Genomic DNA, 141,025 nt, shown 5'->3' with positions numbered 1-141,025 from the left:
CTATTGTAATAATCTTTGTACAAACTATACCTTGTGAGATATCATTTGAAAATTAATAGCTTGCTGGTCAATATTATCATGGTGACATATGTGCAGCTACATTATATGAACATAAACTGAAATTATGACTGATGTGTTTCCCAGACAAGTCAAAGACAAAGGACAAGCTAAGGCCTCTAGCCAGGTATCATCAAAGTTGATTGACAATCACCTGTCAAGTGGCCATTCTTTGGCAAGGAAGGAGGGCAGGAATAGATGGATCTGCATTTTAGCAAGCAACAGCATGGAACCTCTTTCACCATGAGACTGTGGGATGGAACTTTATCTTGGGGAAACCCTCAGGAAAACAGGGCTTTGAAGCTGTGCTCCGGCTCTGCTCCAGCTCCAGGCAAAAATCTGCAGCTTCACTGCTCTGCACTCCAGCTCCGGGCTCTGCTCCAAAGCCTTGCAGGAAAATGCTTTTCAAAGGGTGACTCGACTACAAAACGGAGGGGCAAAAACACCCCAGCATCTCTTTCTCTTGTGCCCTTTCACCTAAGAAGACAAAGGAACCAGCCTAGACGTTTGACTTTGGGGGAGTTCCTGATCTGAGAATTTGGTTAGCAATGTTGCTGGGAACCTGTAATAAGGATTTTACCTTGAACCAAGTCTAATTTGGTAAGTTTTAGCTAATATAAAGTGTTTTAACTTTATTTCTCTTGTAACCATTTATGATTTTAATACTTTATTCTTGTACTCACTGAAAAATCTTTTTGTAGTTAAACAAACTTGTTTTATTTTTTAATCAAAACGAATCCAGTGTTGTGTTTTATATTGACCCCTTATGGGAGCAACAGACTTCTAATATCTGAACAGTCTAGGAGAGGGCTGGACAGTGCAGAGCACATGCTTTTGGGGAAAATTCAGTGCTGGGTATGTGTGGAGGTCATCCTACAGGTAGTAACCCAGGCTGCTGGAAGCCAGAATGTGGTTGGTATGTTGCTGACACTGGAGTCCGCATTGCTGGACCAGGGCTGTAGCTATACCCCGATACTCAGGGTGTGACCTGCATGCTGTTTATGAGTAACCCACTTTGGGTGCCACAACAGCAAAGCACTATGAGGCACCCAACATTGCAGGGAAGCACTGATGCAACCCCTCACTGGTCTAGATTGCACCCCAGCATGTTACAGGCCAACTCCTATTTAGACACCTAAATAACTGCTGAAAAATTGGCACCTATCTGGGAACTGTACTCTTCGATACACGCCTCTATTTTCAGACAGCAGGGAGGGACTGTGGTGCCTTAGGTACAAAAACAAGTGTGTGTAATCTGAGACAATATCTGCTTGTGTAGCTTCCAGATTGCTTGTCTATCTTCTTTCTCTTTTTGCCCTTAGAACTTGTGGTATTTAAACTGCATTCACCACTGTGATGTTTGACCACCTTATTTTAAAAGATTTTTTCAGGGCTTTGGAGCAACATTTCTTGGGTGGTGACTCTACGCTCCACTCTACGCTCCAGCTCTGGGCTCCACTCCAAAGCCCTGGATTTTTTCTTCCTTTTTTCTCTCTATCCACTGATTGTGGGGAATTTTTTTTTAAGCAGTGGAAAAGTTAGCTCAGAGAAAAATAGGTTTTCCATTTTGTTCTGAAATGTATTTTCTAGTTCTCACTCCAGTTCCTATTTTAATCTTCCAATGTCAACCTCTCTTTGGCCTTATTTGCATGTAAAGAGCTTGTCTACATGCAGAGTTGCACAAGTTTAAAAGCCGAGCTACATACAGCCTTGCCGTGGAATAACAAAATATGTGAATTAAAAATGTTTTAGTTATTTTGGTGCAAGTTAGTTTGTGTGATACTTTTATTGGGCGGGGGCTGCTAAAGGGGATTTTGCCAAAGTTAGCTTTAGTTAGTTGAAGGGATAGGTTAAAAACCCCTGTAGTATGGGCACAACTATATCAGTATAAAAGTGCATTATACTACTATAATTATTCCTGTACAGGAAATGGGAATAACTATACGAGTAAAAATCTATGTCTACACTAGAAAGGGTTTGCCAGTGTAGCTATACCGGCAAACCCTCCTGGTTTAGGCTTAGTTTGCCAGCAAAAATTGCTTTTGCTAGTATAGCTAGTTCTGTTTTGGCAAGCAAAATAAACTGTATTGTCCAAACCACTTTTATGCTGATATAATTGCATCTACACTAGTGTTTTTGCTGGTATAGAAATATTGGATGAAGGGAAAGGAAATAATCACACCAATGCCAGATCTGCATTACAGAGCCTTAGCCAGTATAGCTATGCTGACAAAGCTGGTTAGTGTTGATTCAGCATAAACTGGCAGAAGATGATCTGCTGGCATAGCTACACCGCCTTCCCAAATGACATTCTGTTGGCATACCTGTGTCTGTAGCATGGCTGGGGGTTCCTAGCATAGCCATGTTGGCTGGAGGTTTATAAAAAAACAAACAAACAAAAAACACATTCCTGGATGAGATAGCAATGCTAGCAAAACTGCAGCGTAGACCAAGCCTTACCTCAGAAGAGCAGCCCCCTACTGTGGACGCTTGTATCCTGATAAAAAGGTGATCAGCAACTATTTCTAAACTAATATAGTTAAATTGATACAAAAACTGTGTAGACCAGCCCTTGATTATCAGACTCTCTCCTCATAAAAGTTTCTGTTTTTTCTCTCTTTACCAGCAGCCCCTTTCTTCTCTCTTCCTGCTCAAGCCCAGGGCCAGCCCACAACATCTTGGCACCTGAGGCGGGGAGCTCAAATGACGCCCCCAAAACTTGGGCCAAAACTTTGAAAGGTCTCAATTCTGCCTTCTTCCTGTTCTACTGCTCTCATGGTACTGCTCTGCTACCTACCCCAATAAAGGAGAACTAACAACTTAAAATGCCTTGTTCAAAAATTTTAAGTAACACTTAACTTTCAGATTCCTGAACAGCAAATGTAACTTTTCTTGTCTGAATAGCAAACACTGGCATTTTTATCTGTTTGAATAATCAAAGTGGTGCTTTCCGTGCCTTCTCGGTTGCAATGATTTGAACTGCATCCTGAAGGTCCACAGTCTGGGCCAGCTCATCCTCTATTGAGATGGTTGCAAAGCCGACCAGCCTCGCCTGTGTCATTGTGGAGTGTAGATGTGTTTTTATTAACTTCAGCTTGGAGAAGCTGCGTTCTCCACTGGCAACTGTTACAGGAAGTATTAGAAGTATGCGCACAGCAACAAAAGCATTTGGAAAGAGGGTAATCATCTTATTTGTGCACATATATTCCAGAACAGCCTTTGGAGTTCATCCTGCTGAAATGTATCTTGAAAGGGCTTTCAGTTCATCACCTAAATCACTTGACCAATATCGCGCATGTCATCATGTGTCAACACTGTCTCTAGTGCCCTGCATTGCTGGTCTAGGTCTTCTTCAGGTACAGTGAGGAGTTTTGGAATATCGTACAACATCTCAAATATACTGCTGTGTTCCTTGAGCTGCATGACACTTTCTTCAACTGACTGTATTGCACAATCTAGCACCTGGTTAAAGAATTCAACTTTGAATTGTTGTTTGGGGTCTCTTATGGGATTATCCCGTGCCTCGTAATCAAAATGTCGTCTTCTTTGGTGACTCTTGTATTCTTGAATGGGTGGGAAAATAGCTTCAGTGTGAAGATCCTCTACCAGCTTCTGTGCACTCTTCAGAACATTTTGAAATCCCTCATCTGACAGGTAAGACTGTAGGTAGGACTTTGCTTTGTCCAGTTGTTCCATTGCTCCAGATATATCAAGGTTAACAGCTTGGAGTCTCCTGCTTACAACATTTATTTCAAACAGTATGTCATGCCATAACACTAAGCCACACAGAAATTTGAAGTTATGTATGTTTCTTGTGATTCCATTTCCCTCTGCCACTGTTCTCCCACGAACAGTTCCTGTCATAGCATTATCCTCCATAATGACAACTATGGCATCTTCTATCTTCCCAATTTGGTGTTTGATAGGCTTTATCGCCTCCACTCGACTTTCCCATTGTGTGGCACTCAGTGGTTTCAGTGTCAGAGAGGATGTTCCCAGATGTTGCTTCAAAATTTGCCATCAATGAGTTGATGCAGAGAAAAATACATAGATGCTTTGAATTACATTAAAAAATTCAGCAGCCTCACTAGAAGCTGATGCTGCATCACTGACCACCAAGTTCAATGAATGAGAACTGCATGGGACAAAAAAAGCTCAAGGGTTTAACTCTCGGATCCGTGTCTGCACTCCTCTGTTCTTTCCTCTCATGTTAGCACCATTATCGTAGCCCTGACCTCTCATGTCAGCTATCGCAATTCCTGTATCTTCCAGCTTTTTACGAAGCACATTTGTCATACCAGTTCCTGTAGTATCATCAATGTCAATAAATTCTAGAAAATGCTCTGTGACAGTCACCATTGCAGGGACATTTTCACTAGGTTCTGTTGTTGTTACAAAACGCACCATTAAAGTAATTTGTTCCGTATGGCTGATGTCAGGTGTGCAGTCCAGAATAAGACTTCAGATCTGCCACAATCTTACTTTTGTTGCCAGTAACAGTATGATCTCATTTTGAATTGTTTTTCCAAGGTAGTGGTGTGTGTACATTTCTTGGGTGGTGACTCTTCTTAGATGCTCCTGGAGTACGGCATCTAACTCAGCCAGCAGCTCTACAATTTTAAGAAAGTTTCCATTGTTTGGCACATACAGCTGATCTGAAGTGCCATGCAGTGCTAGGTTTTGGGTAGCAAGCATTCTCACAATGGCAATGAGCCTTTTCAGAAAATTTTGCCAGTAAAGAGACTCTGATGCAATCTTCTCTGGATGCTGATCATCTATGGTGGCCTTTAACCTCAGTCTCATCTCAAGCTCTTTCCACCTATGGAATGCTCTCTGGTGACTTGCTGCTTTCTCCTGGCATGCCAGATTTTTCTAGTCCTTTGTTCCTGTAGAACTCAATGTGGCTGGAACGTTAGACTGGAAGAGTTTGCAACAAAAATAGTATGCAGCATTCTGGGTTTTTGAGTACATAAGCCATGGCCTCTCCACTTTGTCACCATTGGGGATTTCACACCAGTAATGTGTTGGATAGAAACTTCTATTTTCCTTGTCTTTGGGGAACATGAAGTTTTTCACTTGCTGTGGCCCATGCAGTACAAGGAAGTCCCTCAGGCTACTGCTCAAGTGGGTCCACAATCCTGGATCATCTAGACTTAAGGAACTAAACTCATCAGCAGCTGTTTCTTGCGCCTCCACCACGCTTTTCTCTGATCTACACTTTTCTTCATGAATGTGCATGGTTACATCCATTTGAGATGGAGATATGGATGCTGCAGTAGCTGCCAGGTCACCTGCACTCTGACTAACTGGAAGATCAGGCACTTCCTCACCACACACATCCTCACTGGGGCCAGAAGGCTCACCGTGAACATTTGTGTCTATGTATCTCAGGAGAGCTCCTTCCTGCTTAAACAGAAAAGCTTCCTTTGCTTGCTTTCTTTTTTCTGAATACTGTCCCAGACAGGTGTTTTCTTCTTTCACTCATGACTGCTGTTCTGTGCCAGCTATAGTGGCTCTCAAAACTCAATTGAAGGGGACAAATAAACAGGTTGGTAGCAGGGCCTGAGTGAGGGAAGATAGCGTCTTAAGGGCCTAACTGTCTCCTACTACTTCAGTTGACTGCCTGTTCTCCTCAAGTGGGTTCAGGGAAGCAGCAGGAAACAAGAAGCTGGTGTTAATCAGTCCAGGCTCCTGGGGGTGCTAGAGACGTACATAAGAGGCTTCTCCTCCTCTCTCTCTCTCTGCAGCTCCTGCTGCTTTCTGTTATTCCCTCTCATCTTTTCTCCTGGCTGCCTGTTATGTCTCTCGTGCCCTCCTTCCTCCAGCACAGCACTCCACCATCTCTGTGATCTAGAGCAGAGAGAATACATATGTACCAGCAGCAGACACAATTTTCTACACTCTGGGTCCTAGTGGCACCGCCCCACAGTCTGACACCAGAGGCAGCTGCCTCAGTTCGCCTCATGGTAAGGCCAGCCCTGCTCAAGCCCTTGGCCCAGGGGAGGGCAAACTACAGCCTGCAGGCCGGATCCGGCCCACCAGCCATTTTAATCCAGCCCTGAGCTCCTGCTGAGGAACGGGGTCTGGGACTTGCCCCACTCTGGCGCTCCAGCTGGGGAGCAGGGTCGGGATGCCATTCTGCGTGACTCCCAGAAGCAGCAGCATGTCCATCCTCTGGCACCTACGTGTAGGGGCAGCTGGGGGCTCTGCTCCGCACGCCGCCCCCGCCCCAAGCACCTCTCCTGCAGCTTCCATTGGCCGGGAACTGCAGCCAATGGGAGCTGCAGGGGCAGCACCTGCGGATAGGGCAGCGTGAAGCAGAGCCGCCTGGCCGCACCTCTGAGTAGGACCGGAGGGGGGATATGCCACTGCTTCTGGGAGCCACTTGAGACAAACACTGCCCAGAGCCTTCACCCCTGAGCCACCCTCCCATGCCCCAACCCCCTGCCCCAGCCCTGATCCCCCTCCTGCCCTCCAAACCCCTCAGTTCCAGCCCAGAGCACCCTCCTACACCCCAAATTCCTTATCCCCAGCCCCATGACAGAGCCTGCAAACTCAGCTGGAGCCCTCACCCCCCCCCCCACCGCACTCCTCCTGTCCCAGCCCAGAGCCCCCTCCCTCACTCTGAACTCCTCATTTCTGGCCCCATCCCAGAGCCCACACCCCCAGCCAGAGCCTTCACCCGCTCCCGCACTCCAACCCCAATTTCTTGAGCATTTATGGCCCGCCATACAATTTCTATACCCAGATGTGGCCCTCGGGCCAAAAAGTTTGCCCACCCTTGCCTTAACCTCTGGCTAGTCCCCACTCTATGTTCATATTCACTATTTTGCCTTCAGGGTGGTGTTTTGCATACCTGATGTCAGTTTTCTCCTGTTCCTGCCTCTTGGCTGGCCTCCTACATCTGACTGGCTGTGTCCGCGAAGGTAGAGAGTGCCAGATTGTCATTCCTATTCCCTATAACCACTCTTAACTGACATACAAACAACAAAAAGGTTCCTCTTTAAGGACATTTCAAACCCATAGTGGCTAGGAGTTTTCTAAACTTCCAGTAAATTAGCTGAACTTTTTTCTAGTCTGATTCCTTTCTCAGTAATTACAATAGTAACTGGTCATACGGGTAACCCTGCTTCCTTGAAATCCTCAGCCCAGAACCCATCCTGAATAGCTGGGCTGAGCACTCTGTTCCACCTGTTTAACAGGAAAACCTCTGTCCATCTTGTCTCTCTCACCCCCCAACCCTGAGTTCTGGACATGTTATCGTTTTCATCCGCCACCGGCACAGTATAGGCATTTTTGGAGTGAGGCGCAAGAGAAAGTAGTAGGAAGAGGTATAGGCAATCACATAGCTCCATGGTGGCCCCAAATTTTATTCAGTTGGCCCTGCCTCCTGCACTTTTTGCTTCTTCAGTGTGTCTGCATATGCCTTTTTCTGCATTGTCAGGCACTGCACATATTTTGGTACATTTGTGATGATCTAGTCCCTGGAATCTCATGTCCTTGTATAAAGTAGAGTCAGCATACAGAAAGACAGAGCATGCATCTTCTGGAGTCAGGATTACTGAATCTACTTTTTTCTATTTCTATATCTACTATATATTTTGGACAAGTTGATAATTTCTCTGTGCTTCAGTTTCCCCATATGTTAAGTGAAACCTCACAACAATGTTTTGAGGAGTAATGCATTAATATTTTAAGGGCATGAGACAAGTCCAACAGCAACCATTTGACATGTTGAAACCAATGATAATGCATGCCCCTATCCTGAAGTACTGCCAGCCAGGAGAGCCACTGACACTCCAGCATGACACATTAGAGAATGGATTGGGTGTAGCTCCTTTGCAGGAGCAAAGAATCCCTTAGACCAGCAGAGACTGAACAGGGGTATACATAAATAGAAAAAGATCTTCTGGCGGTGATATCTGGAGTGGAATGATTCCAGCAGTATACCTGTGGCTACCCACGAATAGTGCAATCAGACTACAGATCCCTAGGCCTAGAGATCATGGCAAAGCTCCTTCCTGGTCTACACTATGATTTTAGGTCAAATTTAGCAGCGTTACCTCGATTTAACCCTGCACCCGTCCACACAATGAAGCCCTTTTTTTCGACTTAAAGGGCTCTTTAAATCAATTTTTTTACTCCACCTCTGACGAGGGGATTAGTGCTGAAATTGGCCTTGCCGGGTCGAATTTGGGGTAGTGTGGATGCAATTTGATGATATTGGCCTCCGGGAGCTATCCCAGAGTGCTCCATTGTGAACACTCTGGACAGCACTCTCCACTCAGATGCACTGGCCAGGTAGACAGAAAAAGTCCCGTGAACTTTTGAATTTCATTTCCTGTTTGGCCAGCGTTGTAAGCTGATCAGCACAGGTGACCATGCAGAGCTCATCAGCAGAGGTGACCATGGAGTCCCTGAATCGCAAAAGAACTCCAGCATAGACCGAACGGGAGGTATGGGATCTGATCGCTGTATGGGGAGACAAATCCGTGCTAGCTGAACTCCGTTCCAGTAAATGAAATGCCAAAACATTTGAAAAAATCTCCAAGGCATGAAGGACAGAGGCTATAACAGGGACTCACGGCAGTGCCGCGTGAAAATTAAGGAGCTCAGGCAAGCCTACCAAAAAAACAGAGAGCCAAACGGCCGCTCCAGGTCACAGCCCCAAACATGCCGCTTCTATGATGAGCTGCATGCCATTCTAGGGGGTGCAGCAACCAGTACCCCAACGCTGTTCTTTGATTCTGTTAATGGAGTACGACACAACATGGAAGTGGGTTTGGGGGACGAGGAAGATGAGGAGGAGGAGGTTGAAGATAGCTCACAGCAAGGAAGCAGAGAAACTGTTTTCCCCAACAACCAGGATCTGTTTCTCACCCTGGACCTGGAGCCAGTAACCCCCGAACCCACCCAAGGCGGGCTCCCGGACTCTGAAAGCAGAGGAGGGACCTCTGGTGAGTGTACCTTTGTAAATATTAGTCATGGTTTAAAAGCAAGCGTGTTTAATGATTAATTTGCCCTGGCATTCGCAGCCAGTACAGCTACTGGAAAAGTCTGTTAACGTGTTTGGGGATGGAGCAGAAATCCTCCAGGGACATCTCAATGAAGCTCTCCTGGATGTACTCCCAAAGCCTTTGCAAAGGTTTCTGGGGAGGGCAGCCTTATTCCATCCTCCATGGTAGGACACTTTACCACGCCAGGTCAGTAGCACGTAGTCGGGAATCATTGCAGAACAAAGCATTGCAGCGTATGGTCCCGGTGTTTGCTGGCATTCAAACAACTTCCATTCTTTATCTCTCTGTGTTATCCTCAGGAGAGTGATATCATTCATGGTCACCTGGTTGAAACAGGGTGGTTTTATTAAGCGGACATTCGGAGGTGCCCGTTCTTGCTGGGCTGTTTGCCTGTGGCTGAACAGAAATGTTCCCTGCTGTTAGCCATGTGGTGCGGGGAGGGCGAAGCCATCAAAATGCGACCTTGTAATGAAAGTACATGTGCTATGTAATGTTAAAAGCAAGGTTTACCGTGAAAGAGCGTACACATTGTTCTATAAAATGTGTCTTTTTAACTACCACTCTCCCTTTTTTTTCCTCCACCAGCTGCAAATGTTTCAACGGTCACATTATCATCTCCTTCCCAGAGGCTAGCGAAGATTAGAAGGTGAAAAAAATGCACTCGGGATGAAATGTTCTCTGAGCTCATGCTGTCCTCCCACACTGACAAAGAACAGCAGAATGCATGGAGGCAGACAATGTCAGAGTGCAGGAAAGCACAATCTGAACATGAGGAGAGGTGGCGGGATGAAGAGAGTAAGTGGCGGGATGAAGATGATAGGTGGTGTCAGCTTGCTGACAGAAGGCAGGAGTCAATGCTAAGGCTGCTGGGGCATCAAACTCATATGCTCCAGCGTATGGTTGAGCTGCAGGAAAGGCAGCAGGAGCACAGACCACTGCTGCAGCCCTTCTGTAACCAACCGCCCTCTTCCCCAAGTTCCATAGCCTCCTCACCCAGATGCCAAACAACGCGGTGGGGGGCCTCTGGCCACCCAGCCACTCCACCCCAGAGGACTGCCCAAGCAACAGAAGGCTGGCCTTCAATAAGTTTTAAAGTTTTTACGTTTTAAAGTGCAGCCTTGTCCTTCCCTCCTCCCCCACCCCTCCCAGGCTACCTTGGCAGTTATCCCCCTATTTGTGTGGTGAATTAATAAAGAATGCATGAATGTGAAGCAACAATGACTTTACTGCCTCTGCAAGTGGTGATCAAAGGGGGGAGGGAGGCTGGTTAGCTTACAGGGAAGTAGAGTGAACCAAGGGGGTAGGGGTTTCATCAAGGAGAAACAAACAGAACTTTCACACCGTAGCCTGGCCAGTCATGAAACTGGTTTTCAAAACTTCTTTGATGCGCACCGCGCCCTCCTGTATTCTGCTAACTGCCTTGGTGTCTGGCTGCGCATAATCAGCGGCCAGGCGATTTGCCTCAACCTCCCACCCCACCATAAACGTTTCCCCCTTACTCTCACAGATATTGTGGAGCGCACAGCAAGCATTAATAACAATGGGAATATTGGTTTCGCTGAGATCTATCCGAGTCAGTAAACTGCACCAACGTGCTTTTAAACGTCCAAATGCACATTCTACCACCATTCTGCACTTGCTCAGCCTATAGCTGAACAGCTCCTGACTACTGTCCAGGCTGCCTTTGTATGGCTTCATGAGCCATGGCATTAAGGGGTAGGCTGGGTCCCCAAGGATAACTATAGGCATTTCAACATCCCCAATGGTTATTTTCTGGTCTGGGAAGAAAGTCCCTTCCTGCAGCTTTTGAAACAGACCAGAGTTCCTGAAGATGCGAGCGTCATGTACCTTTTCCGGCCATCCCATGTTGATGTTGGTACAACGTCTCTTGTGATCCACCAGTGCTTGCAGCACCACTGAAAAGTACCCCTTTCGGTTTATGTACTCGCTGGCTTGGTGCTGTAGTGCCAAGATAGGGATATGGGTTCCTTCTATTGCCCCACCACAGTTAGGGAATCCCATTGCAGCAAAGCCATCCACTATGGCCTGCACATTTCCCAGAGTCACTACCCTTGATATCAGCAGCTCTTTGTTTGCGTTGGCTACTTGAATCACAGCAGCCCCCACAGTAGATTTGCCCACTCCAAATTGATGCCCGAATGACCGGTAGCTGTCTGGCGTTGCAAGCTTCCACAGGGCTATCAACTGTGAGGGCTGCTCTCATCTTGGTATTCTGGCGCTTCAGGGCAGGGGAAAGCAAGTCACAAAGTTCCATGAAAGTGCTCTTACACATGTGAAAGTTTCGCAGCCACTGCGAATCGTCCCAGACCTGCAACACTATGTGGTCCCACCAGTCTGTGCTTGTTTCCTGGGCCCAGAATCGACGTTCCACGGCATGAACCTGCCCAATTAACACCATTATGTGCACATTGCCGGGGCCCGTACTTTGTGATAAGTCTATGTCCATGTCCTCATCACTCTCGTCACTGTGCTGCCATCACCTCCTCTCCTGGTTTTGCTTTTACAGGTTCTGGTTCTGCATAGACTGCAGGATAATGTGCGTGGTGTTTTCAGTGCTCATAATTGCCACGGTGATCTGAGCGGGCTCTGTGTTCCCAGTGCTATGGCGTCTGCGCTGAAAAAAGATGTGAAACAATTGTCTGCCATTGCTCTGACGGAGGGAGGAGTGACTGACGACATGGCTTACAGGGAATTCAAATCAACAAAGGAGGTGGCTTTGCATCAAGAAGAAACACAAACAACTGTCACACAGAATGGCCCCCTCAAGGATTGAACTCAAAACCCTGGGTTTAGCAGGCCATTGATTTCACAGAGGGAGGGACGAAGGGAGCGGGGAGCAAATGAATACAAAACAAATCTGGTCTATTTCTTGTTTTGATCCACTCCATCTATCTTATACATCTTAGGCTGCCAGCAGACGGTGCAGTATGACTGCTAGCCATTGTCGTCATCTGGCTGCTCAGCAGAAGATGGTGCAGTACGATTGCCATCAGGACTGAGTCTCCAGGAGACTAAAGTTAAAAAGGGAATGACCTGGCTGAGTCACTCCCACTTCTGCCCAGGCGCCCGTGACCGACCTCACCGAGGTTGGCTAAAAGAGCACCCAGGAGTATGACAATGATGGCTACCAGTCATAATGCACCGTCTGCTGCCAAAAGGCAATGAGCTGCTGCTGTGTAGCAATGCAGTCCCACGTCTGCCAGCACCCAGGAGACGGACGGTGAGCTGAGCGGGCTCCATGCTTGCCATGGTATGGTGTCTACACAGGTAACCCAGGAAAAAAGGCGCAAAATGATTATCTGCCGTTGCGTTCACAGAGGGAGGGAGGGAGGGAGAGAGAGGGGGGCCTGATGACATGCACCCAGAACCACCTGTGACACTGTTTTTGCTCCATCAGGCATTGGGATCTCAACCCAGAATTCCAATGGGCAGCGGAGACTGCAGGAACTGTGGGATAGCTACCCACAGTGCAACGCTCCAGAAGTCGAAGCTAGCCTTGGTACTGTGGATGCAGTCCGCCGACTTAATGCACTTAGAGCATTTTGTGTGGGGGGACTTACAATCGACTGTATAAAAACAATTTCTAAAAACCTGACTTCTATAAATTTGACCTAATTTCATAGTGTAGATGTACCCTTTTTTAGTGTTCCAAAGAGACTACAGCATATGCTGATGCGTCTCTGGTCCTACCATAGAGATATTGTCCAGGACAATTACTTATGTTAGTTGATAACCAGAGCAGAGCATATGTACCCACCACAGCAAGTCTGTGGAAGAGAATCAGGACATTGAATCCATTAACATGCTTTATTATCTCCCAGCTTCAGTAGCAAAGCTTATGGAAATCAAAAAGGCTATGGAAAAGGACATCAACTATAGGCAGTCATGAAAGCAATAGCAGCAGGGCAGCCAGAAGAGAAAAGCCAAGTACCAATAGGAGAAAAACCACATTTTCAAATTTAAAATGAGCTGTATGTGCATGATGGAATCATTTTGGGGACTGAGAGCTGATGTCCCCACCTTATTATGTAAGGTTGTCATGCAAAAGCAAATAAATTAAAAAAAAAAAAAAAGCATGCCTGACACCTGTGTATTGACAGCTGTATTATTCAGGCTCTAGGGTATGTCAACTTGCCAGGAATGAGCACACAACTACATGCCTTGATAAAAAGCTCTGACCCCTGTTGGTCATGTGATAACCGCAGCAGAAAGACTGTTAACACATGAGCTATTGACCCAACCATAATGAAGGGTCAGTGTGAACTTATTTACTTTCAAGGAAAAGCAATACTTGATTATAGTGGATTACCATTAAAATTTCTGGCAGGTCAGTGCCCTGCCTGATACAAGCAGCAAGTCAGTGATTGGCAAACTGAATGCCTACTTTGCGAAATATGGCATTTCAGACTCTGTATTCACTGAAAAAGGACAAATTAAAGCAATTTCCACACCTCATCCCCAGTTTACACACACAATATGGTAGAATCAGCTGTGAAAACAACTAAGAGACTTACACATGGTTGTTTTTTCAGATGCATTTTTGACACATAGGAATACCCTTCACAAGGGTGCCAAAACAGTCCAGTGTAGGAACTGATGGGATGAAGGACCAAACCCCTTCTATCAACAAAGGGAGACCTATTGCAACCAGAAGGATGGGGACAACATCAAGAGGAGGCAGCCAACAACCAAAGAAAGCAAGCACCAGAGTATGACTGGACTCCGGCCCTAAAAACAGGCATTCCTATGAGTATCCAGCCATTAGAGAGAGACCAGAGGAGTGGACTAAAGGAGTCAGGAGGGGTGCTGTGCTACTAGGTCATATGCAGTGACTACACAAGAGGGACAAGTGATCCAAGGAGAAGGAAGCCCTTATGAACCAACAGACACAACACTCAGAAAGAGCCTACAGAGATCATCACAAAACAGAAAGATAACCTACAGGGAAGGAGGAGACTCCATGGAGAGGTGGTTTGCTAGACTCGGAGACAGGGAGACAGAGATCGGCAACCACAGCAGGAGTGACCTGTTTGAAAGGCCAAATTGTCTCGAAGACTACATAACAAGCTGACTTTGTGGTAAAGACAAGACTCCAGCTTGGCTATGTGTTAGCAGCTTCTGGCTGAAAGGGGAAGGGTCTGGGAACCAATTATTTGTTTATCATGTTTATATTCAAATGTTTGTAAAATAGGGAAGAGGTAACATAAGTGGAACTGGAGTTAGAGGACCCGTGGTCCCTGGAAGGACTATTATTTAGGGGATGCTAGCGGACAGGGAACAAGAGGTTTTAGGCTGGGAACAATTCAGCCACATGGACAGAGCCATCCACAAGGTTTAACAAAGTTCTGCTTGTTAAGCTTAACCTGCATTCAGTTTCACCCTTTGCTAATGAAACACTAGTGAGTGCCCCTTCCTGGCCACCCACTACTATTGTGAAGAGAATCCAAGTCTCTGTGCTCTGGATTCCTTGGGGCATAGGCACTGACTCCGTGGGTGCTCCAGGGCTCGCATATAGTGCGGTAACCCCGGGACTCTGGCAGCGGGGCTCGGGCAGTGCTTTAAAGGGCCCAGGGCTCCAGCTGCTGTGGGGAGCCCCGGGCCCTTTAAATCACTGCTGGAGCCTTGCTGCTGCTACCCCCAGGGCTGCGGCAGTAGGGCTCAGGTGGCGATTTAAAGGGCCCAGGGCTCTGGATCTGCGGGGAGCCCCGGGCCCTATAAATCACCACTGGAGCCCTGCTGCCGCTACCCCGGAGCTGTGGCAGTGGGGCTTGGCTGGCAATTTAAAGGGCCCAGGCTCCCTGCAGCGGCTGGAACCTGGAGCTCTTTAAATCACTGTTGGAGCCCTGCCGCCGCTACCCTGGGGCTCCAGCGGTGATTTAAAGGGCCCAGGGCACCCCATAGCAGCCGGAGCCCCGAGCCCTTTAAAGCACTGCCCGAGCCTTGCTGCCAGAGTCCCAGGGTTACTACGCTATATGCGAACCCGTGTTATATCGGGTCACGTTATATCGGGGTACAGGTGTATGTCTCCTTTCTAAGGTAAACAATCCCAGTTTTTTCAGTCTCTCTTCATATAGGAGTTATTCCATGCCCGCAATAGTGATTTCTTTTCTCTAACCCTTTAAATTCTGCAATATCCTTTTTGAGATGGGGCAATAAGTACTGTACCCAGTATTCCAGATAAGGACTATCCATTGATTTATATACAAATATTGTAATACTTTCTCTTATTATGCTCAATCCCATTCCTTATGGAATTTAACATCTTATTCGCTTTTTTGATGGCAGCTGCACATTGAGCAGAGGTCTTCATTGAACTGTCCACAGTGATGCCCAGGTCCCTTTCCTGAGTTAATACAGTTAATTTAGAATCTTATGTGGTATGTAAGGGTATGTCTACACTACCAGAGTAGTTCGATTCTACTTAAATTGAATTTGTGGAACCGATATTACAAAGTCGAACGTGTGTATCCACACTAAGGACAGTAATTTGACTTTGTGAGTCCACACTAACGGGGCAAACGTTGACATTGGAAGCGGTGCACTGTGGGCAGCTATCCCACAGTTCCCGCAGTCCCCGCTGCCCATTGGAATTCTGGGTCGAGCGCCCAATGCCTGCTGGGGGAAAAAATGTGTCGAGGGTGGTTTTGGGTAACTGTCGTCATTCAACCGTCACTCCCGCCTGCCCTCCCTCCCTGAAAGTGCCGGCGGGCAATCAGTTCGCGCACTTTTCTGGTGAGTGACAGCGCGGACGCCACAGCACTGCGAGCATGGAGCCCGCTGCGATCATCGCTGCAGTTATGGCCGTTGTCAACTCCTCGCACCTTATCGTCCACCTTTTTCACAGTCAGATGCTGAGAAATCGAGCGAGGAGGCTGCAGCAGCGCGGTGAGGACATGAAGTCTGAGAGTGGCACAGACCTCTCACAAAGCACGGGACCCCGCGCCGTGGACATCATGGTGGCAATGGGTCATGTTCATGCTGTGGAACGGCGATTCTGGGCCCGGGAAACAAGCACGGACTGGTGGGACTGCATAGTGCTGCAGGTCTGGGATGAATCACAGTGGCTGCGAAACTTTAGGATGCGTAAGGGAACTTTCCTTGAACTGTGTGAGTTGCTGTCCCCTGCCCTGAAGCGCAAGGACACCCGGATGCGAGCAGCCCTGACTGTGCAGAAGTGAGTGGCCATAGCCCTCTGGAAACTTGCAACGCCAGACAGCTACCGGTCAGTAGCGAACCACTTTGGCGTGGGCAAATCTACCGTGGGGGTTGCTGTGATGCAAGTAGCCAACGCAATCGTTGAGCTACTGCTCTCAAAGGTAGTGACCCTGGGAAACGTTCAGGTCATCATAGATGGCTTTGCCGCGATGGGATTCCCAAACTGCGGTGGGGCTATAGATGGAACTCACATCCCTATCCTGGGACCGGACCACCAGGCCAGCCAGTATATTAACCGAAAGGGCTACTTTTCAATGGTGCTGCAAGCACTGGTGGACCATAGGGGACGTTTTACCAACATCAATGTCCGGTGGCCGGGCAAGGTTCATGACGCACGTGTTTTCAGGAACTCTGGTCTGTTTAGATGCCTGCAGGAAGGTATTTTCTTCCCGGACCACAAAATAACTGTGATCCTCGGGGACCCAGCCTACCCGCTAATGCCCTGGCTCATGAAGCCCTATACAGGCGCCATGGACAGTGACAAAGAACTCTTCAACTACCGGCTGAGCAAGTGCAGAATGGTGGTGGAGTGTGCTTTTGGACGTCTCAAGGGGAGATGGAGAAGCTTACTGACTCGCTCAGATCTCAGCGAAACCAATATCCCCATTGTTATTGCAGCTTGCTGTGTGCTCCACAATCTCTGTGAGAGCAAGGGGGAGACCTTTATGGCGGGATGGGAGGTTGAGGCAAATAGCCTGGCTGCTGATTACGCCCAGCCAGACAGCCGTGCGATTAGAAGAGCCCAGCGGGAAGCGCTGTGCATCCGGGAGGCTTTGAAAGCTAGGTTCCTCAGTGAGCAGGGTAACCTGTGACTATTAAGTTTGTTCCCCCGCTTCCAACACACGTTTAAAAATAAAATACATGGAACTTTGTTAATTAACACCGTTTTCTTTATTACTGATTTCGCGGTAAAGGGTTGAAACTGGGACGCAGACTGTGGTGGGTAGGGTGTGTAGTGATGTAAAGACCGCTTCTAAACTCGAGGAATGACAGGCTCCTGCTCCTAGAGCGGTCTGCAGTGGCGGACTGGTTGTTTCAACGGAGCCTGCCACCCCTCCTTTTCGGGACTCTGTGTGTGGTGGCTATGTGACTTTGTGGCGGGGGAGGACGGTTACAGATCCCCTGCTGCATGGCTCTGTGATCCAGGATAAGGACCACTGCATAAGATCTCTAACCGCCCTCCCCCGCCACAAAGTCACATAGCCTCCCCCACACAGAACATGAAAACCACCTCCCAGACTATAAGGTGCCACAGGATTCTTTGCTGCTTTTACAGAACCAGACTAACACGGCTACCTCTCTGATACCTCCCAGACTGACCAGGGTGCCTAGTGACTGCACTGTGTGTGTGACCTGCTGCTGATCCTGCCCCCGTGTCTGTACCCTGGTAAAGGTGACTGTCTTGTCCAATTACCAACCCCCTTCCCCCCCTTCAAACACAGTCTCCTCTAAAAGAACATGACGGAAACAGTAATTAACAGAAAAGTATTTTTTATTATCAACTAGACAGTTAGGGGATGAAACTGGGACGGGGGCTTGGGTGAGGCGAGAAGGAAAGGACTTATCAAAATTTTGGGAATGAGAGCCTTCTTGTACTTGAGCACTCTGCAGGGGTGGAGTGACAGTTTTCACGGCCCCTGCCGCCCCTCCTTCTTGGTGCTTTGGGTGAGGGGGGTATGGGACTTTGTGGCAGGGGAGGGCGGTTAGAGATAGACTGCAGTGGGGCTCTGTCCTCCTGCCTCCGGTCCTGCAGAACATCCACAAGGCGCCGGAGCGTGTCCGTTTGCTCCCTCATTAGTCCAAGCAGCGTTTGAGTCGCCTGCTGGTCTTCCTGCCGCCACCTGTCCTCCCGTTCGCTGTGTGAGCGCTGGTACTGCGACATGTTCTCCCTCCACTGGGTCTGCTGGGCTGCCTCAGCTCGGGAGCAGCCCATAAATTCTGAGAACATCTCATCCCGTGTCCTTTTCTTTCGCTGCCTAATCTGCGCCAGCCTCTGTGAGGGGGATGCCGGGGTAGGTCGGGAGACAGTCGCAGCTGTGTGATGGGAAAAAGGGAGTGAATTCCTTACAAAGATACATTTTTGCGAACAATGAACATAGTCTAGTCTGTCTCTGTGAACAAGACCATGCACAGCACCTATCTCATGCGCACTCAGGACAAGGTCGACTTTTCGGCCTTCGCATTCAGTGCCTGGGGTCTTGCAGTGGAGATCAGACAAGCAGGGCAGGACAGCAGAATTCGTGTAGCAGGCAGACATGGTAAGCCGTAGACTTTTGGCTGCTTAAAACTTAATTTATAGCAGTGCTCTCCTTTCACAGTCAAAGCAATGTTCCTAGCGTTGGCCGGTTCCTGCTGCCGGCAATCCGGAAAGCATGAACTCTGCCCCTGTCCCACCCCCTCGCGGCTGTCCCCAGGAAAGATCCCTGTATGCTGCCCCTGTCCCGCCTCCACCGCGTGTTTGTAAACTGCCGGTTACAGTTATGTAAAGGAACAGGCAAGCAGTCCCAATACTAACATTCCCCTAATTCAAAGCAGGTCACCATGAGCGAGATCACCCTGATGAGGATCAGTGACACAGATAAAGACCGCATGCTGCGTGAAAGCCAGCAAAAACCAGGGCCCTATGCCGCCATGCTCGTCGAGGCAATGATACCCGAGTACCTGATGATAGCCTGGCGTGGAAAAGTGTGCTACCACGGAGGACACAATAAGGCCGCTCTCCCCAGGAACCTCATGCAGAGGCTTTTCAATTACCTCCAGGAGAGCTTCGTGGAGATCTCCCATGAGGATTTCTGTTCTGTCCCCGTACATATTGACCTTCTTTTCACATAGTTAATATTCCTGTTCTGTTAAAAATAAATGTTTACATGTTTAAAGCACTTACCGACTGATCCTTCCCCTGATTCAGGGTCCGGGTTAACGGCTGGGGAGGGTTGGTAGGGGATCTCCGTGAGGGTGATGAAGAGATCCTGGCTGTCGGGGAAATCAGCGTTGTAAGCGCTGTCGACTGCCTCGTCCTCCTCATCTCCTTCCTCATCTTCCCCGTCCGCGAACATCTCCGAGGAACCGGCCGTCGACACTATCCCATCCTCAGAGTCCACGGTCAGTGGTAGGGTAGTGGTGGCGGCCGCACCTAGAATGGCATGCAGTGCCTTGTAGAAACGGCATGTCTGGGGCTGGGATCCGGAGCGTCCGTTTGCCGCTTTGGTCTTCTGGTAGCCTTGTCTCAGCTCCTTGATTTTCACGCGGCACTGCGTTGCATCCCGGCTGTATCCTTTCTCTGTCATGGCTTTGGAGATCTTCTCGTAGATCTTCGCATTCTGTTTTTTGGAGCGCAGCTCCGAAAGCACAGACTCATCGCCCCACACAGCGATCAGATCCAAGACTTCCCGATCAGTCCATGCTGGGGCCCTCTTTCTATTCTGAGATTGCATGGACACCTCTGCTGGAGAGCTCTGCATCGCTGCCAGTGCTGCTGAGCTCGCCACGATGTCCAAACAGGAAATGAGATTCAAACTGGCCAGACAGGAAAAGGAATTCAGATTTTCCCGGGGCTTTTCCTGTGTGGCTGGTCAGAGCATCCGAGCTCGGACTGTTGTCCAGAGCGTCAACAGAGTGGTGCACTGTGGGATAGTTCCCGGAGCTATTAGCGTCGAATTCCATCCACACCTACCCTAATTCGACATGGCCATGTCGAATTTAGCGCTACTCCCCTCGTCGGGGAGGAGTACAGAATCGAACTAAAGAGACCTGTATGTCGAACTAAATAGCTTCGTTGTGTGGACGGGTGCAGGGTTAATTCGATTTAACGCTACTAAATCCGACATAACCTCCTAGTGTAGACCAGGCCTAAGAGAACTTTACATTTTCCCCCTTCAAAATGCATTACTTTGTATTTATCAACATTTAACTTCATTTGCCATTGTGTTACCCAGTCATCTAGCTTGGTTAGATCTCTGAACTGCCTCACAGCCCTCTCTGGTCTTGACTAAACTAAATAATTCACTACCTCACTATCACCTCCATTTCCAGATCATTACATATATTTTCATTAAATATATAAATAGGGCTTCTGTTTTTCAGGGTTTATTAATTTCGTTTTTCCGGGTTTATTTTCTGCAGTTTTTGAGTTCTACGTAGATGCCAAAAATCAGGGGACTTGGGGTTTCTCTTTGTATGTATACATAGTACTTTTTCAAACAGGGCTACGTTAAAAAACACTAGGGGTTCTTTAGTGCTCAGCAGCAGGGTCTACGCCAGAGGTGGGCAAACTACGGCCCAAGAGCCACATCTGGCCTGTGGGACCCTCCTGCCCAGCCCCTGAGCTCCTGCCCTGGGAGGCTCGTCTCTGGCCCCTCCCCTGCTGTTCCCCTTCCTCTGCAGCCTCAGCTCGCTCCACTGCCAGCACAGTGCTCTGGGCAGCGGGGGCTGCAAGCTCCTGGTGCAGCACAGCTGCAGAGCTGGGGCCTGACAGTGCTCTGTGCTGCACGGTGGCATGGATGGCTCCAGCCAGGTGGTGTGGCTGCCTGTCCTGGTGCTCTGGGCGGTGCGGCTGTAGTGCCACCAGCCACCGATGCTCCAGGCAGCATGGTAAGAGGGTAGGGAGCGGAGGAGTTGGATAGAGGGCAGGTGAGTTCAGGGTGGTGGTCAGGGGATGGGGGTGTGGATAGGGGTCAGGGCAGTCAGAGGGCAGGGAACAGGGGGGTTGAATGGGGGCAGGGGCCCCCAAAAACAGTCAGGAAGGATGTGGGGGTTGGATGGGGTGGCAGGGGGCAGTCAGGGGCAGGAGTTCCTGGGGCAGTCAGAGGACAGGGAGAAGGGGTGGTTGGATGGGGCAGGGGTCCCGGGGGGCTGTCAGGAATGAGAGGAGGAGTTGGATGGGGTGGCGGGGGGCAGTCAGGGGTGGGGGTGATACCAGACACCTCTGTGTTCTTGGGGAACCAGGGTGCAGTATCCCGCCTGACTTATGAAAGACACCCCGCCTCCCAGCCTCTCCTTAAACCAAAACCCATCAGAGGAAAAAAACTTGCAGAGAGCAGTGAAGGGTGTTGGGTGACACACCTAGACCCCTCCTGACCAGGGTGACAAGATTAAGACATCTCCATTACCATACAGAATGGAGAGCAGAAAGGACTCTCCTAGCCTCATCTGCATGAAAGATGAGACAGAAAGACATCTCAATTTACATACAGAATGGAGAACAGAGAACCACACTGAATTCTGGGACCAGAAAAAGCAGGGAAGCACTGCATCATGGGAATCTCTGCTCCAGATGCTAATGAACCTATGTCTGCACACACCCAGCTCAGCAATTATCAGACCAATTCTAGTAATGAATCCTTAATTGATTGCCTAGTTACATTGTGAGCTCCCTGGAAGAAAACACCACCCATAGCCAAGAGTGATCAGCTCCTTTTGTCTAGTCTAAAGAAAACCCTTGAGTTATCAGCCTTACCTATAAACAAATCTATTGTTCTCCCTTGAACAATTGTATTTTCTCTACAAAAATCCCTACTCACCCTCCAGTCAGTGTTCTGATGCTTAGATCCAAACTAGGCATCAGTTCCACTGGAACTCCATCTTCTCCTGGCTGATCGTGCTGGGGACTCTGCCTGTCTCCAGCCCTCAGGACCCTGAGCTACCAGCATCACCTGGGAACCCCAACCAGTTCAAGTTTCATGGAGTGGGTGAGATCCCCCTCTTTTTCTCTCTCTCTCTCTGTTTTCCTTTCTACCTTAGGTATTAACCTTTAATAATGTATGTTATGTCGGTTTAGCCCTCCTTGTGTAGTTATCGCTGTTATTCAATAGATAACTTTTATGGTTAAGCTGGTTGCTTCTCTCTCTCTCTTGCTGAACCATACTCTTTTGTGTTTTTAGCTTCCCCCATTTACTCTGCAGCAACGCTTCTTTTACCTAAGCTAAAGAACTCTGCAGCGCCCAGAATACTGTGGGGTTTGCTCATCAAGTAGGTTAATGCCAGTACAATTGTGTTGTGAAGGTGGGGACAGGGACGTGCTGAATCTGGGACACATAAGGGTAACAGCTTGAAAGTACCGCTTGACCCAGTCCATGGAGCCCAGGGGCATATAAGGACAGTCAGCTTGAAAGTGCTGCTTCATCCAGCCCAGTGAGTCCAGGGACATATAAGGGGTCAGCTTGACAGTGCTGATTGACCCGGTCCGCTCAGACTTGCTCTGTTAATGTATGTGTGGGTAGGTGTGCTCATCCAGTTTTGGAGCTGGAGAAACCCAGCCCTAGGGAACCTAGGTCCTGCAAGATAGCTCCATTGGGAGGGGACTTGCAGAAGGGAGAAGTAGAGCTCCATATGAAAACACAAGTGACACAAGCAGTACATTGATAGAATTACAGAATCCCCTTCCCCAGAAAAGTAACCCGAATAAATGAGCATTCCCTAAAGTAATGGGCAAATCTGGTAACAGGGGTTCCAGGGGCTGTCAGGGGACAGGGAACAGGGTGTGTGTGGATGGGGCAGGAGTCCCAGGGGGGCCATCAGGGGGCGAGAAACAGGAGGGGTCGGTTAGGGGGCAGGGTCAAGCCACACGTGGCTGTTTGGGGAGGCACAGCCTCCGCTAACTGGCCCTCCATACAATTTTGGAAACCTGATGTGGCCCTCAGGCCAAAAAGTCTTCCCGCCCCTGGTCTACGTAGACTAATTAATGCACAACACATTAGTATGCTTTAGAAATCACACCCCCATGGTCCACATTATTGCTCTATGTCAGGGGTGGGCAAACTTTTTAGCCCGAGGTCACATCTGAGTATAGAAATTGTATGGTGGGCTATGAATGCTCACAAAATTTGGGGTTGGGGTGCAGGAGGGGGTGAGGGCTCTGGCAAGAGGTGTGGGCTCTGGGGTGGGACCAGAAATGCGGAGTTCAGGGTGTGGGAAGGGGCCCCGGGCTGAGGGGGTGTGTGTGTGCAGGCTCAGGGCAGGGCTTATCTCAAGTGGCTCCTGGAAACAGCAGCATGCCCCCCTCCAGTGGCACAGCCAGTCAGCTCTGCTGCACGCTGCCCCATCTGCAGGTGCCACCCTGAAGCTCCCATTGGCCACAGTTCCCGGCCAATGGGAGGTGTGAGGGCAGCGTGCAAAGCGGAGTCCCCTGGCTGCCCCCACACGTAGGAGCTGGAAGGGGCCAATGCTGCTGCTTCTGGGAGCCATGCAGAGTGGCCCTGATCCTGCTCCCCAGCTGGAGCGCCGGAGTAGGGCAAGCCCCAGACCTCGCTCCCCAGCAGGAGTTCAAGGGCTGGATTAAAATGGCTGGTGGGCCCCTGCTCTATGTAAACAAGCCTTCAGATAAAAGTCAGGGAGCAGAGATACTGACTACATAAATAAATAGCTCTAGAAGAGGGGAACACTGATTTTAAATTTTTTTCATGTATTCATTTATTTATTTTGTATTGGGGTGTTTTATGGGTGTTTATCCATTGAGACGCCCTATATATAAAACGTTAGACTCTGTATGAACCTCTGAGGTAGCCCACTGTTATTTTTAGGTAATAAAGGTAATAATTGGAGATATACCAATCTCCAAGAACTGGAAGGGACCTTAAAAGGTCATCAAGTCCAGGCCCCTGCCTTCACTAGCAGGACCAATTTTTGCCCCAGATCCCTAAGTGGCCCCCTCAAGGATTGAACTCAAAACCCTGGGTTTAGCAGGCTAATGCTCAAACCACTGAGCTATCCCTCCCTACAAAGAAAAATGTTGTTTAGTTAGAGAACTCAGAAAAAGGGGTGGGGGAATTTTAAGGGGTGTTTAAATGTTACTATCACTGAAGTAAGATATTTTACTGAAAAAAATAATAGAAATTCACTTGTCCTTTGAAGAGTTAATGTTCCATATTTAGAGACTAGATTTAATAATTAAAATATAAAACAGAAATTGAAATTAAATTTACAAGAGAACCTTAACTACAGTGAACCCAAACGGGAAGATTAGGACTGGCTGGACAAAGTCGATATATCGCGTCTAGATGAGACGCGATATATCGATCCCTGAAAAATCGATCGCTACCCGCCGATACGGTGGGTAGTGTAGACGTAGCCAAAGGCAGTGGGACTGGAAAGAGAAGCCTAAGGAGTTGAGATTGGGTAGGAAAGGAGAATGTGAAACGAACAAGGAGCCAGAGATAGGAAAAAAAGGACTGGGACAGGTTGGAGGAGATGGGACAGAAGGAGTCATGTTTGGGGGCAATAAACAGAAGAGTCTGTGCCCACTAGAATACACTTTCCTTCAGAGCTTGGAATGGAACCCAACATTTCTGAGTCTCACCATTCGTCTGCTGTAAGCAAATATCTGTGAAACCTACAGCAAAGTGTATGTCTTATCTCCCTCTACTGGTCCACATACAGGTTGACAATCTATAACTGCTGTCAGTTACTCCATTAACTCAAGTGGCAGAAGTCTGTGTGATGGATCTAAATGTTCCAATCCTAATGATGAACTATGTGACTGTCAATATGATACCACATGATGGAATTTCTATTTTTAAATTTGTTTTTTTTTTAAATGTAGGAAATTACCAAAAAAAAAGTTAAAAGACTATTAAGGCTGAAAAATAAAACACTCAAAAGTTAGGAAATGCCAGAATAAAGGTTTGCTGTGCAACCTTAATTTGGTCCCTTTATGTATATGCATTATGATAATGATTAATTATACAATCACGTACTAATTTTTCCACAAGAGTCCTGCCTCATTTAGTGCTCTGCGAACAAATCAGGGTTGTGTAGTGAATGAGGCTGGTGCTTGTAGGACTCCTGCAGACAGGGGTGGCTCTAGGCATTTTGCCGCCCCAAGCACGGCAGGCAGGCTACCTTCGGCGGCTTGCCTGCGGAGAGTCCGCTGGTCCCGCGGCTTCGGCGGTCCTCCTGCAGGCATGCCTGCGGAGGGTCCGCTGGTCCCGCGGCTTTGGCGGACTTCCCACAGGCACGCCTGAAGGAGGTCCGCTGAAGCTGCGGGACCAGCGGACTCTCCGCAGGCAAGCTGCCGAAGGTAGCCTGCCTGCTGCCCTCGCGGGGACCGGCAGAGTGCCCCCAGTGGCTTGCCGCCCCAAGCACGCGCTTGGCGTGCTGGTGCCTGGAGCCGCCCCTGCCTGCAGAGGTGCCATTTCAGATTTTACTGGGAGGGGGAACAACTTTAACAGTTATTGCAAGGGCTACTTAGGCACCTGAAAACTCCAGGTTTTGTTTTTTTTTCCAGATAATAATTTTGATTAGATTACAGGAGCACTGGAAAGAATTTTGGATTCAGGGCCTAAGGTCCCATCTCAGACAAGCCCGAGCAAAGACTGTGGAGGTTACAGAGTGGAAGCACTTGGTGCACAGAGATTTCTTACGCTGATGTCCGAAGTAAGATCTGAACAGCTGGTCCTGAGGGCGAGCTTTGTCTATCTAGGCAAGCGTGTAATGAACAGCTGGTTTGTATGTGAACCTCTCGTGGTTCCCATAGCTGTCATGGGCCCTACATTGCTAACAGATAGCTGAGATTCTCCATTAGCTCAGGCATCAGGGCCCTGGTGCTTTGGTGCAAGTGACAGGAGTTCTGCCCCAGCTGCAGGTGTGAAGCTCTCCAAGGCTGTTGTGTGCAGCACAGTGGCATGTGGCAGTTCCAAATGGCTATGGAACTGTCACAACAGAGCAGTACCTCCCTGAGTTACTCCCTCACCATCCTAGTGCCCGGTGAGCTGCTCAGTGCCTTGAAAAGTTGTTACAAACAGAACAAAGCGTCAAATAAAAGCTGGCCACTGTCATTTGAAATCCACGTGTGAGTGACATGGGTCATCATTTCATCAGCAGCTGTGAAAAACTGGAGTCTCCAGACCCCCTCAGCTGGAATTCCAGCCTGGGGCTCCCCAGTTCCATGGAGCTGAATGCCAGGGGGCACTTGCTGCCATGTGGGGCTCTAGGAGGCCTTTCCTCCTTGCCACCACCAGGGAGTTGTGTCAGGATCAAAGGTTTGTCAGCAGCCGAGGGACAGAGGTCAGTCCCGTGTGCAGCAAAGGCCCCAGGACGACACTGACTCTGTGAGTGGCCTGAGCAGTTCCCCGTGGGTGTGTGTCAGTGAGATGTTTAGCCAGGCCTCCCAGGCCACAGCTGCATAGCTCAGCACCCTGGTTTTGTCAACAGAGAAACCCTGGCCAGGGATGAGTCTGTTTAAACACCTGCTAGTCAGGTACAACTGGTGATTAGCAACTTTAATGAGAGCCTTCACCTCACGTGCCCTCTCTCCCCCAGCGCTGGGAAGGGCCAGGCCCCAGGCTGGCAACATGGCTCTGCCAGGGCTCAGCCTTGCACGCAGGTTAGGGAGCATGAGCAGAGCCAGTGGAGCATGGGCAGACAGCGGGTCTGGAGAAGGCAATAGCTCCATCCTCAGCTAATTGACCACACAGTCCCTTATGACAGATCCATACAGCACCTAGCACATTTCATGTATGCTCCATCACATAACCCCACTTGCAAACCCCTTACCCTCCTAGCACCTATGCTGATGCTCATGTATCCCCTTCTCCCCAGCCCCTCCTGCACCCCTTCTCCCCAACCTCCTCCTACGCCCCTTCTCCGCTAACCTCTCCTGCACCCCTTCTCCCCTAACCCCTGCACTCCCCTCCTGCGCCCCTTCTCCCCAACCCCCTCCTACGCCCCTTCTCCTCTAACCTCTCCTGCACCCCTTCTCCCCTAACCCCTGCACTCCCCTCCTGTGCCCCTTCTACGCTAACCCCCTCCTACGCCCCTTCTCCTCTAACCTCTCCTGCACCCCTTCTCCCCTAACCCCTGCACTCCCCTCCTGCGCCCCTTTTCCCCTAGCCCCTGACCTCCTCTCCTGCACCCCTTCTCCTCTAACCTCTCCTGCACCCCTTCTCCGCTAACCCCAGCACTCCCCTCTTGTGCCCCTTCTCCCCTAGCCCCTGCACTCCCCTCCTGCGCCCCTTCACACCTAATCATGTAGCTTGCCAGGTATCAGCCGTGCAGCCCATTCTCCTTCTGGCCAACCCACCAGACACTGTCTGACATCTACAGCATTGTGATCAGCTCCCGCACCATAAAACGCAGCCCTTGCTGGTGCCACTCCCCAGAGAAGGGGTACAGGGTCTGGCAGCGTGAGCCCGACATGTTGTGCCACAGAGCTGGCCCTCAGGGGAGCCATTTAGGGAGGGTGGGGGGTTACCCCTACCAAAATCTGAAATGGCTCCCCTGTTCCGCTGTGGTACAAAACCTGAGGGGTGGGGGAGCAGGTGCTTCCCCCCATCTCCCTAAATAGCATCCCTGCCACTTTCATAGAAGCTGAAAGGTGTGTGATGAATGAGGCAGGGAACTGCAGGGAGAGAAAGGAAGGTCTCATGTTTAAGGAAGCTGAATGCCATCCTGGAGATTTGGATTCTATCCCTGCCTCTGCCACATAGGATGCTGCCACTTAAGGTGAGTCAATTAAACTAAAATATTCACAGTTGTCTCATAATTGCATATTCCTCATTTTCTGGATGCCCAACACGAGATGCATATGGCCCGATTTACAGAAGTGTTTAGAGCTCTTCCAACTTCAACTGAAGTTGACTGAAGCTTTGTTTTGAACATATGAAGTGCTATAAAAATGCTAAGAACTTTAAAAAAATCAGGCTGTAGGAGTCTCAATTTGGACACCCAAAATCTGTGGACACTTTAGACAATTTTGGCCTTAATCTCTCTGTCTCAGTTCCCCAGCTGTAAAACAAAGACAATAATACCATTGAATCTGAAAGGGGTAGTGTGAAGATAAATTCTTTAATATGAATGCTTCATAAACATTATTATGTGTGCACCACAGAAATACCCAGAAGAAAAATTAATAAGTTTTTATTCTGTACAGAGTTTTAAGGCCTGAAGCCACACACTGAATGTGGAGGATAAAAATAAATATTAATGTCTACCCATTCACGGAATGAGGCAGGAGTCCTTTGGTTAAAAAAAGGTATGTGATCATGTCATCATAATGCATACACATAAGAAAACCAAATTAAGATTCCACAGGCAATGTCATAGAAAGAGGAAAACAGCAAGATTTGGTGACGTGACACTGGAAGGGCACACCTAGATTTATGTAACAGGGATAGAGACTTCAGTATCATGCACATGGATGGAAGAGATCCCCAGGAATATAACATAGAACAAGAAAAGAAGGGGACAAAGGAATCAATCCTGAGGGATACTGCTAGAGAGCAGTAATTGCGAGGGAGATGCTGAAGGAGTGGTCAGAGAAACATGAAAGAACAAGACCACAGAAGCCAAAAGAGAAGGGTATGATTAACAATACGAAAGGCAGCCAAACAATTAAGGCAGTTGAGGTGAGTAGCTGGCCAGGAAGAGGTTGTTGGAGATAGTGGAAAGAGATTTCAGTATGTGAAAGAGTGAACAGAACATAAGCAAAACTGAAGGTGATCCAGGAAAAAGGCAAAGCAAAAGAGGTCAAAGTTACGGAAATAGGCTACCAGAGTTTTGAATGGGCCCCTATTTTATATGTTCTTAGTTTTTTTTAATTTATAACAAATAATATTTGTTAGAAATTCAAAGGGAAATGAAAAGAGAAGCAGTCATATTTCAAGAAATAGAATTCTACAGTTCCTCTGAGCTATACTGTTAAGAGCCCAAATATACAGGGAAGTGGTAGTTCTCCCTTGTAAAGAGTTTATTACTAGTTGCTATAAATAACAACCCTATTTAGTGATCCTGATTTTATTCTAGATAGGCCAGGAAAAAAGCAAAAGAGTTTCCATGCTCAGGATGTCAAAGCAGACAGATTTACTTCTCAGTGTCAAACAACTTTTCCTTTCCTTCTTGGCAGGGTCTCTCTCTCTCTCTCTCTCTCACTCACTCATTCACACACACAGCCCTCTTGTCTCTCTCATACAGGAAAAAATAAATACATCAATCTTTCTTTCACTAGAGGAAAATAACTGCTCAGCATACTCCTTTCTAGCAGGAAAAAATACTAGATTTCAGCTTCATAGCATATGGTGATGTGTCTTCTGTAATCTGTGTGGAAAGACATTCAGTTCCTTCCCACAAACACCCTCAAAGCCCCACCCTTCTTACTGCTATCCCTTGAAGGCTCATTTCTTCATGCCCAACAGCTAAATCACAATTTATAGCATAGGGAAGAATTTCCTCCTTCACCCAGTGAGTTTAACCCAGGGATGGGCAGATCCGGCCTGCAAGACGTTTTAATTGGCCCTCAAGCTACTGCTGGGGAGCAGAGTCTGGGGCTTGTCCCACTCCGGTGCTCCAGCCGGGGAGCAGGGTCGGGGGCTGCTCCACCCAGCTCCCGGAAGCAGTGGCATGTGCCCTTTCCGGCTCCTACGTGTAGGGGCAGCCAGGGGGCTCCACACACCACCCCAAGTGCTGTCCCCGCAGCTCCCATTGGCTGGAAACCATGGCCAATGGGAGCTGCAGTGGCGGCGCCTGCGGATGGAGCAGCACGCAGCAGAGCCTCCAGGGGGGAGACATGCTGCTGCTTCCGGGAGCCGCTTGAGGTAAGTGCCACCCAGAACCTGCACCCTGAGCCCACCCCCCTCACGCCCCAATCCCCTGCCCCAGCTCTGATCCCCATCTGAACCCCTCGGTCCTAGCCCAGAGTACCCTCCTGCACTCCAAACCCCTCAACCCCAGCCCCACTCCAGAGCCCGCACCCCCAGATGGAGCCCTCACCCCCCCACACACCTCACCCCAGCCTGGAGCCCTCTCCCGCACCCTGAACTCCTCATTTCTGGACCCACCTCAGAGCCTGTACCCCCAGCCAGAGTCCTCACCCCAATCCCAATTTCATGAGCATTCATAGACCGCCATACAATTTCTATACCCAGATGTGGCCTTTGGGCCAAAAAGTTTGCCCACTCCTGGTTTAACCTCTTCACTGTTCAGCTGAGTGCAGAGCACATAAAATAAATAATATAATAAGCAGGTAGTATTCCTACCCTGTTCCTACTACAATAATCACACAATTGCTATAGGTCAAGCCTTCCTGGAGTTTGCCTTTGTCGTTAAACAAGAAACATAAAACTCATCCTAAAATTTTTCCTGAGCTTGGTTATATTTCTCTCTGCAAGAACTCTGTGGTCCCAACCCTAGTTCATAGAAATTATGAATCCTTTTATAATCCTGGGTTGGAAATAAGAGGACTTTTCTGGTGTGGCTTCCAGGGTGAGTTAGCAGAAAGACTCTAAATGTATCCCATTACAAGTACCTTTCAACCTAAAGGGTCCTACAGTGCCTTGCAGTCTGCACAGCAATTACTTCACCCACCACTGAAATCACATGACCTCTAGGATGGAAGCTCAGCAGAGGCACCTGTCCTGCTGTTCCATCCTAGCAGCTTGATGCAGCTGTTCTGATTACTGAGGAGTCTTCTCTCCCCCAGTTACAATCTTTCCGGCTTTCTTCAATTCTCCATTTTCTGACTTCACAGAGGAAGCAGCAAAGGTGGAGAGAAACCTGAGCCACAGCTGGCCAAGGAGAGGATGATTGTCAGACAGTCTAGCAGTAGAAACCGAAACAATGACCCCAGCTCCCCAATTGTTGGGGAGCCAAAACCTGGGAGGGGAGAAGGATTCCAGACCTTTGGGTGAAGTGGGATCTGCCAGTGGAGAAGTGAGCAAGGAAAAGAAAGAAGTAATTAAGATCTCAGAGGGAGAGAATTAAAAAAAAAATAGGAAGAGGGAATGCTGGAGAGAGAAAGAAAAGGTGCCACGAAGACAGTGAAGCAGAGAGGTGAGCGTTCTGCTCTTGCTGAAGCTACCAAAGTTGGGTAGCAGCCCAATGCTCAGCCTTGCAATGCCTAAGTCCTCTTTATGAATTTAGCTAATTAACTCTGTTCGACAGATGGGGAAACTGAGACTCAAATAATTACAGTATTATAATCAGCTGAGGCTGTGAAAGACACCAAGTAAGTATGCATAACATATCTGCTGCAACATCGTACAATATGTGCATCTCATATGAAAAGATTCTATAGCAAAGCACTGTCATATTGTAAATTATTGTACTATTAACATGGAAAGTGGCAGGTATATCACTTTACAATCAAGTTGAATATGTTTAAGACGGGGCTCTATAAATGTTAAAGTAACTGCATAAATTACTTTAGGAAAAACACTTAAATTAAATTTTGTAACCTCCTACTATCATATTATGTTATTTCCATAATATGAAAATAAATATAATTTTGAAAAGAAACCTAGGGTTGATATGTAAAGTAGAGAAAATAACAATTTGATCCTGCAGCCAAAGAAGTCAATTTGTTAGTCTTTAAGGTGCCACAAGTACTCCTGTTCTTTTCGAGAATTTCAGTTGATTACTATGGTTGTATGATCAGGACCTAACAAGTCACCTCATATCATAAGCCTTTAAGACAAATATCTGATTTTATCAACCACATTAGAACCTGTCTAGACAAAAAAATAAGCAATTTTTTTTACACCTGGAAAACCATAATCATGGGTTCTTTTGTTTTTGAGAAGATCCCCAGGTCAAGTTTAACACTAACGGGGGAAGAAGGTTACAGGCTACCACTTATGGCACTAGAACAAGCTTCCTCCCAGGCAGCAGCCAGTAAATGAGCTTCCTCTTCTGATGAGTAGTTGGTGTGACCTGTGGCCACAAGGAAGGGCAGCGAGGCTGAATGCAAGACACTAATCCCATGGCTAAGGATTCTAGACATTCATTGGGGAAAGGCCACAGTCAGTTACAGCAGCTGAAGGATTGTTTCCAAAATTAATGTAATTCCTGAGTGTGCCACAGGATGGTGCCAGCAATTAAGTTTTGTAAACTCCTTTCAGAGGGAATCTGAGAATAGTTATTTGAAAAAGCTAATGGTAAAGGAAGTGATCAATACCAGTATTAAACCCATTAGTTGAGGGCATGCTCTTATAGGCTTCCCAGTTGCTGAGCTCCTGACATTGTGAAGATCTGTCACTACCATGCACCTTTTAATTTGCTTTCCTGACTTTAAAAAATATTAATTTTATTTTCCAAAACATACATAAAAATATAACATTATTAACAAAAACATAAAACATGTTAATTGCATAAACTAAGACTTTTTCTAAAAGATTTGTCTACTCTGTTTATAGTTGCAGGAAGTGAAAAGAAAACAGTATATTCAAACTTATAAACAATGACAAGTACATTAATCATTTATGCAGCCCTCAGAAATTGGACCACATCTACTTAAAGATGTCAGATAGTTTAGATAGAAAATTTAGATATTGTGGGTTTTTTTTTTAAAAGCTTTACAAACCCTATGGTACTGTTACTAAGTAAAACAAATGGAACTGGTATTTTGTTTGATTTTTAAACTCTTTTGAAGCTGACTAGAACTAAAAAGAAATGTACTAATCTATTTTCACTACAAGAGGTCCAAAATGTAAGCCCAGCAATAACCAGTAACAAGTAAACCCAGCCCCAACCCACAAACCCAGCCTCAAGCATGTAATCCTTATGAATTACATGCTTGAGTTAAGATTTGTGTCCAAATCTTACATTTCTAAAGTTCTTCTCGTTATAATAAAGTATTATAATACAGGTAAAGAATAAAAAAAATCTATATTAATTTTACCCTTTCAATGTCTCTTTAAACTTCTGCATACTATACACAAATACTTTTCATTTTTGTAACAGAGCAATTAGCTAGCTTTAAAATGTATTAAAAACTGATTTCTTTAAAACCATGTTGAATGTATTTGTATGCAGAAAAAGCAAAGCTAATAATAACTTTTCTTTCAAATTAAACTCCTCCATGCAGTGGAAACTTGGCGAACAAAATGGGTACCAGCCAAAACATGATTCTTTTTTTACTTTAATCTGGTACAGTGCTGCTCTTCAGCAATGTCATGCTGAGAGAGAGAGATGAGGGGTGCATATAGTATATAAAATAATTGACCAAAACTGCAACCATTCTTGAGGTGTGCACTGCTTCCTTTCCAAAATGTCAGAATGCATACAAAAAATTAGCCATTGGGTGAAAAGTAGCTGGCTCAAGCAAAACCCAGGCAAGACCAAAATGAAGCAGGGTGGAAGGGAAAATGCTTCCAAGAAATGCCCAAGATGATGTCTCCACATTCTACTGAAACATAAAGTTCTAATTTGTCAAAGTGGTGCCAAGCCTTGGGATCTTGTTTGATTCCTCAGTAAGCTTGGATGATCAGGTACCATCATTTTCCAAAAATGTTTTTTTTCACTCCAGCTTGCCAAGAAACTTCATACTTTCCTTATAGAAGAGGACCTAGTCACAGCAATCCATGCATTTGTTACCTCCTTGCTAGATTACTGTAACTAATATTGAAAACTGAATGTGAAGATGATGCACAGATTCCAGCTAATATAAAATGCAGCCGCGCACCTTTTCCATGGTGCAGGCCACCTTAAGTACATCAGGTGTGAGTTCAAGTCCCCCCACTGGCACCCAGTCAGCTTCCAATGGCAGTTTTAGGCTTTAGTGCAAATTTTCAAAGCAAAAAAATGGATCAAGTGCCAGCTACAGTGAAGACCAAATTTTGATCTGTGAACTGCTGTGACAATTGCACTCCTCTGAGACAATGCAGAGATCACTAAACTCAGGATGAAGCTGGTGAGAGCTAAGGACAGAGAATTCTCAATCAAGGGCATCCAGCTATGGAACAGTCTTTAAAAAATTAGGTGATCCACAGTTTGACCAATTTTAGGAAATGTTGCTTTTTCACCATGAGTGATGTTCACTATTTGACTACTCCTTTTATTCCTAAACCCCTCAACTGCCACCTCCTAAAAAAACAAACAAAACAAAGAAACCTATCCCAAGCAGTGTTTTGACTCTGAAAAGGGAAAAGTGCAAAAGATTCCATGAAATTCACTAGGGATTTCACTAGTACAATGGATTTTACATGGATGGAGCTCAGATGCTATGGTGAGAGGCAGCAATACAAAAATTAAAAATAAATAGATACTGAACAGTACATCTTTTTAAAATTCAAGTAATTATTCAATCTTATCTAATCCACATTATCTATTTGAAAAAAATTATCACCAAGTCAGATCATATTTACCTATTATAAATCAAAGTTAGAAAATTTATTCAGTTCATACTGCTCCAAATCTTATCTGATTTTATCCTTTACTAATGCTCCTAGAATCTTATGTCCCACCAAGGCCAGTTTTACTAGTCTTTAATTTCCTGGTTCTCCCTACTGTAATTCCTTTCTGAGTGAATAGTACATGTACTTTGTCTTGCTCAGAGTTCCTCCCTTCTTTCCAAGGAGCCATCAGAAGTATTCATTATGCATCAGTAATCTTCTTAGCCATCTCTTTCAGGATTATAGGGTGTAACCCATTACATTCACAGTTTGATCTGTCTTTGGAAAGACTATCAAGATTTGCTCAGGTGGAATTGCTAATGTCCTTAATTTCTCACTGTCATTCCCCCCCACCCATCAAATTTAATTCCATTAAATTCCATCTTGTTTCTTATGAGCATTAGCAAAATAAACTTGTTTTTGCTGCTCCTTAGTTGTCAGCAGCTTCCCTGGTCATTCAGTTCCATTTTATGCATTTAAAGTGTTACTGTTTTAATTCCCCCCTTCTGCCACTCACTAAGTTAAAGATGACCAGGGCCAGCTCCAGGCACCAGCACAGCAAGCAGGTGCTTGGGGCAGCCAACGGAAAGGGGCAACACATCTTCAGCAGCAATTTGGCGACGAGTGCCTCAGTCCCTCTCGATCACAGCTTTTTTTTTTTTTCCGCCGCTTGGGGCGGCAAAAACGCTGGAGCTAACCCTGAAGATGACAATCAGTTTTGACTCTCTTTCATCTTCAAAATGGTGAGTGGTGAGGTTCAGAACTAGCCTGAGACCCAAAGGCTACATTTCCCAAGAGAGCAGGAGTATTTTGAGTCAATGTTTTAATTTTCTCGACTGTTCTGAGTGCATCGTTTTGCTGCTTTTAAAAGAACCTGCATTGTTTTGCTGGTGTCATAATCCCATGGTGTTTTCAGTCATCTGTGATCTCCCAGGAAACTCAGGGTGAATAACACCTGAGTTTCTAGTGTAAAAAACAAATAGAAAAAACACCTCTAATATCCATCATAAAGAAGAAAAAACTGGCTCAAGGCCATGCCTTCCATTAACTCTAATAGGCATTGAATCAAGTCCTATCAACTGGTAGAAACAAACTTTGACCCATAGATTGCTTAGGGAAAGGACACAGTACACTAGGTGACCCTAATACAGAACATTCACTGGAAACCAGGAGGCATTGCATTGTGGAATAGAGTTAGTGCAATCAATTGAGCAGGGCTAGCTGCATTGCTGTCAGCTATCTGCACTTTGGAGAAATCACTGCAGACTGTAAAAACAAGGAGGAGTCCTTGTGGCACCTTACTAACAAATGTATTTGGGCATCAGCTTTTGTGGGCTAAAACCCACTTCATCAGATGCATGGAATGGAAAATACAGTAGGCAGATATAAATACATGGCACATGAAAAGATGGGAGTTGCCTTACCAACTGGGGGGTCAGTGCTAACTGTAGAGTGTACTGTTTCAGTCAAACTCAAGATAAAGAACTCATTCCAGATGTCCTAACCAGGCAGGGAACTTGAGGATGAATGTTGATGCTGATGTTATATTTGTGTTCATATTGCTGCTGCTTTTACTGTTAGTATCCATCCTTGCTCAAAGTAATACCAGTATGTGTATACTGTAAATAAAAATAGACTAGGAAAGAATATCTTTCCCAACAAGTAAATAACTTTTTCCTGTATTCCAAGTTCTTCTTGACTGCTGAAAACCATAAAAATGTATAATCAAGAATACCAGTGATCCCTTACTGCACTGCTTAATTTGTTGCTCTCAACTACTGTTATTGGTGCTGGATTGCAGGAAATATTTCCCACCCTTCTCTGCTCCTGTTCAAGTGACAAAGTGCAGGCAGGCAGCATACCTTTTGCTTCTCTTCATGGCACTTGCAGCAGTGGTGAACTCTGGTGTGCTAGGGGTTTTCAGTTGGTAATATGCAGTAGTGCTTTTTGCTTCCTCAATTTGATTTCACAAAATTTGTGCAAAACATAACATTTTGAAATAATATCAGGGATGTAACTAGTGGACTTATTATTGTGCTATAGAAGACATCTTCTCTTTGCTTTTAACCTTTCCAAGGCTTATTTAAGCAGCATACAAGTCTTGCTGCAGCAGTAGTTGAACTAATACAGATCTCTCTGTTGTTATAATCTAGGTTCAGTTTCACTAGCAAAGGACAGGCAGAATTGCTGAAAAACACCTGTCACGGAGTCCCCAGGCGATGCTCTGAACTGCTCCCCACAAAGCCAGTCAGGACTTTGGGGAGCCGCCTTCTCTCCCTTGGAGCAGACTTTTTCAGGGCAGGAAGCTCACACGTCTTCACCTCCTGGGTCTCTCCTTGGAGCATTCAGCATCCTCTGCCTCTCCGTGCGCTTCCCACAGCGAGTCCGCCCCAGCGGGGTCCTGGGGAAGCCACAGGGTCCTGCACCCCCACTTTGCAGTCAGACGTGACTCTCAGCCAGCCAGTAAAACAGAGGTTTATTCGATGACAGGAACATGGTCTAAATCAGAGCTTGTAGATACCGCGAACCGGACCCCTCGGCCGGGTCCATTCTGGAGGGCAGTGAACCAGACCCCCACGTCTGCACTTCACTCCTCGCCCCCAGCCAGCTCCAGCCTGAAAACCCCCTCCAGCCCCTCCCTTCTCTGCTCAGTTCCTTTCCTGGGCCAGGAGGTCACCTGATCTCTTTGTCTCCAACACCTTCAGTTGGCACCTTTGCACGGGAGGGGCCCAGGCCATCAGTTGCTAGGAGACAGAATGCCAGGCATTTAGGTGCACTGGCCCCTTGCTCTGCAGCAATCACACAGCCTTATTCCACCACCTAGATACTTAAGAACTGCATAGGGGACACTGACCCCCCCACCCCCAGCCCCACAGTATTCAGAGAAAACATTAAGAACATTCCCAGTTCGTCACACCACGTAGGAGCAAATTCTATTCAATTTCTGTGGGGTGCAGTGGGAAGAGTTACTGGGAACACAGAGTTACTGGGAAGAGTTTCACATAGAAGGAAGAGTTACTGGGAACACATACTTAACCAAGTTAGATCATGTAAATAATCAGAGAATGATTTTTAAGATCTACCTCTATGTGTAGAAGAGTTTCTGACTAGTATATTCTGATATTTTCTATGCTGGGCAGAGAATGGGAAGAGATTTCCATCACTGGCTCCACCACTGTTATGGAAGCCCTAATCATACTCAAACCCTTCTATTAGCCATGTTTATTTTCATTGCAGTCACATGACTCTGCAAGACTTTATTTATTGCAAAACACACTTCTAGCTTACTGGACATGATCATCAGTTTGCCCACACCAAACATACACCACTGAGAAGTACTTGGCACTTGTAGCCAACCTCCACAATATATAGGAGGAATTCCCATATGAATTTAAAGCTCTTATTTGGGTAAGCACTCACTCAAATGTAGGCTGTATAGAGTTAGTGAAAAGATGCCAGTGGCGCTGGAAGGGGGGTGGCATGGCCTTCCCACTTTTCCTGGGGCAGACCATGCCCTCTTCCTCTTCTCTTCCCCCTCGAAGCCTAACCCCCTGGCCGGACCAGCATGGAGACTGCCCAGGGAGTCGCGCAGACCTTCCACCTGCCCACGATCACTAGGGTTGCCAACCCTCCAGGATTGGCTTGGACAAAGTTTCCAGGAATTAAAGACTAATCTTTAATTAAAGATTATGTCATATAATGAAATCTCTAGGAATACATCCAACCAAAATTGGCAACCCTGCATGGGGGGCTGCTCTCAGCCCCTGGCCTGTGTCCCCGCTCCCCCGGCTCCCTGCCAGGCCCGGTGGAGGGTCCGCAACTCCGCACCAGCTCCCCATGTGATTCTCCCCTAACTGGCTCTGGCTGGGAGGGAGGGGGCCTCAAAGCTACAGCCCAGCCATGGTAAGAGCTGTGTGGGCAGGGGACCTCTGGACCCTCCACCTGCCCTGGGCAGGGGGGTCCAGGGGATGGGAACATGTGCCAGGGGCTGCTTGAGCCCCCTGCACTGTGGGCAGGAGGAGGGTCTGCATCGATTTCCCCATAGCTACCCACACGGCTCTTATCATGGTCGGGTTGCAGCCCGGCCAGAGCCATGTGGGCAGCTGTGGGGAGCCTGGGTTCCTCCACCTACCCTGGGCGGTGGGTCCAGGGGGCGGGTACAGAGGCAGGGGGCTGCTTTTGGCCCACCCCCACCCAGGTGGGGTGGCCCCCTCACTCCAGCTTGTGGCTTGGGCAAGGATGGGGCCCCTTGAACTCCCCCCCACTTTTGGGACGGCTCCGGCGCCCTTGAAAGATGCCTTTCCTCATTCAGAAGTATTTTATCCACTTATTATCACATAATGCTCCTAGCAGTACAATTTCCCCCCAGTTTGTTGATTGAGGCTCTGAACCAAAATCAGACTTCCAGTCAGCAAGAGTCAGCAAGAAAAAGTGGATACATTAATATTATCAGTTCCCTCCATCCACTGCTAATCCGCATGGTTGCAGTCTTGCAAACTCTAATACATCAGTCCACAGTAATACACAAAACATTCATAAAATTAATATATATGGTCCCCAAAGATATTGCAGTTGCAATATCTGTCACAAGCTTTGTCAACATCTACTCTTTTATGCAAATAGATGTCTGAATAAAGAGCTGACACTGTTATTCATTAGTATGGTCTATGCTGAAGCTTATGCTGGCAACAGGTGTGATACTGATTTGTCCTGGAGAACTTCTAAGTACCTACACAAAACTGCCAGAAAGCTTTTCTAGGTGGAGGCAGTTGTTTTCAAAGCTATTCCAAAGACTTTATTCCTCATAACAATGTTTCCTAAATCTGATCTGTGCAGAGTTAGATTATATAATACTTAAAACACTAATGGTGGAGCTGCACTGGTATAGTAATGCTAGGGGTTTTTTTCTGAAAATTTCCCATCTGTACTTCCTGCAATTGTGCACTAGGACCTTAATCCTACCTGTTTATGTGGTTAATTCTACCATAAATCATGACCACTGGATGATCCCCTTCCATTGCTTACAATTTGTCTCCCCATTCTGATCATCCAAGAAGTAAAATGGAGAGTAACATACCATTCCAGAGTGTGGAATGCAACGGCCACCTTCTTATTTTTAATCCTATTTCCTGTTGATTGTCCTGCATGGGGTAGCGCTCCAAGCTCAGTCACAGAGTTCCAACTTCTGCATCTTTCATAACATGCCTGTCCTAGAAAAGGTCAGATAGTGCTGCAGACCTGCGGGCACCTGTATGCCATTCTGCCAGAGTACCCATGCCATGCCCTTGCAAAATTCTACTTGCATGGGGTGAATAACTTTGGATGGTTCATCATCACTGTAAGAGCGAGTAGATTTTGTGCCTGGACTGGTTCATTCTCATGACAGTTTTACAAGACTGTCTGTGCATCTGTCTTGGGCTCTGCTCATCTTCACATGACTGCCAGTGCATCTGTCTTGGGCTCTGCTCATCTATCTGTGGCATGTTCTTATTGCTGATCTCAATGAACCTCTCATTTTCCCTCAGGTAACGGACAGTTATGTTAGTGTGCAAAAGAGATTTTTTTTTACCCTATTGTCTAGCTGTGCATTTAACTGGCATTTCAGGCACACATCTGGTCTCTGAAAGTTGTGCTCCATGAAGCAATATATTAAGACCATGCTATATGCTCAATACAACTCCTCATTCAAATAATTAATGCCACTTTGATGCCATCACAAACAGTTATATAACTAAATCTGGAAAGGAGAAACAGACAAGAGCATCTAAAAATGCACTAGTCCCAAATTTAGAGAATCTCAAATAAAAATAGTGAGCCTACTTCTGATGTGACTTACAATGGTGTAAATCAGGAGTAACATCATATATGGTGTAAAACCAGCATGAGATCAGATCATCCCCAGAGGTTTCTTCCTTGTCCTTGGCAGGCTTTGAGTTCTTGGAGCCAGGATGTTTCAAGTCTCATCATGGACTACTACCTGATTTAGAATTGTAAGAGCAGGAATATTACAAGTGCTGCTACTTTGATTAGGTTTGTATACTGTTGTCTGCTAGTTATCCCCTTTTTCTAGTTTTGTTTTAAAATAAGTATAAACTTTCTTGTACATTATTGATTCCAGAGTTATTTACAGTCCACTGTGATTTAGGTCTCATGACTCCCCCGAATTATTCTGTGTGATTTTTTTGTCATTAAGACAACTCACACCTTTAGAGAACTGAATTTGGTCTTTTATTGATCCATCCTGTGAGAAGGATTAACTGGTGTCTGGATTGTGGAGATGGCTTTGAGATATTTGGGTTACCCTCTGCAATAATAGTGTGCACCAAATAGTGCATTGTCACGCTTTACTGTTCTTCTGCAAAACCACAAGCAAAAATAGCCTTTAGTTTGTTTTGCCCTCAGACAACTCTGTATGGAATAATTATGATTAATTATAAAATCAACAACTAATTAACCTCACCCATCACCTCGCTCCATTATGGTACAAAATTCCCTTATTTTTCTTTATCTTTTATCAGTTCTAAATCTATGATGATAAACTGCACTCAAAATATTTTACCACACCTATAAACATGTACTTCTAGAGAGCCATTTGCACCTACATAGCTCACACATATTTACATAAGTGAAACTATGGAATTATATATGACTGTGGGACAGGGTGTATAATCTGATTCAGGGCTTGGCTTTGAGGGGTTGGGGGAAGAGAAGAATTTTCCGTTCCATAAGGTTGCAGTAGTGGACAGGAATTCAGGCAAGGGCCGCCAGGTGAAGACAATTAAGGTTTCCTAGCAGATCTGGAATGTGCTGGGAGCAATCAAATTACTGCTTATAAAGGAAGGAAGGAATGTGTCCTGATTTTCCTTGTTGGGACTTGCTATCAGAGTGAGGACAAGGGAAATATTTATTTTCCACCCTGGGAGAAAAGGTGTGGTTTTATGTTCCACCTTGGAGAAGGATAATCTGAACAATTTAACCCTTTTCTAGGGTATCTGACAATAGACCATAAAATTCCCTTTAAACCTTAAACTGACTGATGTTGTATTGTTTTGTGTGGCTGTGAAGCAGGACAATTATTTGATGCAGCACAACCACCTGCCCCCAAACTCTTTAAATGCTTTACTTTGCTAACCTGTCAGAGGTCCTTAGAAATAATTTTTTTCCACCCAGTGGCAAATAGGTGAAGTCTTACCTCCCAGCCACTGCAAGTTTTAAACTCTATTAAGGGAATTATATTTTAGATTATTTGATTTTACTATAACTTTTAAATTCCAAATGAAATTAAACCAAAACATTTGTTAAGATTGTAAATGAAGCCATGTCTACCTTGCACAAAGCTACGTTAATTTTGAACACGCTATAGTGTGCCACATGGAAGTTTTTAAAACTGTTCTGGAAAGCACTTTACTACTCCATAAACAAGGTCATAACACTGTTACTCAGCCTCCCTGATTGATTGTTGCATCCAATTGTTGCACCTTCTCATTAACTAAAGCCTGAACCCTGACACCTGCTCAGAAAAGTACAGGGATCTATCCAAGGACCATCTTGCAGGACAGGGACCTAACATTGTAAGCTGGGGCAAGGACATGTCTAACTAAATGTTTATATGGCATTTAGCACAATCGGGTCCCCATGGCTCTCAGTTCCCTCATTCTGAAGCATGTCACTAATTTCAGTCCCTTCTACATAAAGTGTGTCCTCACTTTAATTTTTTGAACTTACATAAAAAATAAAGAATGATAAAGGTTGAGGTTAGAAAATAGTTCATTATACTACAGGAATTAATTCACAGGATTTTAAGTTTCCTGCATAAATATACTTTTGTGCCCCTCACTTTGGGTCTTCATCACATTGCATCCCACATTAGGGCTCTGGTGAGTTGAGAGGCATGTAGGGCTCTGACCCTTTACTGTGGCCTCTAACTACTATTATATTACTACTACTGTGTTTAAACAACACCACCACCCTAACATGAGTTTGAAAGATGGGAGGTGTAGGCACAAACTATTCTTTTCACTTTTAAACTGCACTGTTTACAGTGATGCTAGTGCACAAGTAACGTTAACACTATTTAGCAGTCAGGTTTTTGTTTGTGTGTTGTTTTTTTATTGAATACAACTATTATTTTGCTATTTTAAGAATGCTGTAGAACTGATATCTCATTCCTATCAATTTATACCAATCAAGAACTGAGGGGAGTTAATTTTCAACAAATATTAACACTTTACTAGTAAGTGAGAGCCATACAAATTTAATTTTTGTCCATTTAAGCATAAAATCCATTCAAAAATCCATTTTAATTACTTCACTATTAAAAAAGAGTAGATTCATACTCAGTATATTATTATGCCATGTACATTTCTTGAAACTATATCAAGAGTTTTCTTATTCACTTCAGTTGACTTTGGATCAGGCCCATTGGAATCAAATTGGATTTATTAACTAAAGCAAACTAACCAAAAATGGATTAGTTCCACTATCTTGTTATCCTCTCTTATTCTCCTGACTCCTTCTTACACTCCCAGTCATGTTCTCAAGTATGAATTTTATTTACTCACTCCTGCTCTATTAAATAAAGTAATCTTTGATTCCTTACATTAGTTAATAATAATGGTCCAGATCTTGTACTTGATCAGGCAGAAATCCATCTAAAATCTATGACAATTTTACTTAAATAAGATATGAAGGAGCTGGCTCAAGTTGTATAACAAAATATTAAATAATAGTATTAAGCAACAAAGATCTCATTTAAAACGGAGACCACCAGATTCTATTCCCAAATTATTCTAATCTGACATCAGCATTGCCTCTACTGTCCTCAAACTAGTCAAATTCATCATCACTATTCAAACTAGCAGAAACAAAACAAGAGAGAGCCAAGCCAGCATTGCTTTTGGAGTAGCAACTTTGTGATTTTTTCCGAGGTGCTGTTTTTATCATTTAAAATTATTCTAAGGAGCAATCCCACAATGAACACTCTCTAAAAATAGTAATACCCACTATCTGTTTATCTGACTCAACAGTAGCCACAAGATGACATGAATGATGCTGTTACAATCGTGACCAAACAGCTGAAAATACAATTCTACTTCCTTGGTGAAACACCAGCTCTGTCTTCTATAGAGCTACCAATAAAATATTTTCTTGGTAGGGATTTCAGCATCCCACTCTTACATATAATAACATTTGATTATATCCTTCTCCCCATCTTGCTTGTCTTTATCATGCAAAGATTTACACCCATGCTTAACTTTCTGCACAGTGAATAATCCAACTGAGGTCTGGAACTACTTTCAGCATGCAGTTAGGCCTCTATGTCTTTGCAGGATCAAGGCCTTAACCTGCAAGCTTTTTGTGTATGTTGTCACTACTGAGTTATCCCAGATGATTGGCACCTGAGTCTGAGCATAAAAGTTAATTTAGCCTGTTGTGAGCTATCGCCCTACACAGTCATACCTGAGTTACTGCATCCTCACCGGTGTGCTATCTTGTGTGTATACCTAGGACTTCTTGGGGCACGTCCCATGGTTTCCTGTATGCTTTTTTCCCAGTGAATTGTGGAAGAACTTATGTATTTATTATTTGGTGTATGCAATATGGTCAAGCCAAGCCATAGCATTCGTATGAATTATGTTCAAGGCATGACGATCTCCAGGAAGTTGAGTTATTTTGCAGTCCTCAACAGTGTGTCTCATGGCTTGTGGCTGTCCCACATTGGCATAGAGAGGATGTCTCTAAGACTTATCTGTCCTTCTGGATGCACAGACAGAATTGTGGGAAGGCACTGGAGGTCCATCAGCACTCAAGTGATTTAGCCTGCATCCTCACTGCAAAGTAGATGGGTTACCAGCCTGATTGAAAATGAATCACTGTTCTAATTCATACCCCAAGCTAGTCCAGGTTGAAAGCCAGTGCCAGGTTTACAATGGCACCATGGAGCCGGGCCCATGCTCAGAAGGGGTCTCAGCTTGCTCTGCACCCTGAGATAGGGTGAAAAAACAGGGCAGAGGGTGGGGGGTAATAGGCACCTATATAAGAAAAAGTCCCCAAAAACGGGACTGTCCCTTTAAAAATTGGACCTCTGGTCACCCTAGTCCTGAGACCCCACCAGCCCACTGGCTCGCCCCACCCTGCCCACCACTTGCTCCTCTTGGCCTGCCAGCCGAGGGCTCCTCTTCACCCCCCTGGCCCCACCCACCGGCTTCTCTCTGGCCCCTGGCCAGACCCCAGTGCATCTCCAGCTCCAGGCAGTCTCTGCTTTCATCACCTGTGGGGCCCCACCTGTCTCTCTGGAACTGAGTCGCTTGGGAGTGGTGCAGAAGCCTGGCCAGTCTCAGCCAGTTGGGGGGAGACGACAGTGTGGGGGGCTTGGCTGGGCCCCTCTAGGCAAGTGGGTCCTGAGGGAGGCTAGCTGGGGCAGGTCCTGGCCTGGCTGATCGTACCACTCCTGGGGCCAGAGCGATTCCCTGTCCCGGGAACTGCACTGGCAGTTCAGCCCGGCAGACAGTCGCCTTCCACCAGGGTTGGTGAATGCGGCCGGGAGGCAGGGCATAGGGGAGAGGGTGTCTGGAGGGTGGGTGGGGATGCTGTGCTGTGAGGGGGTGGGGAAAATCTGTTTGCCGGGGCACTAGGGAGTGGCGGTTCTGTGTGGGGTGCTGGGCAGTCGTGGTGGGGTTGTGGGCAGGGTGTGCTGGGCAGGGATGGTGTTGTGCAGGGCACTATGCATTTGTGGCAGGGTCTGGGGGGGGCACTGGGCATAGTGGGTCCAGGAGGCTCTGGCCATAGGGAATCGGAAGGCTGTTCCAGTGTTGGATGTGGGGGGCTCTGTGGCGTGGCGTGGGCCCACCCCCGAGGGGAAGGGGCATGCTGGCAGCACAGGACTGGGCAGGCTACTGTGCGTCTGGCACCTGCTGGTTTATAAATAGTGCCCTTGCACTGGGCTGGGCAGAGCAGGGCTGCCCATGCCAGGCCCCTGGCCGGCCCCTCACTCTGGGGACCGACACCCCCCGCGCCATGCTCCACTGTCCCCATGGGGTCCCACAAATATGGTTGGTGACGGGTCCACAAAAGATTAATCCGGCCCCGTTGAAAGCACTCCTGAGTAAGAGCCCGAGTTAACTTTTCATTGAAGACAAACCCTTTATGGGAGAATGCATACCTTCCTATGTTTTGTATAGGACCTTCTACAATAAGATCTAGATCCTTACTGGGGTCCCTAGCTGCTATTGCATTAGAAATAATGGACATTATAATCCTGATTCTGCAGCTGCTAAAATATGAAACACTTGGCTTGGGATAGAACACACATCTTTCCTGCATGCTAATATGCTGATGTATTTCTCTGCAATTCAGAAGAACTGCTCTTCCTAAAATCCTAGTCAAACCTCATTAAACAGCCACCAACAAAAAAGGATGATTAGCTGTTAGAAGTAAGAACTAGTACAGGGGTTAAGGGAGGATTTGCCTTTTCCCACAACATACATCCTTGCACAACTGCTGAGGTGAGCTACCTGTTCACTCCCCCACCCCCAACTTTCTCTGGAGTGTCACATGTTGGCCACTACCTCTTGAATAACGAAGGACATCACAGATACCTGGTTTGAGCTGGTATTGAAAGTCTTATGAGTCTGATCTTGCATCCTGACAATGCAATTACTTCTGTGAGATAAAGTCATTGGGCAACCCCAACTGGAGCACCTTCTATCAGCAGGCCACAGTACGACAGGCACATCTAGCACAGGGTCCCTCCTCCAAAGTCCCAAAAAACAGTCCACAGTGTCTAAGGGTAGTCCTTGTGGGATTCATTTATTAAGAGTTCCATGCATGTATAAATCATAACAGAAGTTCTACTACCATAGTGTAAACACTACATGCAACATTTATCTCTGGCATCTCTCACCATATCCTGATTTTGCACTACAGCTCCCAAATCTCTCATCATGTCCTAGCTCTCCAATGCAATCCCCTCCAGTCCTCGTACTAGGACAGCACCCACACACCCTCCAACTGGATTGAAATCTTACTCTTCCCAGCAGGAAGCCCCACAGTCTGTCTGCTGAGAGATCATCTTTACCAGGGCAATATCCTTCACTCCACTTGGAGTCACAGTTCCTTTAGGCTCAGCTCTCCAGCCCAGGAGATGTTAGCACGTAAGCTCCGCCACAGCTCTCTTGCATTCAGCCCTCATCCCCAACTCTCCTGCTTAGAGCCAAGAACTCCATCTGCTGGTCACTGGCTTTCAGTCCTCCAACACTGCTTGTCTGGCTTGGAGACATCAGCCAGCAAGCCCATCTTACTATTTTCTTCCTGCCTTCTCCTAGGAACTGCATAATTTCCAGGCACTAGCCACTCTAATCCTCCCCTGACTAACTCAATCTTCTCTAACCCTGTGCATCACTTCCTGAACTTTTATAGCCTCCGGGTCCTGCCCCACCTTCCCAATTGACCAAACTGGGAGCATCTGTTCTGGCACAGGGGTGCTGGACTACTTCATTTACAGAGGTCAGCTACCCTCTGACAAACGCTATTTGAGTGAGTAAGGGATGGTAGGATTGATCTGTATGTGAGTGGGATTACATAATGCTATCTGTAGTATGGCTCTATTACAGTGGTAGCCCTGAGTGTACGCAGAGGTCTTCCAAAGGGTATGTCAACTTAAATCAGGGGCCAAATTTAAATTACAGTTTTTCAGTGGCAACAGAGTCGAAATTAAGGCCTTATCTAAACACAGAAATTGTACTGCTTTAACTATACTGGTACAGTTAAAACACTACAAACCTCCTAGTAAGGATGCAGTTATATCAACAGTTTATTCCCACATTAGTGGGAAATAATAAAGAACCTTTACAGGGAAGTAATTGCATTCAGGTGTTGTACTAGTATACTGTAATTATTTTGGTAAAAATATCATACTCCTAACCAAAATAGTTACACTGCTCAAAATCTGTGTATACACTAGGCCTTTCCTGGCATCCAAAAGCAGTTGTTACTGATATAGTAGTGCAGTCCCCAGCATAATTGGGAGCTCTGGCAATAAAACTGCTTTTGGATGCCAAACATTTTTGAGATTGGCACAAAAACTAAGCGTCCTTCTTCACCACCTGATCTCCCTAAAAGTACCATATTTTCTTTCTTCAATTTATTAATTTTTGTAACCTTTTCCACAAGCCATCTCTCTCTAGAGACCCCTTTTCAATGATTGTAAAAAGATATAATGGATCCTTTTTCACACTTAAAAAGGCATATTTTGTAGCTGTGACCAAATCCATGTTCATCATTGTTGTGAAATATCAGTTTCTTTGCTAACCTAGAGTGGAATTTTTGCTTCATAACTGTTTTATCTGACATCAGGGTAACAAAAGCTGATCAGCACAGTGTCCAAATGGCACTTTGTTTTAATGTTGAGGGCAATAACTAAAGCAGGGAATAGTACTTCTAGAAGGATTCTGAAGGGCTCTGGAATTGAGTGAGATATACTAGTCAGTAGAGCATCTGGCAACTGAAGGAGGTTCTGGGATTTGCTACTTTACACAATCTTTCCTCCTATTCCTGACTATTCACTGGCTTTGCAGTTGATCACCAACTGAAGGGTAATATTTTTGAGAAATGACTTGTTAAAATTTTGGAAATACAGCACTGGCCACGTACACTGCAATCCTTTTATCTGAGGTTGATTGAAGACTGGGTCATTCTACGTCCAGTTGCATTTCTCACAAAATACCTCTAGCCTTGCATCATCTTCGAGAGACAGTTTATGATTTTCAGGACCACTAAGTCTATGCAGCCTATCATGGCTAAATATGATAATAAGTATATATATTTGCCCTTCACTGTGGCATTTCCCCCACAACCATCCAAAGACATAGCCTTAAAGAGTAACAGTCTCAACTTTTTTGGGTCCTATCTGTTGGTGAATAAAGGTGGAATTTCTTGTTTGCCTTTTTTACTACTGCTGTGCACTAAGCTGATGATTTAAGGCTATGGCTACACTTGCGCTTCAAAGCGCTGCCGCGGCAGCGCTTTGAAGCGTAAAGTGTAGTCAAAGCGCCAGCGCTGGGAGAGAGCTCTCCCAGCGCTGTCCGTACTCCACCTCCCTGTGGGGAATAACGTACAGCGCTGGGAGCCGCGCTCCCAGCGCTGGGACTTTGACCACACTGGCGCTTTGCAGCGCCGCAATTTGCAGCGCTGGAGAGGGTGTGTTTTCACACCCTGCTGCAGCGCTGCAAATTTGCAAGTGTAGCCATGGCCTCAGTGACTTACTCATAATTCCTCAAGTCCTTTTCCTTATTTTATGATGGATCATTGTAGCATTTAGAACATATTCTCTAACTTGGTTTCTTGCTCTTCCACTAAATTACTTTACGGTTATTTACCCTTCTGTGATTTTGGCATCTGCTGGATCAACCCCGATTTATCCAAATCCTTTTGAACCTCATTGCATTGTTCTTCTTTGCTTTTTCTCCAAATTTAGTATCAGCAGAGTGATTGCATTGCTTGTAACCATTTAATAGATTTATAAATTTATCTTAACATTTATTTAGGCGAATAGTTATAGGAAAGGAAAGAAACAAAATGTTGATTAAAAGTGCCGAAATTTAATCCAGTAAAACTATTGTTACCAAGGAATTTCAAAGACTTTGTTATTTGTCGTATGCTGATGGACTGCTAATTAGAGAGATAAGTAATGTCATAATTTGGTTTGTTGCTCCAGGAGTGGATCACAGTCCACAGAGTTCAACAGTGTGCTCTGCAGCCACAGGATCATCATATCTGGAGTGGGTTTTTTTCTAACCAAAACAATTTGATACTGCACAAATCCATGAATGTCACTCTTCTAATTTTTCTAAGTGCCATTATTATGGCAGGAGCTGGTAATGCCTCCTATAGTTAAGTTTGCCTGACACTTCCCATTACAAGACCCATTTTTTCCCTCCAGTTGCTTATAACTTTGCCAAACTTCTGTGGTTTGGGCTGCAATTTTCCATGCTGGGTGTCTGCATCAGGCTGTTTTTTTTTTGTTTGTTTGTTTAATTTCAGTTAAAATAGTTCAACCATTTCTGAGAATAAGATTAGGGTAAAATATATTGTATTGCCCAAGTTAAACAAAATTCTTACAACAATTTTGTTGAGCTCTAGCACCCCCATGCTTTGGAACAGGGACTTGAAATTTGGCAGGGGTGCAGGGCTGGCTTTGTTATCATCTCCATGACAATTTGCCTAAATTTGGTTTAGTTATAAGGTTCTGAAAAAAAAATCATTTTGCACATGCTCAGTAGAGACTTGTTAAAGTCTGGCAGCTTAATATCTCTGAAGATTCCACCTATATTGAACATGCTCCAGCCTACGACTGCAGTGGTGAAGCAGGACTTTCCCTTCAATTGCTCCTCTCAGCAGCCAGGGGCCACTGTGGTACTGGGCACAGGAACTGAGAGGAGGAAGACTATCTCTCCTGTGCTCCCAGTGCTCCCCCTACTGGTGCCCTGGCAGCATGGAAGAATCGGAAGCAAGCTGACTGAAATACAGAAGGATGAGGTGCTGGGACTTGAGGGAGGATGTGGGTAGGATGCATGGAGTAGATTGGGTCCAGTAGCCTGGGGCAAGACTGGTTCTTGGAACTGGGAAGAGATATTGGGACTGCTGGACAAGGAGACTTGGATCAGGAGCCAGGGGAGGAAACTGAGACCAGGGTTCAGGTGAGGTGAGAGACTGGGAGCTTGTCTGTGGGAATGGAAGTAAAGACAGATTGGATGAAGAGCTGGCGAGGGAAAGATTGAGACTGGCTGGGCAAGGAGACTTTCCCAAGGGGGAAAGACAGGAATGAGGAGCACAGGGAGGGAGACTGGGACCGGGCACCAGGGTGTGGGGCAGGAGTAATCCATAGGCAGACCGCAGGCCAAATCCAAAGTGCCAGTGCTTTTGGAAGGACCCCAAAATCTTTTTATTTACTTATTATTATCATTATTGTGGGAGGTTTTTTTTTAAAATACATATATATATATATATATATATATATATATATATATATTCCCTCTGGAGTCTGGACCTTGACTATACCTTAACCAAGAAATTTGGACCTTGGCAAAATAATTGACCACCCCTGGTGGGCGGAATGTTGGCCCTTGGACTCAGAGCCTGGAAAGAGAGACTGGAACTGGGATGGGGACCTTTGGTAGGTGGCGACTTGGGGTACATCTACACTACCCACCAATCCCCGATCGCTCTGCTGTCGACTCCGGAATTCCACTGCAGCGAGAGGCAGAAGCGGAGTCGACGGGGAGCAGCAGCAGTCGACTTGCCGGCGTCCTCATGGCCAGGTAAATCGACTTAAGATATGCCGACTTCAACTACGCTATTCATGTAGCTGAAGTTGCGTATCTTAGGTCGACACCCCCACCCCCAGTGTAGACCTAGCCTTGGACTAGGTAGTCCAGGAGATTAGGACTGGAAGAAAAAGCTTGTGTGGGAGTAAAATGGGGAGTGATCCTCTCCAGACCCTGGAATTTAACCCAAAATTCCTAAATCCAAACATTCCTCTGTTGTCAGCAAATAGCTGTCACTACCAGCAAAATGTGTGTCTTTCCCCTCTAATCACAGGACCAGATAGAGGATGACAATTTATATCTGCTATCAATTATTCCTTTAGCTCCAGTGATAGAGATCTGTGCAGTTTATCTAAAGGTTACAACCTTGCTGATGAACCATATGGGTTTCAATATTATGCCACATGAGGAAACATTAAAAGAAAATTAAGATTACAAAATCAAGTACTCAGAAATTAGGGAATGCTGGAGTTAAAGCTGTCCCTGCAATATTAATTTGCTCTCTTTTGCATATGCATTATGATAGTCTTTAACTCCACAATCATAATATTTTTCCAAAATGCCCCTGCCTCATTCAGAGCACAGGAAGGACTATACTCTGGGGATGAATCAGGGTTATGTAGTCAAGGAAGTTGTTGTTTTTAGGACCCTTAAATAATATACTGCAGATGTTGAAAGGTGTGTAATGAATGAGACAGGGAATTACAAGAACAAAAGGGATGTTCTTGTGGTTTAGGAAGTTGAATATTGCCCTGGAAGTAGGGTGACCAGATGTCCCAATTTTATAGGGACAGTCCCGGTTTTGGGGTCTTTTTCTTATACAGGCTCCTATTACCCGTCACCCCCTGTCCCAATTTTTCACACTTACTGTCTGGTCACCCTACCTAGAAGATTGGATTTTATCCTTGCCTCTGCCACAGAATTCCCTGGTGATGCTGGGCAAATCACTTAAACTCTTCACAGGTAAACCTGGCACAGACAGCTTTAATTCTCACATTTCCTAACTTCTGAGTGCTTGACTTTGCAACATAAATGTTTATTTAACTTATTTTTGTATTCAATAGTATGCTACATTAAAATAAGTCCTTATCTTAGGCCTTGTATACACTAGAGAAATTTGGTATGTTAACCACTACTGGGGCTTCCTAAGATGAGTATAATATACCATGTATTCATGATTCCAACAATGTCTAGGCACTCACACCAACATTTTGAGTAGACTTGCTTCAAGTAAGGCTAACCACCTTGTAGTCCTCCTCCATCCCAATATACACTAATGCAGAACCAGCATAAACAACAAACGCTTAGTGCCCTGCATAGTACTAATACTCCTCCCATTGTTATCCAACAGTGCACCAATTAATGCTTAGGAGGTCTATCTGGCCTAGTTTCTGAATTGTATAGGCCTAGGGTAAAGGTTTTTGGAAGCCCCTTTTCCAAACAAATAGTGTTATACACACCATAGCATTGACTTCTCCATGGATGTAGCAAGATAATTTTTTATCAGTGTCTCAGAAGACATCTCCTTACAATCACGTGGTGCAGCTTTTTTTTTCCCCTCCTGGTAAGTTGTTTGCCAATTATGCTTGGTGGTATAAAGCAGACATTTTGGCAGTGATGACCAACAGGGGCAACAAGAAGATCCAGTTGCAGCTGAAGTGCTTGTGGGCCTATGACCAAACATCCAAGTGGATGCTGAATACAGCATAATCTGGTCCATTAATCGGTACCAGGGGCAAAAATTAAAAGGGCTGGAAGCCGGAGCAAAGCCCAAGGCAGTGAGGAAAATTTGATTATTTTATGAAGAACTAAAGCATACTCTTGGGATTTACCCATCAATCCCACCTGAAATACTGAGGACAGCACCAAGGCATCATGTACAGTGATGGTGAGGGGGGTCAGAGCGAGAGAAGGAAGAAGAAAACAATGTCTCCATTGCCCCAGTAGAGATCAGGAATGAGTAGGACTGGGAGATCGCTGAAACAACGCCAGCATCCTCTCTTTGGAGAATCAGGATTAAGAGGTGACAGCAGAGATGACGGTGATGCTGCCTTGGGAATGGAGAAGCCTGATGAGGGGCTTGCTGTACAACGCGGCTTTTCCAGGAAGTATTATATTATTATTGGGGCTGGGTTTGCAAAGTTGTGGCTGGAAAGAGGCCACCAGATTCTTTCCACCGTCTAGTATTGCTGCGAGGTGGGTGGGGGCAACCTCACCTGGGGATGAACGCGCCCCCTCCGTTCTGACACTACAGCGCAAGTAGCAGCGGCCCTATTCCCACACCCGAGCTTTTCGCCGCCGCATTCCAGAGTTTGCCGCCACGTTGGGCCGCATGGGCCAGTCTTTGCAACACGAGCGGGAACCCCAGCACGCCCGCCGCTGTCTGGCCCATTGCAGGGTGCTACGGGCTAAACGCTGCGTAGCGGCGCCGCCTGAGGCACACGCCGTGCTGCCCGCTGCGTGCTCCCCTCTCAGCGGTGCTCTCGGCGGGCGGGCGGGCTAGGCGCGTCCAGCACCGGCTGCGCACGGTCCAGCACTGCCGCCACCTCAGCGCCGAGCCCTCACTGCCGCTCCCGTTCCCAAACTGTTGCGCTATTAGCATAGCCCCGCCTCTGGTGCGGAGCTGCCCAATGGGAGGGGGCGGGCGGGCGCGAGGGGGCGGGTCTGGGAGCGGTCGCGGGCCGGGCGGCTGCGGCGCTGGCCGCAGGGTGTGAGTTCAATGGGCAGCGCGGAGGGATGCGCAGGGGCCCGTCGCGGCCCGGCTGCTGCCTGCGCTCGGGGACTCGCTTCTGCTGCCATCTCACGGCGTCCCCCGCCGCCGCCCTCAGCCCGGTAAGGACCCCGCCCGGGGCGCGTCCTGTCCCCGGTGTCCGGCCCGGGCAGCTGCTGTCGGCCGGAGCGTTGGGCGCCCACTTGGGGTTGCAGGGGCCGTGCCAGGCGCCGCGAGGGGCGGGTGCGGGGGAGCCGAGGGCGCGGCCTGAGGGGGAGCAGGGTCCGGCCGGGGGCTCTGAGGGGCTTCGGGACTCGCTGTCGCCGCGGGAGTGGGGGCTCCCCGCGATCCGCTCCCCTCCGTCCTCTCCAGGCAAAGTGCGCCCTCGGCGGGGCCGGTCCGTCTGCCCCCTGCGTCCCCATCCGCTCCGGGCTCCATGCCCGGGGGCCCCTCTGTTCGGGGCATCCTCCCTGCCTGCGGCCAGCGAAGGGGACCGAGGGGCGGCTAGGAGCGTCCCCTAAATCTCCTGCCCCATGAAGTGCCCCGGCCCCCTCGGCTCGGCCCTCGGGGACCCTCCTCCCCGGCCGGGCTGCTACCTGCGCCCATTGCGCTCAGCCTCCCCCTTCCCCTGCGGTGTGTTTGCGAGCGGCTCCTCTCCATTGTATGTAAATCCTGGGCAGGAGGGCGAGGACGTGCGAGTTGGCAGCTGGCTGCAGCGGCTGGGCGAGGGGCCCCTGCCTGCCGTCCAGAGTCCTGCTAGGAATGCGAGACATTCCGTGTGCGAGGCGTGGGAGGCAGAGCCTCGCTGTACCCGGGCCCAGTTGGAGCTACACGGCAGCACTGCTGTGTGCTCTGGCTGCATTTTATAAACAACCCGGGTTGAGAGCTTTTTACTGTTCCTTTAAAAAACAGATTTGTAGATTTTTCGCTCTAAAGGAACTCTTCAAAATGTGGCCCTGGAATGTTATCGTCTGCGAGAGAAAATTGTGCTGAGAGTGCAGATTTCTGAAATAGTTGGTCTGGGGTGTGTGTGTTGGTTTATTGGGGGGGGGGGGAGTGGGGAGAGGATGGTTTGTGATGGGAACTACTTGTTCTTAACCGAAGTCTGGAGATATTTATAAGAGTTGTTTTGGACTTTCTTCAAGAGACTCTAGCCTAAAAACAAGTGTATAAGAATGAACATGAAACTTTTTTTTCTAGTAATTAAATGTGTGTTCTGGAGGGAAAACATTTTTTTCCTCCTACCTCTGTCTTGTGACAAGTACAAGTGAGGAAAAAATAGAAGAGCGTATCTACAGCAAAAATTTGACTAAAGGAGATAAATATTATGTAATTCCTAATATTACAACTGAAAGAGTATAGGAAAAAATCTTGAAATTTTTGTGTTAAGTGTTTATACATGTCTTACTGTGTCTCCTGAATAGTCATTGCTGTCTTCCCCTTTTGTGTGAGTTAGTCACACAGTAGTAGATGAGAGAAAAACATTTTCAGAAGAGGGAAATCTAAAAGCATAGTCATATCAAGGGGGACTGGTCAAGTATCCAAAACTATGTTAAATTCATTATTGAAACTGACTGTCTTTAAACTTTGACCCTGTGTCCTTTTTAAATACTGTGGAAAATTCTGCTTATCTCTCAGTAGTAGAAGATGTTACATTTGTTGAAGGAAGGAAGAGGTTATGTGAAAGACAAGATTGCAAAGTAACTTTCTGGCTTGGAGACTGACACATGGGAACTGAGGAAGGTTGCACAAATGTTTTGCTCAACAGTGTGTTTAATGTAAACTTCACCTGTAATCACCTCCTCCACACGCTTTAGCAGGTTTCTATTAATGTAGTTGTTATGTTGGAATTACTAATTTCATTTTCAACATTGTTTATATATTTTCTTATAGTGTTATATATTGTTTTGAAGTAGTATGTATATTGCAAGGCAGTTAAACTGGGTTAGCTAAACTCTAAATTTTATTTCTTTTTAAGCATCTGACAAACCAGTAATGCTGTAGTATAATTTTTTTTGACCTAATTTTTATTATTCCTGGTAGTTTTAAAACAAAAGGAGAAAAGTAATGGAAATGCATGAGAATACTACCTGTCAGAACATATAGTGGGAATATTCAAAACAGAGGAGTTACTGGCTTCTTTAAATTGTCTAAACAGATTTTTAAAAATGTATACAAAACCCCTTTCAACCTGCAGTGAATACCTACAATTGTATTATAATAAATTCTTGCTTTCTCGTGTTTATAATAAAAATAGTTAAACTAGCAACTTCACTGAGGTGCAAACAAATGTATTGTAATCTCTGCAATTCAGAATCTTAAACATTTGGCCTTTATAATGTTTGCAGTTGTTTTTCCTCTATGAGCTAGACATACAATGTAAACATAAATTCTCTCCTCTTAGTGTTTAGAGGATAAATGTAGTCATTTATCAAAATGGAACCATACCTGACTTTGCTTCCTGGAGCTTTATGCTTTGAAGTGAATTACTTCACTTGGCACAATGAAGTAGGAATGACTCTGGTTTTCTTAAATTAAATGAATACAGATGGCTGCTTAGTTATATCAATTTATTCATTCCAAAGTACAAACTTTCTTTGGGAGTGAACTTCCTAAAAGTGCTGTACTAAAATAAAATAGAACCCCCTGAAATTAACTCCTGTAGGTTTTACAGATTGAATCTCAATATCTGACATACTAAAGAAGTTACATTTTTGGAATCTCAGTAGCTTCTTTGCCTTCCTTTATGTTTTTAGTGTGAGTTACTGTTATTAAAAACAAAAAAATGGCAGTTGGCTTCAAATCCCATGTTGCAATTAAACTTTAGCCTTTTTCAGACTGTTTTCCTTTTTCTATCCAACTGTGGTAGGCCAGTAAGATCCCTATGAAATTTTACCATGTTTAAACATGGTAACCAACAATCTTATTAACTGAAATGGTGTTGAACATGGCGGGGCTGTCCAGAGGATTCAGGGGGCCTGGGGCAAAGCAGTTTCGGGGGCCCCTTCCATAAAAAAAAGTTGCAATACTATAGAATACTGTATTGTGGGGGCCCCTGTGGGACCCGGGGCCTGGGGAAAATTGCTTCCCCCCCTCCCCCCCCCCCCGGGCAGCCTTGGAACATGGCCTAGTTGTCCATGTGTTTTTTGTTCAGCATTATGTCAATTTTTCATGGTTGTTGGCAACTGTTCAGCCATGGTAAAATTTTATAGTGTAGACCCGGCCTCAGTGTATGCATTATAGAGTTTATTACAATTAGGGATTCATGAACACATGTTCAGGAAAGAGAACAGTTCTTTGGAGTAAATTTAGAGATTAGTTTGTGTAGCTCCAGGACAAGGCTTATAGACTACCTTCATGCACCACCTCCACCTGGTCTTCAGGTAATGCTAGCATTAATTAATTATTTGCTTTATAATTTCAGATAATCAAAGGATTTTAAAACAATTTGATTAAATGTTTCAATATCCAAGAATTTAACATTGAAAATATTTCCAGGCATTGTCAGTATGAAAATTTTACCTTTCAAATGTTGTTCTCTTCCATTAAATATCACCCTCTTTTCTCCCCCCCCCTTATTAATTTTAAGGGCTTCATCTTTGGCCTTTCAAATGGACATTAAGTGACACTGAATGTTAGCTGCAAGAATTTTATAAGTACTGCATCAGCTGGGATGTTGCGACAGAACGGTGGAAGTAACAAGCGTGGTTTGGGATTAGCCCGACTGTCTACATCCAATTTCTTCACCATCTCCAATTCAGGAAACTGGGGAATGGGGCGCAGCGGCAAGAGCAACTCTCTGAGCAGTATTAGCTCCAACTCTGATTGCTATGACAGTCCTGTTGTGGATCCAGAATACATCATGCAGTTGGTGAATGATGTCAGAAAATTTGCAGATGTGCTACTCTATTTGAAAGAAGCCATTCTTTCAGAAGGTATGTCAGCTACTTTATCCTAATTCTTAGCTGGTTTGAAATTCACACCCCCACAGCTGTACCCAATAGGAACAGTAACAAACATTACTGTGGTTTTTACTTGTTTTTTCTTTCTGCCAAATACTTGCATGATTACAGGAAGTGGTGAATGTTACTTTGGGTGCTACGTTTCCTCATCAGACACAGTGCATTCTGTTTCCTAATGAGACATAACATATAAAGCTGATAGAGTTGGTAAGACTTGAGTAAAAAGAAGGAGGGGAAAGTCTGGTTCCGATCAGACTGGCTGAACTGACACTGGAAAATAGTGAAACTTTAAATCAGTCCTTTAAACAACTGACTGTTTTTGTAATTACAAAGTATACTGTTGATATTTTGGCTAAGATCCAGTTTTCCATGCTATTACAACTGTTACCAGTCTAATTTTAATGGAATTTAACTTTTCCATAACGCTCGCTATTTCCAGGCCAAGGTATTTGTTTACCATCTTCTGCTAGCACGTGGAAACTACAAATTTGTTTTCTTAGCCTATCCTCCTGGAACACGTCACTTTTTTTTTTCCTCTTCCTAGGGTGACCAGATATCCCAATTTTGTAGGGACAGTCCTGATATTTAGGGCTTTGTCTAATACAGGTGCCTATTACCCCCCACCACCTGTCCCGATTTTTCACGCTTGCTGTCTGGTCACCCTATCTTTTCCTGAAAGGGAAATGCTATCAGTTTTTCTTGGTCAACAGCCAGAAAGCTTTTCTGAAGAGGTGTTCTCTTGTTAAAACTCTGAGCTATGTCCAAACTAGTCTGGTATGGGATCCATTGACTGCTATTAGCAGTTTCTCCCACCCGTTTTTACCTGTAGATAGTTGCAACTCCTTTTCCTCCTTCCACCACTACCATCTAATTGTCCCTTTTCTCTTAGTTGCAATTCTAGAGTTGTAATGAGCAAGTTGACTTAATTATCTACTTTTAGGAAAGGAAAAATCCATTGAAGTTCTAATTTTCATGAAGTGTGTGGCACATTAAACGTTTTTAGTAGACGCAGTAGTCTGTATAATAGCTAGAGCTAGTTTGTGGATATGGTCTAATACTTGCAGCTTCAAGTGGTTTCTCACTGAGAAAAACATTATTATTGCTGTTACTAATGTGGCTTCAGATTTCTTAAATCTGATCTTTGGTTATGTTTGTATCTGTGGTGTGGGGTGTCCTCTACCTTTCTGTTTAGATTTTGGGTCAGTGTAACAATTCTCACACAAATATTCTGAGGATTTCTGACTTAGCATCACCCCAATAACTGCCTTTGGTTACAAACAAGGATAATAAACGTTAGCTGGAATGGAAAATGCTACTTTCCTGTCATTTGAGGTATTCCCACTTATGTCGAGGTGGCCTCGAGAATCTAAGTTTTACTTAGACATGGAAAAAAGAGAGATTCAGGGTGTGAATGTAGCTACCATGTTGTAAACAATATACTGTTTTGAGTCTGCAGTTACAGTGAAAGAGTTGCACCAGAAAACTGGTGAATAAGTCTTAAATGTACAGGTAACTTTAAAGCCTAATATTGACTTAAGTGTCACTATTGTTCGCCACAGCTTGACACATGGGTAGATGTGGTCATTTGATGTGGTCAAACATCTGTCTGGCACCTCTTAACATCTGAACAGACAGTCCACAAGAAACAACTGCCAGAATACAAGTGTATTCTAGCAGCCATAGAGGCAGCTTTAATAAATAAACTCAAAGGCCCCAAAATATAGTGTGGAAGGTAAGTTATGCAATCTCCTTTTAGTCTAGATCACACAATAACTTTAATAAACTGTTTTCACTTTTGTCAGCTTATGAAATTAATCTTTAAAAAGGATGGATCTTTAAAATTTTTCTGCATCTATGGGGGGAGGGATAGCTCAGTGGTTTGAGCATTGGCCTGCTAAACCCACGGTTGTGAGTTCAGTCCTTGAGGGGGCCACTTAGGGATATGGGGCAAAAATTGGTCCTGCTAGTGAAGGCAGGGGACTGGACTCGATGACCTTTCAAGGTTCCTTCCAGTTCTAGGAGATTGGTATATCTCCAATGATTACCTTTTATTACCTTTATTGGGTGCTGTTACTTGACACTTTGTCCAAAATACATCTACACAGACTAAGAATGTGTGTAACAGTAACTATAAAAAATCTCACATATTGAATAATACAAAGGTAAACTTTCTTTCAAACTTGAGGTGCTCTTCTTTGTACTGCTGACCAATAAATTGGCCCAGCATTTAGGCTGAAGTTAGCAGCTGGCAAATTTCAGAGTAAACAGGGAAAAGCCACTTCATGCAACGTGTAACTTATGTGTAGAAATCTCTGACACAGGCGGTCACTGAGACAACACACTGTTTACATATAAAAGGATGGATAACTTTGGTCACTAATAGTATTTATGATTTACCACCTTCTGAAAGTATCCAACTAATTTCAAGTTTCAGAGTGTAAAATAATCAACTGTAGGGACCAGGAAGGAATTTCTCCTGACTTCTTTGGATATCGTTACTTCAGGACTTGGTGCATTTTTTATATATATATAAATTTGAAACTTTCCTTTGCATTATCTGGTATTAGTACTGCCAGAGTCAGGATACTGGACTTCATGATTAGTATGTCAAATCATATCTTTCTAACTAGCAGTGAAGCTGTAATTAATTTATAATTTTCCAATTGTGTGCATCTTCAAACAGCTGTAAAGCAACCTGTTGGAGGTGTTGGTGTAACTTTCTTCAAAATTATGCTGTCTTCAGAGATTAATTAAGATCACTGGACCAGACTGTTGAAAGGTATATAGGTGCCTGGTGGGATTTTCAAAAGCACCTAAGGTCCCTAAACACCTTTTAAAAATGTGGCCTATTGTGCCTAGAGTCACTAAAGCATTGTTCCCTTGGGGACAGGCAGTTGCATTTATAGCACATAACACAGTTGGAGATGCAGCTCTCAACTGCTGCTTTTTCTATTCCTTCAGGTGACCTCATGATGTAACTTTAAAGCAGGCAACCAAAGTCCATGTCTCTCCTCCTGCTTGGGTTAAGTTCCAGCAGACAGTTGCAAACCTTGGTCACTGTGTACCATCCTAAATGCTCTTCTTTGCTGTGTCTAGGCTCTCTGAAGCCATCTATCTAGATTTATCTACTGCATTCAACCATTATATAGTTCCTAAGGCGCTTCCTCCAGTTCTCCACCAGTCTTCCTGGAGAGGATAAGAAGAGCTGCTTTATTTTAGCAGACTTTTATCCTTGGAAAACTTCAGTCTTTCAGAGAACCCAAAGTCTACTTGCTGAAGTTTTCTGTGCTACCGTCAACTATTTCTCTGTCATATAGTGTGCTGTAGCAATGCATCATCGATCAATAGAACAACCTCATGTTGTCCATGCAAAGGCTGATCTCATACTGGAAGTTAAAAGACACTGGATGTAGGTACTTTATGCTGTTTCACCTGTTGCTGCCAATGGATCTCTCAGTTTTGAATTGAAAAGGTAAAATAAGTTCTAGGTTAAATAGTACCAGAATTCTCTTGGAAGGGCAGGCCTGGGCAAAGTGTTTATTTTGCCAAACAAAAATTTGTGTTCAGTAGCATACGTAGGTATGTTAACTTCATAACAGGCAACCATTTATTGGCCTCTGCGACTTCAACATTGCTGTGTTTTACCTACTAGTCTTCCATTTATCTGACAAACGTTACCCGATTCTATTAAGTGTGATGTCTTGACTCCATAAATATTTTTCCTTTTCAGTGCAGATTGCAACTTCTTTTGCAACTATTATTGTTAGTGCTAATATTGCGGGCTTTGACCTGAGGAGGAAGGTTATATAATGCAGAGGCTCACTTACCCAGTACCCTGACCTGGCACAGATTGCTTCAGCTAATTTTCAGGGGCTGACTCTTCTTGCATTGGAGTCAATATCAGAAGTCCCATTGATTTCAATAGGCTTAGGTGCTAAATTTCCAACTGGATTAGCATTTATTTTCCCTGTTGGAAGGGTTTGGCAATTTTTCCCATAATTCAGTTTTATCATTTTTCTGGTTCTTCTGAGGTAGTGGTGTACTCCTGGGTAAACTATTCAGGTAAGTTCCCTTGTATTGATTAATGTATTTGTGTCTGAACTAGATCATAAACTCCTTTTGAATGTGGACTTTATCTAATGCTTTGTAAAGCAGCAAACATTACATTACATGAATACTGAACAGCAGAGATTTCCAGAGAGGAGAATGCTACATGTTTGTCTTCTCACTTTTTATGTCAACTGCAGTAGCATTTCCATTTGCACTATTTAAATGAACCTTGATACAGACTTTAAAAAAAATATATATATATTTTTTTGCTGCTTGGACTTCAGGGAGAGTGCTGCTTTTAACCTAAGGTAAAGTAATTGGCAAATCACTGCAGTACTGTTCTTCATGGTTTCTAATAAGCTTTAATCAGAACTTTGTCCTATCTAGCAATTGTTGTTGTTGTTAGATAAAGTGAGACTTAAACAGAGTTTGCGAAATCCACTCCGCTGGTAGGAGTGGGAAGTTTTATCTCTTGCAAAATTGTTTCTAGTGCTTATGGATAGTGCTTGGTAGGTTCTCTCATGAACAGTGTGTAAACTATCCAGTGCCATTTTCCTGAGCATGCAGACAGCTTTTGTACTTTTGCTCTGGTTCATAGCTGTATCAGGTGTGATACACCAAGGCAATATTAATCAGACTTTGATCAGTGCATGGCTGTTCAGAATCATTTGGGAGGCTTCAAAACTTTTGAATAGTCAGTTGCATGTTGCTTTGTGAGCAGCAGCGCTGTTAGCCTCTGAAGTTATTCACAGAATAAGAAGAATGGTAGTTGGGGGAAAGAGTAGAGTAACTTTGGTCTTCTTTTCTACCCTTCACAGCAGCCTGGTAGCTGTAGAGTAGGGGATATCTGTCAAGGAAAATTACAACAGCCAGGAGGCTCCAGGTTGGGGAAGTAAGCCAAAGCCTTTTTCCTTTTCAAAAGCTTTGGTTATAGGGGGCTGAGATGCTCACCAGCATGGTGCCCAGGGACCTCACTGGTGGGACCACTCCCACTCTTGTTTCTGTGTCTGCCTCTATTTAGTAGGTTTAGTCTTCCAGTTAGCAGATACCTGATCCATTTTTAAGCCCCAGGCTTAAGGCACCAAGCTATTGAAATAGTTTACTTATATGGAGAAACTGAAATGGCAGCTTGTTTGAGTAGATCAAAAATGGAGCCTTCGCTCTAAATTCATCAGAAGAGGCTTTTGAATAGCTCTTATGGCGCATAATTGTCAAACTTTATAAGGCAGTGTACAGACTAACCTGGATTCTATCCCTCTCTCTGAATACCCCTTCCTTTTGAGTCCAGGCATTAAGTTCAAAATGAGTGTGCTTGTGAGATGTGAGGATCAGCTGAAGCAGGTCCTCCCTGAGAGGGACTTTACCCAACTCCCAGATCTATCATTGTCCATATGTTGTTAAAAGATCAATCTTCTCTGTTTCTCTAGCCAGATAATAAATCAGTGTGGCTAAAGGGGAAAGTCTTGGTCTAAGATCTGCACTTGAGTAAGAATTTCAAGACTGGATCTATTTTGGCTAAATTACATAAATCAAAATTAGTAGATCGCTTGATGAAAACAGCTATTTCCCACCTATCTCAAAATTAGGGTTAGGCATCCTTATTCTTGTTTGGTAGTGTCAGAAACAGCTGACTCTCCAGATTTGACCTACATTTCCCTGGTGTCTTGAAGTAATAGATTCCGTTGTCCCTCCGGGTCACTGTCAGTTGCGTTAGGGTCTTGTGAGATTAAAGGTACTTCTCCTGCATTGAGGGAATCAAAATAATGGGCCAACCCAGTATAAAGACATCAACACTCTTCTAACACAATGGAATGAAAATGGACACACAAGCTATTTGCCTGAAACTAAATTTTGAATTCCTGGGACGCTCTCTACAGTCTGTTAATGACCTAGAGGAATCCCTTTCCCCTAGTGATTAAAAAAATATAAGTAACCCTTTTCTTCGCATCTTTTGTGGGACCTGATCTGGTCACTTAGAGTTGCATCAGGCAGTGGAGATGCTATATTCTTAGTTGAGTGGTGCCTCGGATTTCAGGTTTCTTTATGTACATTTAAAACATACCAAAACAGGTGCCAATCCTAAACTCCAGACAGCTTTAATAAGAGTTTAAAAACACAGCAAAACACTTCTTTAAAAATCCCCAAAATAACTCAGTAGGCCATTTAGCAAATAGAAAAATGACCCACATTTAAGTCGCATCCTTCTCTCAAAAGCACCTGTATGGTGGTCAGCCCTGAAGTGTGTCCTAAAGCTGCCTCCTCGGACTGTAACTTGCAGCAGTAATGCCGGGAGAGGGTGGCAATCTCTTCAGTAGGAGGCTTCCAGGACACCTAAAGGGAGACTTTCAAAGGCATAGGGCAGTCAGGTACCTGTTAAAAATCAATGAGAATTGGATGCCTGATTGTCCTTTGACTTTGAAAATCTCCCCATTGTGCTTTCTATATAGTGTGGGGATGAAGGTACCCCAGGGCATTGAACTACACCTAGTAACTTGCAGATGACCAGTTCACATAGCACAAGTGTTGTAGGTGCACAAGTGAGAGAGGCCTTTTAACAATTATGCTGCTGCGCTCTGTACCAGATTCAGTATGTGTTTAATATATATGTAGCCACAAGCAGAGCACATTGCTGTAATCTGATCTTGGCTTGACAATGTTATGAGTAGGCTTGGCAGGATTTGATTAAAGTTGAAGTTCAGTGTCTTTCAACTGAGACACTGAAATTGATGAAAAAATCCATGGATAGCAGTCCTGCACAAGTGCAGCCTTCCCCCTGCAACTTGTGCCTGCAGGGATCAGGTGTCCTCAGCACTGCAGCAGCACAGGGAGCCCTCTGCAGCCCTGTGTGTTCTCTTTCACCCTCTCACCATCTGGGAGTCCAGGCGCTGTCCCTGGGCAGGAGTCATTCAGCAGCAGGTGGCCTCCCTTGTATCTGGGGAGCTCATCCTCCCTGGACTCCTGATTGAGGGTCTCTGCTCCACCAGGCCAGGACCGCAGTCTCCCCTGCTCCTTGTGGCTGGGTGTTTTGGGCCCTTCAACCATAAAGGGAGCCCCCTGTAGCCCTTGTTGTCAGCGCTGTCCAAACCCCTCTTTAATTTCATGCAACTGTAAAAGTTAGTGGTTAAAAATAGAATAAATTTCTTAAAAATAAAAGTTAATTGTCAATTCTGTCTAGTTATGAGTCATCTGGGAGAGAAGGCTGCAACCTCCTAATCAATGAGTTTAAATCAGCAAAGACTATTCTGGCTACTCGTAAAAGCAGGTGTCAGGGGATCTAACCAAACACCTAAATTGCAGACACACCCCTTTGGTCCAGAGGAACAAGTATAAGCTTTACCATACGATCCAGTTGCTTTTCTCAGCCCACCAACATCACCTCTTATCTGGACTGAGTTTCAGCCAGTTTGCTCTCATCCATGCCTCAGTCTCAAATAGACTCTGAGAAAGGTGATGAGCTGTACTGTTGGGAACCAAATTTGGTGGTGTCTTCATATGGAAGGTGTCTCATGTAACCCATGCAACTAGCCCATTTGCTTCTCACATGTTGAACAAGAGGGAGGACAGGATAGGATTCTTCAGAGGCACAGGATTGCTCTTGAAAAAGAAGTGATTGCCCTACATTATCCAATTTCTCCAAGAGATAAGAAAAAAGCCACTTTGTTCATTTTTTACCTTTGAGAGTGTGTGGCACAATCTGTCAGCATAGTCTGTGTTACAATCTACATATCACACAGACTGTTCATTTTGTAAAGGAAAAATGTATAGCCACTGAGTGGACATTCTCACCCATTCGAACCAAAAGCATGGGACAGAGCTTGCAAAGTTTAATATTGACCCAAAAAAAAATCCAAAATATTCAACTTTGCAAATTCGTGCAGTATGCCAGTTTTTGAAATAAAAAAAAACTTATGTAGATTGGTGCCACTACCATTTTGTTTTGTTGTGATGTCGCCAACATAGTGCATGGTGGAGCATCATTCTGAATGATCTCATTGATATTGATCCCCATCAGTTTGACTTAAGGGGACCAGGTGGGAGTGCTGATAGAAGCATAGTTTCTATTCCTAGTGCGAGTCCAGTTCTATTAACTCAGCTGATATAGGATGTTCAGGAAACTCTACTAAAACCATATTTCACTTTGTTACAATAGTGATCCTTAATTGTATCAAATTAGAGAAGGAAGAAGGACTTTTTTTGCTCTTTGTCTTTGATGTAGTAAATGACAGGGATTTATATTTCTGCCGTTTCCGCTGCTTAGAAATGTGTAGTGTACACATGACTATACCTGCTGAAATTTACTGTTTTGCATCTTTAGTCAGTATCATGATGGTACATTGAGTAATTAGAAGCGTAAAATTCACATCTGGATATTAAAATGCTAAATTAGCTATACTATGTGCTTAGATTTTAATTCTAGTATATCTGAATGTACTTTTGAGTGTAGAATAACCACTTGTTACTCTTTGAGGTAAGAGTTACCTTGAAAGTATAGTTTTATATGCTCTATGCATGGTTCTGAGTTCTTTTAATGAACAATGGCTTCTTTCTTTCTGGATTCATCCTAGCTTCTTCCTGTCTCCAATCACTGTAAGTAATATTTGTAGTTCTGCTCTAAAATGGTAATGTAGTATCTTGGAATTCTGCTTTCTTGTATAACTACAAAATAGAATTATCACCCTTAAATATCAAATGTCTCTAAAGATCAAATTCTGCAATATGGCTTCTAGGAGTCTGATAACGCCCTGGTCTCAGATACTAGCTACCACTGAAGTAGATACTAGAATACTTGAGTCCATGGGGCTGGGAAGAAGTGTGTTACATTTAGTATCAGAACGAGTAGCAGGCTTTCCTCTTTTATATGTAACAAAATAAATACTTTCTATTTGTTAGCCTCTATGCAGTACCATACTTTTTCTATTTTCCTCTCAGTACAGGGGAGCTATAGGTGGGCACCTCTACTGCTCATGTATTTTATGTCCTGGGGAAAAGTGAGGGTGTTAAAAGTGCGGAGTTGCCTTGGTCAAGGCTGGCATGTTTTATGATTTATGTAAAACCAGGTGTCTTACACATGTGCAGATCACAACTCTTGTGCACTCTATAAGACGTCTTTGCCTTGCTGTCATACAGCCAGCCAAGGGCAGAGCAGAGAAAGCAGCCTTGCCAGAGAGATTAAAGCACCAATTATGGCTCTTTCCCGTTCAGTAAGGCAGAGCAGAATAGATGCCACGTTATGGGAATTGCTGGATCAGCCATGAGGGAACGATGCCTGTGGATGGGTCCTCTGCCCCCAAAGAAGTGGAAGACAAAGAGGGTTTTGCAGGACAGGAAGGGAAATAGTATAGGAAGGAGAGCACCTACTCTCCTGTTTGTGTTTGGGAGCTGGGAGGATGACTTCCATGAAGGAGATCTGCATTAGGACTTTCCATTGATCCAGCGTTTGTGCAGCTGGATTACACTAGTTAGAAATGCCTGCACCCTATTTACACTGGGACCAGGATTTTTAAAATTACTAGTGATTGAGTGCCTCGTTTTTTGAGAGCTGCCTAATTTCAGACATCTGAGTCCTGATTTTCAGAGTGAGGATGTTCAGCTCTTTTGAAAAATTGGGCCCCTTTAAGGTCTTGTCTGAAAATCTTGTATTAGTGCTACCAGCTCTTAATCTAGTGTAGATGAAGCCTCAGAGTCAAAGATGAAAGATCCCCTGCTTCCTGCATCCCTTTTAGTTCTTGGTCTTGATGATCCTGTCGTGGTCAATGTCTTACTAAAATATTTTTAATTTGATTATCATTGTTGCGTTCAACTTTGTTTCTTTACGGACCTTTTTTCTTAGTCCAAAACATAAACTTCCACATTTGCTTCCTAGAGCCTGGCTGACTGGAAAGCCTGCCTATCTTGAATCAATGCAGAAATCTGACAGCAACCATTGGCTGTAGCATGCATGGGTTAATTAAGGAGAAAATACAATGATCACTTGTTATAATACCAAGAATAGTTTGTATTCCTTTAGTAAACATCTTCAAATCTGTTATTCTCATCAGTGCCTTTCTAGTTGAATAGTTCTGGCATGTCAATGAAAGCTACTGCTTTCCCAATAGGAGGATTGGGCTGATGACATCTGAGAGTCCCTTGAATTGCAACTGAGGATCTGAATGCATGAGAATGGCAGGTAACTTAGCTGCTCTGAGCCAAGCTCTTGGTTGTTGTTTTGTTTTTTTCTTTTCCAAGTGTTGAGTGGGCCCAGCACCAATTATGGAGGCAGCATATGAATTTGCGAGAGGCAAGATAAGCTGTTTCTTGCCTCTCAGACTGTTTTCAGACTGCCATTGTTGACTTCCTCTTTGATCATGTCTTAGTTTCTTTATTAATTTAATTTTATGGAAGTACAGAAAGCAAATCATTACTTTATTACAGAGCATCTATCTTTAACAATGGCCACAGGAGCATAAAATAATGATGTCATATACCTAAACAGTTAATTTGCTCACTAAGTAACCTTCATGTATCTTGGGGAAAGGTCAAAACAATTCAGGTAAAGAATGGCAAATTGATTCTGCCGTGACAGATAGCACTGAACAAAGGGGAAAAATAAACAAACATCTACCATTAAATGGTTGAATCCTCTTACAACAACTGCAGAATTTCAGGATGTTGGCAACTTGGGGTATGTCTACTTTGCAACAAAAACCCCACAGCACTGAGTCTCAGAGCCCAAGTCAGCTGGCTCGTGCTTATGGCGCTTGGGTTGTGGGACTAAAAATAGCAGTGTAGGCAGTCGGGCTCAGCTGGAGCCTGGCTCTGAGGCCCTACCTCCTCGCTGGGACTCAGAACCCAGTCTCCAGCCCAAGCCTAAATTTCTACACTGCAATTCTATAGCCCCACAGCCCAAGCCCCAAGATAGCTGACTTGGGCCAGCCACAGCCATGTCATGTGTCTTTGACTACAGTGTAGACAAACTGAACTACAGCAGTATTTAGTAGTGTTATCACTTCTAGGATAATTAGTTTGTCTCATTTCTCTGATAGTTTTATAGCTATACCAAAAACTAATTTGAGGTTGAAACATGGTGCTTCAGATGCCTTTTATATTCCATAGCTGCTAGAACATAAGAACATAAGAAAGGCCGTACCGGGTCAGACCAAAGGTCCATCTAGCCCAGTATCTGTCTACCGACAGTGGCCAATGCCAGGTGCCCCTGAGGGAGTGAACCTAACAGGCAATGATCAAGTGATCTCTCTCCTGCCATCCATCTCCATCCTCTGACGAACAGAGGCTAGGGACACCATTCTTACCCATCCTGGCTAATAGCCATTTATGGACTTAGCCACCATGAATTTATCCAGTCCCCTTTTAAACATTGTTATAGTCCTAGCCTTCAGAACCTCCTCAGGTAAGGAGTTCCACAAGTTGACTGTGCGCTGCGTGAAGAAGAACTTCCTTTTATTTGTTTTAAACCTGCTGCCTATTAATTTCATTTGGTGACCCCTAGTTCTTGTATTATGGGAATAAGTAAATAACTTTTCCTTATCACTTTCTCAACATCACTCATGATTTTATATACCTCTATCATGTCCCCCCTTAGTCTTCTCTTTTCCAAACTGAAGAGTCCTAGCCTCTTTAATCTTTCCTCATATGGGACCCTCTCTAAACCCCTAATCATTTTAGTTGCTCTTTTCTGAACCTTTTCTAGTGCTAGAATATCTTTTTTGAGATGAGGAGACCACATCTGTACACAGTATTCGAGATGTGGGCGTACCATGGATTTATATAAGGACAATAATATATTCTCAGTCTTATTCTCTATCCCCTTTTTAATGATTCCTAACATCCTGTTTGCTTTTTTGACTGCCTCTGCACACTGCGTGGACATCTTTAGAGAACTATCCACGATAACTCCAAGATCTTTTTCCTGACTCGTAGCTAAATTAGCCCCCATCATGTTGTATGTATAGTTGGGGTTATTTTTTCCAATGTGCATTACTTTACATTTATCCACATTAAATTTCATTTGCCATTTTGTTGCCCAATCACTTAGTTTTGTGAGATCTTTTGGAAGTTCTTCACAATCTGCTTTGGTCTTAACTATCTTGAGTAGTTTAGTATCATCTGCAAACTTTGCCACCTCACTGTTTACCCCTTTCTCCAGATCATTTATGAATAAATTGAATAGGATTGGTCCTAGGACTGACCCTTGGGGAACACGACTAGTTACCCCTCTCCATTCTGAGAATTTACCATTAATTCCTACCCTTTGTTCCCTGTCCTTTAACCAGTTCTCAATCCATGAAAGGACCTTTCCTTTTATCCCATGACAGCTTAATTTACGTAAGAGCCTTTGGTGAGGGACCTTGTCAAAGGCTTTCTGGAAATCTAAGTACACTATGTCCACCGGATCCCCCTTGTCCACATGTTTGTTTGACCCCTTCAAAGAACTCTAATAGATTAGTAAGACACGATTTCCCTTTACAGAAACCATGTTGACTATTGCTCAAGAGTTTGTTTTTCTATGTGTCTGACAATTTTATTCTTTACTATTGTTTCAACTAATTTGCCCGGTACCGACGTTAGACTTACCGGTCTGTAATTGCCGGGATCACCCCTAGAGCCCTTTTTAAATATTGGCGTTACATTAGCTAACTTCCAGTCATTGGGTACCGAAGCCGATTTAAAGGACAGGTTACAAACCTTAGTTAATAGTTCCGCAACTTCACATTTGAGTTCTTTCAGAACTCTTGGGTGAATGCCATCTGGTCCCGGTGACTTGTTAATGTTGAGTTTATCAATTAATTCCAAAACCTCCTCTAGTGACACTTCAATCTGTGACAGTTCCTCAGATTTGTCACCTACAAAAGCCAGCTCAGGTTTGGGAATCTCCCTAACATCCTCAGCCGTGAAGACTGAAGCAAAGAATCCATTTAGTTTCTCCGCAATGACTTTATCATCTTTAAGCGCTCCTTTTGAATTTTGATCATCAAGGGGCCCCACTGGTTGTTTAGCAGGCTTCCTGCTTCTGATGTACTTAAAAAACATTTTGTTATTACCTTTGGAGTTTTTGGCTAGCCGTTCTTCAAACTCCTCTTTGGCTTTTCTTATTACACTCTTGCACTTAAGTTGGCAGTGTTTGTGCTCCTTTCTATTTGCCTCACTAGGATTTGACTTCCACTTTTTAAAGGAAGTCTTTTTATCTCTCACTGCTTCTGTTACATGTTGTTAAGCCACGGTGGCTCTTTTTTAGTTCTTTTACTGTTTTTCTTAATTTAGGGTATACATTGAAGCTGCTGCCCAAACCTAATCCACAATGGACTAACTGTAGATTTAAATGCATCTGACTGCATTTGTGTACGAGTAAAGCTCCATGTTTGTCACAGAAGTCACAGATTCCGTGATGTCTGCAGCAGCCCCATGCAGCTGGCCCAGGAGCCACCTGAGCAGCTCGGACAATCCCAAGGTCAGTCACACTGGCTGCTGCTGGGGCAGTCTCATGCCTTCCTCACCCCCCCCCCCCACTTCCCTGCAGCAGGAGTTTGGGTACGGGAAGGCTGGGGGTTGGGGTCGCTGCTTAACTTGGGGGGGGGAGGGGCTCCTCTCCCTCAGGTCCCCTAGCTCCACATGCTGTGTCCACCTGCAGCCAAGCACTGCCCTTGCAGCTCCCATTGGCCATGGTTTCCAGCCAACATGAACTGCAGAACCAGGGCCAGGGCGGAGCAGAGGCAGCATGTGGAGCTCTAGGGAGCTGGGGCTGCTGCTTCCCAGGAGCTGGGTAAGGAGCCTGACCCAGTCCCACCAATCCCTTTCCCCAGCACCCGCGCTGCTTCACTGGGCTGCTCCTCCCCTCCCAGCACCTGTGGCACCCACCCCACCCCAGTTTTAGTCAGGAGTATTTTTAGTAAAAGTCATGGACAGGTCATGGGCTGTGAATTTTTGTTTACTGTCCATGACCTGTCCATGACTTTTACTAAAAATACCCATGACTAAAACAGCCTTATGTATGAGTGACCATCTGGCCTGCAGTGATTCTGGGGTCTGCAGTACCAATACTGTACCTAATAGTTGAGCTCATGTTAGCTTAAACCTGGGGTGGTGAATGTGAGGTAAGACTTTAATATCCCTCTTGGTGCTCTGCCACCCCTTCCCTGCAAAGTACCCGTAGTTCTGACTCCCAAGCATCCTGCTTGCCATTTCTTGCAGACTCTTGGGTAATCAGACATTAGAACCTTATAGAGATTCATGAGAGTAAGGCTCTTTCTGCAGATTTCGGATCTGCACCATCAGAACTCTCCTTTACAAGGTGGTTAATAGGAGTCTTTGTAGCCATCAGACCAAATAGATACCCTGCGCTCACCAGGCTCCTAAGATCTGCTGGAGAGAAGCAGAGTTCCTTGTTCTTCTGTTGGGTAGCAGACCTTAAGACCACTTAAACATACACAGGCATAGAACTTGTTAACTTTACATTTTCTGGATTTTTAACTTTTGGATTTTTATTAACAATAAAGTTCTTGAAAGGTAATATACCGTCAAACCACTGATGTGCCTGCAATTTTAACTTCACCTTATGGTATGTTGTGTTCCATATGTATAGATTTCTAAATGGCTGCCCAAGAGAGAATGGTATGGGACTGTCAAAAATAGGTGAAGATGGGGATGGGTTTCAAGAATAAGTGTATTTAAAAAAATAATAATCTTGCAACCAAGATTTTAACTAGGCAGGAAATAATTGCCATATTAATGTTGCTAGCTCATTGCAGAACTCTTTATCTTAACTATAAAATATCACATGCATGGAAAAATTATACTGCTGTATCTTACTCAGTAAACAAAAGAAATTGTGAAGTTCACTTCTAGCAAAGTTGTTTTCTGGGTCTTTACAGTTGGCTGCAGAGTATCTAATGCATATTGTTAATGATGGATATTAAATACTACTCTTTCAATTAGTTTGTTGTTAGTTTTAAGGTTAAATAACAACCAAATGGACCCTTTGGTTAGCAAACTGGGTTGTGGTTGATAATACTTCCCCTCCCCCAGCCACATAGTCTGCATTCCTTCAGAACAAATGTTCACTTGTTGCTATAGTCTAAGATCAGCAGTCAGTAGGGGTGTGTATTTTGAGCACATGTGGATGTTCAAAGTGTAAAATAAACATTTATAGGAAACTTCAGTTTTGTTGACTTAAAATAATTTACATATCCACCTTTAAGAACAACTTAAAACTAGGGCTGTCAAGCGAGTAAAAAAAATTAATCGTGCAATTAATCACACTGTTAAACAATAATAGAACACCATTTATTTAAATATTTTTGGATGTTTTCGACATTTTCAAATATATTTATTTCAGTTAGAACACAAAATACAAAGTGTACAGTGCTCATTTTATATTTTTGATTACAAGTATTTGCACTGTAAAAAAAAAAAACAACCCAGTATTTTTCAATTCACCAAATACAAGTACTGTAATGCAATCTCTTTATCATGAAAGTTGAACTTACAAATGTAAAATTATGTACAGAAAATAAATACATTCAAAAACAAAACAATGTAAAACTTTAGAGTCTGCAAGTTCACTCAGTCTTACTTCTTGTTCAGCCAATCACTCAGGCAAACAAGTTTGTTTATGTTTGCAGGAGATAATGCTGCCCACTTCTTGTTTACAGTGTCACCTGAAAATGAGAACAGGCCTTCTCATGTAGCTAGTGTCACAAGATATTTACGTGCCAGATACGCTAAAGATTCATATGTCCCTTCATACTTCAAACACCATTCCAGCAGACATACGTCCATGCTGATGACGGGTTCTGATCAATAACAATTCAAAGCAATGTGGACCGATGCATGTTCATTTTCGATATCTGAGTCAGATGCCACCAGCAGAAGGTTGATTTTCTTTTTTGGTGGTTCAGGTTTGGTAGTTCCCCATTGGAGTGTTGCTCTTTTAAGACTTTTGAAAGCATGCTCTGCACTTCGTCCCTTTCAGATGTTGGAAGACACTTCAGATTCTTAAACCTTGCGTTGAGTGCTTAAGCTATCTTTCGAATTCTCACATTGCTACCATCTTTGCGTTTTGTCAAATCTGCAGTGAATGTGTTCTTAAAATGAACATGTGCTGGGTCATCATCCGAGACTGCTATAACATTAAATATATGGCAGAATGTGGGTAAAACAGAGCAGGGGACATAAAATTCTCCCCCAAGAGTTCAGTCACAAATTTAATTAACACATTATTATTTTAATGAGCGTCATAAGCATGTCATCTGGAATGGTGGCCAAAGCATGAAAGGGCATACTTTGAATGTTTAGCATATCTGGCATGTAAATACCTTGCAATGCCAGCTAAAAAAGTGCCATGCAAATGCCTGTTCTCACTTTCTGTTGATGTAAATAAGAAGAGGGCAGCATTATCTCTTGTAAATGTAAACAAACTTATTTGTCTTAGCGATTGGCTGAACAAGAAGTAGGACTGAGAGGATCTGTAGGCTCTGAGGTTTTACATTATTTTGTGTTTGAGTGCAGTTATGTAACCAAAAAAAATCTAAATTTGTAAGTTGCACTTTCGCGACACAGAGATTGCACTACAGTACTTGTATGAGGTGAATTGAAAAATAGTATTTCTTTTGTTTATCTTTCACGGTGCAAATATTTGTAATCAAGAATAATATACACTTTGGTTTCAATTATAACACAGAATACATTGTATATAAAAATGTAGGAAAACATCCAAAATATTTAATAAATTTCAGCTGGTAGTCTATTGTTTAACAGTGCGATTAATCACAATTAATTTTTTGTTAATTGTGTGAGTTAACGGCGATTAATCGACAGCCCTACTTAAAATATTTTAATTAAGAAAATACCAGTATGCACTTTTAGAAAAGTTATATTACACTTGCTGCACTTAAAGATGATCTGCAAAAAGGGGGAAATTGATGGCTAGATAATTTTATTTATATATACTTCATGATGTACAGAGAAGACTTTAAATATTACTTATTAAAATTCCTCTCTATTCTGTTAAAAATAGTAGTTCTTTACTTTCCTGTAGTTGCTAGAGGAATGAACAGCTAGTGGGACCAACATCAAAAGAGGTTAAACAGTTGAAACCTGATCAGCTGAGTGGGCAAGGATTTTTAGTCAAATTGTTTTTTGCATTGTTTTTTTTTAACTGAAAAACGCTGACAAACAGTTGGGGGAAGCAATTTGTTAAATATTCAAGCATCCCCACCTCATGAGTTGAGGCTTGAGAACTCCCTTTCCAGCTCTTGGATCCTTCTAAGAATCCTCCAGTAAAAGTTAAGAATGCTAGATTTGATAATTATGATATTTATAAAATAAAAAGGAGCAGAAGGAAATTTGTGGACGGAAGCAAATTGTTCAGGCCTTGTCAGATCAGTGGTCCCCCAACCTTTTTTGTCTGGTGGGCGCCAGATGACGAGCCACGGAGGACCATGGCGGCGGACAAGCATCCGCCGAAATTCTGCCGACATGTGGCAACGTCAATAGGTGTCGCCGCCGAAATGCCACCAACAAGTAGCGTCATCCAGAGGTGTCACCACCGAAATACCGCCAAAAATCGGCAGCATTTTGGTGGCGATGCCTCTGGATGACGCAGCTTCTCGGCATCATTTCCGCGGATGCTCGTCCGCCAACCAGTATGCAGGTGCACTTAGATGCCCTGGCGGACGCATGGCACCCACAGGCACCGCGTTGGGGACCCCTGTCATAGATCATTCAGAAGTGCAGAAGAATGCAATCCTTTGTCTTTGCATATCACCTAAATTCCAATAGCCTTATCTTAAGAAAATTATTTAAAAATCTTAAATGACACACTTCAACATATTAAATTTTATAGCGAAAACAAGGGTCAAATTTTCAAGTACACACACTTCTGTGTGATCCTAGCTTTGGATATATATGCATATACCTGTGCAAATTTCACAAGCATGATATTGAAGCATTCATTACGTGCCCAAGATGACCATGGTTTTGAAAACTTGTCCATGAATTATTTTAGTGTTGTTTTGATCTCAGCACAAAACACTGTAATGAGTCCTCTGGAATCTTTTTATACATAGTTTTTATTACATTTTGATAGCTTGTTCTTAAAAGCACTTAAATTAGCAGGAGTCAGGTTGATGCACAACTAGTCTGATGTAAGCTGCCTTGCATCAACCTAACCATGTAGTGTAGACTAAGACCTACAGTTAATCCAGTCCTGGATGTTGATGTGTGTAATACAGTGTGTTTTAGTGAAAGCCTTAAGACTGGGGGTTCAAAAACACTCACCATTGCTCAACTCTCTACCCAGTGAAGTCAATGATAAAACTCCCACTAACTTCAGTGGGAGCAGTTAGGCCAACGCGAAGTACTTTTGAAGTTCCCACCTTTGTTGTCAGAATTTGTTTGTGTTCAGAAGTGGAAAAGGTCTCCATGTTTCCTAGTTTTAGAAATGTGGCTCTTCTGCCTTTATATTAACAATAGTTCATCTATAGCAAATGAATGCTGTTAATCTCTCTATATAATAATTTAATTAGAATGAATGTATTCTTGCATTTTATAGCATCATTTCTAAAAGTGATGTCAGAAACTGAAATAAATATCAGTGTTGTGCATGTGATCCTGGAAACAATAAAAAGCTTGATTGTCTTCCTGCCAAGCCCCTCTTCCCCACAATAAAGTAACTTGATCATGACTCAGTTGACTCTTAGGACCAGATACATTGAGTGAGAAGGTTCCTTGTTCACATAAGCATTTTGATTATAAGCATACTTTAAAATGACACAACTTCTATGGCATCAAATGAACAGATAAAATGCACACTCAAACTTCATTGTCTAACTGTTCCTCTTGTATCACTTAGCATTAATGTTCTAAATGGGAATTGGGGTTTGGGCAATGTACAAGGAGCAAAGGAATTGCTTCAGATTTTCAACTACTTCTGCACCTCTTCTAAAGAATGGACGCATTAATTTACTATATATTTTGCTGATTCAGGAACTTCAAATCAAAGAGTAAAGAGAAGTTCTGCTTCCCACATTTGAAGAAATATGAGCACATGATTTCTTTTGCAATTAGTTTGCTTCCCATAAATGCTTATTATGCATGCCTCTTATCTCTTAGAAATGAAGTTGAAAAGGATTCTTAACTTGATATTTAGTAATTCTGATCAAACTAGACAAATAAAGGAACCGAACACTGTTCCAGCTATTAAAGCAGACACTGGACTCAGACATAGTAGGACTACTTTAGATAAGTTGTGTGTAGTCATTGTTCAAAATCTGAATCTAAGGTGTTGAAGTTGCTATCATATTTAAGGCAATGCAGAGATTGTGCTAAGCTCTTTTTGCCTCAGTGCACATGGCAATTAATCATTTTAATTCTGCCTTATTTGTATCTGAAAGGTATGAATTTAGGACAGACATTTGAATTCAGTATTTTGTTTACTAAAGTAACTGATAATGCCTTTAGAAGGTTTTTTCCTTCATCTGTTTTGTTAAAACTATGCAAGGGTTACATGGATGCAGTTCTCTAAACTGAGATTACTTTTGCATTAAAAATAAAACGCATGAAAAAATGGGGAAGTATCACATGACTACTTTCAGAAGGTGGCTGACTGAAAAATACTGAAACCTGTGTTTGTGAAGTTCAGTGCTGTGGGATTCCCTTGGAGACTTCTCTTCACTCGGCTTCTCAAGAACTTTCAACTCCAGCCTTTGTCACTCAGGTATCTATCTGGCATACAGCAGTGCTAGGCTGAGTTGATTAGCATACATCTCAGCTGTTTAGGATCTGCAGAACATTGGAGAGAACCTGAAGGAATGTCCCTCTACCTCACAGGCAGCTGTTTTCCCTTTTGTCCTCCTTTGTCCTTCCATGGAGTTGCCAGATGGCCAGGCAAAGGTTCTGAGGCCATTTACACAGTGCTTCCTATCTAGCAATTGTTGGATCTAAGGCTCCAATTTGGAGGAGCCATTGGTGGTTACCACAGATAGGACAAGTCAACGTTATGACCAGAGTCTGAAGGCAGACTCCTAGGAAAGGGAAACTTGGTTTCAGCTACTAAAAAGACTCTGGGCAAGTAACAGTGTTATTATGTAGCTCAAGTTGCAAATAGATTATTTTAAGTTCAATATATATTATTTTAGTCATCTTGTTTGCATGCCCTGGCTTTTAAATAGTATTCTACCAGACTGAATTGGGAGTCGTACACAGTTAAGTCAAATTGAGCTCACTATATAGTAAGAGTTACATGCAGTTAGTTTAAAGAATATATAGCCAGATAACTTGCATTCCAGGATAGTTTGGTATTAATCTCTCCCAACCTCTATTTTATCTGTATTTCTAGGGAGATACAGTATTCTTGTTTTTTTTGTTTTTGTTTTTTACAGCCAAGTAGTAGTATCTGTAGGCTCAAAAGCCATGCTTAAACTGATTCCTCCCCAGTGACTAAAATCAGTAAACCAAATAATCTAAGTAATAAATTGCTGCAAAAAGCCTGGAAAATGTATTCTTATTTTAAGGATTCTAGTCTATTTTTAAGAGCCTGGAGACAATTTTTAACTATGCAGATAACTATGCACAGTGTGTAAACATTGAGAAACAGTTTTAAAGTAGTTTAAGTAGGCTTCAGTGCGTTACGGTTGTAGTTACAGTTCTGATGGAAGTGTTGAGGTACTCCTACTCTATGAAATTGTTCTTTTGATAATGAATCCTTCCAGCTATGTTTGTGTTTGCCACCACCTCTCCTGGATGTGACAAAGGTTTGACTTCTAGTGCACAGAGGGATGAATTATTTGTAACACCTGTTACACACACACACTCTGTTCTAGGCACCTTGTTCCACTTGTTTGGGATTACTGTAATGTGTGAAAATGGTTTGCCTGTTTTTTCTTCCACTAGTGAGGGCCGGTAGGGGGGATCCTCTACTTCCATTGCTGATGCCAATTAACAATAGAGGGTCCATTTCTTAGTGCGGAGTAGGCATTGATGTTTCTTGAATCAGTCAGTTAGTAGCTTTGGAAGGATTGACTGAAATGAAGTTGCCAACAGAGATCAGAATAGAGAGTGATGCTAAATTATTCTGATTGGCTTTCTCTGCCAGTTAGAAAATGAATTTCTGCATTGCCGATGGCCACCTAACAGGAATTATGCTTTCTGGGAGGTAAGGGTCTAAATACAGGTGTCAGTTATTCATCTCTTTTTTTTGTTTTAAGTCCTGCATTCTGTAATACTCTCTCTTAGCCATGATTCTTGAGTGTTAAAGTATGTGATCTCCAAAAGGTGTACCTTAAAAGGCAGTTATAGCAAGGGTTCTCAACTTGGATGCTTGATTGGTCTGGGGTTTCTCTATCGTGGTGGTGGTGTTAGTTGGTATACAGTCCAAATTTTCCTTTTCTTTATATTTCAATCTCCCTGTGTTCTCAGCTGAATTCATAAGCCTATGGTTTTATGAAAAGCTATTTCTAATTTTGTTTGCTGAAGTAGCTACAGATAAAGGGCACTTTTGAAGGGGTAGTTTACAGGGAGTGCTAAACGTTCACACAAATCCTTTCTTTACATTGGAGATAGTGATATGAACCGAGCATTGTAGTGAAGCAATTTCTTACATTCCTGGACAGTTGTTTAATAATGTCAAATCATTATTAGTAATAGCAATTTGTTACTGTAGTGCTTAGGATCTCTAGTCATGGACCAGGACTCCATTGTACTAGGTACTGCACAAACACCATGCAAAAAGACATTCCTTGCTCCAAAGAGCTTACAATCTATTATAACTGGTAAAATTATGCAAAATTCACAGAGCAGTCATGGTAAAAACGTACAGAATCAGAGTATGGTCACAGGGGCTGAAGACACAGCCCGAGCCCCACCACGGGGGGCTGAAGCCGAAGAAGTCTCAGAGATCTGATAGTCAGGAAATCCGTGCCCAAATCTTATAATTAATTATAAGACAGGGAGACAACAGATGGCTACAGACAAAGATGCGGGTGAGTACAAGGAAGCAATGAGACAATATTGGTTACATGATAGGCAGAGGTCTCAGCACATCTGTGGTCTGACTGTTGTCAGTGTTTTGTCAGCATCATGCAAAAGAGAGTTTTAAGGTTGAGTCTGAAGGGGGATAGTTACAGGGAACTTCTCTCAAGTGTGAGAATCAGAATTAAAATGAGGGTAATATAATTAATGCTAATCAACATGGGTAAATGGTAAATAGATCTTGTCAAACTATCATGATATATATATTTTTATGAGATTACAAGTTTGGTTGATAAAGGTAATAGTGTTGCTGTAATATATTTAAACTTCTGTAAGAAATGTTATGTATTGCGTGACACTTTGATTAAAAAAACTAGAACAATATAAAATTAACATGGCAGACCGTAAATGGATTAAAAGTTGCTTACCTGATAAATCTCAAAATGTAATTATAAATGGGGAATGATTATGGAGCAGTTGTGTTTATAGTGGGGTCCTGCAGGGTTCTTGGCCCTACACTATTTAACATTTTTATTGATGACCCGGAAGAAAACAAAATCATCACTAATCAAGTTTGCAGATGACATAAAAATTGGAGGAGTGATAAATAATGAAGAGGACAGCTCAGTGATATAGTGTGATCAAGATCGCTTGGTAAGCTGGGCACAAGCATACAATATGATGTGAATGTATGTATCTAGGAACAAAAGAATGTAGGCCATACTTGCAGGATGGTGGACTCTAGCCTGAGAAGTAAGGACTCTACAAAAGATTTGGGGGTTCATGGTGGATAATCAGCTGAACATGAGCTTCCAGTGTGACACTGTGGCCAGGGCTACCACAGTCTTTGGATGGATAAACAGGAATCTCGACTAGGGGAGTAGAGAGGTTATTTACCTCTGTATTTGGTATTGGTCAGATCACTGCTGGAGTCATGTGTCCAGTTGTGTCCAGTTCAAGGAGATGGCTGATGAATTGGAGAGGGTTCCGAGAAGAACCGCAAGAATGATTAAAGGATTAGAAAACTGCCTTATAGTGATAGATTCAAGGTACTCAGTCTATTTAGCTTAACAAAGAGAAGGTTAAGGAATGACTTGATTACAGTCTAAATACCTACACAGGGAACAAATATTTGATAATGGGCTTTTCAAATTAGCAGACAAAGGCACAACAAGATCCAACAGCTGAAAGTTGAAGCTAAACAAATTCAGGCTGGAAGTAAGGCATACATTTTTAACAGTGAGGATTATTACAGTTTACTAAGGGTCATGGTGGATTCTCTGTCCCTGGCAATTTTTAAATCAAGATTGTAAATTTTCCTGAAAGATATGCTCTAAGAATCATTTTGGGGCAGTTGTCTGGCCTGTGTTAGACAGGAAGTCAGACTAGATCAGGGGTCCCCAACACGGTGCCCACGGGCGTCATGGCATCTGAGTACTGGCCAGTGGACAAGCATCCGCCGAAATGCTGCCGACAAGCTGCGTCATCCAGAGACATCGCCACCGAAATGCCGCTGATTTTTGGTGGTATTTCAGCGGCGACACCTCTGAATGATGCTACTTGTCGGCAGAATTTCGGTGGATGCTAGTCCGCTGCCACGGTTCTCCGTGGCTCGTCGTCTGGTGCCCGCCAGACAAAAAAGGTTGGGGACCACTGGACTAGATGATCACAGTAGTTCCTTCTGGCCTTTGAAGCTATGGGAAAAAGTAGAAAGGTGCATGCCCAGAAATTAACAAGTAGGCTGTGGAGGCTGACATCGACATGGTCGATGGGAGGCATGAATCGACATGTCAGTAGTGAATGCAAGATGAAGGGCCTTGGAAGTGGGCCTTGGAAGTGGAGACAAGTAGCTTAAGTTTGAATCTCTCCACTGGCTCCCACTTCTCTGTTGTATCAAAGAAAGGGGTGACATGGTCAAACCAATAGGCTAGGACAGGGTTCTCAAACTTCATTGCACCGTGATCCCTTTCTGACAACGAAAATTACTACACGACCCCAGGAGGAGGGAACCAAAGTCTGAGCTCTGCTGCTCTGGGGAGAGGGTACAAAGCTGACCTCCTAGGTGGGAGGCCTGTAACCTGAGCCTCGCCACCAGGGCTGAAGCCCTTGGGCTTCGGCTTCAGCCCTGGGAAAGGGGCTTGGGCTTTGGCCCTGGGGCCCAACAAGTCTAACGCCAGCCCTGGCGACCCCATTAAAATAGGACTGCGACCCACTTTGGGGTCCTGGCCTTCAGTTTGAGAACCGCTGGACTAGGAGAATTATGGTTGCAGCAGCATTCTGAATGGATGTGAGAGGGCAAGACTGCATGTATCAAGGCCAGAGTATTGTAGTGATACTCTAGTAATCGAGATGCAAGACTAGAGCCTGGATGAATTTTTGCTGTGTGGATGGATAGAAAATGACGTATCTTAGATGTTGTACAGAAAGAATCTGCAATGTTTAGATAGATCTCTCTCATTTCTAGACTATAAGTTGAAGATGACTCTCAGGTTGTGGGCCTGAATGACAGACAGGATGGTGCTGTTGTCCAAAATAACTGAAAAGGAGATGGGTTGGAGGAAAGATTAAGAGCTCTGTTTTAGTCATGTTGAGATTGATTTGCTGATTAGATTTCCATAGGGAGATGTAATAGAGGCCAACATTTTAATTTGAATTTAAAGACCGGCCTGGAATAAAGTGGTAGATTTTAATAATAAAAAAAAATTGTCGTCAGATGTGGCTAAAGTGCTTAATGACATCAGCCCTGACTGATGATGGAAATGTAACCTCAATTTACATAGGCCTTATGTTGGGAATAGGAGAGAGGTATTAAATATGTAGCTTATTCAAAAATACTTCCCCCAGTGTGGCCATCACCTTTTCCCATTCTGTAGCTTCTGGACAGCCCCACATGTTCTTTGGTATTGGTTAGTGTTTAATAGCTAGGCAAAAGGTTTTGTGGCAGTTGGGGACAGTCTTGTACAAATACATAGCCAAAAAGTAAACCTATGTACAGATTTGACCTCTTCCTGCCATATATTCTGTGTCATTTTTAATTGTAAGCTGTTCATAGCTGGGATCATGTCTAATTACATATGTTCAGCACCTCCTGCAATTGAGTGCTCTTTGTGCAATAGCCTAAGGACCAGTCTTGAGTGTCTCAGTCCTTCTCTATTTCAAAAGCTACATTGTATGTCTGTTTGTGGTCACATTGCATCACGGCAACTGAACTAGTCACATGCCCAGGTTTTTGTGTCTAATGCTAGTTGGGACATTCTACCCACAGTAAAATTTTCATACACTTCTGTATATTTTAGTACTTTCCTCTATTGCTCCATGAATGAGCTATGTAAAATGAAACTGAGACTTGTCTTGATTTAGCACTTCTTTGTCCAGTTCATACCCCCTGATGGTTACTATGTTGATTTGAATCCTACTTAGAGTTCAAGTTTTGCTCAATTTTTTTTATTATCAAAAGAAAAATGAACTTTACCACGCAGTATCTAAAACACTAATAATAAAGTGTAGAAAGTAGCAAGGTTCCTTTTTTATGTTCTTTTGTTGTGTGTTTTTTAATGCTCTTTGCTAACATCCTATAATCTCATAATCCTGGTTTTGTGTGGCCTTTGACTAGGTGGGCTGTCAGTAAGTAATAGCTTCTTCATTCAATCAGTTGCTTAGGCCAAAAGAGGAGGGATTGGCTGTGCAGAACAAATAATAGATCAGGATGCTAAAACGTAAAATGAGTGAAAGGTTAAGTGATGTTTGTAATCTCTTGATATGGGTTAGCAAAGGTTAATTTTTAGTCTCCAACTTAAGGTTTTGTTTTGTTTTTTATAATCAAGAATGTTTTTTTCCTGATCAGGGGATGGTAATATCAACTTTCTGAGGATAGTCTTTCTGAAATATTTTCCTTCTTGACTTGTTTTACATACTTCTGTACTATAAATGTAACAGTATGACTTTTTTTTTTTTTTAAAGAACTTGGACCAACATGTGAGGTAGCTATTTACTTACTATAGAATTATAAAACGCTATGATATTCTGAGAACATGTTTGAACAGTTTACAATCCAACAAGAGACTGTCAACATTTCTGTGAAATCTCATGTGCACCTCATGCACTGAAATAATTATACATTATTGGGAATATTATGTTGTAACTATTTTTAATTAATTTCTGACTTTCCAAAAGGATTATGAGCACTTTGATTTCATTGCTAATATATTTGTTATGAAAAATGTAATCTTAAATACACAAAGCCACTTACAATTTTAACATCAATATCAATACAATCTAAGTGTTTCTGTAATGATTAAAATGTGCCAAAAGTAAAGGCTCCAAAGCAATGTATTCATTTAAGCTTATTCCCTGAAATGTATATTGTCAAACTATTGGAAGACACTAGAAAATTAGCAAGTTATCGGTTAATAGGGCCAAGCATTGTGTTCAGTCTTCCTTGTCAAAAGCAGGTAAACAAGGAGATTCCAATAATTATCTGTACTATATTTACTTCTTTTAAAGATGAAATATAGGCTTTAAATCTGGTTTAAAAAAATTAATATATTCTAAAGATTAAACTGCATGGCTGAACACAACTAGGTTTCTTGAGACTGGAATCTCAAGTCTAATAAAATACAAAAGTTGAAGGAATGTGGCATTCGGCATATTGAAATAGAGTGATGAAAAGCTACTTTGTGGTAGGCTTTTTCCAAAGGCTCTTTTCCCCTTGCAAGGAGAGTTAATCTATGAATTTAAATGTAAAATGGATGCAAAGCAACAATTGGCTTGCTGATGTCAGTTGACAAGTCAACTTGCTGAAAATATTTAACTGCTTTAAAGGAATGTGAAAATGTAGGATTTTTGACAGTTTCACGTATAAAAGTGTGTGCATTTTTGAAGACATACCTGTCACTGCTGCTTTTAGGACAAAAACTACATTTGGTATGTATTAGTATCTCTTTTGAGAAGTAAATAGTGCAGACATTTTGATTTGACAACTTTGTTTTCCTTTTAAAAATGATACATCAATTTAGCTTTTAAGTGTCACAAGCATACAAATGAGAGATTGTCTAGAGTCTTCCTGCAAAGCTGAATGTTCAGAAAGATCAGGCTGTAATCACTCAAGTGGAGATCTGACACTTGGTTGCAAATATTTATTTTCCTAAATTGTGCTTCTAATTCCAGAATGGAAAATGTCTGTTTCATCAGATAAAACATCTGATCATTTTGGGGAAATAAAATATATAATCTCATACTTTTTGTTAATTAAAATCTTATAGCTAGATCTGTAATAGTCTGCTGCTCAAATCTATCAATCTGGATTAATGTTCCTCTTTCACTTTCTTCATCAGATTCTTATTTATGCTTTAAAGTGTAATTATATTAGTACTTTATGGATTCCAGTACATTTTATAAAAACAATAAGGAGTCCGGAGGCACCTTAGAGACTAACAGATTTATTTGGGCATAGACTGAAGAAGTGGATTTTTTACCCACGAAAGCTTATGCCCAAATAAATCTGTTAGTCTTTAAGGTGCCACCGGACTCCTCGTTGTTTTTGTGGATACAGACTAACACGGCTACCCCTCTGGTACAATATAAAATGTATCACAGTTGTGAAGGGATAAGGGAAGAGGTGTTCCACATCCGGGCAGCAAATCAGAGTTGGATCCCAATATTCTTTAACTTTTTTTTGCTCCTGCCCCATTGATTGTCTTCTTCCAGTGATCAGGATGAGCAAGTAAGTGTGTGAATTCTTATTCCTCTACAATGAATTAGAAAGATTACCAAGAAACAGATTAGCAGAACTTCCATGTAACTACTGCAACCTGGAAAATCTAGCTCACACAATCTATATGAAAGTCATTCTAGCCAATACCAGTTAGTGAGAGGCAAACATGAAAGGTTTGGGTTGGCTATGCATCCAAAAGTTCAGAGGCTTATCAAAACCTCTTTGGACTAGAAATTTTATCTGGAACTGTAATGCTTCTGGGCGCAGATTTGAAATGCCTTTTTGGCATAATGATTTGAAGTCTGGGGCTGACAAAGTATTGAAGCAGTTTGCCGCAGAAGTCTTTCTGGGTGACAGCAGAGCAAGGCATCTACCTTCCTAAAAAACTTAGACAAAATCTTAGATACTTTACAACTCAATATTTAATCACTGATTTCCAAAATATGAAACACCACCCTATACCAAAAACCCACCGACCGCTATGCTTACCTTCATGACTCCAGCTTCCATCCCGGACACACCACACGATCCATCGTCTACAGCCAAGCACTGAGGTACAACCGCATTTGCTCCAACCCCTCAGACAGAGACCAACACCTACAAGATCTTCAGAAAGCATTCTCAAAACTACGATACCTGCACGAGGAAATAAGGAAACAGATCAACAGGGCCAGATGTGTACCCAGAAGCCTCCTGCTGTGAGACAAGCCCTAGAAAGAAACCAACAGAACTCCACTGGCCATCATCTACAGTCCTCAGCTAAAACCTTTCCAAAGCATCATCAGTGATCTACAACCCATCCTGGACAATGATCCCTCGCTTTCACAGGCGTTGGGAGGCAGGCCAGTCCTCCCCCACAGACAACCCGCCAACCTTAAGCATATTCTCACCAGCAACCACACACCGCACCATAGTCACTCTAACTCAGGAACTAATCCATGCAACAAACCTCAATGCCAACTCTGCCCACATATCTACACCAGCAACACCATCGCAGGACCTAAAAGATCAGCCACATCATCACCGGTTCATTCACCTGCACGTTCACCAATGTAATATACGCCATCATGTGCCAGCAATGCCTCTCTGCTATGTACATCGGCCAAACTGGACAGTCCCTACGTAAAAGGATAAATGGACACAAGTCAGATATTAGGAATGGCAATATACAAAAACCTGTAGGAGAACACTTCAGTCTCCCTGGACACACAATAGCAGATTTAAAGGTAGCCATCCTGCAGCAAAAAAACTTCAGGACCAGACTTCAGAGAAATTGCTGAGCTTCAGTTCATTTGCAAATTTGACACCATCAGCTCAGGATTAAACAAAGACTGTGACTGGCTAGCCAACTACAAAAGCAGTTTCTCCTCTCTTGGTGTTCACAGCTGCTAGAAGAAGGCCTCATCCTTCCTTATTGAACTAATCTCGTTATCTCTAGACTGATTCTTGCCTGCTTATTTATACCTGCCTCTGGAAATTTCCACTACATGCATCTGACGAAGTGGGTCTTCACCCATGAAAGCTTATGCTCCAATACGTCTTTTAAAGTGCCACAGGACACTCTGTCACTTTTTACAGATCCAGACTAACACGGCTACCCCTCTGATACTTTTTCATGTTAGAAAATGTATTTATGGTACCAAATAGTTGTACCATAACTGTACATAAACATTGGTAGCTTCTGTATATTACCTATCTTAGGAACAAATTTAATTTTTGTCCTTTTTGGGGGGGGAGGTGTTGTTTTTAAGAAGAGTAATTTTCAAATGTTTTCCGTAGACCCCACTGAATTAAATCTTTGTTGTCCTTCTCAAGGTAAGTTCCTGAGACTGATGCATCCTGTTGCAAACTGCTTTCAAATCTAAGTTCTGTTCTTGTTTTGATTTCTTCTGGTTTTCCCTCTCCCAACTCATCAGATCTCGTCCTTTCCTTCAAAGAGAATAACGTTTTTGTTTTGGTGTGTTAGATAACAGATCTGTATCATACTTGATTCCCATTTGCTTTCCGTATAATGCTTCACTGGCTTGAATTTACTACCTTTGCTACAATGTAGTATACTAGAACTTTGCTATGAATTATGGTGTATACATTATTGAAACAAAAATGTATGAACTTGTTGTGCTTTTTTTAAAATATGACTCCTTGATAACGAGCAGGCTGAATTCATGGTTACCATGATACTAATTAACAAAAAAGAGGCATTAGCCAGCCTACTATTTGTGGCTTTTCTGTACTTGTAGCTTGCAAGCTGAATTAGAGGTCTAAAATCTTTTTAAGGCAATTTATTCTTTCAAATCCATAAAAGCAGACAGCTTCTCAGTATGCTGAAGGTTTTCTGAATACAAAGAGTTGAAAACAAAAAATGGCTGCATGTTGTGTACAAAGATATGGCTTTACAGAGCTGATCAGTGATAGTGGAAAGGCCATTTGTTAAATCAAAATCGGCATAGATCATCCTTAAAGGAGTCTTACAGTCACTTTTTTATATCTATATCTGTTACAAGCCACTTCATCAATACACTATCAATGGCTTTGAATTAAGGCAGCTTGAAAAGTTCATCCCGTTTTGGAACAAAGTGTACACAGTATTCTTGGGGTTTTTTCCCTATGAAAATAGGTATGATTCCTTCTTTAGTGTTCATTTTTAATTTAGAAGTAAGCATAAGCCAATAACCAAGAGACCGATCCTTGGAATGTTACACTGTAATAAAAAGCTAAGCTTCTTTTGAATGAACATATTCAAATTTTCAGTAATTACCATACAACTGTAAACATAAGATGATAAAGATGACTATATTATGTTGATATGGAGAATCATAATTTAAAGATGGAAAAAATGTAAATATCAGAGAGAAATGTGTGGACCTAAAGTACCAAAGCATACAGAGTGCAAGAAAATAGCTGAAAATGGTACAAAGGATGCAGTAGAGACTACAGCTAATTTTACTATTCTGTCTCGACATATCCACTTATCTCATCCTGGGCTTGAATTGCAAGTTCTTTGGGCCAGGAACCATCTTTCTGTTGTCTGTTATGACTGCCACAGTGAGGCATCTATCCCTGATTGGGGTGTGTAGGGGCTTCTGCAATGCACAAATCATGGTGTAAGGCTTGATTAATGCCAGCTGGCCCATGCATATTGTATGGTGTTAAAATAATGTCCAGTGTTGGATCATAAGAATTTGTAAAACTACAAATAGTACATTTTAAGTTGTAGCAGTGTACTTGTGAAATTACCATCTTAACAAGTAAATACTAGGTAATAGTATATGTGCTCTAGTTACGTTTCCACTACAACTCTAAGGATATGATCCTAACAGGTGTCGCACAACATTTACTACATTGCCAACATGTGATTTTTTTTTTTCCAAACAGCAAACCTCATGGTAAAAAGGTTCTAGTCTTCATAGTTGCAGAGAAAAACTTGAAAACATGCATATGAAAGGCTCAAAAACCAGAAAGCAAATTAAAAACTCAGCACTAATTTGTCAGATCTCATGATTTTTGAACTCTCTGCACCAGCACTGCCCATTGACTTAATATAAAGGTGAGTGTACTTGGAACATTTCAGGATCTTGTAGCTCGGTTGCCTTTAAGTGGCACTGGGCAGAGATGTTACAGTGTAAATTCAAAACAAAACCAAAATGCCTTTAATGTTGAAACTACAAAATAGTCTGACTTTCTTTCGTCATAATAGTAGATTCCCGTCTTTGTGCCTAAAAATGTTTACTCTCATACTAGTTGGTTATTACAAGGTATCTAGCATTGTGATCCAAAGGATACTTAAATATTTAAGCTATAAAAAGTAAACATTTTTCTTGTTAATTTCTTATATTGTGCTCCTTCAAATCTGCAATCCACTTTAACAGTTAGTCAAAACCCCACGTGCTGAATACAGTAGGTTCCTGCCCTCCTGCAGTGAGAGCCATTTTTTGTTTTTGTTTACTTTACTCCTTGCTTCTAATGGCACATCACTTCCAGAAACTCTGGATATTCAAATTGTAAACCTTGTTAGTTCCATTGTAGATTGACTAACTAGATGAGGATGTACCATGGTACTGTAGGAATTCCATTTCTCCAAAGACCTGTTGGTCTCAGAAATGCCAGAATCCCCGTTACTCGATTCCAACAACCTCTTGGTTCCCTAAATTCCTCATGGTACCAAGATAATCACCATCTGCATCCTTAACTGCTCTACCTCTATCGAGCAATGAAGAGGAAGACAATGACATATATTGTCTCAGTGGAGAGCTTCCCAGGGCAATGTCAAGGGACTAGTCACCTATAAACAGTCACAGAGACACAGTACTGCCATGAGAGACGAGGCCCACCCTCTTGATGTGGACATCCTTGGGTAACGCCACCTGTGCCCTTTGCACCACCCCAGCGACTGTACTGGGACCCATAGGCAACCTACAGACACTAGTTCTCTAGGACCTCAGGTGTCTCTCACTGGGATAGAGGAAGATGATCTCCTTCAGCTTCCCCTTCTAAATCCCCTGATCCTCAAGAGGAGACTTTTGAGGAACAGGAAGCAAGACTGGACAAGGCGATTACTCTAGCAACAAACATCTCCTCATCCTCTCCTGAGTAAGCCATTATGTCTTCTCCATCAACCATGGCAGATGACTTCAAACAATTCCAGGACCTTACTAAGAGAGTAACGGACTCACTTCAGGTCCCCCTGGAAGAAATGAAGGCGTCGCAACACAAGCTGCTTGACATCCTGCATGCGTCCTCAGCAGCTCGTATTTCACTCCCTATCAACAAGGCCCTTCCAGACCCAGCAAAAAACATCTGGCAAACACCAGCCACGATACCGCCCACACACACAAGGGCAGATAAAAAATATTATGTCCCCTTTGAGGATGTGGACTTTTTATTTTCCCTTCCATCCCCAAATTTCTTTATTGTAGATTCCGTAAATAAATGGGGCAGGCAGCACAACGCTAAATCAACACTGTACAACAAGGACTGGAAATGGGACTATTTGGCAGGAAATCGCACTCATCAGCAACCCTACAATTTAGGATTGCTAATGGTCAAGCCCTTACAGCAAAATATAATCATGTCAATTACTCAAAGCTCAACACCTTTATTGAACATCTCCCAAATGATCAAAAAGAGAAGTACTAAGCCACTATCGCTGAGGGTCAACTTCATGTGAGGACATAGTTGCAGACTTTGTTAGATACTGCTGACACAGCTGCCCATTCCATATCAACAGCAATAGTAATGAGGAGAGCTTCATGGCTTCATGTTTCTGGCCTCCCAAAAGAAATCCAAACTACTGTGGAGGACCTTCCAGTCGAAGGCTCCAAACTGGTTGCGGAAAAAACAGACAACTCCCTCCATACACTAAAAGACTCAAGCCACGTTGCATTCTCTGGGGATGTATACACTTGCACAGAAAAGGAAATACAGCAAATCTCAGACATCACAAAGATTCTGATCTGCTCAGTTCCCTCCATCCCAGAGACACTATGAACTCCAGTGGAAAAGACAACGAATACGAAAATGAAGACTGATAGAGTCCCAAACCTCAGCTTCACAACCCTCAACACCAAAATGCCAATTTTGATGCATTGGTCAAGGCCCTGAGCTAACCACTCCCACTATTGCTTGCTGCAAAACTTGGATCATCTACATCCTTTCAGAAACCACCTTGTTGTGTTTTTGACAAAACTGGAAACGTATAACAGAAAGTGGGCACTGGAGATCATCTCCAATGGTTATTCAATCCACTTTTTTTTCCTTCCCCATCCCTCTTCTCAGCAACCCTTCTCATGAGCACCTTTTACATCTGGAGATCAAGCATCTCCTAAACCTGGGTGCTATAGAACCAGTTCCCAATCAACACAGAGGGAAGGGTTTCTATTCCAAATACTTTCTGATACTGAAAAAGAATGGTGGATGGAGACCCATTCTGGATCTGAGATCATTCAACAGATATGTAAAGACACAAGGATTCAAGTTGGTTGTTAGCAGCAATAATTCCGTCGCTGGACCACGAAGGCTTGTTCTCAGCCCTTGACCTACAAAATGCTTATTTTCCTATCATGATCCAACTATTCCACAGGAGTTTTCTAAGAGTCGTCATTTTCAATACAATGTACTTCCATTTGGACTATCATCTGCAGCCAGAGTGTTCTTGAAGGTCCTGTTTGTGGTAGCAGCACATCTTTGCAAACTAGGAATTATATTTCCATATCTAGATGACTGTCTACTCAAGGCACTATCCTTTGGCGCCCTGTCAGCCACGCTAAAAACTATTGATGTATTCATACAGCGGGGACTGCAGCTAAATGTTCAAAAATTGACCGATGCCAGTACATCTAGAATTCATAGGCACCTAGCTAGATGCAGTAAAAGTCAGCACCTTTGTAATAAGTCATACAAGACTCAACATGTGTCGCCTTCAAGCATAGCTCAAAACGGTTTACGCACCAAATACGGACAGATTGAGCAAACTGCTGTTGATGTCCTTGACAGTCAAAAATTCTCTTGAATACTGGAAAGATCCGCAGAGTGTCTGTGCAGTGGTTCCCTTCACTCAGCCACTTCCGACTTTCATATTGACAACAGATGCATCTCTGGTGGGCTGGGGAGTTCATCAAGACAACCATATGGTTCAAGGCAAATTGTCCCCCTTCAAATTCCCACTGCATAGCAACCTGCTAGAGCTCAGAGTGGTAAGGAATGCCTGTTCATATTTCCTATCACTAAAGGCAAACACAAAGGTTATGATAGACAATATAGCATGTATGTTTTACATAAATCTCTAGGGAGAGGAGCAAGATCATCTTCCCTTTGTGCCAAGGCAATGAAACTATAAAATTGGTGTATTCAGCACAGCATCAACGTAGCAGCAGCCTACCTTTCAGGCATACAGAACACCACAGCAGGAATTTTTCTCAGGGACACAGAACGGGAAGTAGGCCATGCTATTCTCCACAGCATATTTCCCCATTGTGGAGTCCCAGAAATAGACTTCTTTGCAACAGCCAAAAACAGGAAATGCTCCCAGTTCTGCTCCAGAGCCAGATTGGATCACATTCCCTTGGAACACAGGTCTCCTTTGCGCCTTTCCTTCAATTCCTCTAATATCAAAGGTCATGCTCAAGATAAGAAAAGAGAGAGCAATGGTTATTCTCATAATTCCCGCAGGCCAAGACAAACATAGTTCCCATACTTTACAATGTTAGCGATTTGCCTGCCAATCACTCTTTAGCCCCTTCCTCATCTCCATTCTCAGGATGCTGGACAGGTCCATCACCCCAACTTGCAGGTTCTTCCACTCAAGGAATGGCTCCTGGATGGTTCGAAAGCATAGAGTGTCTTGTTCAGAGGATGTGAAAGAGGTGCTATTATATAGCAGAAAAATAATGACTTGTCACATGTATATTCAAAAGTGGAAAAGATTCCAATTCTGGTGTTACTCAAAACGTGTTACCTCCACATCCTCTCCCCTCCCACTGGTGCTAGACTACATCCTAGATCTAAAAATATCAGGATGATCTCTAAATTCAGTATCGGTGCTTCTCGCAGCCATACCAGCCTTCCATCATAAGAGAGGCAGCTACTCCATATTTGCTTTTCCTATTATGAAAAGATTCCTCAAGTGTGTGAGTAACCTCTTCCCACAATGTGATCTTAACTTTCTCCTCAAGTGCCTCACAAGGCCTCCTCTTGAACCCATGGCCACATGCTCGCTTACACATCTGTCTATGAAAAGGGCATTCTTAGTAGCCATCACTTTGGCTCAAATTATCAGAGAAATAGGGGCTCTAAGAGCACACCCCCATTTACAGTTTATCGGAGATATAGTTACATTGTGACCACACCCCAAATTCCTCCCAAAACTATCTTCCACCTTCACATAAACTAACCTATACACCTCCCAGCCTCCTTCCCCAAGCCACTCTGGGATAAGAGAGAGGCAATATTACACACCCTTGATATCAGGAGAGCGTTGGTGTTCTATCTGGCTAGAACTAAGCCTTTCAGAAAATCTCCTAGACTATTCCTTTCTATTGCAGAGAGATCTAAAGGATCCTCAGTCGCTAAGCAAAGACTCTCTAAATGGATATCGGACTGCATTACTTGTTATCGTACTCCCAATCTCCAACCGGAGTTCAAATTCATTCCATGAGATGTTTCCACTTCCATAGGTTTCATCAAAAACATTCCCAAACAAAGAAAGATTTATTCACCTTGTGCAGTAACAGTGGTTCTCCAGGATGTGTCCCCCATGGGTGCTCCACTAACCACCCTCCCCTCTACTTCGGCGTTCTTACCAATGAGCTTTGCAGTAGAGAAGGAATTGAGAGCAGTTTGCCCATGCAGCGCTAGATAGCCTCGAGGCAGAGCATGAGACGGAGAGAGTGCATGTGAAGTCCAAACAGACGCTACCTAAAATCTCCGATCTGAGGTGCAGGGACATGGATACACCTACAGTGGAGCACTGATAGGGGGACACATCTCAAAGAACCACAATTACTGCACAAGATTAGAATCTCTTTCATGCTGCATCTGATCAATTCCAGAATTTCAGGGAGTGCTGTAGGCATCAATGGACAGAACGCTATTGATTTGGAGGGAAATTGGAAAACCGAAAGGGGAAAAATGGGAGACACAGGGAGCCCAGCCATCTGATTAACAGAACCACAGCTATTGGTTCTGAAGTTGTTTTGAAGATCAAAGAAGTGGTTGATGGCACCCAATAACGCTTTCCAGCCATAGTTCCTCATATCTTCCCATCCTCCCAGTAGTTTAACATGTTGGCACTCTGAATGACTTATCTCCCAGATAGAAAGAATGGTGGTGATGGGGAGAAGGAGGAAGTGGGGATGTGCACACAGCCCCTCAAATGGGGAGGGAAGGAATATGAGACCCTGGCATCTGGGGAAGGGGGTTCAGAGTCCTTGGCTTGTGGGGAAGAATTGGGGATGGAGTAGGGGAGGTTGCAGGGAGTCCCTGAAATAAAGTGTAATGGGAGATGCATAGGGAACTAGGGAGGAGAAATGCAAGGAGCCCCTGGTGTGTGCAATAAGCTCAGCCTTCACAATCTATAAAAGGCTTCTCTATACAAAAACTTAGTTTGCAAGAAGCTGAGGTGTAAGTCTACCCTGTGCTAGTGTGAAGTGCACTAAATGTTGGTGTGCAGCCTACTGCCATGCTAAAAAAAATCTGTAGTGCGCTTTGATTTACCCCACTTTGAAATGGGAGTAGATTGAATGGCATCACTTAGCGGGCACTTAGTACATGGCAGTCTAGTGTGGGATAGAGTTACACCCTAGCTTGCTGCAAACTATATTCATATAGACAAGCCGAAAGTGTGGGACCTCTTGGTAAGTACTCCGAAATGAGGAAATGCCAAAGATAAGATTAGGTGCACAACTTAAATGCATGCCCTTTTGAATATACAACTATAGTAATCTCTAATTACATAATTGTATTCTGTTTCTCAAATGTAATTAATTACAGTTTCTTTGATCTTAGGGGGAAATTTGCATGTTATGTGATTTTTTGTTTATGACTTGTAACTTGATCAAATCAAAATTTTTGTTTTCTGGAATAAGGTTAGTTTCTGTTCCCAGTAAGGGCTTTTCCATGCCAGACTTCACCTTTCAACCCCTAAATATTTCAGCTGTTGGGCTGTTCAAAAGTGATTAGAGACTTTTTTATAGTAATAGAAAATATATCCCTCTTTACATTTCAACCTCCTTCTGCTCAAAAGCAGTTAATTATTTGCTTCTTTCTCCCCCAAAAAATCACTTTTGGGGCAGAGGCAAGAGCCTTAAACCAGAAATAGGATCTTGCCTCCTCGGTTCTTAACTCAGCGTGACTCTGTACGTATGGTTTGGGTTGCAGAATGGGAAGTTCCTGGGGAAACTGTTGTCTGCAAGACAGGCATAGAAACTTGATTGGCTGAGACCACAAGCTTATAATGGCAACTGTTGTGAAACCTTAACGACAGCAAGCTGTGACCCGTATGCTAGTATACTGACAGCAGAATAACACCACCTGTGTCAGTCTTTCAGCTGATTGGACTTTTTGTTGGGTAGCAGCAATATTATGTTGGCCTTGGTTGAGGGATATCTTACCCATTCATTCTTATGGTGATAGTAAAGCAATAACTACATTTTTAAAATTGAAAAATAGGCTTGTGTAGGATCAGAAGTTCCAAAATCCTGAAATATCTCGATATTTAATCACCGAGGATCTCCTTTGAAATGCCACACTGACTGTAGACATCACAGATTGCCTTAAACGACAAAATTCAGAGTTAACCTTGTGGCTGCGTTAACATATTTTCTCTATTCTGTTAATTTCCGGTGGCTTCCTCTGTGCATGATTTCTGTTTCCTGTTTAGGGAGCTAAATGCATGTTGTTGATTTGGTTAAGGTTTATCTACACATGGACAGGAATACCTATTGCACTTAAAATTCAGGCCTCACGTTAGTCTGAATTAACTTTCAAGTGTAGATTATTCCCTTAGTTGTTGTATGGTGTACAGAAACATACTTGTGCATTCGGAATCAACACACACTAGTTTACCTTTTATGCATCTATCCATCCAAGCATCTTAAAGTGTCTTCTGATAGTTATTAAACTTTTCAAAACCTCATGATGTCAAATATGACTATCCTTAGACATACCAGTAGGAGTTGCTGTGATTGCTTGTCTGATAAGAATATCTCCTAGGACTCAACTAAAGAGCAATGGTAATTTTTTGTTCTATATCAGTGTTAAAGAACATTAAGAAATATTTTCAATGTTTGACTACAACTGATCATGACCTCTGGCAGATTAGACAGTAATGCAATAGAGTCTTGTCAGTCAGTGTGGCTGGTGAGGGAAAATACAAAAGTGAGGATGGGCTGATCTTGGACATCTTCCAAAACCTGCAGATGCCTGGGTTAGACAGTTTCAGCACAGTTCATTGTTGTACGATCATTTTGCTTAGTCTGCGATGCTCATTGGGGAGTCTCATAGTCTGGATCCAGTGCAGATCAGAATGCTGATTGTTTCCTACTAAACAGTATGGCATGAATGAGACTTCAGAATAAAGTTGTCTTTAAATAGATCTGTTTTGTTTTGATGCTGATTTTCAATCATGTGATCTAGATGGTGTAATTGCAGATAATATATTTTAATCCTTCTAAAGAATTTAATGGAAACAGCATTTACTCAATATTGATGTCTAGGGGGAGCCAGCCTCTACTGTCCATGATTCTGGAATGGAAATTTCTGATAAATTTGATAAATTTCTGTTAAAAATCTCACTTCATGAGGGCTAGCATCTAAAAAAAACTATAGGTTGCCCAGATATATTTCCTCTGTTAACATTTGGGGTATACCAGTGAACAGAGGTAATAGGCCTTGTGGTAACTTTGAGTCTCATGTACAACTTCATATTAAACTGAAATCTTCATTAAAAGCTTTGGGTCTGAATAGTTTGGAAGTTGCTACCTAGCTTATAATTTAGTGTGTGTTTTCCATAATAGTGCACATGGATGATAGTCCAAAATGATATTGCTAAAGAGCTCTGCAGAAAATCTATAAACAGAAACTGTTAAATTGATTCTAATATTTGATCTCCTGCATAGATTTAAAGAACAATGTAGGAAATGCGGCAGCTAACCATATCTTTTTCTTTGCTTTTAAACAAAGCATAAAGTAATCTTAATTTTAATCTCTACATTTTACCCCTTGTGTAACCTGTTTTCAAAAACACTTCTTGGAACATACAACTTTTCATAAAACGTTTGGGCTTGGTGAAAAGCCACGGGAAACAAAACAGTACTTGACCCCACTGATACCACAGTGCTTTTCCCAACTGTATGTAATGTAATTGAAACTGACTTGGCAGGAAGTTGTGTTGAAGCTGACAAGCTTGATTATAGAACTTTATTTTGTTTTGGATGAGCAGAATCCATAGTTGCAAAGCTGTTATCGCTAGCTAATCTATATTAGACAAAAGCTTGTCTTTGAGAAGTGTGTCCAAAATTTGAAAATAGGGTAACTTGTGACATTCTGACACTGATGAAGATGAATGAGTAGCCATAAAGCAATAGGAGACTGGAATTCCTGGGTTCTTTGGAACTGAAGGCTAAACTATGTGCTGACTAAGTTTTAGTAGTAATCTTATATGCTTTTCAGCCATTTAGCTTATATTGCTTTCTGAACTAAAGACTTGCTGAAAACTTTGGAGAAAAGACTGGCTGGCAATATTGATCACATTTTAGCCTGATTTGTGATTGATACATTTATTCTGATTCCCCACCTCCATTCCCCTTCTCCATACCTAGTCTGAAAATGACGTTTCTTATGGCTGTATTTTAATTTTAGGATGGTTTTTTCTTCTACTAGAGAAAGGCAGGTGTTGAATTCAAACTAAAGTTTATCTGTCATAGACAAGCGACTGAACTCTTTAATATCTAAAAAAACCAATTTCTTAGCTTTGTGAGAACACCTTTAGACTTTACTTGCAAAAAACAAAAACCCAAAACAAAAGAGAACTGCCACATCTCTGTAGTCAAGTTTGGGGGTTGGATTTCACTCTCTCACACTCACACACACTCAGACTCACACTCACACACACACGACTCCCCCCCAATCCAGGCCTCTTGCATCCTTCGGAAAATGTCTGGTTTTGTGTTGCTGATACAACTTTAAAAAACAAAACTTTCACCATGAGGAGTGATAGTGAAGGAAGCAGAAAGACCCGGATTCACAGCCATATCTTTTCATTTAGGAGATCAAGAGGGCCAATGTTTGTTGCAGGAGGTCTCCAAGAAAACTCTTTTTCTCTTACACAAGCCAGCTTAACCTCTGCAATAGTTCGATAGTTCAGAGTAGTCTATCACAGTCCTCATTCTAGAAACCTAGGTGTTCTTTTAGGTATTGCAGCCCAGAACAATAAGGACGGAGGGCTTGAACTTGATGCAATATTCACTGATGGAGGAAATTCTCATTTGTCTTCCAATACATAAGGTAAATTGGATGGTGGGGGAGAGAAGGAGGAAGGCAAATTGAAAGCAAATATGATCATGTGACTTCTTGAAAGTGGAGTGAGATTGAGTCAGCATAGAAACTTGTTTTACATTGTTCTGGGCATTGTCTTCATTGTAAACTGTATTTTTTCTCGTCTAAGGTGATAATTGAACTAGATAGGGCAGCTTGGTAATAGAAATTCTGTTTTTATTAACCTGGCATATTGCACTTTTGTTTCTTTCCCCAGTACTATATATTTTCCCCAAATGGACAATAACACAAGAGACTTCCTGTCCTGGATGAATTAAAATTGCTGACTGCAGTTCACCCATAGTTCATGATGGCATTTTTCTGTCAGCATTACTTTCATCACAGACCTTTTTGTCTTTTCCTGCCACTGGAAACCATAAATGTTTTTCAAATATTTTTGTAAACAAAATAGTGCAGTATCATAATGCAAACAGATGGCAGTTTTAGCCATTGAACAGAGCTTTTTTTACTATTTTGTTAGATGAGCCTAATTTGGACCTAGCCAAATTTCTCTTTTAGAGAGACTTAAGTAGAAAATGTGTTCATACTCCAATGTATTAAAGTGTAGACTTTAATATGTATTTGAGACTTGAGTTTGGCACCAGTTGTACTTTAACTGTCTGTAATTTTTGGCTTGAGAAATATTCTGTTACTTTTAATGCATAAATGGAATGTGGTTTTATAGACTCTCTAATTCTTCAGGCTCCAAATTGGTTTAGAATGAGTTGCATATTAATAATGCAGTACTCTTGGGATTGTTTGGATACTGTTGTGATCCAATTTTAGTTTCAGTTTAGGTCAGTATTGCACTGCCATCTATTTTTTTCCAGCTGCTCCTTTTCTATAACTGCTCCCAACCTCAAATAGTAGTTAATAGTCTAGTGAAGACCCATTAAATCGACAGCAGAGCACTCTCCGGTTGACCCCAGTACTCCAACTCTCAGAGAAGAGTAAGGAAGGTCAACTGGAGTGTATCTCCCGTTGACAGAGCGCAGTGAAGACACAGGGGTAAGTCGACCTAAGCTACATTAGTCATGTAGCTGGAGTAGCGTAACTTAGGTCGACTTATCCTTGTAGTGAAGACAAGCCCATAGACTGAGGCCTGAAGGGACTACTGTGATTATCTAGTCTTACCTCCTGTATAACACAGGTCAAAGAATTCCACCAGGCAGTTCTTCACCAGAAGTTATGGGTTTGATTGAAGCTAGAGCATATCTTTATTTTTAGAAAGATGCTCCATTTGCTCCAATGGTTAATTATTAACATTTTTAAAATATTCACCTTATTTCTTGTCTGAATTTGTCTAGCTTCAGCTTCCAGGTATTAGATTTAGGTGTGTGTGTGTGTGTGTGTGTCTCTCTCTCTCTCTCTCTCTCACACACTCACACACTCACACACACCTTTTTTTAATCCTCTATTATTGGAAATCTTCATGTAGATATTTGTAGACTAAGATCAAGCCGACACTTAACCTTCTCTTGGATAAACTAAATAGATTGAGCTTCTTTAGACTCTCACTATCAGGAAGGTTTTCCAGACCCAGGTAAGTGTGTGAGGTTGCAGATTTTGGGGTTTATTTTTTCTAATACAAAAGGAAGATCTGAAGTTGTGGTGAAGCTATATGTAATTAATTTAACCCGAAACATAACACGTTGAAATTCTTAAAATAGATTCAGAGTATGACCACCACTTGATCAAATGCTATGCAATTTCTCAATCAGAAAGGTCATCTGGTAAACCATCTGTATGGGATTTGCTCAGTTGGGATGTGGAACCCGAAGCACTGAGCTATCTATGTGTTTGAGCTGGAAACCTCTTTATCCTGATGTTGGGACTGAAGACTTACCGTGTCCTCCTATAAAAGGCTATGATTTCTCCGGTAGCCACTATGTGACAGAAAATCGATCCATCCCAATAGTTACATCACACTGACGCACCAACAACATGTTGGTGTTTTAACCCAGAGCAACCTTTTACAGTGAGGCCAAAACTGTTCAGATGGTCTAAAACTACCATTTAGGTAACCGTGTATTGATTTCTGTTGCTGTTATCACAAACTTCACAGTAAGTCGTCATCCCTTTTGGCTCTACAGGGAAGTGAATCAGCTAGTTTTAGATCCTCTTTTTATAAGCTAGTCTTTCATGAATCTGACAGCTTTTTACCACAGCTTACAAAGCAGCACTCTAGTGCACGTGAAACTTAAACTCTGTGCACCAAAGCCATTTCCGTAATGGAACGGAAGAGTCTGTGGTTCAGCCTGTACCATGCATACAAAAATACCTACAAAAAAACCTGCATATCAAAAGATCTGTGCTGTGAAAAAGGCACGTATGCCATTTCATAGCCCTGCTTGTTAGTTACTAGTTTTTCTGGACTAAGCACCATAGGATGCTGAAAACCTTTTGGTTGACCCTTAGGCTAAAAGCTGGCTAATCTTAATGTGCTCTCTTGCACTAAACTTGCTATTATGCTTTTGGTTGATGCCATATTTCAAATATATTTTAAAAAACGAATATTATGTTTCATTAGACATTATTCATACTTTATCCTGAATTCCTTCAAATAGAGGTGGATGAAATCAATTCCCTAATACTGTGGTAAGGGAACAAGAGGGACATGGTTTAGGCCTGTTTATTTTCTTAAGTATGAGGACCTCAATCATAGCATCCCTAGCCTTCTAGTGATTTGGTTGGAATTCTTTTTGGGAAATAAATTTTTAAATCTTGTAGATAACAATGAAGCAAAAAAACTACTGGCAAATACCAACACACAGAGTAACTTTTGTTAGCTTAGAACTTATTAGTGAAGTTGAACTTTCAGTGCAACCTTAACCATTGCAGGGAACACAACCCAAAAGACTTGAATGTCACTGTGAGTCTGGACTTACAGAAGTCAAGGATAGTTTTCTGATTTCTTTGACCCAATTTTTAAAAATCTCTTTCAGAAAATGAAGGCTGTCTGCATCATGTTGTTCATGAACGTTTAGGGGAGCTGCTGCGTGTCCTAAAGGCAGTGATAAATAAACATCACACTCTCAATTCAGTTGACATTCTTAGTGCTGCAGGAACAGTCATCGCAAAGGTGAAAGGTAAGGAAATATCACCTCTCAAATTCAGGAAAAATGGGGAACTAGTAATTTATAACACCAGGGTCTGTTATTTCAGTATATTAGCTATGGAACAAATAAAACGTTATGACCTAGATTGCATATATGCAAAAGGAAAATAGCCTTATACAAATTATTTTAAACTTCTGAGTAGTCCAGTACGTTTTATCGTCTCTTCCCCCACCATTCCGCTAAGTCAGGTGTATTATTAAATAAGCTTGCTCTTCCATTTTTAATAAAGGAAAAATTGAATTACAGTACTACAGGAAGCAAACTGTAATAATACCTAGTGCTTTGAAAGCTGTCTCTTTTGTCAATCTTTAACTGTACATGTATGTAATTGAGATTAACACTAATATATTTGTCATCACGTGAGATTTACCTTCCTGAATAGGCTTACTATGATCTTCCAGCGAATGCCTCTTCAATATTATCAGATTTCAATTGGTTCATAATATAAATGTATAGAGGAGATATGAGATCATATTCTGATTGAATAAACTTCCAGATCAGTAATACAAATCTGTAATGCTCGCTAGGCCTTGTTTTTGTAGTCCCCAAACTGGAGGATGAAATGAATGTGTAAAGTTGTCCATAAATGACAGATATCAGAGCTGGAGATGTTGGCACATGCTGCTCTGGGCACTTGCTGCTGCCGTTCTCCAGCTGGCTCCAGACCCAGCCAGGAAGAGATATCACTAGGGTGACCTGCATAATCATTCTAGCTCTCGCTGCACTGTCAGTGCTTTCTACTCTTAACCTTTGACAGACCTTCCAGAAGTCCCAGGTTTTATAGGACTGCCCACAAAAGCTCCTGTCCTGTTTGAAGGCCTGGCTGGCCTCAGCTCCCCATTCTGGGCATTGAGACCTGGCCCTGGCAAATGGGTACAGTGACACTCAGATTTGGGCTGGCCCCTTGATGGGGGACGGCCAGTCCAAATTTGAGTTAGCAGCACTATGACTCCATGCACCAGGGTCCAGGGACCGATGCCCAGAGTGAGAAGCTGAGCCCAGCCATCCATGAGGGACAGGAGTCACTGCTATGGGTACTAGTGGCTTGTGTCCCTCACGGATGGCTGTGGGCAGGCTTGCTCTGCAACTCTTTCTCTCCCCACCCTCCAGGCTTGCCACCCCCTGGAAATCTTGGGAGGTATGCTTGGATACAACTTTCTGTCTAGTCCTGAGATCATCCTGTCCCCCAGGATGCTACTGTAAAGATAGCTAGGGCTGCTGTCACTAGGCCCTGCCTACATGACATGGAGAATGCTCTGAAGTGTAAGTAAAAATCCCACCTGCTTTTCTTCTTGTCAAGAGCCAAGTGGAGGATTCTCTGTGTTCACATCTTGTGTTTCTTTATATAACTTTTTCCTTGCTCTAGGTATTTTCTCTTGTTCTCTACTTATCTTTTGTAGTGATGCCCAACATATTATTTCTTCCCCTCCCCTCTGGCATAGATACTTGCTGATGTCAGTTAAGAATGCTGTTTGGTTTATCTGTATCATTCTCGTACATGGAGGTAAAGCCTCTTATGGTTATTTTCTTCTTGCCAAGTAGCTCCTCCTGCTTGTGGTTTAGAAGTACTGCAAGCACTAGAACCCTAGTCTTCTGTCTCTTCATGGTGCAAGCATGTAGGGCTCTCCCTGAGATGAAGGTTCCTGTGAAGTCATAACTCCACTGGTTCTGTATTTGCTGTCAGCACTGTGGGAGCAAATGACCTGAATTTCTAATATAAAAAACAAGCAGAAGAGTAAGGTTTAAGAACACTCATCTCGTCCCCTGGCTCAAAAATCCTTTTTTTGTTTTTGTTTTTGTTTTTTTGTTGGTAATCATAGCATTGGTACAAACTCCATTTGACTTTCTTTGCAGGTCATCTTTAAAGCCCTGGCTTAGTCCATGTAATTAGTACACACACCAGAAATAGACTTGATAACGAGTGTTCAGTTTAGTGCTAATTAAACAGAACATATGCTGTTAGTTCATTTGGAAACTAAATGGGCAGTTTTTGTCAGCATTTGAGAGTAATAGAGCTAGTACACAATGTTTTAGTGAAACACAATTGTATATTGTGTAATAGTAGTGCTGCAGATTTGTCATGCTATTTTTTTTAATACAAATAGCAGAGTAGTCATGCTAAACTTAGTAAAGGTCATGTTTTAGGGGGAAATGGTGTGTAAAGTCAGAGTATGAAAACAACTATCCCCCTTTAAATACAATAAATATAAATCTCATTGCCTCCTCACTCCACTGAGGGGGGCACTGACCACCTGCAGCAGCATCCTCCACCCTCGCACCACAACCCTAATCCCAACTTAGTCAAACCGAAGTGTAAGGCCTGGTGTGGGAAGCTTTGTCCAGCCCCCACAGGACAGGAGCCACCTCTGCAAGCTGAGTGCAAGGTTGTTGACTTTCTCTCCATCCCTCCCACCCTGGTGGGGCTTCCCCTCCTCACTGCGCTGGTGACCTACCTTGAACCTTCCTGTTTCCCACCATTTGGGAAACTCTGATTTATTAAAACCACAGACAGAAAAGTTGTGGTCAAACAGAAAAATTACAGTATCCATGATGCTTTTACCCCCATGACAAACCAGCACCTTAGTAATGAGTTTATGGAAGTATTACTATCAACATGCTTTAAATAAAACGGGCAGAGTATAACAGTGCAGTCGCATCATCCAGTCTTTTTTTCAGCAGGTGAGCCCAGCTAGGTACAATAGCATGGCTATAGCTTTTTATGTACACATGAAGAATTGGCATGCAGCCGTAGCTCGTTTAGAGAATTTAAGGTCAGGTCTATACTGTGAACTTATGTCAGTATAACTGTGTCATTCCAGGGTGTGAAAAATCCACACCCTTGAGCGATGTGGTTATACCGACCTAACCACTGTGTAGTCAATGGGAGAGCTGCTCCTGTCAACACAGCTATCACCTCTTGGGGAGGTGGATTAACTATGCTGACAGGAAAAGCTCTCCTATTGGCATTGTAGTATCTTTAGTGAAGTGCCACAGCAGCGCAGTTGCACCAGTGTGCTGTATATTAAGACAAGCCCTAGTAGGGACTTGGCTGATGGAATGAGAGACCTTTACACAGGGAAAATGGGTGTGGTGCACAGTGATTTTGCTGTTACAGTATGTAACATTCTTTGCCTTAAGCTGGAAAGGAACCAAAGTTCTAGCATGTTTCTAGTTTGAATGCATCACACTTCTTGAAGAGCTGTTTCAGACGAGATTTAAAAACCCAAGGTTCTGATTATTTTGGGAGATTTAAAATTTAATGGAACTTTTTGCACATTTTGGGAGGATCTGCTTTGGTGACCTGATTAAATTCTAACGTGTAGCTACTTTCTTCCTAACTAAATTTCCCTCTTCCTTTTAATGAAATACTGTATTTGTCACTTGCTGGCTATCAAAAGGCTTCAGTGAAAAATGTTTTAATGTTGGTCTTAGTCATTCACTGTTCTCCTCATGTGCCTGGGGATTTAAATATGAGTGGTTATGTGAACAGTGCTCTTTCAAATAGTGCCTGCAATTTTATTCTTCCCTGCCCCTCCCCTCCTCCCCTGAAGAATTTGCACTTGTATAAAAATGATCTCACTTTGCCTGAAGTATAATATTTGCTGAATGCAAAGTCCCTTTGTCGTGCTCAGCTCTTTTGAGCCACTTTGCCAGATTGCTGGAGGGCTGAGGGACCTTCTTGAGACTGCCTTTCCCACCAGTGTTCCAGGATCCACTTTCTGCAACTCCATTGTGAAGGGGAAGGAATCTGCCCTATGGAAAAATTTCCTAGAAGTTAAAAGCATGAAAGTTATAGACTTTTACAGAAAGTACTTTGAACCCATAGGTTATCTCTCTTTACTATTTGCTTTCTGTGGGTTAGGAATCACACTGCAGTACTCTGTAGCACAGATATAATTCTCTGTTATGCTCTGTGGAATGGCTCAAAACCACCTGCACCACTTACTGTTAAATTCTGTAGGAGTTTTCCACAAGAGTGGTATTAAGGTGGGTACTTATCCTGGGGCAGCTGGCATATCACTCCTCATGCCCTCCCCAGAGGCCAAGTGCAGAACTACAGTTATCACTGCCTCAGTTTCCCCAATGAGACATGTATGTAGCGAAGTGTGCCCCTTCAGTCTAATTTATTCATCCAAAGGCCAATCAGACATGCAAGCAAGCCTTCACCCCAGCATCCTTAGTGGGGGGCAGAGTTAATCTTAATCTTAGTCCCATCTAAATCCACTCATCTCCCCCATTTAGGCTCCTTACCATTAAGGTGCTCTCAACCCAGCCCCCTACCCTCTCTCCCTCCCTAGAGGGACTCTTATGATCACCAGGGGAAGGATTCCTTCTCAGGACTCTCTCAGAGCTCAAACTGCTGCAGCTCTTCTCCAGAGTAGCATGTAGTTCCTCTGTGACGTGGACAACCTGCTGCTGTTTAGTAAAGTCCTTCTCCTTAGGCACGTGGCACTCTTAGTGTGCTCCCCTTTCAGAACCTCTCCGGTTTAGGAGTAGTTACCTAGGTCCCCCTTACTGGTGAGCTCCCTAACTAGTTTCCCTGAGAATTCCTTCTCTGCTGGATTTTCCTTCCTGTCTTCTGGAACTCTGTCTGAAGCCTCATCATTCTTTATTGGACCTTGTGGGTGTTCCTTAGCTAATTAATTGCTGCCCAGCCAAGTAGGCAATTAACTACTTGCAGGTGGATCTGGGTTGGCTTGTTCTCCTTAGCAGAGCCTATCACAGGTAGACTGGGAGCCTGGCCCCCTCAGGAGCCAGCTATTCTGTGACAGGCATGTCTACAACATGTATGCTTTGTGTGCAGCATGTGCTTTGTGCCAGCTGTTGAAGCAGAAGGTGATTTTAGAGGAAGTAGGCACCTATCTTAATCTGAGCTCTCAACCACAGGAGTCTTTGCACAGCCTGTTCAGTGGTCATGAAGTAGATGGACGCTCCTCTCCCACATCCCAACTTCTTAATTCCTTGCTGTGTCTCACCACCAGTCTCAACTCCATGGTTGCTCTAATCTAAACTAGTTTGGGCAGTTGAGGACGAGAGTTCTAAAACTGCTTGCTCAGACATCCAGCAGGCTGTCCCATGGTCAGAAAAGCAGAGTAGGGCAGGCCAAATGTCTGTATCAGCTTCTCTTGACATTGCAACTGCAGGAGTGGATCCTTTCACTTGTTGGGGGAGGCTGCCTCTTGAGCCACTTTCCCAAACAGACTGCAGAGGACTGAAGTGCCTTGAGTGCTGAAGCCTTGAAGTTAAGCCTCTGATCAAACAATGCAATGCATAGAACTGTTCAAATATTTCCAATTTGCCTCCCCCGTTGAGATAAGTGGACAACTTGCAAACATGTCCTCTCTCTCCCCCTAGTTAGTCTGATGCAAACAAGTTATAAATTTGGAGCCAAATTCACTGCACTGACTGCTGTGGAGATGTGCTTCCTTATCCACAAGTGAATTTGAACCTTAGTTCTTCATACCAGCTTAAAAAAACAAAACAAAACATCTTATTGCAAAGTTCTGGTGAGAGTTTCATTTGTAGCTGATGTCTAGAAAGGCATGGATTGCAGCTGTTGCACAGCCAATGTATGTTTGCTTATACACATGGCAAAGAGGTACAGCGAAGTGTTAAGGACTGGGGGGTTATTGGTAGAATTCGAAAGATAAAGTCAGCCCTAAAATGGTGGTAGAGAACTGTTCACAACTGAATAATTTAAGATTTAATCGCAAAAGAATAAGCTCTAGCAGCAACTTCTGCTCTTTTTAAACAGGACACTTTGTCTCAGTTAAATCATGTTAATAACAGAAATATGTCAGCATCTCAACTAATTAAATATATGAATATGGAAGTTCGGTTTACTTTTAGTTAAGCGGTTTTTCCTATGTCGGTCAATATACCAAGATTAAAAATTGCCATGATTAACTGTGATATAAGATTAGACCTTCCATTAGCTACATTGTGTTTTTGCCCTAAGGACCTCTAGTAAATGATATTGCAACACTGTTCCATACACATTTGTCCTTAAACATTTATGAAAAAATGTATATTCCTCAAATGCATTTAGTTATTCATCTCAAGGCAGATGTACAGCGTGCAGTGAGCATGTGTTGTGTTAAGAAACAAAGTGAAAAGAGCTCAAATAAGCCAGAACTCATGCACCCATCCTAAATCAAAAGCTTAGGAAAAAATTGTTTTCTATCAGCTGCTAAAAGTAACAAACTGGCATGGGAAACAGCTACATTGTGAAATGCCATCATGATAACATAAGCATGATATATCTCTCTGTAGACATATACTGTTGACAATTGTCAGCTGGTCACAATTAATCCTAGTGTTCCCTAATTAACATGTACTAAGGCAGGTGCAGACAAGTCCTCTTTTAGATCAGCTAGGAAGCAAATTCCAGTGTTGAGAGCACTCTCAGAAAATGTGTTAAGTCTACAAACTGTTGGCTTGAAAATCTCATACAATTACCACTCCTGCTCAGAAGTAAATAGGAAGCTGGTGCCAGATGATTAGGTCTAAAAGGCTCCTAATGGCTATTACAGTAACTCCTCACTTAACATTGTAGTTATGTTCCTGAAAAATGTGACTTTAAGCGAAACGATGTTAAGCGAATCCAATTTCTCATAAGAATTAATGTAAATGAGGGGGTTAGGTTCTAGGGAAAATTTTTTCACCAGACAAGACTATATTTATATTTATATATATACACACACAGTATAAGTTTTAAACAAACAGTTTAATACTGGTACACAGTGATGATGATTGTGAAGCTTGGTTGAGGTGGAGAAGTCAGAGGGTGGGATATTTCCCTTACTGCTAAATGATGAACTAGCAGTTGGCTGAACCCTCAAGGGTTAACTCTCTCACTCTACAAGGCAGTGGTAATGGAGGGAAATATGGCATTTCCCATTTAAGTACACTGCCTTGTTAATTAGATCAGTTTGCTGAGACTGCAGCTGCTGCAAGCTCCCTCTGTCCTGAGCCCTGGTGCGTCCCCCGTGCTCTATGGAAGATGAGGTTGTTGCCGGCACAGAGGCCCGAGGCGACAGCAACAGTGGTTCGTTGCCCGGTGTGCTTCGCTTCCAATAAACACACCAAGGTGGAGAAGCAAAAAAAAAAAGTTTATTTGAGCCCAAATAAGGTGCAAGAGAGACATAGCAATCTCAAATCCTGCACACCCATACAAGCGGTTTTCCTCTCTTTATACATAACTTCAGCTAAGCATTCCCATCACCCCCCACACTCCTCCTCTCCCCCCACCTTTCATTCCCATGCAGCAAATACACTTTGCAATAGCAATTACCTTAAGCAATTAAGTCATACTTGGCAAAAACCACGTTAGCTCGTTAGTAACTTTTCTGTGAACAGTTACCTTGTTTTACTTTCCTGGATCTGTTATTCTGCCCCCCCCCTTAGCCAGGTGTAAGCAGGCTTCATCATTATCTCCTGGCAGTACCACAGTTGAGCTAGCTGTTGTACATTCCATTCTCGGTTACTGGCCTGCTAGGTTGATTAAAGTTCAAACATAAACATGGAAGCGCTTTGGTCAGACATGGAGTGACTTTAGTTTATTCAGGCCTACTACAGAAGGCTTTATTGACACTTATGGCTTTCCACCCTCCTGAGTTACCTAGGGTTATGCCTAGTGACACCAACAAGGTAAGCAGAGTGCAGGAGCAGGGGGGAGGGGGAAACCCTGACATTAGCCCCTCTCTTCCTTCCCTCCTCCCCCCACCCCCGCACAGCAAGCAGTAGTCTTGGGGAGCAGCTCCAAGGCAGAGAGCAGGAGCAGCATGGCAGTGGTGGGAGGGACAGCTGCAATTGCTAGCCTGCTGGGCAGCTGCTGCACAGGAATGTAGGGGAGCTGGGAGCTGATAGGGGGGCTGCTGGTCCTCCCTGGTTCCAAGCCCCCACCAGCTAGCTGCAACAGGCTGCTTTTCCTGCAAGCAGTAGACAAAGCAGGAGCTGCCAAATGACGTTAGAAGGGAGCATTACACAACTTTAAACGAGCATGTTCCCTAATTGATTAACAACGAAACAACGTTAACCGGGACGACTTTAAGTGAGGAGTTACTGTACTACCAAGCAGACCAACAACCACATTGCACATGCACTATTAGCTATAGCAGGGATGGGCAAACTACGGCCTGGGGGCCACATCCAGCCCTTCAGACTTTTTAATCTGGCCCTCGAGCTCCCGCCAGGGAGCAGGGTTGTGGGCTTGCCCCGCTCCATGTGTGCCGTGGCTCCGGGAAGCAGCAGCATGTCCCGCTTCCAGCTCCTATGTGTAGGGGCAGCCAGGGGGCTCTGCATACTGCCAAAGCGCCACCCCTGCCAATGGAGAGCTGCAGGGATGGTGCCTGCAGACAGGGCAGCACGCAGAGACACCTGGCTGCGCCTCCATGTAGGAGCCAGAGGGGAGACATGCCACTGCTTCTGGGAGCTGCTTGAGGTAAGTGCTGCCCAGATCCTGCCCCTGACCCCCTCCTGCGCCCCTGCCCCTGCCCTGATCCCCCTCGGTCCCAGCCCGGAGCACTCTCCTGCACCTCCAACCCTCATCCCCAGAGCCTGCACCCCCAGCCGGAGTCCTCACCCCCTCCTGCACCCCAACCCACAATTTCGTGAGCCTTCATGGCCCACCACAGAATTTCCATACCCAGATGTGGCCCTTCAGCCAAAAAGTTTGCCCACCCCTGAGTTATAGCTTCCGAGTGGTCTTCCAACCCTCCTGAGGTCCCTTCCAACCCTGATATTCTATGATTCGATTCAAGGGTAGCCAAAGGTAGAATGCATAGTGTTGTTGCATCTCTTCTGTTTTAATGTATAACTTGATTGCATTTTTTTCACTGACTTCAAGAAAGTATGCTTGCTTAAAACCCCTACTCTGCAAATTTATAAATTGTAGCCATTTTACTACCTATGAAAGGAATGGTGACTATAAGCTAGTATTTGGAATTCATGGCGTTTTGATGTTTGTTTTGTCAATAAAGTCCTACATTCGGAGAAGCGATTAAACTGAAAGTTCATTGAACAGAAGAACTACAACTACAAGGCTTCAAGTAATTGAAAAAAAATATTTTTGTTTTAGAAGGCTATTTAAAGACCTTGGAATACAAAAGCCAGTGTGCCCCCCCCCCAAGTCATCCAGTTAAGGAGATAAAACAAAATTGTTTGAACTTGTCGTATAGATAATAAGTAACTGAATCATTTGGCAAGAGAAGAAGGTTAGGACTGTAGACATCTTGTTGAGAAAAAGGAGTAGTGTTAGATCTGTTCAATTGGGTATGGTAGAATTAGCCTTTGAAGAGAAGAATATCACATACAAGGTTCGTCAGTCTAGCTATACCAGGAAACCCTCCTAGCATGGACACAGACTGGCAAAAGGACGGTTGCTGGTATAACTGTGTCTGCTTTAAGGGTCTTGCCAGCCGTAGCTATATCGGCAAAAAATCACAACCTAACTGACATAGCTATACTCGCAAAACTTTTAAGTGGAGACCATAGTTTGACTATCTCCTCATTCAAAAGAGCAGATTCAAAGTCTCTTGGCTATAGAGAAGCATGGGTAACTATCTCCGGGAATATCTCTGGAATTCTTATTTCTAAAAATATTCATAATCATAGTGTTCCAAACAGTCTGTTTTGTGTTAGGCATTTTATTTGGATTAAGCTTCTGGTTTCTTTGACTTTGAAGATACAAACTCTGAAATCTGTTTTACAATGTCCTGATATTGTTAGTCAAGCTGACTGTCAGTACATATCCCTTTTGTTCCTTTAAGAATACAGCTCACCTTTAATATATTACACGTATTGCCTTTCAGGCACTAGATGGCAGGTATGTTATCTTTACAGTGTGACTACAAAAAATTAACATTTTCCCTTGCAAATACTATTAAGTTACATGCTCACTTTGAAACTTGCACCACTATAGATAGATGCCATTTCCAGACAGGGAAATATTACTACAGTCCATTGTTGTCAGTAGCTATTGTGTGCAGTCAGGATGTCCTGGGGAAGAGTGTGCATGTTTAAAGTAGATGTTAAGTACATCAGGAATGCACTAGTAAGAGACATGAAGAAAGCTGTCTATATCCAACTTTATTGGTAGGATTTTTTGGGAATCTTATTAGATGAGAGGTGGGAGTACTGAAACTTCTTTTGTCATATACTTTTTGTCACCCCGCTTAATGTGATGGAATCTGAAAGGGAAAGTTTTCTCTATCACTGAAAATGAAGGCCTAACAAGACAAGCATAAGTCTTCCTGGAACAGGAAAGCTGATTCTTAGTGCAGACAGCCTTTCTTTAGGGTGAGGTTGCATGTTAAATGTTTCACTAGTACAGTGAGAGAAGCACTGCTTCTCTGAAGATATTTTGGTTAAGGATTTATTAAATATTTTCATGGTAAGTCCTTTGTATTTGTATTTGTGTTTCAAATCGGCAGGATTTTGTGCTTGCATTTTAATGTTTTTTTCCAATCATGGATGGCTGGTAATTCATAAATCCTTGAGTTAAATGTTGTTGCTTAATGATTAAGTTTGGAAGACTTTATTTATAGACTTTGATTATTTCTGGAAAGTTGAGGGTTTTCAAAATGTTTTCTTCCGTTGATTTTTACAAATCCACTCAAAACTTGTAATCTAACGTTTACTCTGTGGAACTTTATAGCGTGTATTTCTTTTTCTTCAGAAGTACCAGAGGCATTATTTTCATGTTAATCACACAATATAAAATGGAAAGGGAGAGAGAAACCTTGATCTTAACAGGGAATAATGACTGCAGTAGTAACTGCTGGTATTTTTGTCATGTGACTACTATTAAACTATTGTTGCCATTTCAGTACAGTATGTTCTTCATATGCCAAAGAATTGTTATACAGCACAGGACTGCTTAATGTCAGGCTAGCTTGCTATAAAACCACTTTCAAAAAATATTTTAGCAAATCAGTTGGCATGCTGAGTACATGCAAGGAGGGAGGAATGAATTTGTGTTAATTTGCTAGTGAAAACGTTTCCTTTCACAAAGGAAGTCTGAGAATATCTGATTTACTTACTGTATTTTCTTTGTTTTGGTGACCCATTAGGGCTTAAGCATCTGGCAGGAAGCCTTGATATAGTTTAGACTGAAGCCTTAAAAAGCATAAGCTTATTAGGAAAATTCTGTACAATGAATAAACTTTTCACTTAATGTTGGAATTACTGATTCTAGAAATAGATACAGTGAGTTTATTTCCATATTTCATTTTTTGTATGTTTGAAGCGCTACAAATACAAATAGGTTGAATTATTTGTGTTGGGTTAATATTGTCATGAATGTTGCAAAGTGTGTGTGTGTGTGTGTGTAAACTTTATGGCATCTGGGTAAACCAGAATTTCACATTGTCCAACTAAGCCTTCAGGAATAGATATTAATCTAAATTCCATTGGCTCGGGCAAGTCACTGAGATTGTCTACCTGAGGTCCACCCCGGGTTCAGGGCAGAGTATTTTGGAGAGAACCAGAAAGAAAACTACTCTTTGCCTCCTTGCTGAGGGTTTAATTTGGGAGTAGGATAGAAAAATCCTGCTTTTCCCACTCGTGTCTCTGCCACCACTTGCTTTTGATTACGCCTGTTCACTCCTACCCCCGAGGTATTGACACAAGCTACCAAAATAAATAATTTTTCCCTTCTCATTATTGTTTGTATTACAGTAGCACCTTGAGGCTCTAGTCAGGGTCAGTTGCTCTAATACTACAGTGTTAAATACTAAAATAGTGTGAAGAGTGACCTTATCCTTTTCCTATTTTGAAATCACATGTGATGGTGGTAGAGAGATTCTTTCTCTATTCTCCACTGCCCCCAACTTGCACAGTGGAACAGAACAACTGTTACTAAGCTGGATCACCAGATTGCAGGACTAATGAAGGTTTCTGCCAAGGAAACAACCTATGGTATTTCCCTGGACATCTCATCTAGATACAGGATTTCTGTTTTCAGATATGAAATAGGAATATATTTGTATGGTTTTGTTTTGGTAAACTGTTTTTGGACTTCCTTGACCAGCCTGGAAGATAGAGAAGCAGTTTCCTATATCAATATTTAAATCATTTATGAGGTGTGTGTTGCCACTGCCTTGTAGGTGACTGAATCACTCCTGTGAGTGGCCATCCTTCCTCCTTTGCTCCGACTTCCTCTCTCCTCCCCCTCCCCCAAAGAGCTTCCACACAGACTTTAACTGAGAATAGGGAAATGTAGGGAATTGAGTGATGGTAACCTTATTCCCAGTTGGGAAGTTTTCTGGGTTATTGTGCTTATCTGTTTGCCCTGAACCTGAGTTAGATTTATTAGTTTGCTCCAAATGTTCTATAAACAATTCTAGAAATATACTTTCATGAAATATACTTTCATGAACTTTCTCTATAGATGTTTTCCACAAGATTGTTGTGTGAATTTTCCTGTCTGATTTGTAAAAATGAACAATTTTTCTTATTTGGATTCTGTTTGTTTCCTAAGCTGTGAACTTCAAAGAAGTGAATGAAGAAAACAAGAGAGAACTCTTCAGTGAAATATTTTCGTCTATTGACACATTGGCATTCACCTTTGGAAACGTGTAAGTGGTATAGGTTGGAATTTAAAGGGAATAATACTGAACAGAATTAATATAGACTAATAGTAAATATTCATTTTGTCTTCTAGATAAAGTTTGGTTGAGACATGAACTTAAGTAAACCACACCCTGAGCAGTCTTAGGATTTTGTTGCTCTTGTAGATAGATTGAATATGCTAAAAGAAAATAGATTTTTTTTGAACATACTGTTTTGCAGAGCTTTTAAAAAATAGATAGATGGATTCTTTAATATGCACCTAACTTTCTGTTTGGAAGGACTTGTAGAAATTCTGTTCAGAAGTAACAAACAAATGAAACAGTTTTTTTTCTGTTTTTGTGGCAGTGTTTCAGACTTCCTTATGGGAGATGTAGACAATGGTTCTTCACTGGGACTTCCTGTATCTCGTAGAAGTCGGGTAGGCTGAACGCATTCGTTTGGGAGTATGGAATCATATTTGTAAAGGAAATTTTCATAGTCTTTTCATCTTATTTTGAATATCCCTGTTTCTGGATGAATTTGTTTATGATTTTCTGAAAGATAAAACCAGTTAAAATGTAAATGCCATTTTATAGTGTCATTAAGTCTTCCCTGTATAAAATATTTTCATGTTTTTAATACCAGTGATGTTTCACTTTTGCCAGTCTTGTTTAGATTATTTCATGTTTAAAATAAGTTTATCCAGCAGAGCAATTACATTGCTTGATTCCAGTAAAGTGTTAATTTTTTTTTAAAGTTTGTTCTGGTTGTTAAAAGTAAGCATTTTGGACCTAGAAACAGAGCCCAAGTTTAATTATCCATGAATAAATATATAAAATATAGTACATTATCAGTGCTGTGCAGGCTGGAAAAAAAACAAACTTGGTAAGCCATGCCCGGTGTATATTGTATGCAAGAAAATGTAGTTAAGAATCAGTGTCTATGATGATCCAGACTGTTAGAGTATCAAGAACGAAAGCTGAAATTCAAGCCCAGATCTTGGAGTACATGATTTTAAGCGCTGTTTCTGCTACTAGAAAACATCTTTAAGATATAGTTCTGTAGCATTGTTATGGTCAAGTCTTGTTATGTTAAGTTTTCTTGCCTGTACTGTTAAACATTTTTTTTTTAAACTTTTAGAGATCTATGGTCATAGCAAGGCTAATACACTGTTCTCCATGGCCTTGTCTACACTAGGTTAAGTGGGGTTGGTTGGTTTGTTTAATTTCAGAAGCCCTCATGTGGACAGGCTTCCAGCAACTGGAACAGTTTTCAGCATTATGCAGTTTAGACTTGTTCCCAACAGAGTTAGCTGAGACAGCCAGTGGGCTGTCTACATAAAGGGGCTCCCAAAGTTAACACTTGTTCATCTGCAACAGTGGGGAAAACTTTTCAAAAATGTTGCTAGTGTTTAATCAGGGACTTAGAGAAGTGTGTGTTAATTCTGGGTTCAGAAGTAATTATTACTTATTTTTCTGTCCATGCAGGCAAGGAAAGTACTTTTATGACATACTTTGGCCTTGGCAGTTTTACACAAATTTGCTTAACCGTGGTTTTTTTGGAAGTGCATAGGGCATCCTAAAGAGTAAATCATGAGTGTCATGTAGCTAAATGATTAGAAGAATGAGAAAATATGAAGTTGGGGTGAAAAGACAGTAAAACCAAACAATAATGGAAGTTCAAAGGAACTGATGAAGAAATTCTGAAATAATTTAGAAAGCAGAGCCTTAAAACTAACTGGCAAACAAGCCCCCTTGGAATCTTAGGAAATCCATGAAGAAGTTTCAGTGGTTTCTGCTTGGCAGCTGAATGGACAGTCCGAGGTAGTATAAGTTAGTGTATTCCTGTCTGCAAAGCTGTTAACGAAACTAGTGCTACCAAAACCTGAACCAGGAAGTTACCAAAACAGAAACAGGCTATGATGATAATTTTAATCTCCATTTGAAAAGTTAGAAAAATCAGGAAGAAAAATTGCCTAAACAAGTAAACATATTTGATAGATAAATTGATAGATAAGGCTCACTGAAATCATTTGCTTCGTCAGTGGATCAGATCATAGCAGTAAGGGCGTCTGTAATGAGACTAGTGGATGAAAAATGTGGAAATTACGTGAAAGTTTTTACTAAAGGACTTGTAAGAGAAAAAGGGAGAATGGAATGGAGAAGTTGCAGGATAAGAGTAAATCTGTGGGAAGTTTATATGCTTAGCCTTAATGTACATAATGAATTCTGGTGAGCGGGTGGGGGAAAAGTTTATCGTAGTTCTATCCCTTTCCTGATTCTTGTCCAGAACTCCACTGCTTTGCTGAAAGGTGTGTGTCTGTGTCTGTGTCTGTGTGGGGGTAGGGTAGGATATGTGGATTCAGTAAATGTCAACTGCTTTGTTAAACAATTAGACTACTGCTCAAAAGTATTTAAAAGACAAGTAAAAATTCCTTGGCATTTAAACTGTCTCAGGAGCTTAGAAGTTCTTAAGCATAAATAGTTAGCAGCCTAGCTCTGTCTCTTGCTATGTCAGTAGTAAATTATGAAAAATTAAAGACAGGTAGCTCCTCTTGTTTTGTTAGTATGCTTTCGGTCCTTGGTTTGACTATTCTGCTCTAACACACTTTATTTTATTACATGCAAGTCTTTTGAAAACCTTTCCGTGGAGTCTGTGGGATCACTACATGAACGGGAAGATGTTCAAGATACAGGTAGATGTTTTTACATGAATGAGCATCTTTCTTTACTTTATTTGTACATTCTGTCTTGCATATGTTCATAACTGTGAAAATATTCTCTAAATAAACTCGATACATCAGGGTTTTTTAAATCAGGCATATTAAGATTAAGACTATAAAAATGAATTCAGAAATCTAAATTTTGAGAGAGAATCCATATTTGTGCTTATTAACTTTTTGGAGAAAATAGACTAGCACTGAGCTACATTTACGGTATGTGTAATTGAGACTAGTGTTTTTGGTTATCCTTTTTTTTTAAAGAAAGTTATCCTGACCATACAACTAGGCAAGATAAAATACCATGACCCTTTAATTTGTTCTAAAACCCCTGTCAGTCCTATTTAGAGTCAACTAGCATTAAAGAACTACTCTAGATCAGAGCTGCTTTAGTGTTCACAGTTGGCTGATACTGGCTTTGCTGTCGGTGTGTGGTCATGTCTAAAATTCACTTCTTTGCATTTGACATTTTATTTTCAGGACATCTTCGGGCTGAAGAGGTCGATAGCATGCTCCTAAGAAATGACAGCGGAATTGAATCAGCTCTGTCTTATGCTAAAGCTTGGTCAAAATATGCCAAGGATGTAGTCATATGGATAGAAAAAAAACTTAGCCTGGGTGAGTGGCTCTTTCTGGCATCTAATCAGCTTTGTCACGGTGGAATTAAATCTGTTGTCAGGCTTGTGCTGCGGACTGTCAATAATCTGATTTCTAAATTAGGAGCTGTTCCATTGAAGTGAAGAGGATTGTTACCCATTTCCTGTAATTGAAAGATTGTAACAAAATGAAGATGGTGTGTGTGTCCTTTTTTGTTAAAATAAGAATGCAAACCAAGTTTCATGTTTGGTGCAATTGCTGTTACCGTTAACGTTTATTGTGTGAAATCCAATTTTTTCCCCCACAGAAGTGGAATGTGCTAAAAACTTAGCAAAAATGGCTGAAACTGCAAAAGCTATTGTTGGACCCCAGGTGAGTGTTCAGTTAGTTCTATTTTTTTAAACTTCTCTTATGTTTAAAGAAATAAATAAAAAACAAATGGGATATTTAGGCTGGTATCCAATTTAAAAATTAAAATAACTTCCTTGCTCTCGGAAGTCCCAGTTCTGGGTACTGAATAGCTAATTTTTGTATAAGTGAATACAAAGGAGATTACATGGTAAATTATCAGCTCAACCCTTCTGAATCTCATTTGAATCTGTGTGGAAATTTTGATGACTGAACACATCTATTGGAAGTATAGAGTGGTCTTTATGTAATTAACTTCAGTAAAAGTTCCTTACATTCCTTAAAAAAGCTACCTTGCATCATGCTTCTATTTTGTGTGCTATTTTTCAGTGTGCTTAGTAACCACAAAACTTAGACTTGTAGGAACTTTCTCTTTTTAAGTATTCTCTTAATGGAAGTGAAATTGTTAGAGAAAATTATAACAATAACTTCACGTTACAGCTTTAATTCTGGGTTTCACACATGCAAAAACCTGAGGAGCTAGTTAAATTCTACTAGGATCTGGAATGACTACATCCTCCTATTCTACCCTGCAATGTTACTAGTTTCTTTTGTGTTTAATCCTAGGATTACATGCCATTCCAATCTATATTCATAAACGCTTTTCAAAATGATATTGAGAACAGTCAGCTTTGGCAAAAAACAGCAGCTGCTCTCCAGACTAACAAATTTGTGCAGGTAAAATTTTATTTCTCACGTAATTGTTACAATGCATAGCAGCATACTTTCCTAACAAAACATGACTTTATTATTTAGCTTATAAACTTTTTCTTATCTAGCCTCTTGTAGGAAGAAAAAATGAGTTGGATAAACAAAGGAAAGATATCAAGGAACTTTGGCAGCGAGAACAGAAGAAAATGGTTGGTATTTCTGTGTACTGAACACTGAGTGTCCAACGTTTTCAAAAGTTGCTCAATATGCAGGCCAGAACTTACAAACTTGAGTGCCTAAAGTTAGACATCTAAACCCATATTAAGCCACCTACAGCTTTCGTTGGCTGCAGTTCGTAACCTATTGGGTTATGCTGTAGGGTGCAGGCTCCTCAGATGTTGCTTGTAGTCAGTACTGTAAAATGGAGGCATTTACATAGCAGCCTCTTTTCCAGTAGCATAATTGCATTGTTTGATGCAAAGAGATTCATTCTTTGCTTTTGCACTGTATATTGTATAGCAAGAACTGGAAGCTACTCTAAGAAAAGCAAAGCTACTGTACCTGCAACGTCAAGAGGAGTATGAAAAGGCAAAATCTTCCACCATTCGAGCTGAGGAAGAACATCTGAGCACAAGCAGCAGTCTTGTGAAAGATGTCAGCAAACAGTTGGAGAAAAAGCGAAAGCTAGAAGAGGAGGCTCTTCAGAAAGTAAGAGCTCTATTTGCTTATTCCAAAAGTGTTTTTTTGCAATGACAGTGTTCTCGGGTTTTACTTGTACTTGGACAATGAGGGGGTAAGTAAGCCAACGTTTTGCTTGTAATTTACCATAATCCATGCTTTTTTAGATACTGTTGGTGTTTTTTTTAATAGGAACCCTCAATTACAAGCTTGCTGATCCATTTTTTTTTCCTTAGCTTATTTCTGGTACCAAATCTCTGTGGTCCATAAGTTACCTACCCCTCCTTTTATTTTTTTATATATATATATATATATATCTTTTTCTTTTTTTTTTTTTTAGGCTGAAGAGGCCTGTGAACACTACAAGGCCAGCATGGCAGAAGTTGAAGAAAAGCGAAATGATCTGGAAAGCTTCAAGAGTGATACCTTAACACAGCTTCGGGAACTTGTTTTTCAGTGTGATCTTACTCTTAAAGCTGTAAGGAGACCCTTTTAAAAACTATTTCTGAACTCAAAAAGAAAGTCAGACTTCAGAAAATAACGTTTAAACAGCTGTTTATGGGAGTGCGGTGTTGATACATTTACCTAAAGGGGTAACAGAGTAAAAGAAAACGAGCTTATGGTGCTGACTACTTAAAAATAATATATGTTTTTCTCATGCTAGTGGCATCCTATTGAAAAGAATAGAAAGGTCCCTTAAGATATGTTCTTCATAAACTATTGCCTTGCAAGAATTTTGAACGTAGATAGGATTTTTGTAAACTTCTTTATGAACACCACTGATCATTGCAGAGAGCCTTTGCCCTGGGTTTACTTTGTGCCTGTTGCTCATGAGTACAGCTTTTGTTCAAATTATGTTGGTTTTGTTTGAAGGTTAGAAAAGACATTTCCTTGTGTAAAGTTACTAGCTTTCATTCTGTACTCTTGAACAAGTACAGTTCTGAACCCATTAACATTGATGTGCTTGAAGCTGCCATGAACTCAGTTTTGATTGGCTACAGTATATGAAATTCAATAGGCCTGCATAAGCAAAAAGGTTGTTGTATTTAGAAATGCTGCTTCCATAAGGCTAGAAGCTGTCATGTTAGTATAATCAGTCAGGTATTAGTTTGAGGAAGGATGAAGGAGGGAGAGAAGCTAAGCCCATTGCTTTGTTCTTTTAGATGACTAATCTACTATGCAGACTAACTCACTACTTTTAAAACTTTGTTAGAAAAGACCAAATACAGAGGAGGAGGAGGAGATATTTCAGTTCACAATGAGGACAACAGCTTTGCTACATAATATTTATATACTTACTCATGGGGCCCATATCTGTTCACATTGTTACACTCAGCTGTATGGGGTTCCCTCCTTGCTAGTGCAAAGCAGCAATGGTGGTGGAGCATTGAGAATCCATCCCCTCTGTAGGAGAGTGGAAGTGCAGCAGTGATTACCGAAACCCCGAGGCTGCAGTAGCAGCCATGAGGGGTGGCTCTGCTCCTATTTCCTGGCCTGTGAGGAGAGGGTTCCTTCTTTGATCCCTCTGCAGACCTCCTCAGCCAATATCCTTTTAAATTAGTCTGCATCCTGGGGATAAATCTTGTCATCTGTTACCTTAAAATATAGGATATAGGCCAGCCTGGGTTTGGAACTCCCGATCTTTCACCCTGATAGAGGATTTTGTGCTGTTGATGGGAGGAACAGAAATCTCTGCTGGTCACACCAATCCAAATGGAGAGACACGGGTGCTATGTTCACCAGCTGGAGATGGGATAGATGTATGGGGAAAGCAGTTTGTGACATTGAGGATAAAGAGGGTACAACTAGTGCTTGGAAATCTGTGGAACATAAGAATGGCCATACTGGGTCAGAGCAACAGTCTGTCTATCCCAGTACCCTCTCTTTCAACAGTGACCAGTGCCAGATACTTCAGAAGGAATGAACAGAACAGGGCAATTATCAAATGATCCTCACCTGTCGTCCAGTCCCAGCTTCTGGCAGTCAGAGGTTTAGGGACACTCAGAGCACGGGGTTCTCTCTCTGACTAGTCCAGTATTAGAAAATATTTATGATGATAGAGTTGGCTAGCTTGTTTGAGTCCTCAATAAAGTGGGTTAATGAATTTTTTTCCCCAACAAAGGTTAACTTAGGGGTGGATTACGTATAAACTGTCTTGTAAATGTTTTAAAATGCCCCCAACTTCTTTATTTCATAACAGGCAACAGTTAACCTGTTCCAAATGCAGCATGCCCAGGTTGTATCTCTTCCAGTTAACTGTCAGACCCTCTGTGAGAACGCCAAGCTCTATGACCCAGGACAGCAGTATTTGGAGTTTGTGAAAAGTTTGCCAAAAGAAGACATTCCCATTGAATCAGGTTCTTTTGAAATTCAGAGTTCCGAGGTTGATGGGTGAGAGCTAATATTAATGACACTTGTTTACTTGAAATTAAATGTGAGGAAAATGTTTACAGAAGGATGCATCTAGCAGTGAAACAAAATTCATACAGGAGTAAAATAGAACTTGCCATTTTACCATGAGTTGTGACTTATGCCCCTTTGAATTATCCAATAACCACGTTAAATTAGATATCAATGCTATAACTAAAATCCCCACCACAGTGTTGTATTTTCCCCTTAATTTATACTAGGGCTAAGTAGAACATAGATTCAATTGTTTTGTTTCAATCACTAGAATCAGTTTGCTAATGTCTAGGTATAGCTATTTGGTAATATGAAAGATCTTGATCTTGAACTGTGTGTGTAGTTTGTAAGACATGCTGTAACAGGAGTGAACGTGAATTTAGTGAAGCAACTTTGGAAGGTGGGAGAGAAGGCATGAGAAATACATGGGTTGTGCAGCTTTTGCTGCCACCACATCCTCATGGTTGTATATTGTCTTAAGTTTTTAAGCGTTTTGTTGCATGGAGTATTTCAGGTGTACAGTAGATTCTGCTTATTAGCAACCTCTCAGTTCCCAGCAAAAAGTTGCCATTATCTGGAAATAGCTACTAAGCAGAAGGCAGGTTTGCAGGGCTGCAGCCAGGGATGGAAGCAGTGGGTCGTGCCTTCTATGGCTGCAGTCCTGCAGACCTGCCTATGGCCAGTGCTTGGTATGTCCCAGCACTTCTTTCCACGGCTGCAGCCCTGCAAACCTGCCTGCAGGGTTGCAGCCAAGGAAGTATGGGGATGTGCAGAATCCGGGCCCCCAGCGCAGGACGCAGTTTGGAGAGTGCAGGGAGAGGTAGTGTGCACCTCCGCCGGTTGTGGGGAGGGATAGCTCGGTGGTCTGAGCATTGGCCTGCTAAGCCCAGGGTTGAGAGTTCAGTCCTTGAGGGGGCCATTTAGGGATCTGGGGCAAAAATCTGTCTGGGGATTGGTCCTGCTTTGAGCAGCGGATTGGACTAGACCTCCTGAGGTCCCTTCAATCTGATATTCTATGATTCTATGGCCCTCAGTGCCCTGACATCCAGGCTGCAGTCCCTCTCTCTGTTGCTGCCCTGCCTGCAGTCTCCCATCTGAGCCCACAGTGCCGGGACTCTGGCTGGGGTTCCCACATTGGGGAGGGATGCAGGTGCCCCAGTCTATTAGCTCCTGTGTGGCCGATGGGTCCCCAATTGCAGGCAGGTTTGCTGCAGCCAGGGGAGAAAGTGCTGGGATGTGCTGGACCAAAGCCACTGGTGCCCAGGGCAGAGCGCAGCCTAGAGAGTGCAAGGGGAGGTTCTATTCAGCCCCAGCACTTCCTTCACTCCCTGCAGGCCACAGCCACAGGCAGGTTTGTGGGGCTTTCTTTTCCTCCCCCCCTTCCAAAAAAAAAAAAAAAGTTGTTAGGAAGTGACATGACTGTTGCCAATATCCAAATCCCATTAATAATTAAAGTCAATGAGACGGGATTGGTTCCTGACAAAATGTTGCTATTAAATTAAAGTTGTTAATATCGGCATCACTAATAAATGGAATGTACTGTGTGTTTGTCCAGCCCCTAGCATAGTAGTGTCCTGATCTGGTGAATCCTAGATGTTACTGTAATACGAATTGTTAATAATGACAAGCTTTTATTGGCATGAGTTGCCTTAATCACAACTGTATTAGAACACTTACCCCAAACAAGTACCATTTTCTGGGTACCATGGGAACTTTTACTGTTTCACCTCAAATTCTGGTTATGTATATTGCGATGCTGGAAAGACTGCAAAACAGCATCTCAGCTGAGCACATCAATAGGCTAAATGCCTTTCAGTCTTTTAAACTCAGTGTAAAATTGTCATTGTGGCACTTTACAATTTAAGAGCAAAAATAGCTGTTCAGATTTCTGTTTTCACAATTCTACATGAGTGTTGTCATTTTGTTTCAAAAGGGAGCTAAATACAGAAAGTTAGTGCTTGAGTCAGACTTGCACCAGCCAAAGCCAGGAAATTCAAAGTTAAGGCTGAGATTCTTAGTACTTGTCGGTAAATGTCTTGCCTTTCATTAATTTAGACCCATACTCCTGAATTTTCAGAGTTAAAGGGCTTTAGCTATGCAACTACCAAAAAATCAGTAGGAATGGCATTCCAAAACCATTGCATATCCCTCAAAATATTTACCTCCTAGAGTTTGTGTGTTTCATAGCTGATTCTTTTTCCGCACCATGCTACTCTTTTTTTCACATGGCATTGTGATTCCCCATGCACTTGAAATGGTCACTTTTAATTATTCTTTAGAATTGTATTTACCTAAGACACTCTGTTGTAACTGCTCTCTTGTAAAGAAGACTTCAAAACAATTCCCTTCTCCTGGGTAGAGGAGAGCTGATTAAGCGCAGGCTTTCCTCAGGCTATAGTTGGCCAATAAGCCATTTTGTCCCTAGTGTGTTTCAGCATTTTAGACTAATTGGATTGTTAACTGCTTTCCTTCCTTGCATCTTGAGAGCTGACTTACCAGAGACTAGAAGCTTTCTGCAGCACTGTGAAGTCTTTTATGTACGCCTAAAAATATATTAAATAGTGTAACTATTCTGCCTTATTAAAGTCTATATGCTATAGATGCATAATCATGTTCAAGCCAATGGCACAAAGATTAAAAATCTTAAATTTAGATTAATTTTAAGTAGCAAATAGCTATGTATTATGGGAAAAATTATATTTAGGCCTTGTCTGCACAGCTTTTAGCGACGTGGCTGTACCGCGCTCCTGCCAACAAAGTGTTGTGCACACCAGCGCTTTTAGAGACAAAGCCTTAGAGGGGAGTAAAGGACTGGAAGGCAGGAACTGCTGAGGTTTAATCTGAGATCTACCACTGAATTCCTCTAGTCTTGGACAAGTCTGTTAACTTTTGCTGTAACTTCACAATCTGCAAAATAGGGGTCATAAGCCCCACATGGAGACATTTCAAAGATTGATTGTATGAGGAGTACTACTGGTACATGAATACCAAGAGCCAAATTCTGCTCTGTTACATAGGTGGGACTCCCCTGATGTAACTGACAAGCAATATTTGGCCCTAAATATTTGCCATGATACACTCTGAGATTGCCATTGATGTGAACAGTACAAATATTAAGCATTTTAATGCCTTGGGAGCTTTTAATTGCATACTGTATTCAGGCCCCTTTCCAATGAGTGGCTTTTTTCTTCAAAGGGCTTTTAGTAAACAACCAACAAACAGTGCCCATACATCACATGGAAACTTATCCCAGTGTTCAGGAGACTTTCCCACCCAGTCTTTAGAAGATGGAAGCCCATCTTATCGTCGTTTCCAAAAAATTGGGGAGAAGAGGTCTTCCAGCAGCACAGATATCCAAGGTAGGATTTTCATATTTCATTAAACTTTCATTTCTAAATAGAAAGGTCATCTTAAGCAGGTGTGACTATGATGTGTCCCATTGCCATTAATTGGATGTACCATATGATGGGTAATAGATACCAACATTTTTTAAGAAGAGCTTTGTTAAGTAGCTTAGGCCCACAAAATAGCATTTGTTTAACAACAACAAAAAAAGCTGTATTTTAAATAAAGCTTTGTTTGCATCCTAAACACCGTATGTGTGCTAGTGCATATAAACCAGTTGTAGTACTGACTAGCTGAGCAATCTAGTTTCATTGCCAAAAACAGTGAAATGCAAGTCACAGCAAATGCTCATAATAAATTTATGTATTAAAATTTTTGTTTCAATAATAGAGTAAAACAAGCAATTTTAAGATACTTTTTAATCTAACGCTTAAAGAATACCCTTTTGGTTTCAGCTGGTCACTAAAACATGACAAATGTCAAGTTTCTAAAACTTTTTTTTTATACGTACTGTAAAGCTTTTTTCAAGAATACATGCAACAACTTTATTTTCAGTGGAGACTGTTTATGTAACTTGGCTTGGTTTAGCTTGCAGTAATATTCCTCTTTTTCTACAACCCTGCTTGAAGATGCCCTCAGATAAGAGCATTCACAGCCGGCTGTGTTTAAGTCTTAGTGTTTTGGTTTTTAAAGCAGTGCGAGGACCCCCGCCATTCAGATCGTGGTCAGTTGGCAACCAAAGTGGAGGAATGTGCAGTGACTCTGAAAGTGCAGGAGGAAGCAGTGAATCACGATCCATGGACTCTCCATCTGCTAGTCCAGGTACAGCTCATTCCCAGTTACACTTGGATTTGAAATCCTCTAATTGAACCTGACCCAGAGTCTCTTTGAATCTGAATTCTTCCATTGACACTTCAGTGGAAGTTAGATTGAGCCTATATTGAGAATACGCAGTTGGGCAGGTTGTATTTTCAAGAGTCTGAAAATACGTCTTCTCTTCCATAGCGGATTTTAAGAGAAGGCTTCCCCGAACACCATCTACTGGCACTATGTCATCTGCAGATGATCTTGATGAAAGGGAACCACCTTCTCCTTCAGACTGTGGTAAGGTACTATGTTTTTGAGCCCTATATTCCACTAAATTAGTGGAAGGCTTTTGTTGGTCTTGAGTGATTGTGTTTTTAGCTGCTTTGTGTAAAATCACACTGAATCCATCTAAAGTTGACATGCTCACAAAATTGTTTTATACACAGTCAAAAAGGACCACCTCGGTCATCTAGTTACTTTCTATGAAATAGTGTAGTATTGTCCTTCCTATATTTAGATTAATGTACTATCTTCATTTGAACACTTCTAATGATGGTGCTTCATTGATCACCCTTGGCTCATGTTATCTCAGCATCTGATGCCAAGGAGTTTTCAGCATTAGTGCTCTCAGCAAGAGCTACACTGCTGGATGCCAAGTATTTGGGTCTTCTCTATATTGCCAGGTACAACACCCAGACAAGGGGAGAGAGTTATCTGCAAGATCAAAAGGTTTAGGATGTTAACTGAGCTTTTATCCTTTAAGTCCAGTTGGCTTGGCATCATGTTTGATGCCCCCAGCTTAAATGTGAAAAACATACTGTTAGGTTGATGTGGGGAGTTTTTTGACAGTATGACAGCCTTGGAGAAACAAAACCAAATACCATTTGAGCTTCTAGACAGTTTTCTTATATTTCATAAAACCTAACTGAAAGCACAGAATTATGAGTAAGATTTTACGTTTTTGAGGCTTGTCAACATTAATTTGAATAAAAACTTAGAGTTACATTAAATAACAAGTCACAAGAATTACCAGTGATGGCACAAATTTTCTAGAACTCTAAAATACTGTCTCTGGGGTCATAGGAGTGAAATAGAATTATTTAGAGGTTTCTGTGTATTTTGATATTCTCTTTTGTGTCTGTATATATAATTTGAATAGATTTGTGGCAGTGAAGAAGCATTAGACAAAGGATGTCTAGAGTATTTTAACCATTATAGGCCAAATTCTGTAAAGGCAGCTTCCATTTTTGTATGTACAATTATTTGGGCACATATGATGGAACTTGCACAGCTAGCTGACTGAATTATAGGGGGTAATCAGTTAGAAATCTAAATGCCATCATTTTAAACCCATAGTTAATCATGGGCACAAAAGTGGTCTCTGAGACCATTTATTAATATGATTGATTAAAGTTTATATTAGGGCTGATTATTCAACTATTAATTTCTATGTATTATGCAGGTTATATAATATAGTATTGCTTTCACAGGTTTGGTGTCATAGTTATTTCCTGAAAGGTGATTACTGGTTATGGAGTAATGTAATTTAATCTGTATCCTCATAATATATGTTCGACCAGTTATTTTGGAAATTATCGTAACAGCAAAATTTTGTTTCAAGGTTTAAATGATTTAACGTCTGAAATTGCCAGTTCACCGGGACCTTTTAGAAACACTCTTCTGTCCAAGGCAGCTCAAACACACAAGCTGCGAAAGTTGAGGGCTCCATCTAAATGCAGAGAATGTGACAGCCTAGTGGTATTCCATGGAGCAGAATGCGAGGAGGTAAGAGGTTGGAAACACTGCGGTATATTGTACAGCTTCTGATTGTTGGCGTTCATGTGAAGATGAATGGGAAGTTTAACACTCGTATTCTGTTGGTAGCAATAATCTACAAATTCTCAGACAACGTTGTGACCTTTTAGCATTAACATGTAGCCAAAGAGCAAGGCACTACAAAACTGTAAATTTGCCCTCTGGACAACATATGGGATAATATAAACAAACAATATGAAACATTAGTGCTGTCCAATTATGTTGAGGTATGTGACGTTATTTTTCTTATGTATCTTATTTCTTTTAGTGCTCACTCACTTGCCACAAGAAATGTTTAGAGACTTTAGCTATTCAGTGTGGGCACAAAAAACTGCATGGAAGACTTCATTTGTTTGGGGTGGAATTTGCTCAAGCTGCTAAAAATGTCCCTGGTGGCATCCCTTTCATCATCAAAAAATGTACCTCTGAAATTGAAAGCAGAGCCCTGAATGTAAAGGTACAGCTTAACTCATCATTATAAAATTTAAATACTAACAATCCAGTCTAAAAATAGCTTAAACTGATAATACTGTATTGTCACATTCAAATCTGTGTTTCACAGTTGCGATTAGAGCAAAAAACATTGTCTTTGTTTCGTTTTTTGATTGATTTTTCTCTCCTCCTCCCCTGCCCCCCACCCCACATTTCAGGGTATCTATCGTGTGAATGGAGCCAAATCAAGAGTTGAAAAGCTTTGTCAAGCTTTTGAAAATGGAAAGGACTTGGTGGAACTGTCAGAGCTCTATGCACATGACATCAGTAACGTCCTTAAATTATACCTTCGTCAGGTCTGTACTCTGACCGCTCTAGAGTCCAGATGGCAAAGCAAAGCTATTGTTATAGCAAACCTCTTCTTCCGTGAGAGTGGAGAAAAATACTTTTCAGTAGCTCTGTAATTCTTGAAGAAAATTGTTGAATAGAATATCCTGTATTTTCAGTCTGCAAATTGGATTTCATGGTGCTAGGCAATCGCAATAATGAAACTATCATTAGAATTGATACTATATTGTGCTTTTCCACTCAAGGCAGAATACATAAGTATTGATGCCATTTGCGGAAGGTTTTTTTTTTTCCCCCTCCGGTAGCCACTTTCTAGTGAGGTTCAGTTTTAAAATTAATTTGGGGGCATGATGCACCTTTTTGACATTCATGAAAGTTCATGTGAAAGCACACTCCAGCTCTTTTTTAAGTGGTAGCCACATTTATTAAAGGTCTGACCAAAAAATTGGGATTAAACGCCTATAAATGTGTCATGTTCCATAAAATGGTCAATACAGCATGATTAGACCATTTTCTTTGGGGAAGAATTCCATCTTAAAGCTTTAAAGGTGACTTGGGAACACAAGTCCCAATGGCTTCCAATGGGATTTGTGCTCATTGAGTTTCTTAGGTGCTTTTGAAAATGCCACTTTAGCCTTTTACTGCTACTTTAACACATTAGTCAAAATCTCTGTGCATTAAAATTAGGGTTTCTTGTGGCACTATAGGAAGACTGAATTTTAATTACAATCACTTCAAAAGAAAATCTGAAAAATAAGTAACATGACTACCTGCTGTCTTATTACTTCTCATGTGTCTAATCCTTTCAGTGCAGTTCTAGCTAGGCCTGGCTGTTAAGAATGATTCTTATGTGCTGAAAACACACACACACAAGTGCTGGAAACCTGTAATTAAGACACTTTCAAGGTCTAGGAAAACATTTTTACCTTGAAGTGCATTCTTTGTGGCGTTAAAGTTAATTTCAGTACAATTAGGCTGTAAAATCTGACTGGCTATGGATTTCTGGGGGATTATTACATGCCTGAGGTGTATTGTGAGGCAGAGTGACTTTAGCCACCCAAGAAGTACAGTAATCCCCCAGAAGTGCTATATTTTGTGAGGCCAGTTGAAATAATGGGTTAATGTTCCAACCTTTCATATCTGGAGACTTTGCTTCAAATCTGTGTGGGATCACAGGTAAAACTAGTTTGCCTTCTCAGCTTGGTCCTTGGCAAATGGTGTATCCTACCAATGAACCACCTCACAGTTACAGTGTTTATTCAGAAGATGGACGAGGTATCAGTGTTAGTTTTTAGATGCAGTGATAAAATTGTGAGAGGAAGCCTGTCCAAATTTTAAATGAGGATAGGTGGCAGAAGGAAGAGTAGTACATTCTTAAAGGTACCGATGGTAGTTGAGACTTCCAGTACCCCGCATGTTAGTGAGAGTTCAAAGAAAGTGCTATAACATTGTTTAGAGACCCTGAGTTAAATTCTGTTGTTAACACTGCTGGTGATTAAAACTGATTTTTAAAAGATCTGTTCAATTTTGCTATTTTGTGTTATCTGAGTGTGAGCAATGAAAATAGTCCAAGTCACTTAATCTTTTTTATGCTGCTGTCCTTTTGAGACTCTCTTCAGATTCTCATGAACTATTGCAATGCACAGCAAGGGAATATTTAATTGGAGAACATTTTCATTGGAATTTTGAAAAGAACAAAAACAATAGAAATGTTAGAAAGCTATGTTAAAATTGTTTTTGTAACAATTATGGACCAAATTTAGCAGCAATATTTAGTATAATATAACACAACATATACTACTTCAGTGCCTTTGATTCTGTCATGCTCATGCTGTGTCTCAGGGTACGTCTTCACTACCCGCCGTATTGGCGTGTAGCAATCGATTTCTCGGGGATCGATATATCGCGTCTCATCTAGACGCGATATATCGATCCCCGAACGCGCTCATGTCGACTCCGTAACTCCACCAACGCGAACGGCGGTAGCGGAGTCAACATGGGGAGCTGCGGACATCGATCCCGCGCCATGAGGACGGTAAGTAATTCGATATAAGATACTTCGACTTCAGCTACGTTATTCATGTAGCTGAAGTTGCGTATCTTATATCAATTTTCCCCCGTAGTGTAGACCTGCCCATAGTGTTTATATACACACATTGTGTGTGTGTCTGCACGCATGTGCAGTATTACAATAATATGCTACTCCATAACAGTCACCGTTGATGTAATATGTGCCTCTTTACCATGAACATTCATTATTTGAGGCTGTTATTTACTAGCACAATGCCATGGTATTTTGAGAGGAATGTTTGTTTTTTAATCCAGGCCTCTCTTTGCTAAGTTGTGGTGTGAATTTTAAGAGCAATGATTAAAAATCTCTTCCAGGAAAGGAAAGGCTCTAGACTAGACAGCAGTTGGTAGTAGACAGGAAGGAAATAGACGAGGTAAAATGTAGACATGAATATATTTCTAACATATTCTTATTCCCTTAGCTTCCAGAACCTTTGATTTTGTTTCGGCTTTACAACGAATTCATTGGACTTGCGAAAGAGAGTCAGAATGTTAATGAGGAACTGGACATGAAACAGACTAGCCCCAGATCAAAGAAAAGACAGTCAGTTTGTATTGAACTGAACAGAATAATCATCAAAATGAAAGATCTCCTCAAACAGCTGCCTATACCAAACTATAACACTCTTCAATACCTTATAGGACATCTTCATAGGTGAGAGACGGACCTTAAAGGTAACCTGCAAATGTTGTTTTGAAAAATAAGCAGTGTTATATACTGCAGGCTAAGAAAAAAAAAAATTAAGGTAATGTGCCCACAGTTTTGGATGTCTGTCCTGAGTATTGCAGAGTTTCATTTGTAAATGTAGATCCATTCATTTTCAAAATTAGTTTGTGTTCCTTAAGGATAAACCACTGCTCTGACCTGAATCTAGACTTTCAGGATGTATTGCCTGAAAATGAGAACCAGCCTCCTGATTATTTTTTTTCCTCCCAAATAGAAATTGTACCCCATGCTGCACCTCAAACAGAAGGTTTATGTATGTAGCCGTTTGCTGTTGCCAGAGAAGAAATTTTGGCAAAGTGACTGGCAAAAAAGATAGATCTTCCATTTCTTCTGAATTGCTAGTGTTTCTCTGGAAAGAGGCAGGTCTGCATTTGGATGGGCCAGTCAGTCATTACATTCAGGCACTTCAGAGGCAGGTTGGTGTCTTGACCAGCAGGCAAGACATACATTTATATTTTGTTTGAGACCAGCATTTGCTTGTCCCATCCCTGTTGTCAGACGACAATGGGTTTTTTCTTTTCCTAACCTGATATGCTGAAAGCTGCTTCCTTACCAATACTGCTGTTTGGGCATTCAACATATCAGGAACACTAAACCTACGCATCTTCATTTTTTGGTTCCCTGGAGCTATGACCAACCACCTCCTGTTCTGTCATTCTACACGGTTCTGCAAGGTCCTAGCTACCACAGAATCCAGCTAGAGCATGGAGGTGAACTGTGGGGAGTGTGGAGGAGAAGAAAGGAGAGTCAGGTTAACATCAAGTGATGATGCAGAGTTGCAAAATTTATATAATTTTAAACGACTAGGAGCCACTTTGCATCCTGTAAGCCTTAGAGCAGCTGGAGATGGTCAGTGGAGAATTCTCTCTGTGCAGAGAAACTCTTTGCCTGTATATAGCAGTTGGAGGTGACTCCATTGTCTCTTCCCACCCCCAGCATATAATGCATTCTGAGGAGGGGGCATGGTGGAGCAGAGCTCCACTACACCAATTCTCTATGAGCACAGGGGTCAGGTGGCTCTGAATCATGGAGCCACAACTGACTCCCTGAAGCTACCACTTCACTACATGGGAACTTGGACTGGATACAGTGGGTGAATCAGGATCTATTGTTTTTTTTAATGCATATTTAAAAAAAACAAACCCCGAACTTTGCAGAACTACCTTGTACATTTTAACAACCATTTTCCAACTTTGCTTTTCCATCCTCAGCATCAGGTCAAGGCTCCTATGGTAAGGCTGATATAAAGTTAGGTTACATGGTAGGGCTGATTGTTAAACTGGTACATGCTGTTAGATGACAGTTGTGCGTAGAGCTCTCTGGCTACAGCTTCATGATAACCAAGGGAAAAGTCTGACTTAGCGACTGATTTATCAGAGCTGCTGAGCACCCACAAATATCACTGAAATAAACAGGAGCCAAGGGTGCTCAGTACCCTTGAGAATCAGGTCAAATTTATAGAGGCACCCACTGCTGAAAAGTTTGGCCTTTGCAAAATTTTTAAGAAGTTACATATACACTTAAGGCCACCGTTAAGTTTAATGTATTTATTCATCAATAGGAGTGTACAGTACTGTGTGACCAGAATGACACTGATTGACATCTTAAAGGTGAACTGCAAAGCTAAAACAAAGTATAAAAGTATAATAATGTGTTGGATGTCATCTCCCACATCCTGATTAATGGTATCTGGCACAAGTCACTTCTAATGTACTTTTCCTAAGTTGAATTGGAAATGTGCTTCCATGCTGAATACTGCCTTCCCGGTTGTAGGTAAGAGCTCCCAGCCTATGGGTGGGCTTTGTAGTTCTTTTCAGCATAGTTGTTGAACAATACAATATCTGTAGTATTATTTCCAAAGAAGTAAAAACCCTGTATAACCTGACACATTTTCTTTTATACAGAGTGACTGAACAATCTGATGAAAATAAAATGTCAGCTAGCAATCTTGGCATAATATTTGGCCCAACTCTAATCAGGCCACGACAGACAGATGCCGCAGTTTCACTCTCTTCGCTTGTGGACTATCCATATCAAGCTCGGGTGGTAGAGCTGCTCATAACTTACTATGAAAAGATCTTTGATGTTTTGCTGCAGCCACTCTCAACTGCAATTCAGTCTGAAGAAAATGCTGCTCCATTTAAAACTGCTTCATCAACAGGAGAGAGCGAGCCACAGCAGCAAAGGAAGTCATTTATTGCTGTAAAGGAAGTGAGTAACTGTTGTGAAACTAGAATTGCTATCATGTTGAAGGGGGTGGAATTGAGCTGCACTTTTGAATGTTGCATACATCACGCTGAAATCTCTTAACATTTTAGTCCTGAGATATATATTTTTCTTAAATTTTCATTCACTTCTGATGTGATTTCTGTTGACAGGGCATCCTGCTAATTCCAAGTGAGAGTAAAGCTTCAGAAACTGCTTCATCATTTGAGCAACTAGATGACAGCAAGAACACAAGAGAGAGATCAGATGCATCTGTGACTGGTTAGTGGCTCTTTGTGAATCTTGGCAGTATATTCCATGTGAACTAATACCGATCATAAATACATTAGGATGAAATACATCTTTTTACTCTGTGAAGATGAATTAAGTGCAAACAAGGGAAAAGTCTGCTAAACTCCCAAAGCTACTTGGCATTCACTGTTCTGATGTACCCTTCATGTTTGTTAGAGGAAGGAAGGACTAAATGCTTCAGGGGACCCTGAAGAAGCCTGTATTCATGGAGCCATATACCTGGTGTGGGTGTTTATATAAAAAAAAAAAAGGCAACAATTCTTTAGTATGTTAGGCTAAATTTGAATAGGCTGTTGCAGTCTTTGGATTGTTGTATTTATATAGGTGATTTCAGCAAAGGGAGTGGGGCCCAGGAGCAAAGATGCGTTTGACAGCTGCTTTTCTGTTCTTCCCTAGAACGTATCTCACTGCCACTCACTGGAACTAAAGAGGAGGACTTTGGCAAGAGGAATTCTCCATCAGAACCCCCAGCTACCACAGTTCTGGATATTAATATTCTTACTCCAAAAGCGCCAGGTTAGCTGCTTTAATTACATAACCGTTTTCCAAAGAACATTTTTGCAGGTCTGCCTTGTGCTAGATAGTTTTTGTGCAAAAAACAATAATACATTTGTACATAGGTATAATAACAACTATTTGCCTACTGCTGGCAACACACAGCTCTTTTTACAGTAGCAAATACCTAAATTAAAATTTGGGAGCAGTGGAGGAGAGGATGGCACTGCAGCAGAAAATATACTTTCAGTTGTTGTCTAGAGAAGTTAAATGTCTCCTTGGGCAATACCTCTTGGAACATCTGCCTAAATCTAGGTTAGGCTGTCTGCAGCCCCACTTCCTGGGAGAAGAGTCAGGCAAAACTAAGTGCCCCACCACAAATTTGGCCAATTAAAGCCCAGGCCTGGAGCAGTCCATCACCCCTCTCCAGATTCCATGTGTGTATTATCCAAGCTTGAGTAGAGAAGTGTGGGATGCTCAAAGCTCACTCTTGCCAATACTCTGCAACTCCTTGCTGTGCAATTTTTTTCCCTGCAGCATCCTTTTGTGGCTTACATTATGAAAAAGACACACTTTACCAGGACTGTGTTCATGACTTAGATCAGATGCAGTAGTCCAGTATTTGTTTTATCTGTACTGGATTTGTATTTGGTACCTTCAAAAGAAGTAGGCTTATTAGTTAATAAATAATACAATGAAACAGTGCTCCAGCAGGATTAGTTAGTGTTATCCAGCATGATGAGGCAAAATCCCTTATTCTTCTGAATAAGCCATGAAGTATACATCTAGATTAAAAAGTGTATATTTAGGGTTTGTTGCTTTCAGGGGGGTGGGAGTGGCGCACGTTGGTGAGTACTTGGAACTGCACAACCACTGCAATCTCTTTTTAAAATGTGTGTGTAGTTTCCATGGCACTTCATACTTGATTCTATCAAATTCTTGTTCTTTGAGTCCAATAGACTGGAGAAGGGGAAACATACAACTTCTAGGAAATGCTATTTCAACTGTTATTTTGGTGGTGAGGTGCTTGGTAACAATGCGTTGGGATTGGTTTAAAAAACACTTGTGGAATTGCAGTCCAACTCCTTAGAGGCACTAATGGGTTCTACAGTGACGTGTTGCCTCAATTTTGAGGTCACAAAATTCGAAATAAACGTATTTCCTTTTCTTCAGCTATCATATGCAGTTGGGTATATTAATAAGCCCAAATGGTCAAAGTTGCACTGAATCTGTGAAGTATTATCTAGTGAAAATGACAAAGTAAAACTCATTTGTGTTCCCTCTAGGCAATACTCTGACTCCAGTTTCAGACAAAGACAATGAACTCTCTCTTGCTCTAGCTGAAGATGGCTGTAAAGTCAATAATTTGCTACCTATAAAACCTAGTCGCCAAATAACCAAAGTCCAGTTACGATCTCCAAGGACAAAGCCAGTTATTCGTCCTGTGAGTTTACCTGTAGATCGAATGCTTCCTCCATGTGTTTTGAATGAGAGAAACTCAGGAAATGTAGCAGTTTTAAGTCCAGAAAAGCTTGGCAGGAGTCCTACCATTGAAGAGGTTTCAGAGACTAAGGCACTTCCTGCTGTTAATGCCTGTTGCAGACTTTCTTGTTACGACACACAGACTCTGAGGAAAACTTGGGACAAGCAGTATAAACAGTATGATATGACTCCAAGGACAGCAATGATTATGACCAATATACCCCAAGAGAACCGAGCACATGAGAGTGGAAGTGCATCTGCCTTATCTTCATCCTACAGCGTTGGTAACAATTCAGTGAATGCCATACTTCCCAATAAGCCATGCACTGTACCTGTCAGATCTGTGAGGATGACAACAGAAGGGAATGGTCCAGAATCTCATCCTCTTGCTGCTTTCAGACCACCAAGAACTTTGCAGCCACCACCAGGAACTTTTTATAAACCACCTTCTAATAACAAAGCCAAGCAAAATGAGGAGGGTTCTGTTCCTAATGCTTGTGCGGCAGCCAGTGCTAGCTCTGTTCTTGCCCAAGATAACACTGTGAAACTGATAAGGAACTCTGCACTTGTATCAGGTGCTCCTGGACAGCATGCAAATCAACAAAAAATGAGCTCAGAGGACCTTCATCCTGTAGACCTGAAGCCCACCTATAAGAGACTAAGACCAAAACGTATGCAAGAATTAGAACACAGGGAAGCTCATTTTGTATAGGGCAGCAAATACTTCTTGGAATGTTAATACAATTTACTGATCTTGTCAATATAGATTTTTTTTTCCTCCCCCCATTGAGGATCCCACTTTTGTGCCATACTGGAAATATATATATACACATGACAGCATTTTAAAAGTGGGGGAGGAAACTGTGAAGGAAAAATGAAGTTGAATTTTTTTAATTCAGTACATTTTCATAAAGGTCTATTTAATTAAATGCATTCCCAGTGTAGCTAGAGCTATAGAAGGTGCACTTGGTAAGACACTGAGCTTCAATTCCCTGGGTGAAATGAATTATTTATAGCAAGAAATTATTGCTCTTGTGTGCAGCAATGGAAGGAGCCATTTTTTTCAATATAAATTTGTACTAAAGATGGAGAGTTTGATGCTCAACTGTTTAAGCATAAACCAAAGCTTGTGCTTTGCTCTGTAAAGCTTCTGTTCAGTTTTCCAGTCTTTGCAATTAAAGCTTTGCTCCTGAATAGATTACATACTGGCCAACATGGCCTATAATTGTGTATTATATATGTATATTTTATGCCAATATGTTCATCTGTTGCCAGTTTTCAATGTTGTCACTTTAATGTTATTTGTACAGAAAGATGCACTTACTGAGCTGTAGTAGTGAAAACCAGAAATGACTTCATATCCAGTTACAGGTAGTATAACTTAGTGAGTGGATCAAATACACACAGCCTAGCTAGTTCAGATGACCTTCGGGTGAGTACCCCTGGCAGTGGTGCTGTTGTTCCTGGTTACAAAATAGCCAGTGCTTTCCCGTGCTGTAGGTCAGTTTCACTTCTTGCCTAATGTAACTGAAATGAAGAGTATAGTTTTGCCATATGGTGAAATAGGTGAAAATAACAAAAATATATATATATCCGCATTAGTAGGTGCATCTATTGGTTTTTCACTTTGTATTAAATGTTTTATATGTACACTGCTATATTTGCTTAAAAAATATATTAACTTGTTAACATTTTGCTGACTCCATGGTTTCTGTAATATTTTGCTTTCTTCTAAATTATTAAAATACAGACTTGGTCTTTGCTAGGGTTTAGTACTGAAATACTTTCATGTTTCAGTTTGAAAGAGGAGTCATTTTTGTTCCTGCTTTAAGAAACTAAAGGTCTCATCAAACTTCCCTTCCTGAAAACAAAACAAACAAAAACCCAGATGCTGCAGTCAGTGGCTATACCCCGAACTTAGTTTCTGGAACAGAAATGTTTGATTCACAAAGCTGAACTTCCAATTTCCCAGGGAAGCATTTGCAAAACTATGACACCTCTGGGCAGTTCTGAGATGGTCAGAATTATTTCTTTCATTTGAGCACATGGCTTACAGTAGAGCAATTTATATGAGAACCTGGCTAGTAGCAAATTCTGTCTGATTCTGGCAGCAGTAGGCAGGTCAAAAATGACAAGTTACGGGAGGTTGAAGATTTCTTCTTGAGATGTGAGAACAGGTTCCACTTCAAGAAAGAATAAGCTTGATCTGTGGGCAAAAATAGTAGGTATTCTTGAAAAGACTATGGGCAAAGTGGTGGACATGGCATAGAGCTAGTCAGAGGATGGTTATAATACTACTTGCAAAATCTCCAGTAGACAAAATAGAGTGTTTAAATTTAAATGTAATCATTAAATCTTTCCTCTGCCCCATCTGATTTTTTTTCTTTCGCTTTGGGAATAGTTTACTAATCTATGTAAAACATCTTAATGACTTTTGAAATGCTAATAGAAACTATTTTTCATTAAGTTGTAGTACCAGTTTGGCAATTACAATCCATGGTCAGTCTCGTCTAATAGATCATCTCTGGTAATAGTCCATACTAGATGCTTCTGAGGTGCAAGATGACCATAATGTACATAACTGTGTAATAGTATACCAGGTGGGTCTCCTAACTCTTCTGCCTTTTTTATTCCCTGAAGCTTGATCTTTAGTATTACTAGTCGATCATATCACACCACTCTTTATACCCCCAATTCCAATGCCATGCTCCCGGCACACACTTCCATTCTTTTTGAACACATGAAATCTGGGCTCTACTACACCCCACCTCAGGAAGGCATAAATGATTATCTCCAAGTCACTTTAGTGTTCACTTATGACCTGTTACTTTGAATCTGGCAGAGTTTTTGCTTTCAAACCCTTTTGCTGATGTAGAGTTGGTCAAAAAATTAAATTATTTTCACTTAAAGGAAAAAGAACAATTTGCACTCTGTTTTAAAGGGTTAAATTGGGTCATTTTATAAATTTTTTTAAATGTTACTATTACATCAAACATCAAAAATATCAGTCTTTTGTTCAAAAGCACAACTTGTATGGAGAAACACATTTTGACAATGTCGATAGCTTTCAGGGGGTTTTAAGAAAAGGCCATATTTCTGTGAAAACTTTTTAATTTCTAAATTTCAGCCACATCTAGATATAAATACTTTCCAGACATTGCCACTTATGCAGCCTTAAAATATCCTCAGCCAGCTTGGTGGTGTATCTACCATAAAACAAATGGTCACCGAACCAAAGATATTGTGTTCCTTTTTAGCATTGAGTGAGGTTTTAGACCTTGTGAAAAAGAATCCTTTAAAAACATAGCTGAAGTTTCTAGCACTCCCCTTAGACAAGAGCTATGGAAATGTAAAACACTGGTCAGGAGAGCTGGAAGAAATACTCAGCTGACATTCATTTCTGCAGCAGGAAGCTTAGTGGGGTACTAAATATCCACACCCACATCTCACATAAAATGAGTCATGACATTTGGGCGGGTGTTCCAAAGAATCATCTCTATCCCCAAACCCTCAGGCTAGCTCTATGCAGTGGGCTATTAGAATGGTGGTTAGGAGTTTATGTGGGGGGACAGCATGGCTTAAAAAAATTAATGCCCGCTCTCCTTGTCTAAAATAACTTCAGCCCTCTCAGACTAGCCTGGTTGCTGCTCACTCAGGCAGTTGCGGTACCATGGGAGAGCACACTATACTGTACAGTGGCTTCTGTGAGAACTCCCCAATCAACCCATTAGGGAATTGATGATTGTAGGGAAACCACCATTTCCACCCCGCTTTCCCCAGCCTCAAAAACCTAAGGAGACCCATTCTCTAACTAATCAACCAGCCCAGCACCAGTGCAGATTCACATTGTCAGCCATGCAAAAGTCAGAGGCCAAAGGTCCCTGTGTTTGCTAGGCCCACTGCTGCTGTTAGGAAAAGTTGACTAATGGGGAAGCAACACAGAGGAACTTCCATGAGGTGTGAAAGGGGGAGTCCTAGAGATGAGGAGAGATTGGAACAGGACCTGGGGACAGATGGATTTGGAGGTAGGGAAGAGTATAGAACTGATGGTGGAGGAAAGAAGTACAATTTCACTGACAGGTGCACAGCGGATAGCTGAAAATGGTGAACCTCTTAGACTTGCTGAAAAACTGACTGGGCAAGGCCAGTCTCCTCCTGAAAGAGAGATCCCTTGATCTGTGTTCCACTTACCCTATTGGCCAAAGCTGCTTCAGATGGTGTTTCAAAAGGGGAGAAAATTAGGGTCTTTCAGTATGTGAGAATGTGGCTGACTCTGTGTACAAGAGAATAGATTCATGTAAGTTGTGGGTGCTCACTAATGTACTAAATCCTGAACTGTAACCTTGTCCAGCAATAAGGGAAAGCCATTCCTATTCTCTCCTCTAGTTAGCTATCCACAATGCAGGGCTGTCTAGTTTCCAAAAAAGAAGTGCATGGTGTCTATGAAATGTATGGGGCTCCCACAGCATAACTGATGAATGCTAGGTACAGTTTCCACTCCAAGTGCGTTAGTTATATTTCTTCCTGACAAAATATGGAGAACTATTTCTCTATATCCTCCATATTGCCAGAAAGTGAAGAGTCCACCCAAATTCTGCACTGACTCGTGCTCCTGGTAACCCTGCAGCACATCCAGTGGGAGTAAGTTATACATTTTAGAAGCTACTACAACAAAGGTTCAATCACCTGCTAACCCCCATGCAATGGTAAAGCCTCCCAAAAGGAGGCCAGTGTCAGAGTCCAGCTAATCAGCAGCTGGAGACTTATGAATATTTGAGAACTCAGGTCCTTTCTTGCCAAGAGGTGTTTTTAATGAAATCTGCCATTTTCTAGGTAGCCAGTGTAAGGAATGCCGGGTAAGTTGGTCGGTGTGGCTGCTCAATCTTGTGCGAAAGATTTTTGTGACCATTTTGTAGGGTATTCTAGCACAAAGCTGTAATATAAAACTGCTTTATTTACAGTTATTGGTGTAAATTCATTGCTTTTTACAAATAAAATTGTCATTTAAATTTGTTTTTAAAGTATTTGGACTAATTTCTGTTCACATTTCCCTGTATTTATGAAAATACAACAAACCGGTTCACCTTTTTGTTACTTGAAAATCTTTTTCCCCCTTTTGTGTAATTTAGAAAAAATCTTGTATGCTAGGTTTCATCTGGTAAAAAAAAAAAAGAATAATAATAATTTGCCGTTACTAGATCACCTGCTGTTTGTGTAACAGTAGTGTTCAGGAAGCCCAGCTGAGATGGGAGCTCAGTTGTGCTAGAAAGTCCTTGCCATAACGAGCTTATTATCTAAACAGGCAAGACAGAGGGTGGGAGGGACAATAGATGCAAAGAGGTAAAGTGACCTCCCCAAGGTCACGCAGCAAGCTAGTGGCAAAGTCAGAAATAGAGCCCAGTCCTCCTGACTCCCAGTCTCCTAGACCAGCGTTTCTTAAGTGGGTCATGACCCCAAAGGGGGTCACACACAAAAATTGCGATTATGAGGTGCAAATTCTCACTCTGCACACCCTCACCCTTGAAGCTCCAGTATTCTGTCAATGTCTCAAGACACGCACACCCATTAGTTTTATAGGCTGATCATTGTTAGCATCGATACATTTTACTTTTTCTGTAAATATAATGGGGTGGGGGATTGTGACAAATATTGACTTCAAATAAGGGGTCACCACCCTGAATAGATTGAGATGCTGCCCTAGACCACAT

General features: G+C 42.5%; 1 protein-coding gene across 2 annotated transcripts; it reads left to right on the top strand.

Moving 5' to 3' along the window:
• The first annotated feature begins 53,416 nt into the window (after positions 1–53,416).
• ARHGAP29 (Rho GTPase activating protein 29) lies at positions 53,417–139,909 on the top strand. Of its 2 annotated transcripts, none has more exons than XM_045027213.1 (24): positions 53,417–53,559; positions 57,027–57,372; positions 101,098–101,241; positions 113,753–113,849; positions 114,190–114,262; positions 116,452–116,518; positions 117,023–117,160; positions 117,447–117,511; positions 118,115–118,225; positions 118,327–118,407; positions 118,718–118,906; positions 119,217–119,354; positions 121,077–121,267; positions 124,475–124,638; positions 125,321–125,446; positions 125,630–125,728; positions 127,053–127,216; positions 127,515–127,703; positions 127,897–128,034; positions 130,519–130,751; positions 132,728–133,034; positions 133,202–133,310; positions 133,737–133,856; positions 135,122–139,909. In XM_045027213.1, the coding sequence occupies exons 2-24, from the start codon at positions 57,111–57,113 to the stop codon at positions 136,027–136,029; spliced, it is 4,113 nt and encodes a 1,370-aa protein (XP_044883148.1). In that variant the 5' UTR covers positions 53,417–53,559; positions 57,027–57,110; the 3' UTR covers positions 136,030–139,909. The 2 variants fall into 2 exon arrangements, with proteins under 2 accessions (XP_044883148.1, XP_044883147.1); XM_045027212.1 differs by having other exon boundaries at positions 53,418–53,559; positions 125,318–125,446.
• The last annotated feature ends 1,116 nt before the right edge of the window (positions 139,910–141,025 follow it).

The sequence above is a fragment of the Mauremys mutica genome, chromosome 8 (genome assembly GCF_020497125.1).
Source record: "Mauremys mutica isolate MM-2020 ecotype Southern chromosome 8, ASM2049712v1, whole genome shotgun sequence".
In the NCBI taxonomy this organism is placed as follows: Eukaryota; Metazoa; Chordata; order Testudines; family Geoemydidae; genus Mauremys; species Mauremys mutica.
The sequence above is the reverse complement of the archived record's forward strand: the minus strand, read 5'-3'. Positions and strand labels throughout refer to the sequence as shown.

Excerpts from the sequence above, each read along its gene's own strand:
- ARHGAP29 (XM_045027212.1), top strand. The coding sequence starts at position 57,111 with ATGTTGCGACAGAACGGTGGAAGTAACAAGCGTGGTTTGGGATTAGCC. Across the intron at positions 116,519-117,022 it reads GGAAGATGTTCAAGATACAG|GACATCTTCGGGCTGAAGAG; the intron begins GTAGATGTTTTT and ends TTTTATTTTCAG. Across the intron at positions 119,355-121,076 it reads GTGATCTTACTCTTAAAGCT|GCAACAGTTAACCTGTTCCA; the intron begins GTAAGGAGACCC and ends ATTTCATAACAG.